This window comes from Arachis hypogaea, chromosome 16 (assembly GCF_003086295.3).
Source record: "Arachis hypogaea cultivar Tifrunner chromosome 16, arahy.Tifrunner.gnm2.J5K5, whole genome shotgun sequence".
Taxonomy (NCBI): Eukaryota; Viridiplantae; Streptophyta; class Magnoliopsida; order Fabales; family Fabaceae; genus Arachis; species Arachis hypogaea.
Window position 1 is genome coordinate 15,442,934 of NC_092051.1, and position 144,179 is coordinate 15,587,112.

General features: G+C 34.3%; 7 protein-coding genes, 1 non-coding gene and 1 pseudogene across 17 annotated transcripts; 6 read left to right on the forward strand and 3 right to left on the reverse strand.

The window, feature by feature from the left end:
- Nucleotides 1-6,035: 6,035 nt before the first annotated feature.
- Nucleotides 6,036-11,570, forward strand: LOC112758007 (shaggy-related protein kinase alpha). 5 transcript variants are annotated; one of them, XM_025806565.3, is made up of 13 exons: nucleotides 6,036-6,307; nucleotides 6,824-6,992; nucleotides 7,101-7,193; nucleotides 8,192-8,251; nucleotides 8,375-8,647; nucleotides 9,326-9,400; nucleotides 9,542-9,598; nucleotides 9,706-9,846; nucleotides 9,925-9,975; nucleotides 10,192-10,287; nucleotides 10,404-10,487; nucleotides 10,681-10,783; nucleotides 10,882-11,570. In XM_025806565.3, the coding sequence occupies exons 2-13, from the start codon at nucleotides 6,888-6,890 to the stop codon at nucleotides 10,962-10,964; spliced, it is 1,221 nt and encodes a 406-aa protein (XP_025662350.1). In that variant the 5' UTR covers nucleotides 6,036-6,307; nucleotides 6,824-6,887; the 3' UTR covers nucleotides 10,965-11,570. The 5 variants fall into 5 exon arrangements, 4 of the variants coding, with proteins under 4 accessions (XP_025662350.1, XP_025662351.1, XP_025662352.1 ...); XM_025806566.3 differs by having other exon boundaries at nucleotides 6,049-6,307; nucleotides 6,827-6,992; XM_025806567.3 differs by having other exon boundaries at nucleotides 6,134-6,725; nucleotides 6,827-6,992.
- A 633-nt stretch (nucleotides 11,571-12,203) lies between these two features.
- LOC112758006 (polygalacturonase At1g48100-like) lies at nucleotides 12,204-14,471 on the forward strand. The gene is made up of 6 exons (XM_025806564.3): nucleotides 12,204-12,671; nucleotides 12,777-12,944; nucleotides 13,023-13,067; nucleotides 13,174-13,381; nucleotides 13,465-13,546; nucleotides 13,848-14,471. Exons 1-6 carry the CDS (start codon nucleotides 12,330-12,332, stop codon nucleotides 14,353-14,355), a joined length of 1,353 nt encoding a protein of 450 aa, XP_025662349.1. The 5' UTR covers nucleotides 12,204-12,329; the 3' UTR covers nucleotides 14,356-14,471.
- Nucleotides 14,472-42,444: 27,973 nt separating this feature from the next.
- Nucleotides 42,445-43,980, reverse strand: LOC112756741 (cyclin-dependent kinase F-4-like; annotated as a pseudogene).
- An 8,018-nt stretch (nucleotides 43,981-51,998) lies between these two features.
- LOC112761509 (small nucleolar RNA R71) lies at nucleotides 51,999-52,105 on the forward strand. Its single transcript, XR_003181902.1, has one exon. It is a non-coding gene; the product is annotated as a small nucleolar RNA R71 (small nucleolar RNA).
- Nucleotides 52,106-63,890: 11,785 nt separating this feature from the next.
- LOC112758345 (uncharacterized) lies at nucleotides 63,891-67,608 on the reverse strand. Of its 5 annotated transcripts, none has more exons than XM_025806992.3 (5): nucleotides 67,339-67,608; nucleotides 66,352-66,694; nucleotides 65,281-65,385; nucleotides 65,149-65,196; nucleotides 63,891-64,411 (listed from the first exon to the last, which is right to left on the reverse strand). In XM_025806992.3, the coding sequence occupies exons 2-5, from the start codon at nucleotides 66,634-66,636 to the stop codon at nucleotides 64,172-64,174; spliced, it is 678 nt and encodes a 225-aa protein (XP_025662777.1). In that variant the 5' UTR covers nucleotides 66,637-66,694; nucleotides 67,339-67,608; the 3' UTR covers nucleotides 63,891-64,171. The 5 variants fall into 5 exon arrangements, with proteins under 5 accessions (XP_025662777.1, XP_025662779.1, XP_025662780.1 ...); XM_025806994.3 differs by having other exon boundaries at nucleotides 65,149-65,210; nucleotides 67,339-67,602; XM_025806995.3 differs by having other exon boundaries at nucleotides 66,352-66,584; nucleotides 67,339-67,520.
- A 23,945-nt stretch (nucleotides 67,609-91,553) lies between these two features.
- Nucleotides 91,554-95,791, forward strand: LOC112758014 (inactive glucose-6-phosphate 1-dehydrogenase 4, chloroplastic). Of its 2 annotated transcripts, none has more exons than XR_011873944.1 (12): nucleotides 91,554-92,337; nucleotides 92,426-92,675; nucleotides 92,746-92,885; nucleotides 93,009-93,103; nucleotides 93,474-93,588; nucleotides 93,722-93,927; nucleotides 94,020-94,128; nucleotides 94,234-94,271; nucleotides 94,410-94,530; nucleotides 94,595-94,797; nucleotides 95,018-95,232; nucleotides 95,317-95,791. XR_011873944.1 is itself a non-coding variant. In XM_025806575.3 (12 exons), exons 1-12 carry the CDS (start codon nucleotides 92,251-92,253, stop codon nucleotides 95,552-95,554), a joined length of 1,803 nt encoding a protein of 600 aa, XP_025662360.1. In that variant the 5' UTR covers nucleotides 91,554-92,250; the 3' UTR covers nucleotides 95,555-95,791. The 2 variants fall into 2 exon arrangements, 1 of the variants encoding a protein (XP_025662360.1); XM_025806575.3 differs by having other exon boundaries at nucleotides 95,032-95,232.
- Nucleotides 95,792-96,471: 680 nt separating this feature from the next.
- LOC112758768 (uncharacterized) lies at nucleotides 96,472-97,929 on the forward strand. The gene has a single exon (XM_072219895.1). It carries the CDS (start codon nucleotides 97,202-97,204, stop codon nucleotides 97,700-97,702), a length of 501 nt encoding a protein of 166 aa, XP_072075996.1. The 5' UTR covers nucleotides 96,472-97,201; the 3' UTR covers nucleotides 97,703-97,929.
- A 14,536-nt stretch (nucleotides 97,930-112,465) lies between these two features.
- LOC112758018 (GDSL esterase/lipase At1g09390) lies at nucleotides 112,466-116,306 on the reverse strand. The gene is made up of 5 exons (XM_025806577.3): nucleotides 115,865-116,306; nucleotides 114,220-114,408; nucleotides 113,766-113,926; nucleotides 113,317-113,581; nucleotides 112,466-113,057 (listed from the first exon to the last, which is right to left on the reverse strand). The coding sequence occupies exons 1-5, from the start codon at nucleotides 116,133-116,135 to the stop codon at nucleotides 112,825-112,827; spliced, it is 1,119 nt and encodes a 372-aa protein (XP_025662362.1). The 5' UTR covers nucleotides 116,136-116,306; the 3' UTR covers nucleotides 112,466-112,824.
- Nucleotides 116,307-121,741: 5,435 nt separating this feature from the next.
- LOC112758414 (WAT1-related protein At1g09380) lies at nucleotides 121,742-125,680 on the forward strand. Its single transcript, XM_025807086.2, has 6 exons — nucleotides 121,742-122,036; nucleotides 123,804-123,866; nucleotides 124,012-124,128; nucleotides 124,234-124,645; nucleotides 124,945-125,096; nucleotides 125,195-125,680. Exons 1-6 carry the CDS (start codon nucleotides 121,861-121,863, stop codon nucleotides 125,388-125,390), a joined length of 1,116 nt encoding a protein of 371 aa, XP_025662871.1. The 5' UTR covers nucleotides 121,742-121,860; the 3' UTR covers nucleotides 125,391-125,680.
- The last annotated feature ends 18,499 nt before the right edge of the window (nucleotides 125,681-144,179 follow it).

The following is a 144,179-nucleotide window of genomic DNA, read 5'->3' on the forward strand; positions in this document are numbered from 1 at the left end:
TGTGGAATACTGGCAATTTTGCTGCACCATGATAATGAGCTGAGGATTTAGCTCAAAGCTGCTTGCTTTGATGGGAGGTATACAAATGCTACTCCCATATGCAGTTGTAATGGGGTTAGCATATGACCCCAGAGTCCTTCTGGACTGTTCATTTCGACTTATGTCCATGATGGAGAAAAGGGAATTGATATGAATTGCAAATAAATTATATTTTTATTTTTATTTATTTAATTAAAAGTGACCGAAATTAAAATAGAATAAAATAAAATAAATAGAAAATAAAATAAAATATCGAAAAAAGAAAATAAAATAAAATAAAAGCAAATTGAAAACTAAATTAATTAATTTAATTAAAAAGACTTTGGAATTAGCAATTAAGAAGATATGATTGAAAATTTATTTTGAAGAAGATATGATTGAGAAGATATGATTGCAATTAAAAGAAAGATATGATTGAAAAGATATGATCGAAGAAATTAAAAATATTTGATTTTTGAAAAAGATTTGAAAAGATCAATTTTTGAAATTAGAATTTTGACTTGACTAAAAAAAATATAATTTTGAAAATCTTTGACTAAATTAATGCAAAATTTCGAAAATTATGAGTAAAATAAGGAAAAGATATTTTTTTTATTTTTGAATTTTAATGAGGAAAGAGAAAAACAACAAAATGACACTAAACTTAGAAATTTTAGATCAAAACAAAGAGAACAAACAAGAAAACTTTGAATGTCAAGATGAACACCAAGAACACTTTGAAGATCAAGATGAACACCAAGAACAAATTTTTGAAAAATTTTTAAGTAATTAAAAGCACAAAAACACCAAACTTAAAATTTTTAGAAAATCAAACACAAATTTTCGAAAATTTAAAGGAAAACACAAAGAAGACACCAAACTTAGAATTTTTAAAAATCAAGGAAAAACTAAGAACATGCAAATTCGAAAAATTGAAAGAAAATAAAAGCATGCAATTGACATCAAACTTAAAATATAAAACTAAACTCAAATAAAAGACTCTAAACCAACAAAAATAAATTATTCCTAATCTAAGCAACAAGATAAACCGTCAGTTGTCCAAACTCAAACAATCCCCGGCAACGGCGCCAAAAACTTTGTGCATAAAATTACAATCACACTTTTGCAACTCCGCACAACTAACCAGCAAGTGCACTGGGTCGTCCAAGTAATACCTTACGTGAGTAAGGGTCGATCCCACGGAGATTGTCGGCTTGAAGCAAGCTATGGTTATCTTGTAACTCTTAGTCAGGATATCAATAATTCTCAAATTTAATTGTAAAAAGTCAAAGAACATGAAATAAATAATTGTTATGCAGTAGTGAAGAACAGGTTGAGGCTTTGGAGATGCTTTGTCTTCTGAATCTCTGCTTTCCTACTATCTTCTTCTTCATGCACGCAAAGCTCCTTCCATGGAAAGCTTTAAGTTGGGCATCACCGTTGTCAATGGCTACTTCCCGTCCTCTCAGTGAAAATGTTCCAAATGCGCTGTCACCGCACGACTAATCATCTGTCGGTTCTCGATCATGTCGGAATAGGATCCATTGATCCTTTTGCGTCTGTCACTACGCCCAACACTCGCGAGTTTGAAACTCGTCACAGTCATCCCTTCCCAGATCCTACTCAGAATACCACAGACAAGGTTTAGACGTTCCGGATCTCAGGAATGGCCTCCAATAATTCTAGCTTATACCACGAAGGTTCCAATCTTAGATTAGAAACTCAAGAGATACACATTCAAGCTTGATTGCATGTAGAACGGAGGTGGTTGTCAGGCACGCGTTCATAGGTGAGAATGATGACGATTGTCACGGATCATCACATTCATCAGGTTGAAGTGCGAATGAATATCTTAGAATAAAAGCAAGCGTGATAGAATGGAAAATAGTAGTAATTGCATTAATTCATGAAGAACAGCATAGCTCCTCACCCCCAACAATGGGGTTTAGAGACTCATGTCGTAGAAGATACAATATGATACGTGTAGAATGTCATGAGGTACAAGATGAATCACTAAAAATAGTTTTTATAGTAAACTAGTGACCTAGGGTTACAAAAAATTAGTAAGCTAGGGTGTTTAGTGTAAAAATCCACTTCCGGAGCCCACTTGGTGTGTGCTTGGGCTGAGCATTGAAACTTTCATGTGTAGAGACCTTTCTTGGAGTTAAACGCCAGCTTTTGTGCCAGTTTGGGCGTTTAACTCCAGCTTTTGTGCCAGTTCCGGCGTTAAACGCCAGAATTCTTGAGCTGACTTGGAACGCCTGTTTGGGCCAGCAAATCTCGGGCAAAGTATGGACTATTATATATTTCTGGAAAGCCCAGGATGTCTACTTTCCAACACAATTGAGAGCGCACCAATTGGACTTCTGTAGCTCCAGAAAATCCACTTCGAGTGCAGGGAGGTCAGAATCCAAAAGCATCTACAGTCCTTTTTCAGCCTCTGAATCAGATTTTTGCTCAAGTCCCTCAATTTCAGCCAGAAAATACCTGATATCACAGAAAAATACACAAACTCATAGTAAAGTCCAGAAAAGTGAATTTTAAATAAAAACTAATAAAAATATAATAAAAACTAACTAAAATATACTAAAAACATACTAAAAACAATGCCAAAAAGCGTATAAATTATCCGCTCATCAGGAGCCAAGTCAGCATTTCCGTGGAGTCCAACAGAGTCACTTCAACGAGGGGTAAATTTGTCCGCGTTTTGGAAGAATTAGGAACATGAATGTATTTTCTAATCTTTGGGGACGAAAATGTCCGCAAAAAAAAAGGTAAGGCACCTATTTGTCTTTTACTTAAAGATTTTTTTTTATTTTTCAACTAGGTTCCTCTGTGTCTTCATCAGCAAAAATTGGTTAATGGATGAGTAATGATGACATTGCCTATAATAACAATTGTACTGAGTCTTAAGCTTCTAGGGTTTAGCTTATTGGCTCCCGCATGAAAATAAAGCTGCTTCCTTTCTTTTTATTTTTTATCACTATGATCATTATATGATGCTAAACACACAAGAATATATTTATTCATTTATGATTTTATATCTTCCTAAACCATCAATCGAAACAAGGAATTATTTATGGTGGGTAAAGTTATATTTAATTTTTTAGAGTTCAAGTGCTAATATTCTAAATGTGTAACTATTTTTAATGTTGTACTGATGGTTATGCTTGTATGATGTTTGGTCTTAAAATTTTGATAATATTAAATCGGATTTGGTTTATTAACTAAAGGAACCATAATTTTTTTAACGCTAGAAGAAATCATGATTTATTGCAATTAAATGTACTCTTTGATTTAGTAGGAGAAATAATTAAAACAATAAGATTTATGTTCGACTTAATATTAATAATAATAATAATAGCTATAGAAGATTTTATAAGGTTAATAATAATAATAGGTACAGAAGATTTTAAGGGGTGTTCGTTTGAGAACAATTATTCTAATTTTGAAAAGTCTAAAAGTTTAAAATTTTAAAATAATTACTGTATTTATTTATTGAAATAAAAAATTTAAATAAAAAATAATTTGTGAAAAAAAATATCGACGTGAATGATATTGTAATGAAAATATTATTTTAAAGGAATAAAAAGTTTGAGGTGAAACAATATTTTTTCTGCTTTAAATTTGTTTTTTTAAAAAATAATTATCATGACTTGTTAACTTAATTAGATTCAATCACTATAAAGTAAAAGATAAAAGAGAAAATTTCTACGTATAAGTGTTTTGCGATTATAAGCTTTATAAGTTTGAAGAGAACGAAATCTACTAAACGCGCTGCTTATATTACGTGCCTCTTTAACAGACTTTTAAATCAATTCAAATCAATTAACGCGCAAATATATAACTTCTATTTTTCAAAAGATTTCGTTTCTTTTTTCGAGTTTTTTGCCAAATTTGTTGGATCTCCTTCGTACATTTTCTCTTTGCCTTTTCATTCGTTGTTTTACCTGCGTTTATCACTGGTTTTTTCTTCGTCATTTACGTGCATTTTCTCTCTCTATATTCTTGCTTCGTTTTTTTTCGATTTTCATGATTTCTGAAATCAAACTTTGAAACCGTTTTGAAGATAATGAAACTTCAGAAATACACCCAAACGATTACAGAAATATACCCAAATGGTTACGGAAAGGATTACAGAAATATCGGTTACAGAAATACACCCAAAGGATTTAAGAAATACACCCAAAACATGGGGGAGACAGTATATTTCTTTTTGAAATCTTTTAATGTTTTGCTGGTTAAGGACAAAGCACATGGCAGAGACAATCTAGAAAAAAAATATAGAAGAGCAGTAAAACAGTACCTTGAATAATGTTTCTTTGTTTTTTCTGGTGATTTTTTATGGAAATTTGTATCTTTTCTTCTTGATTTCTTCTGCTCTTCGCGAGGAGTTGAAACGTTTCTGCAGAATCGTAGTTTGTTTCAAATGTCGCTTGAATATTGACGGTTTGCGTTTTGACTGAGGAAGAAATAGAAGAGTGAACGTGTTGTGGAAGGGTGATTAAGACGCGTGCGTTTAAAAGAGTGGTGCGCATGTTTTTTTCTTAAACTTGGACCAACTTGTATAACTTGTAAGCCAAAAAAGCTTGTATGTGTAGCCGGTCTGAAAGTAAAAATACGCATATACCTCTTTTAAATCCATCGTTGATGTTGTTTATAGGGAAAAAACGGACTTCAACATCTACATAAAATCTCAGCGGAATTTGCCGAGGAAAGTTGGAATTTGGCCGAGATCCTGCCACAATACCAGTTGGGATGGCTGGGATGAAAAAACCGATATCTCATCTGATCTCGTCTCAGATGCGTGCTGGGATGGGGTGGGTTGCCTCAATCCCATTAGGGTCCTATGGGATTGACTGCTATGATAGGTAACTCTGCAAATAACATAGGTCTACAACAATCAAAATTTTCATTTCAAATTATTATTCAGAGTTGTGTTAGATCACATAATATCACATGCTTTTTCTTTGTTTAACGATCTAGAGAAGAGTAAAAACCCGGATAGATTTAGTTGTTTGTTTGGTTCCATCTTAAGCTTTTAGTTAAAGTCAAACAGTTTAATCCCAAAAAGAAAGAACAGTTGGCCTAAACTGCCAGAAACAATTAATATCCGGGTTAACCGGGGATAGGATAAACCAAAAAAATTAAATGATCAGTTTGAACAGTCAAAGAGAGTTGCCATGCTTGTCGCAGATATTTTTTACTTTTGTAATTAATAATTTTTCCATCCGTAAATGGCAATGCATGATTACATATATCCAAGAAAAGAAAAATAATAATTAATAAGCATACATAGCGAACTGGATTTCTGTTTATATTTTTAAGGATAATTCAATTTCTTACAAAATTAATCTCTAATCATTCACAAAGAGTAAAACTATTTAATCCATAAAAAGATGGTTTTACATGAATGTCTCAAAAAATAAATAATAAATAATAATTTTATTTTTATCTGTTTATTAAAAATCACATAGTCCTTTAAAAGAATAATTATTTATATAAAAATATTTTTGTGTAAAAATAATAACTAAAAATATAATTATTTATAGAAAATTATTTTTATGTAAAAAATAATAATTAAATTTTTTAAATAATTTAATATATTTAATTAAATTATTTAATATACATAATACAAATTTATGTCTTAATTATTGTCAGATGTCTGAATAGTAAACACTAAAGATTAGTATTTATTCCATAATAAAAAAATTATTAATATATGTTCTAAAGATATATTTTACTAAAATTATTAAAAATATAATATTTTTATATTTTAAATATATTAGCTAAAATTTAATTTTAATATACTATTTGTATTAAATAACATTACATATATATTCAATTATATAATATTATATCAATAAAAATAATTATTTAAAAAAATAAATATTATTAAAAAATTATAGAAAATATTTTATAGTATTAATATATTAAAATTAAATTTATATTAAATATATGAAATTAAGAAGCAAAATAACTAAATAAAAAAAGAAGGTAGAATTTGTGGTTTGACTGAGGAATGGATGTATTGGTCTTAGATGTATAGTAGTTAGTAGACCACACAGTAAAGCAGAAACACTATTTGTCTTTCTTGCAAAATGCAGAGTCTCTCACACACAAATTTCATAAACATAAAACTAAAGAGAACCAACCAACGAACCTGTCTGTCACCTTCTTCGATCTAACCCACCTCACAACCAAACCTCCTTCGCTTTTCATCTTCATTTTCATTTTCATTTTCATTACATAACATAATATGCTTATGCTTATGCTTATGCTTCCCAAGGTATATTTTATATTCTATTATATATTTATATTTCCTTCCTCTTTCTTATTACTTGTTTCATTTTTTGCTTTTATGCCATTTACTTTCCTCAATTCTACTTTCGATCCTCTAACCGATATAACTTCTATCTTTTGCTTTTTCCCTGAGCTGAAGTCGCAATACTTCTCTTAATTAAATTTTCTGCACTCGGATCGGGTTTTCCACCTCCGTTCTGCTATTAGGATCTCTTTTTCATTTTTGGGGAATTTTTTTTTTAAATTTTGTAATTTTTTTGGCGGGTGTTGGGACGAGGTGTTTTTCGTTGGATTTGTGATTCCTACGGATGGATCTTTGAAGTTCACTCAATGGGAAAATGAAGGAAAAAATTGCATTTATTGTTTTCATGTATTTTTGGACTTAGGTTTTCTGTGCATAGAAGGTGGTACTTTACTGTTTTTGCTTCAGTTTCATGGTCATTTATTTAGTTTTGCTTTGATTAAAAATTAAAAAATATAATTTTGTTGCTGTTGATTCTAGAAGGCAGATGAGTGAGTTTTGAGCTGTTGAAGAAGTTGCAAGGAAGTGAGGGAAGAACCTGAATATGGCGTCTGTTGGTATGGCACCAACATCAGGCGTGAGAGAATCAGGTGGCGGCGTTGATAGATTGCCGGAAGAGATGAACGATATGAAAATTAGGGATGATAAGGTATGCCACTACACTCTGTTAATTTCTTGGCACAATATCCCTTTTCTTTTTGTGTTTTGTGTTTTTAAGTTTCAGAGTTTAGTTCTTTATGGTTGGTTCATCTTGCAGGAAATGGAAGCTACAGTTGTTGATGGCAATGGAACGGAGACCGGCCATATCATTGTAACTACTATTGGTGGTAGAAATGGTCAACCAAAGCAGGTACATTTTCTCCTTCTATCTTTTTCCCCTGATATATCTGTGGAATGCTTTAAATAATCTAGCTGATAACTAGTTTATTGTCTCACTTGCTGTGTTGACATGGTGCTTGGATGATGTAGGCTAGTATATAAACAATTTAATTCATTTGTGGACCTAATTTTTTTTGAATATGTTATTTTCCCCTGTCTTGTCTTTTATAGATGTTGTGACGAGGAGTGTGGGGATTTGCATGAGATTTAATTTAATTTATTCTGTTTATTCTTAAAATCAAAAGTGTGTTATCCTCAAGATTTGGTTATTATGCCAGCTGTACTGCATGCTGACTTGAATTTTTATACAGTGAATAGCACAACTGTGTGCTGTCTTCAACATGTTTGTGTTGTGCTTTGTCATTGGTAAATATCCTCTCCCATATGTTAGGATATAGATATAGTTAATATATCATATATTAGGGTTTTATTTTCATCTTCATCTTTTATTTTGAAAATGCTAAGGAGACAATAACCCAAACTTATCTTATTTAACTAACATCCATAATTTCATATATATATATAACATCTATAATTACACCCTTGTTACATCTGAAATTACTCAATTATTCTAGCAGTAATTAAAGAATACAAAATAAGGTAAGCGGTGATTAAGAAATGCAAAATAAGGTAATATTGTCTCTCAAAACATTTTCTCGGCAATACTAGTGAGACAATAATCTAAAGTTATCTCATTTAATCTAACATTCATAATTTCATGCATGTAACATCTATTATTACACACTTATTTCATCTAATATTACCTATTACAACGGTAATTAATGAATCATGAATGCAAAATAAGGTAACTTTGGGCTGATTTATACTGATTTTTATTGTCTCCCAAACATTTTTATTTTGTTTTGTTTTATTTAAGTGTATTTGTAAATTATTATTCCATTTTTAACATAAATGCTCATTTATTGCGGTAGATTAATTGAACACCTTTCTTAATTCTTAATGTTTCAGACTATAAGTTACATGGCAGAGCGGGTTGTTGGGCATGGATCATTTGGGGTTGTCTTCCAGGTGCTGATTCCTATACTGTGTACTGGATGATGTATCGTTTGGCCTTTCAAATGCAATGTCAATGTGCCTCTGATGCTGATTTTACTTATTTATTTATTTATTTTGGCCTTTGTAATTGTGTAGGCTAAATGCTTGGAGACTGGTGAAACTGTAGCTATCAAAAAGGTTCTTCAAGATAAGAGGTATAAGAATCGGGAGCTTCAGACAATGCGTCTGCTTGACCACCCAAATGTTGTCTCTTTGAAGCATTGTTTCTTTTCAACCACTGAAAAGGATGAACTATACCTTAATTTGGTACTAGAGTATGTTCCTGAAACAGTTAGCCGTGTGATCAAACATTACAACAAGTTGAGCCAAAGGATGCCACTAATATATGTGAAACTCTATACGTACCAGGTATGCTTAATTGTGATCCCTTTATCAGTTGTATACTGAGGAATATCTGTCTTAAACTGTTAATGTTATAGATTACTTTCTAGAGTTCTATACCTTGATTTTACTCAAATTTTGGAGCATGCATTGAACATTAATGATGAATCTTAAAAGCATGCTACCCCGGTTCTTATTTTTTGTTCTTTTTAATAAATCATAATCTCATCTTGATGAACAAGTTGCAACTAGTTAAATGAAATGTATTTAGTATTTAAATATTATTATGAACATAAAAAGGAATTTAGAAGCCTGATCTTTGCAATACTTTCCTTTCAAATCCATTCCATTTGAGTTGGCATTTTCTTCAGCATAATTATGGTCATATATATTGTGAAAATGTTTATTATGCCTTACTTAAAAGAAAAGTGGATGACACCTAAAATCAAACAATTTTTTTAATAAGGTCAGTTGACACAAAAGGTGTTAATTCTCAATCTTCACTTTGCTGAAAGTTGCTGCTTCCTACAATTGATTGACTCATGGATACCAGTTGACAAAGTTGAATTACTTGTTAAAAATAGCAGCATTTCATTGCGTTTAGTTTGGGCAAGGGTTTTTTATTTTCTATTTCGAGATCATGTGTTCTCCTTCCTGTAGTAAGCTCTGTTCTGAAGTGTTATTGGTTTTCTTATTATACTGCAGATCTTTAGGGCACTATCTTATATACATCGCTGCATTGGAGTCTGCCATCGGGATATCAAGCCTCAAAATCTATTAGTATGAGTGTTATTTACCATATCTTCTCATTGATTATATTTTTCTCACTTGTGTTTCAGTTCTCACAGTGTTTGGTGTAGCAAAAATGGGTTATTTCCATCTCAAACTCTATTATTGCTGACTGAAAGCTTTTCTGTCCAGGTCAATCCACATACCCACCAGGTTAAATTATGTGACTTTGGGAGTGCAAAAGTCTTGGTACGTTTTTTATGTGTTTTTTCTCCTTCAACATTCACCTTAGAGCTTCATCAGCTGTCCTATTTACAACAGTTTACATTTACTTTGTTGGTCTGATCTTTTGACAGGTAAAAGGTGAACCAAATATATCATACATATGTTCTAGATACTATAGAGCACCTGAGCTTATATTTGGAGCCACTGAATATACCACAGCTATTGATGTTTGGTCTGTTGGTTGCGTATTGGCTGAGCTTCTGCTTGGACAGGTTAGTATCAATTGATTGGAGTTCTTTTTATTTTTCATTTGGCATCTATAATAACGAAATTTATTTTTCCTTTTCCAGCCTTTGTTCCCTGGTGAGAGTGGAGTTGATCAACTTGTTGAGATCATCAAAGTAATCTTTCTAATTTTTTTGGTTGTTTGTTAATGCTGCTATTTTTTCCTAATTTGCATTGAATCCTTTGAAATTGGTAGACTTGGATGGGTTATGTTAACTAAAGCTGTAACTTGTAACATCATATCATGCAATTGATAAAGAACTGTCACTGTTGAGTAGCCTTGCTGATTTGCCATGACATGTAAATAAATGTTCCATTTGTTGTTTCAATAGGTTCTGGGCACTCCAACAAGGGAAGAGATTAAGTGCATGAACCCTAACTATACAGAATTTAAATTCCCACAGATTAAAGCACATCCATGGCACAAGGTAGATTCAATAGCTTCTGTTTTATAATATAATGTTGCTAACCGCACCAAAATATCTGTTAACTACTCTTGTTTAGCACACATCGTAACATAAATTTATTGATTTGCTACTACCAGATATTCCATAAGCGCATGCCTCCAGAAGCTGTTGATTTGGTCTCAAGACTACTACAATACTCACCTAATCTGCGTTGCTCAGCTGTGAGTATATGATTTCTTAGCAGGCCTAATAGTTCTGGAATTGTATCCTAATCTGGAACTAGTACTCTCCATTATTATGTAATGGTCCATAAACTGTGTGGCAGTTCTATAGTTTCTAATCTAATTAGTCATGGTTGTCTCCCGTCCTCTTAAGTTTTATAGTGGGTTCTTATTTTGTCTATAACTGGTGCAGTTAGATGCCTTGACCCATCCTTTCTTTGATGAACTACGTGATCCAAATGCTCGCTTACCAAATGGTCGTTTCCTTCCACCATTATTCAATTTCAAAGCTCATGGTATGATAATAATTCAAATTATGTCATTGTTTTTGTGACTTTATTGCCATCAATAGTTCTGGCTGATTGTTTGGGTTTATTTTCTGCTTGTGCACCAGAACTGAAGGGGGTTCCAGCCGAGGTATTGGTGAAATTGATTCCAGAGTATGCGAGGAAGCAATGCCCGTTTCTCGGCTTGTGATAAAAATATCATAAAATGGAACAAAATTGCATCTGCGGTCTACATATGAATGCTACTCCGTGTTTCCTCTATTTATGTTCTATGAAATTTGTTCCATTTGCCTGTCTTTGTTGTATTTTCGGTGTCTTTGTAAAAACAGATTGAGATATATATCGGTACTCAAATATTTTACCCAATGCTTGATGGGTATTCAGAGGAACACCGACCGTGTTTTCATGTACAACAGCAGATTGTAACATCGAATAGAAGACCAAAATGTCATGTGTTATATATTTGTGGATACAATGATATGGGGTGGCAGACTTAGTTATGCTCTCCATGTTAGTTAGTTCTGATTACAATTCTGTTGTCTCGATTATCTTGGGACAAAAGCAAGTGGTTTGAATATCAGTTTCAAGAAGAGACAAGTAGTGTCTTGTTCGTGAAGACATTCAAATGTTCAACTGTGAAGAGTTTCAAGTCCCTTCTATCTAGTATCTACTATCATGGGGATCTTAATGTGATGTGTTGTTGATTAAAATATTCTATTCATAGTTTATAATTACTAATCATAGTGCAACAAACTAGACTACATTTTTCACTTATAAACAGATTTGATTTGCCCAACATGCATTGCAAATTCAAGTAACGTGTTTTCTCTTCGTCATATCCTAGTCAAACAATGTAGAAGTCACTAGAATAGCTTAGTAGTTTCAATGGTGTCAATGTACAATAATAACAACGTTGATCTTAAACAAGAGAGTTGTCGTAGTCTACACAAATGTTTCCATTGAGAATAACGAAATGTGTATTATTAGCTAAAAACATGAGAGAATGTCCATACAACCAGATCTTATAAACTAACCCGAGACTATCAATAACAATGAAAGGTTGGCAAATCCTCACTTGTGGAGTCAACTTGCTGAATCAGAGTGCGATTCTACTCCCCAAACGGAGTGGTCAGTTTTGTGTGATGATTACAATGTAAGACTCAACCATCCACAAGAAAAGCAGCTTCCACTAAGCTCAAAGATGGTGCTAAGATAGTTTAGAAGTGTCTTCATTCCAAACCATTCTAGCAAATCACTAATCACTATAGTGATCACTCATTTTACTGCATAAGCTTGACCCTGCTTCCTCGTTTCTTTGATCATAAATCATAATGCCCCACTAACTGTGTCTATGTGTAGCCAATGATAGTGACATTGCTTGTTTCAAAATCCCAGTGGTTCCATCAATGTTCAAACACAGTATTAACTCAATTTTTATGGCTAGCAATGAGATAGTATATATAGTGGCCAAATATGTTGCACTCTAAATAGCCAAGTGAACTAATACTATGTTTGATCGTTCAAACTTAGCTACTTAGAAGCTTAACCTATAAACATGATATTCTTTCTGTTCAGAACTCAAGTTTTCTTAATATTAGTAATATGTTTGTTATTTCTCCCAATTTATGGCAGGCTTTCAATGTCCCTCATCTCATTCTCTCCTTCTCCATCACCTGAGGGAACTGGTGAAATTGTCGAAAGATCTCTTGTTTTCGATGTAAGATCTTTTGGTGCAGTTGGGGATGGTGTCTCTGATGATACACAAGCATTTCAGTTGGCTTGGGACACAGCATGTCGAGCCGAAGAATCGCGAAGTCTCCTTGTTCCCAAGGGTAATGTCTTCATGATACAATCTACTATATTCACAGGGCCTTGTCTATCTGGCCTTACTTTTAAGGTAATGTCCTTATGTCATATTAATATTTTCTGCAAAATATTGTTACTATTAGTACATGGCTAAATATATGACGTGTGCTTTAATATTTTTACCATTAATATAAAGGTTGAAGGTACTATTATGCCACCCGATGGACCTGATTCATGGCCGAAGAATAAAAGCAAGAAACAATGGCTGGTTTTCTATAGAATCAATGGATTGACAATGAAGGGAGGTGGTCTTATTGATGGTAGGGGAGAGAAATGGTGGAACCTCCCTTGCAAGCCTCACAAAGTAAATAGTTTACCATTTTTCTTTCTCTCTTTACCTTTTGAGGTTTAATATTTCTGTGCTTACATTTCCATTGAACAGGGTATTAATGGAACAACACTACCAGGTCCATGTGATAGTCCTGTGGTAAGTCACATATTAATAACTGAATCTTGTTGATTTTTTTTTTTTTTTTTTGAGTGGCACATAATTTGAGGAGCTTATGAATGAAATTTGAATCCTTGTTATGCAGGCCATCAGGTTCTTTATGAGTTCTAATTTGAGAATAGAAGGACTAAAAATTAAGAACAGTCCAAAATTCCATTTCAGATTTGAAGATTGCCAAAATGTACATATTGAAAAGCTTATCATAAGATCACCTGCTCTGAGCCCCAACACTGATGGGATTCACATTGAGAACACAAACAATGTTAGGATTTACAATTCACTCATTTCCAATGGTAATTCAAAAAACTATCAAAATTTAAAACTTGTCAATCCCTATATTGCCCTTGTTTGTCTTCATTCCTATCACTGTATACAGGTGATGACTGTGTGTCCATTGGAGCCGGTTGTTACAATGTGGACATCAAGAATATCAAGTGTGGTCCAAGTCATGGAATTAGGTACACTTCACTAGTAGCTAGTTACCATAAGGGTCACAAGCATGGACTACTCAGCTTAAATTCTTTCAAAAAATGCTAAGAACAATAAATAATCTTGTAACGTTGACTCTAATGTGTACTATGATTACTCGTAGTTACATGAACTTACTAATTATGTGACGTAACGTTAAAGAAAGTCATGAGTATATTTTTCACGTAAAATATTTTACATGTAAGTATGTGATATATTATATTTTATTTCTATACCAAAACGTATTGTGTTCCATGTAATTATGGATTAATAAGTGGTATTCGATTGCAGCATTGGGAGCCTAGGGAACTACAACTCGCGAGCTTGTGTGTGGAACATCACAGTGAGTGAGTCAGTTATTAAGAACTCTGATAATGGTGTTCGGATCAAAACATGGCAAGGTGGAAGAGGTTCAGTGTCAATGGTAACCTTCGAGAGCATTCACATGGACAATGTCCGCAACCCAATCATCATAGACCAATACTATTGCCCCTTAAAGAACTGCATCAACCAAACTTCTGCGGTTTCAGTGTCCAATGTGTCATACTCAAACATAAGAGGCACTTACGATTTCAGAAGCTTCCCTATGCGCTTTGCATGCAGTGATTCTGTTCCATGCACAGATATTATGCTTTCTCAAGTGGAATTGTTTCCTTCACAAGAAGGCCATATTTTGACCAACCCCTTTTGCTGGAATGTTTATGGCACTGTGAGCACACTGACAACACCACCACTTTTATGCCTTCAAGAGGGACCTCCATTAATGCTGCCTCAACATGATGTTGTGCCGTGTTATTAGACTTATACTTTAATTAATCTTGAGACCAAAAAGTTGAATACTTGAATGTTCCAATTACCCACTTTCATTCCAGGATGTAAAGGATTCCCTTATCCAAAACGTTTTGAACTATTAAATGATCTCCATAACAAACATATTTTTTAAAGTTTTTTTTAATAATTATCTAATAGTCTTTATTTAATTTTAATTATAAATTAATTTTTTAATTCCGCCTATGTTATATTTGCGATACATAACCAGTCCCAAGTTCAGATAAAGGAAGAAAGTTGTGTTAGGTCTTCGACAGCCAATATAACAACTTAGTCGAATCTTCATGACATAGATCAAAGACGTTATTGCGCAAAGCTAGGTCGTTGCCCAGAAGTAACGCGTTGTATGGCTCGCGCACATTGTCAAATAAGTAAGAGTCGTTGCATCGGTGCCAGGTGTAGTGTTAAATGAGTAAGGGTTTCCGCGTTTTCGTGAACGGACGAAGGTAAATAAGCTAGTTTACAAAGAAAAAGGTAAAGGTCGGGGTGACAGAAAGTTGAGATTTGGGACATGGAACATAGGCACTCTAACAGAAAAATCCATGGAGGTGATGAATACCATGACAAGGAGGAAGATTAACATCATGTGCCTACAAAAAACAAAATGGGTTAGTGCGAAGACTAGAGAGTTGGATACTTCCGGGTTTAAACTTTGGTATACGGAAAATGTGAAGAATAGGAATGGGGTAGGTATTATCGTGGATAAGAAGTGGAAAAAGGATGTAGTAGATGTCAAAAGGGTGGGAGATCGGATCATCTCTATCAAACTTGTGGTGGAAGGAGGTACTTTTCATGTGATTAGCGCCTATGCACCGCAAGTGGGTTCGGAAGAGCAACACAAGATAAGGTTTTGGGAGGATCTCGAGAGTTTGGTCTAAGACATACTTTCGAGAGAAAAAAATTTCTTAGGAGGAAATTTAAATGACCATGTTGGAAGAGAAGTGACTGGATATAAAAATATTCATGGAGGCCATGGTTTTGGGATGGTCAATACCGAGGGTAAAACTATTTTGGACTTTTCTTCAATCTTTGATCTTCACATCATAAATGCATGTTTTAAAAAGAGAGACGAACATCTTATAACCTATAAGAGTGGCATGACAAGCTCTCACATTGACTTCTTCTTGTTAAGGAGAGTCGACTGGAAATTTGCATTAATTGTAAAATTATTCCGGGAGAGAGTTTAACAACACACCATAGGATGCTTGTCATGGATTTTCGTGTTGAGAAAAAATAGAAGAAAAGATATCATACGAAGAATCCAAGGACGAGGTGGTGGCGGATGAAAGGTGAGGAACAAAGAAGTTTTCTAAGATGGGTAGAAGAAGAGGCAAAGTGGGATGGGAACGGAAGCGCGGAGAGATGTGGAGAAAGATGGCAGAAGTTATTAGAAGAATAGTAAAAGAAATTTTTGGTGAATCTAGAGGGATAGGACCAAGAGGCAAGGAGTCTTGGTGGTGGGATGCGAGTGTATAAGAAAAGATAAAGGCAAAAAGGGTGTGCTTTAAAGAGTGATTTTTGTGCCGCAATGCAGATAATTGGGAAAAATATAAGGCGGCTAAAAAAGAAACAAAAGTGGCTGTAAGCGAAGCAAGAACAAGAGCATATGAGTCTCTACCAGTTCTTAGGCATGAAAGAAGGAGAAAAAATATATATATAGAATCGCAAAGAGCTGTGAAAGAAGAACGAGGGACTTTATCAGGTTAAGTGCATAAAGGATAAAGATGGGGAGGTGTTGGCTCAAGAGGAGAAGATCAATGAAAGGTGGAAGAGCTACTTCTACGAGTTATTTAACGAAGGACAGAAGACTCTTTCGAGCCTTGGTCGGTTATGCATGAAGGAAGGTGATCAAAACTTCGACTACTATCGAAGGATTTGAGACTTCGAAGTAAAAGAGGCTCTAAAGCAGATAAAAAATGGCAGGATAGTAGGACTCGATAATATTCCGATTGAAGTTTGGAAGGGCCTTGGAGAGAAAGACATCAGTTGGTTAACCAAGATTTTTAATGAGATTTTAAGGTCTAAGAAGATGCTAGATAAGTGGAGAAAGAGCACCTTGGTACCTATCTACAAGAATAAAGGGGATATACAAAGTTGCAAAAACTATAGAGGAATCAAGCTCATGAGCCATACCATGAAGTTATGGGAAAGGGTGATAGAACGGAGGCTGAGACAAGAGACACAAGTAACAGAGAACCAATTTGGTTTTATGCCAGGTAGCTCCACCACTGAAGCGATAGACCTGTTAAGAAGGATGATGGAGAGGTATCGTAGTAATAAAAAGGATCTACATATGGTGTTTATTGATTTGGAAAAAGCGTACAATAGGATGTCAAGGGAGGTCTTATGGAAGGTTTTAAAAAAAAAGAGAGTAAGGATCGCATATATTCATGTAATTAAAGACATGTATGATGGGGTCTACAACTAGTGTGAAGACTCAATGTGGTGTGACAGAAGAATTTTCTATTGGTATAGGATTACACCAGGGATCATCCTTAAGTCTATACCTTTTTACATTAGTCTTGGAAGTAATAGAGCATATCCAAGAGCCTGTACCATGGTACATAATTTTTGCCGATGATATCGTCCTTATGGGAGAGTCAAGGGAAGACTTAAATAAGAAGTTGAAGTTATGGAGAGAAACTCTAGAAGTGTATGGTCTGCGCATAAACCGTAGTAAGACGAAATATATGGAATGTAAGTTCGGCTTGCGAAGAAAAAACTCTAATATAGAGGTGAAGATTGGAGATAACATCCTACGAAAAGTTAAGAGTTTTAAGTATCTTGGATGCATCATACAGGATAATGGAGAGATTGAACAGGATGTAAATCATAGGATCCAAGCAGGTTGGTCTAAATGGTGGAGTGCGTCTGGTTTTCTATGTGACAAAAAGGTACCTTTAAAACTTAAAGATAAATTATATCACACTGCTATCAGACCGACTATGATTTATGGTACAGAGTGTTGGGCGGCTAAAGGGGAGCACGAACATAAGCTAAGTGTGGCAGAGATGGAGATGTTGAGATGGATGAATGATCATACGCGATTGGATATAATCAGGAATGAAGATATAAGAGGGAGAGAGAGAGTTGGAATAGCATCTATTGTGGAAAAAATGGTAGAATTGCGTCTTAGGTGGTTCGGACATATGAGAAGAAGAATGACAGAATACCAAGTCAGGAGAGTGGATGAGATGGAAGATGGACAAGGGGTGAAAGACAGAGGAAGAGCTAAGAAGACCATCGATGAGCTATTAGTACGATCATGAGGTGCTAAAAGTTAGGGTGGTACAAAGATTTTGAAAAAAAAGAGAATAAGGATTGCATATATTCGTGCAATTAAAGACACGTATGATGGGACTACAACTAGTGTAAAGACTCAAGGTGGTGTGACAGAGGAATTTTCTATTGGTATAGGATTATAGCACGGATCATCCTTAAGTCCATACCTTTTCATATTGGTCTTGAAAGTACTCACAGAGCATATCCAAGAACCTGTGCCATGGTGCATGCTTTTTGCCGATGATATCGTCCTTATGGGAGAGTCAAGAGAAGACCTAAATAAAAAGTTAGATTTATGGAGAGAAGCTCTAGAAGTGTATAATATGCACATAAACCATAGCAAGACAGAATATATGGAATGTAAGTTCGGCCGCCAAAGGAAAAACCCTATTACAGATGTGAAGATTGGAGAAAACATCCTACAAAAAAGTTAGAAGTTTTAAGTATCTTGTGTGCATCATACAGGATAATGGAGAGATTGAACATGATGTAACTCATAGGATCCAAGTGGGTTAGTCAAAATGGCGGAATGCATCTAGTTTTATATGTGACAAAAAAGTGCCTTTAAAACTTAAAGGTAAATTCTATCGCACTGCTATCATACTGGCTATGTTTTATAGCAAAGAGTGTTGGGTGGCTAAAGGGGAGCACGAACATAAGTTAAGTGTGGCAAAGATGAAGATGTTAAGATGGATGAGTAGTCATATGCGATTGGATAGAATAAGAAACGAAGATATAAGAGAGAAAGAGTTGGAGTAGCACCTATTGTGGAAAAGATAGTAGAATCACGACTCAAGTGGTTTGGATATGTGAGAAGAAGACCGACAAAGCACACAGTCAAGAGGGTAGATTAGATGAAAGATGGACAAGGGATGAAAGACAGAGGGAGACCTAAGAAGATCATCCATGATGGTCAAACAAGATCTACATGTAAACGGTCTATCTATAGACATGATATATGATAAAACTCAATAGCATCGTTTGATTCATGTAGCCGATCCCACCTAACGAAAAAAGACTTTATTATTGTTGTATTTAATTTTTTTTATACGTTATAAATTGATAGATGAATAGATTTTTATAAAATAAAATTTATTCTCTAAATAGGTTATAGAATATTAAAATTTAGACTATTGATATGAATTAATATTTTGATACTATAACTTTTTTGTAGAATTAAATAATTAATATATAAAATTATGAGATTAATATTAGATTAATTATACAAATATTATTTTTTATAATATTAATAAAGTTTTAAAATATTTATTTTATATTATTATAATAGATGACATAATAATTTTATATAAAATTTAAAAGTTTATGTACGATTCATTCACTACAATATTACTTTAGCTTCTCTTTTAATATATTAGTTTCTTATCATCCTCCTTAAGTGTGTGTGGTACACACTTATGTGCTCACTAAGATTTTTCATTCAGTGCGTCAACGATATCAAAACCATTAAGAACAGGTAATTAAACCACACCCACTAAATTGGAATATGAAAGAGAAAGCTCCTTTTACTTCTAGTTTTTTCTAATATGATAGTACTCTTTCTACAACCTGTGTGATGTATAAGTTTAATTATTTTAAAGTGGTTCCAAACTTCCAATGGCATTGAAGGTTCACAATGCCATGATAATTACATTTCAACCCAAGCAATGAAGAATTGGTAAACTAGTATATATTGGAGAACCAAAGATGTGAAAATTTAACCGACTATAATTTATGATGTATAAATTGAATATTTTGTGTCTGTGATTAGTAGCTATAATTCTATCAAGTGCTCGGTTTAGATGTCAAGTATATATTTGTCAAGAAAAGTGAATTTTAGCCAGGACTCTCAAATCTCAATCACTAAAATACAGAGAAAATGAAACAAATATTTATTTAAATATGATAGTTAAAATGTGATGTAAAAAAATAATATTTAAAATATAATATTTTTAGATAATAATTATATCTCTAATATATTTTATATATAATAATAATTATTCTGAAAGTTACTTGGAATTGGTTACTTTTGGACTTTGAATGTGAAGTCCACACGTCCTAGGGTGGTCTGTCCGATGTCTTCTCCAACGAGGATGAATCCGTCCGAGTTGTTTGTGAAGAGATAGGGAATTGTACCTGCAAGAAATTCCGATATTTAAGTTAGTAAGGGTTTTAGGCAGATTTTTTGTGAATTGGGTTCTGAATATATCTGAGGGTGTCAGTGTATTTATAGTAGAATAGATAACCACCTTTTAGAGAAGTTTCTCTTTTATTGGTGGATAACTGTTCCCTTTTCCTAGGAAAGTCGTTGAGATCTCCATTCTAGATACATGGAAGATATCTTAGGAGTTGGTTACTTATTTGGATAAATAGGGCCAGACTCTTGTCACTGTGTCCAACCTCTATAAGGTCAGGTAGATATTGACAGGTTTAGTTCCTTTAATTGGGCCTTATTCTTTTTGGGCCTGGCTGTATTTTTCAGCTAGGGTATGAACAGTTCCCCTACTTGAGTCTGACATTCGTGAGGTCGAACTCAAGCATTTATAGGTCGGATTGGTCACTTGTGGTATTAGAGCATCACATCGGATACACCGCCTTTCTAGAGAATAGGTTGGATACTCAACGTGTTTTCATGAACTTGAAGCGTCGCGTCTAATCATTTGCACATTTCTCTATGATTACTTTTGGTAATCGTGCATGTCATAAATGAGGGAGGGTGAACTTATCCTTTTGCCTCTTGGGTCTTATAAATATTCAAACCATTTTCTCCTTCTCCTTTTTCGTTGCTTCTTATGAATCATTTCATTTTCATTTTCTCTTAAAGTTCTTCATAATCCCATTTACATTTCAAGATTTTTCTATCTTGAATTTCTGCTAGAAATTTTTGTTCGTGTGTTGAAGGTTTTTGGATCGTATGTGCTTTGCTGTTTGCATATATATCGTTGCTCGCTCCTCCTCCTCAAGGTTGGTCTTTTTATTTTTTTGCAACCTTATTTCATCGAGAATGAGACGCTTCTAATATTGTCTTTTTGTTGCTTGTGAAAAATGGTTTCTTATGAATGTTCCTCCATAGTTACTTGGAGATTCTGCATTCCTTTTTCTTGGATTTTTGTTGTTGTAATTTTGTGTGTTTGAATGTGAGGAATCGCTCTGTGTTGCCCCCAAATGGTGTTGTTTCATTCTTATGAAAACAACGCCATTTTCATGTTTATCTGCTTAGTTCGCAATGAGAGGTTAAGAACCATGGAACTCTTCTACTTTGTTGGGGGTGGTCCGACCTCTTGTGGTCTTGTTTGAACGTTTGTGTTGTTGTACTCATATTTTCGACTTGTTATGATGATTTTCTTTTTATTGTATTTGTAGGTATAGCTTTATGTCTCATTCAATAATACTCAATATATTATTTAAAGTTCCATCTAATCTAGATTGGGTAGATATTACCGTGCTTTTTGTTGTCCCTGTAATTCATAATGAATATGCCGAGGCCTTCCATAGACAGCATAGGTTGTGTAGAGATCGAAAGAATGAGAGTAAATATGAGATTATAGTTGCCGATCCCAAGGAGAGAGTTTGCTTCCCCCGACTTGACAAGTCAGAATGTCATTTCATATATGTGTATGAATGTTTTTTTTTACAAAGTTAGGGGTTAGCCTTCCTTTTTCTGATTTTGAGTCTGAGATTCTTGGTCTTTGCAAAGTTGCCCTTTCTCAACTCCATCCCAATTCTTGGGACTTTCTGAAAATTTACCAGCTGCTTTATCGTGAACTCGACCTTCCTCTTTCTTCGAAAGTTTTCTTTTATCTTTTCCAGCTTACCTAACCATTTAGTTCTAAGAAACAGGGCTGGATTTTCTTCCGAGCTGTTCAGGGGAGGAAGGTCTTTGCCATTTTTTAGGATTCTTTCTATGACTTCAAAAACTATTTCTTCAAAATCCAATCTGTTGAGGGTGTTTGACCTTTCTTTCTGAATGAGAGGGACGAATCCCTTTTTAGTTTGTACTGGGAGGAGTCCCCTACAGTTATTAAGTATAACCTTGATGACTTGGATGAGGTAGAAGAATGTGTAGTTGCCTTGTTCTAGGAATGTTGGGGCCGAGTTCCCCATTTTCACACTAAGAAATTTTTACTAGGAAAGTCAAGCCATGTCCATTCCGAGCTAGGTAGTATTTTTTTAGATTTTGTATATATATTTTTTGTTGATAATTTGTAAGCTTATGCAATCTGACATTTTGGTTTTGCAGAAAAGATGACTAGTGGGTCGGGCGGCCTGAAAACTCTCCGTACCGCTAAGAAGAATGTTGTCGCCCGAGTCATTCAGTTGAAGGAGGTTGGTAAATCGGGTGAACTTCTCTCTCCCTCCAAGTTGGACTCAGGTGCTTCTACATTGGCTAAGGTTATTTCTGATCCAACTCCTCCTCTTACTCCTCCTACTGACTCTGGTATTCAAACAATTCTCCTTGCGCCTCCTTTTTCCGAACCAAAATCTAAAAAACATAAAACTTCCAAATCAGGAAGTGTGTACGAGCAATGCTTTGATGCTGTGGCATTTTGTGAGAAACACATCCTTTTCCATAGCTTTATAAGTATGGATGATGTTTTTGTAAAAAACCACCTTTATGTCTTAGCTCGGGGTGGAATAAGGATGGCTGGGGTGTGCTCAGCTTTACTGAGGCAGCTTAAGGAGACTCCCCTTGGTGCCACTCAGCGAACTTTGTCCAATCTAAAAGCTGAGGTAGCATCCTTGCGGGAGACTAAGATGGAGTTGGAAAAGGAGAAGGAGGTTCTTGTGTCTGATCTTTCTAAAGCTCGGGAGAAGGTGAAGCAATTTGAAGCTGCTTGTGCTATGGTAGAGGGTTTAAAAAAGAAAGCTAAGTAGAGTTATACCTGAGTTTTTAGGGAGAAGCTGGACTTGGTAGATGAAGTCGCCAAGTCAAAGGAAAGGTATGTAGTTATGGAGGAGACTATCTCCCAGGGGATGGATGAATTGGTTGAAACTTGAAGGCCCAGTTCTGAGTTATAGCTCCTAAGGTGGACCTCTCCCTCATTAATCTCGACATGGTCGTGATTGATGGAAAGATTGTTCCTCCTCCTGAAGACAAGGAAGATATCCCCATGGAAGATCTGAAGACCTTGGACGCTCGGCTAGAGGGAGCTTCTCAGAGCTTTTCAACTTGGTTGGATGACAAGCACCTTTCTTCTTTGACCCAACCCGACGAAACTCTCCTGACCTCCTCGACTCAACCTGATGAGACCTCCAACATGACTTCTAGTGAACAAACTTCTCCTCCTTAATTTTGCTTTGTAATGCTTGATGGCCCGACTTACGGGTCTTGAAACAATTTATGTTTTGTAATAGCTTTGTTTAGAATACTCTTTTAAACACTTCTTCTGATGGATTCTGCCCCCCCCCTTTTGAGGGCTTTTTTGAAATAGTAGCTTATGATGCACCTATTATTCCTTTATAGGTGTTTTTAGGGTTCAGACTTGTGCATGGAGAATGAAGCATCATTTTTGTGAATGTTTTCTAAGTTTCTAACCTTTTCTTTAATTCATGTGAACTTTATAAGGTAAAAAAACTTTATAAGTTTCTCCTCTAGTAATTCTTTTTCCATTCTAAATACTCACTACCGACCTATGGAGGTCGGTCATTTGTTAAGTTATTTCTGCAATTCATTTTGGGGCCACCTCTTTTACCAACTTTTGATGAGTGGTTTTCCGAGTTGCAGCCACGATCTACGTATATAACTTCTTTACACTAACTTGGACCTCGTCACTTTATCTTGCCGACCATCTAGGTCGGACAATAATTTTTGCGCTTTTTTGAGCTTAAGTTAGCGTGTGTCGTAGAATAGATAATGAAATAAGAAACTAATTATCATTAAATGAGAGTGAAATAATTTACAAGTGCTTTGGTTACTAAGAGTTTTGGACATCGAGCTCTTAGCCCTTGCTATGGTGCCTCGTTAAAACCCCTTTCAGGAAAATCCTTCTCAGGAAAAAACCATAAAGTCAGGAAAAAGAGTATACCAGGGAGTAACGTACATTTTTTAGCTGTAGTATTTCTTCAGGTTACATGCGTGCCACGACCTTGGGAGTTCATTTCCTTGCAAGTCAGACACTTTGAAGTAATCCTTTCCTAAGACTTCAATGATCTTGTAAGGCCCTTTCCAATTCGCAACCAGCTTTCCTTCACCCGACCTTTGAGTTCCGATGTTATTTCGGATTAGGATGAGGTCGTTTATGGTGAATATTTTTCTGATGACTTTCTTGTTGTACCTCATGGACACTCTTTGCTTCAGCGCTTCCTCCATTATTCGAGCTTGTTCTTGAACTTCTAGAAGAAGGTATAATTCTTCCCTTTGAGCTCAAACGTTTCCTACGTCGTCGTAGAATCTAACCCTTGGAGACTCTTTATTAACCTCTATGGGAATCATGCCTTCTACGCCATAAGCAAGTCGAAAGGTGTAACGATCCAATTTTCAATATGTCTAGATCATACCGAAAACTAAGCACTACTAACTTGTCTTTCTAATTATTATCTATTATTTACTATATGAGCTTGATTCGTTGTTAAAAGCTTAGTTATTTTGTGAGGTACTTTTTTTGAAAATGTTTAGATTAATAAACAGAATCATTCATAATCATTTCACGAATAATAACAGATACAACAGTTATAAACAACCACACTTATATACATCTCAAATAGTTAACAACATTCAGTTATCCAGCCTTTATTAGAGTATAAATCTTAGTTAGAACACCCGTAGAAGTAGCTATATAATAACTATGTACATATAAATAGATACAACATCCCAAGCCCCGACCTGTTCAAAAAGTCCCTAAGCTGTCGCAAAGGCTAGCATAGACTCTATACTCACCTAATCCCTCTAAACTACGAAAGCAAGAAAAAGTACGTTATAGGTCTTCAAAATTCAGGTCAGGTTGAACATCATCAAAGGCTGAATATCTCCTACAACTTTCCTGCACGATCATTCTTCGTCCTGGGACAACTCACTGGCACTCCATCAAGAAGCTACATATCAAGAACCTCGTATGGAGAATCTGAGTTAAAGTTTGTAGATATTCGGGGTGTAGACGTTGGCTGGTCTTACAGTATTTACATATAAACAAAGAACAGAGTTTACCCTAGACTCAGAAGACTACCTAGAGTGGAATCTTCTTTGCGGAACAATCACTCACAGGTCACGGAAGAATACTCCTGCTTCCATCTGAAAGGGGAGAGAAGGGATAAGAACTAGAAAGTTCTTAGTAGAGTCAGACTAATTAGTCATGTTAATCGCTTCTGTCATGCTTATGAGTCAGTATATAATATATATATATATTGCAGTAAACACAGAAGAAAACAAGGAAAATATATAGACAGAAAAAATAGAGAAATACAAAAAATACGAGAAATACTAGAAAATAGAGAAACACAAGAAGCATAATACAATCATAGAAAATGCGTAACAGAGAATGATGTATACACGAGAATGATGCATGTCTAGTCCTACGCAGGTCATGAGCTCACGTGTCAGTTGGCTACCCACAACCCGACCACATCTCCAAAATAGGCGCTACGCATCGCCGTCCCTATGTTTAGAGATCATTCCCTCAACGAGCGTTCAGTATTCGTCATCCTTAAGGAAAACCAAATCTTTCCCTCCATGAGTGTGTCATATCCGCCGTCCTCATGGGGAAACACACTTCTGGTCTCAAGTAAGCGCTACGTTTTGCCGTCCTCATGAGATTATATTCACAATCATTTTATGAGTGGAACAAGGCCATCATTGTTGTCTTTTTTCGAGACGGAATCTACGAACCCTTTATAATAATATGATACTGAGCTAGCAGGACAAACCTCTCATCCTTGCTAGGCAAATATTTAATCTTTTAGTTCTTTTTCCTCTTTCCATATCTTTATCATTACCTCTAACTTCTTTACTTCTTTATTCTTTTTTTTTTATCTCTTTAACTTTTACTTTATAGATTATTTCAGTTTCGGTATGAATAACTAACCTATTCCAAGCATAGGTTCATTAAGTCTATGCTGAACTAGTTTGACTTTTCATATAATACCTAACCCTAAACACAAATCAAATACTAACTATATTGCTCCTAGATCGCTTTTCTAATCAACATTTATCTTTGCCGTTAAAGCTTTATTGACTGTTTTTTCGGTTTTTATCTTTTCTTCAACATTTTATCTTTCTTTTATCTTCTCCTCACTAACATGTTCTTACCACTTCCTAAGTGTTTTATGAAAGTAATTATGAGATTCTGAACTTAAAGTTGTCTTCCAAAGACTTTTAGAAAAAATTATCTTTTCACTATTATTTTATTATTTTTAATAAAATAATATTATTAATAAAATAATAATATTTAATATTTTATTATTAAATAAATTTTAATAATATTTTATTATAAATTTTCGAAAATTATATTTTTAACCAAAAATTTTATAAAATTATATGTTGACACCCTTAACTTTTGATATTTATACTTGAGTAAAGTATCGTTTTTGTTCCCAACGTTTGGGGTAAGTCTCAAAGTTGTCCCTAACGTTTGAATCGTCCTATTTAAGTCCCTAACGTTTCAAAATTGACTCAATGTTGTCCTGCTGTTAGAAATCTGTTAACGGAATTGACGGCGGGACAAAATTGAGACGATTTTGAAACGTTAGGGACTTAAATAGGACGAAAACGTTGGGGACAAAAATGATACATAGAAATAAATTTTAATTTTATCCTTCACCAATATCAATCTTTTACGGTACATATTTATTCAATTACTTTTTAATCATATTTAAGTAAATTACACTTAATCACATTACTTTGATTCTAAATAAATTTATCTTTTTTATAATTTTACTCTTAAATATTTTTACTCATCATGAAATATTTTTAAAAAGACTAAAATCACATTACTTTATTGTATATGTATAATTTTTTTCCACAAATTTATGTACTAGTCATTCTACAAACATTTTATGATGAGTAAATATTTCTAAGAATAAAATTATAAAAAATAAATTTCTCTCGAATAAAATTAATGTGATTAAGTGTAATTTAGTTAGATGTGATTAAAAAATAATTGAATAACTATGTACCGTAAAAAATTGATATTATTGAAGGATAAAATTAAAATTTATTTCTATATCATTTTTGTCCCCAACGTGTTCGTCCTATTTAAGTCCCTAACGTTTCAAAATCGTCTCAATTTTGTTCCGCCGTCAATTTCGTTAACAGATTCCTAACGGCAGGATAACAGTGAGTCAATTTTGAAATGTTAGGGACTTAAATAGGACAATTCAAACGTTAGGGATAACTTTGAGACTTACCCCAAACGTTGGGGACAAAAACGATACTTTACTCTTTATACTTTAACCCCTTAAACTTTTAGTATTTATACTTTCTTTCCCCAAAATATAAAAATATTTGCACTTTGACCCCTAACAAGATCAAGGAGCTGTTCTTGAGTGTTCTTGATCATATTCAAAGTGTTTTTCGTATTCTTCATAAATTTTTCAAATTCTTTCTTCGATTCTTTCTTGTTTTTCAATCTTTTCGATAACTGATTTTTTCTAAAATTCAAATTAAAATGACAGCCACCAAAACCCCATGATTTTCACTTGGTTTCAACACTAATTCATCATTAATTTGAGGCCTAGGATTTCGGTTTCCAGCTGCACTAAGAACATAAATTCATAACTTGATTATCATCAAATTTCATCAAAATTTCACCAAGAACCACTCATATAAACAATTAATTTCAAGTATGACCAAACCATACAACAATCACATAACTCAAACACAATTAATCAAGATTAATTTCACCAAATCCTACCTTGATTTGCCATCCCAAATTCGGTTGCTCCTTGAAGTGTTCGTAGATAATTTTTTCCTCCTAAATCCAATCAAGAACAATTTTAAATCTCATGAAGCATGCTTAACCGAAATTTCAGCAGCCATATAAGAAGGTTATCCTCACCCTAATATTGCTGAAAAATAAAATTTCTTGGCCCACAAGTCAAGTTAAGCAAGAGATCTATGGAAGAACATCAAGAAAACACAAGTTTAACAAAGTTTCCTTGAAACCGAATTGAAGAAGGAGGGAGAGCAGCCATATCACCTAATTTTGATCCAAGAAAAGTAACATGATTTTTAAAGGAAAGAAGAGAGGACCACTTTAATCGGTTTGGAGTTTTGATTTGAGTTTTGGTTTGGAAGAAATCAAGATTTGATGTTCTATGTGTTTAAAGTTTTCTCTCTTTTTTTTTTCTCTTTTATTTTCGGCCATTCAAGGTAGAAATGAGCATCTTGGAGTGTCTTGGGGGTGGGAAAAAAACATACTTGATGATGATTGGCTAGCTAGGGAGGTGGTTGAAAAATATCTCAGGTGTATAATTACTAAAACTAGATGTATTAGAATACACACTTAACAACACATCTAGAGATTAATATCTGAGCTACTAGTATAGATGACATTAGTAACATGATTAACATGAGAATAAAAGGTATATGATGAGGTATTAGCATTGCTAAAGTGATTAGAGAGTGCTGGTGTTAACCTGCACCAGTAGACTGTGAGTCTTGTTAAACTTATCTCCTGTTTTTAACTAAAACAAATTAAATAATATTATAATATTCCTCAAGCAGCTCTAATATTAATATAATAATATTATTATATTATTATTTTTCTTCTCTCACGAATCGAGTCCAGCTCGTCAAACTGAGACTAACCACAGAAATCAAAATCTAAATCTCCTAACCGATGCTACTAAAAAACTAGGTTCTTTTTGCGACTATATCGTCAAGCTTAACTCAGTAGAGGTGCTGGCTTGTTGATGACATAATGATGATGTAGATTGGGATGCTTGATGATGCAGTAGAGGTGCTTGGAGGTGCTTCCTTTACTAAACTTCCGAAAAGTTATGTTTCGCCAAAAACTAGGTCGTTACAGAAGGAAGATTCTCCAGTTGTTGAGTAAGAGGTTGTCCGATATACCCACAAGACGTGAGGGAACTCCTCGGCCGATGCACCCTTCGCGTGTTGTAGTCGGTGCTTAAGTCCAACCAATATGACTTTATTTGCAGCTTCTGCTTGTCCATTGGCTTGGGGGTGCTCTACTGACGTGAACTGGTGCTTAATTTTGAGGCTCGCTACCAAACTTATGAATGGTGAATGCTGATTCAATAAATTGAGTTTCATTGTCTGTGGTGATAGAGTATGGAACTCTAAACCGAGTTACAATGTTCTTATAAACAAAAAATTTTGACTTCTTTGGTCCGTAATAGTAGCTAGGGGTTATGCCTCGATCCATTTAATAAAATAATCAATCTCAAATATTAAGTACATTACTTGTAAGGGCACTAGAGGGAATGGACCGAGGAGGTCTAAGCCCCATTTCACAAATGGCCAAGGTGAGGTGATGCTAATGAGCTCTTCTGGATATGTCACATGGAAGTTAGCATGCTTTTGGCAAGGCGGACATTTTTTGACGAAGTCGTCTGCCTTCTTTTGTAAGGTCGTCCAAAAAAAAACCAACTTGAATCACTTTCTTAGCTAGTTACCGTGCTCCCAAGTAATTTCTACATATGCCGTTGTGGGCTTCCTTTAAGACCTCATTAGCCTTGGAGGTCGGAACGCACTTTAGTGATGGTGTAGATACTCCTCTTTTATAGAGAATATCGTAAACCAAGGTGTAGTTATGTTCTTCCCTTTTGAGCCTCCTTGCCTTCCTTTCTTCTTTAGAGACAATATCGATTTTGAGATATTCGATAATACGAGTCATCCAACCTCAGTTTATATTAGAGACAGTCAATGTGTCTGACAAGTCGACTTCCTTGGCCACCGATGGTGAGTGGAGAGTTTCCTGAATCAGAATTCTATTATTGCCCCCTGGCTTGGTACTGGCCGATTTGGATAGGGCGTCAACTCGGGTATTGGACTCCCGAGTTATATGTTGGACCTCTGCTTCCTGGAATTGAACTAATTGTTCTGATGTTTCTTCCAAGTACTTCTTCATGTTGGGATCTTTAACTTGGTAATTCCCATTCAATTGAGAAGTTATTACTTGAGAGTCACTAAAAACTATTAACTTTGTTGCCCCGACTTGGTTGGCTAGCTTCAAACAGCAAGCATGACCTCGTATTCTACTTGATTGTTGGAGGCTGAAAACTCGAATTTCAATGAAAGCTCTATTCGAGTTCCTTCTTCATTTTCCAGGATTATTCCTACTCCACTTCTAGCTTTGTTAGATGATCCATTTACATATAAGTTTCAGGCCGTAGGATTCCCTTAGGCTTCCGTGTATTTTGCTAAGAAGTCGGCCAGGTATTGGGATTTGATTGTCGTTCGAGTTTCATACTTTAAGTCGAACTCAAATAGCTCTATAGCCCATTGTAGCATTTGTCCTGAAATATCCATCTTTTGAAGGATGTGCTTCATAGGTTGGTCAGTTCGGACCTTTATGGTATGGGCATGGAAACAAGGTTGGAGCCTTTTGGAGGTGAATACAAAGGCATATGTGAACTTCTCTATCTTTTGATAGCTTAGTTCTGTCCCCTGTAGTTTCTTGCTAACAAAGTAAACTGGTTGCTATGCATTCTTCTCTTCTCGTACAAGAGCAGAAGCTATGGTCTTACTTGCAAATGCTAGGTATATGATGAGCGGATAATTTATACGCTTTTTGGCATTGTTTTTAGTATGTTTTTAGTAGAATCTAGTTACTTTTAGGGATGTTTTCATTAGTTTTTATGTTAAATTCACATTTCTGGACTTTACTATGAGTTTGTGTGTTTTTCTGTGATTTCAGGTATTTTCTGGCTGAAATTGAGGGACTTGAGCAAAAATCAGATTCAGAGGTTGAAGAAGGACTGCTGATGCTGTTGGATTCTGACCTCCCTACACTCAAAATGAATTTTCTGGAGCTATTGAACTCAAAATGGCGCGCTTCCAATTGCGTTGGAAAGTAGACATCCAGGGCTTTCCAGAAATATATAATAGTCCATACTTTGCCCAAGTTTAGATGATGCAAACTGGCGTTCAACGCCAGCTCTTTGCCCAATTCTGGCGTCCAGCGCCAGAAACAAGTTGCAAAGTGGAGTTCAACGCCCAAACTGGCACAAAAGCTGGCGTTTAACTCCAAGAATGACCTCTCCACGTGTAGACTTCAAGCTCAGCCCAAGCACACACCAAGTGGGCCCCGAAAGTAGATTTATGCATCAATTACTTACTTCTGTAAACCCTAGTGACTAGTTTATTATAAATAGAACTTTTTATCATTGTATTAGCAGTCTTGGTTACTCCGGTTCCCCTCTGGGGCCGAGACCAATGAACTCCATTGTCACTTATGTATTTTCAACGGTAGAGTTTCTACACTCCATAGATTAAGGTGTGGAGCTCTGCTGTTCCTCAAAGATTAATGCAAAGTACTACTATTTCCTATTCAATTCATCTTATTTCACTTCTAAGATATTCATTCGCACTTCAACCTGAATGTGATGAACGTGACAATCATCATCATTCCCTATGAACGCGTGCCTGACAACCACTTCCGTTCTACATTAGATTGAATGAGTATCTCTTAGATCTCTTAATCAGAATCTTCGTGGTGTAAGCTAGAATGATGGCGGCATTCAAGAGAATCCGGAAAGTCTAAACCTTGTCTGTGGTATTCCGAGTAGGATTCAATGATTGAATGACTGTGACGAGCTTCAAACTCGCGAGTGCTGGGCGTTAGTGATAGATGCAAAAGGATAGTAAATCCTATTCCAGCATGATCGAGAACCGACAGATGAATAGCCGTGCCGTGACAGGGTGCGTTGACCATTTTTACTGAGAGGATATGATGTAACCATTGACAAAGGTGATGCCTCCAGACGATTAGCCGTGCCGTGACAGGGCATTTGGATCATTTTCCCGAGAGAAGACCGAAAGTAGCCATTGACAATGGTGATGCATTACATAAAGCCAGCCATGGAAAGGAGTAAGACTGATTGGATGAAGACAGCAGGAAAGCAGATGTTCAGAGGAACGAAAGCATCTCTATGCGCTTATCTGAAATTCTCACCAATGATTTACATAAGTATTTCTATCCCTCTTTTATTATTTAATTTTGAAAACCCCATTACCATTTGATATCCGCCTGACTGAGATTTACAAGGTGACCATAGCTTGCTTCATACCAACAATCTCCGTGGGATTCGACCCTTACTCACGTAAGGTATTACTTGGACGACCCAGTGCACTTGCTGGTTAGTTGTGCGAAGTTGTGAACCATGGTATTGGCATCATGTTTTTGGCGCCATCACCAGGGAAAGAAAGAGCAATAAATTTTACATAATCAAAGTGTAATCACAATTTCTGCGCACCAAGTTTTTGGCGCCGTTGCCGGGGATTGTTTGAGTTTGGACAACTGACGGTTCATCTCGTTGCTCAGATTAGGTAATTTTCTTTTTGTTTTATTTTTCAAAAATTTCTCAAAAATCTTTCAAAAAATTTTCTCCTTTGTTTTCGAAAAAAAAAATTTTTTAAAAAATAAAAATGTTTTCAAAAAAAAAAATATTTTCTTTCAGAATTTTTAAGAATGAATTCTAGTGTTTCATGAAGCATGCTAAAGCCTGGCTGGCTGTAAAGTCATGTTTAAATTCATTTGGACTGAGGCTTCCAAATTGTTATCAAGAGCAAGCTAGTTGGTGCTAATCCACCTACTACTGTTCATGATCTACCTGTTACATGCTAAAGCTTGGCTGGCTATTAAGCCATGCCTGACCCTTTGATTGGAGCTTTAGACTAAAGAGCATAAGATTTCTGGAATTCATATTAAAAATTTTGGAATCCTTATTTTTGTTTTTCAAATAATTTTCGAAAAAAGATACAAAAAACAAAAAAATTAGAAAATCATAAAAATCAAAAATATTTTTTGTGTTTCTTGTTTGAGTCTTGAGTCATGTTATAAGTTTGGTGTCAATTGCATGTGCATCTTGCATTTTTCGAAAAAATTCATGCATTCATAGTGTTCTTCATGATCTTCAAGTTGTTCTTGGTAAGTCTTCTTGTTTGATCTTTGCATTTGCATGTTTTGTGTTTTTTCTTGTTTTTCATATGCATTCTTGAATTCTTAGTGTCTAAGCATTGAAGAATTCTAAGTTTGGTGTCTTGCATGTTTTCTTTGCATTAAAAATTTTTCAAAAATGTGTTCTTGATGTTCATCATGATCTTCATAGTGTTCTTGGTGTTCATCTTGACATTCATAGCATTCTTGCATGCATTCATTGTTTTGATCCATAACTTTTATGCGTTGCATCATTTTTCTTGTTTTTCTCTCTCATCATAAAAATTCAAAAATAAAAAAAAAATATCTTTCCCTTTTTCTCTCTCATAAATTCGAAAATTAGATTTGACTTTTTCAAAAATCTAGTTGTTTTTATGAGTCAAATCAAATTTTCAATTTGAAAATCTTATCTTTTTCAAAATCTTTTTCAAAAATCAAATCTTTTTCAAACTTCTTAGTTATTTTCGAAAATTCTAAAAATATTTTTCAAAAATCTTTTTCTTATTTTTATATCAAATTTTCGAAAATAACAATAACAATTAATGTTTTGATTCAAAAATTTCAAGTTTGTTACTTACTTATTAAGAAAGATTCAAACTTTAAGTTCTAGAATCATATCTTGTGATTTCTTGTGAATCAAGTCATTAATTGAGATTTTAAAACTCAAATCTTTTTCAAAAACTAATTTCAATCATATCTTTTCAAAAATATCTTCTTATCTTACCTTTTTCAAAATTTGATTTCAAAATATCTTTTCTAACTTCCTAACTTCTTATCTTTTCAAAATTTGTTTCAACTAACTAACTAACTTTTTGTTGGTTTCTTATCTTTTTCAAAACCACCTAACTAACTCTCTCTCTCTAATTTTCGAAAATATCTTCCCTCTTTTTCAAAATTTCTTCTTAATTAACTAATTATTTCAATTTTTAAAATCCTAATTTTCGAAAATTACTAACATTTTTCAAAAACTATTTTCGAAAATTACTAACTCTTTTTCAAAAATAATTTTCGAAAATTCCCTCTCTCTCTTCTCCTTCTATTTATTTATTCATCTACTAACATCTCCTCATCTCACATCTCTGCTCTCCTCACCCTTGTGTTTCTTTCCTTACATTACATTCTTTGTCTCCTTCCTTTCTTCCACTCACACAGGGACCTCTATACTGTGGTATAAAGGATCCCTATTATTATTATTTTTTTTGTGCACTCTTCTTTGTCATATGAGCAGGAGCAAGGACAAGAATATTCTTGTTGAAGCAGATCCAGAACCTGAAAGGACTCTGAAGAGGAAACTAAGAGAAGCTAAATTACAACAATCCAGAGATAACCTTTTAGAAATTTTCGAACAGGAAGAGGAGATGGCAGCCAAAAATAATAATAATGCAAGGAGAATGCTTGGTGACTTTACTGCACCTAATTCCAATTTACATGGAAGAAGCATCTTCATTCCTGCTATTGGAGCAAACAACTTTGAGTTGAAACCTCAATTAGTTTCTCTGATGCAGCAGAACTGCAAGTTTCATGGACTTCCATCTGAAGATCCTTTTCAGTTCTTAACTGAATTCTTGCAGATATGTGATACTGTTAAGACTAATGGAGTAAATCCTGAAATCTACAGGCTCATGCTTTTCCCTTTTGCTGTAAGAGACAGAGCTAGAGTGTGGTTGGACTCTCAACCCAAAGATAGCCTGAACTCTTGGGATATGCTGGTCACGGCTTTCTTAGCCAAGTTCTTTCCTCCTCAAAAGCTGAGCAAGCTTAGAGTGGATGTTCAGACCTTCAGACAGAAAGAAGGTGAATCCCTCTATGAAGCTTGGGAAAGATACAAACAGCTGAACAAAAAGTGTCCTTCTGACATGTTTTCAGAATGGACCATCCTGGATATATTCTATGATGGTTTATCTGAGCTATCAAAGATGTCATTGGATACTTCTGCAGGTGGATCCATTCACCTAAAGAAAACACCTGCAGAAGCTCAAGAACTCATTGACATGGTTGCTAATAACCAGTTCATGTACACTTCTGAAAGGAATCCTGTGAGTAATGGGACGCCTATGAAGAAGGGAGTTCTTGAAATTGATACTCTGAATGCCATATTGGCTCAGAACAAAATATTGACTCAGCAAGTCAATATGATTTCTCAGAGTCTGAATGGAATGCAAGCTGCATCCAACAGTACTCAAGAGGTATCTTCTGAAGAAGAAGCTTATAATCCTGAGAACCCTGCAATAGCAGAGGTGAATTACTTAGGTGAACCTTATGAAAAAACCTATAACTCATCATGGAGAAATCATCCAAATTTCTCATGGAAGGATCAAAAGCCTCAACAAGGCTTTAATAATGGTGGAAGAAACAGGTTTAGCCATAGCAAGCCTTTTCCATCATCCACTCAGCAACAGACAGAGAATTTTGAGCAGAACCCATCTAGCTTAGCAAACTTAGTCTCTGATCTATCTAAGGCCACTGTGAGTTTCATGAATGAAACAAGGTCTTCCATTAGAAATTTGGAAGCACAAGTGGGCCAGCTGAGTAAAAGGATCACTGAAATCCCTCCTAGTACTCTCCCAAGCAATACAGAAGAAAATCCAAAAGGAGAGTGCAAGGCCATTGCCATAACCAAAATGGCCGAACCCAATGAGGGAGAAGAGGATGTGAATCCCAAGGGAGAAGACCTCCTGGGACATCCAGTGATCAATAAGGAGTTTCCCTCTGAGGAACCAAAGGAATCTGAGACTCATCTAGAGACCATAGAGATTCCATTGAACCTCCTTATGCCATTCATGAGCTCTGATGAGTATTCCTCTTCTGAAGAGAATGAGGATGTTACTGAAGAGCAAACTGCCAAGTTTCTTGGCGCAATCATGAAGCTGAATGCCAAATTATTTGGTATTGAAACTTGGGAAGATGAACCTCCCTTGTTCACCAATGAACTAAGTGATCTGGATCAACTGACATTGCCTCAGAAGAGACAGGATCCTGGAAAGTTCATAATACCTTGTACTATAGGCACCATGATCTTTAAGGCTCTGTGTGACCTTGGTTTAGGAATAAACCTCATGCCCCTCTCTGTAATAGAGAAACTGGGAATCTATGGGGTGCAAGCTGCTAAAATCTCATTAGAGATGGCAGACAATTCAAGAAAACAGGCTTATGGACAAGTAGAGGACGTGTTAGTAAACGTTGAAGGCCTTTATATCCCTGCTGATTTCATAGTCCTGGATACTGGAAAGGAAGAGGATGAATCCATCATCCTAGGAAGACCTTTCCTAGCCACAGCAAGAGCTGTGATTGATGTGGACAGAGGAGAATTGATCCTTCAATTAAATAAGGACAACCTTGTGTTTACAACTCAAGGATCTCTCTCTGCATCCATGGAGAGGAAGCAGAAAAAGCTTCTCTCAAAGCAGAGTCAACCAAAGCCCCCACAGTCAAACTCTAAGTTTGGTGTTGGGAGGCCACAACCAAACTCTAAGTTTGGTGTTGAACTCCCATATCCAAACTCTAAGTTTGGTGTTGGGGAGTCTCAACAATGCTCTGAACATCTGTGAGGCTCCATGAGAGCCCACTGTCAAGCTACTGACATTAAAGAAGCACTTGTTGGGAGGCAATCCGATTTTTATTTATCTAACTATATTTTTCTTAGTTATATGTCTTTATAGGTTCATGATCATGTGGAGTCACAAAATAAATATAAAAATTGAAAACGGAATCAAAAACAGCAAAAGAAAAATCACACCCTGGAGGAAGCACCTGCCTGGCGTTCAACGCCAGAACAGAGCATGGTTCTGGCGCTGAACGCCCAAAATGGGCAGTATCTGGGCGCTGAACGCCCAAAATGGGCATCATCTGGGTGCTGAACGCCAGAATTGCACCCTGGAGAGGAGCTGGCGCTGAACGCCCAGAACAAGCATGGTTCTGGCGTTCAACGCCAGAAATGGGCAACAAATGGGCGTTGAACGCCCAAAATGGGCACCAACCTGGCGCTGAACGCCCAGAGTTGTGTGCAAGGGCATTTTACATGCCTAATTTGGTGCAAGGTTGTAAATCCTTGAACACCTCAGGATCTGTGGATCCCACAGGATCACCTCAGGATCTGTGGACCCCACAGGATCCCCACCTACCTCCACTCACTTCTTCTCACCCCTCTTTCACAAAATCCCATAAACACTCTTCCCCAAAACCCTTCACCAATCACCTCAATCTCTCTTCCCCATCACCTCTTCACCACTCACATCCATCAACTCTTTCCCATAAACCTACCTCATAAACTCCACCTACCTTCAAAATTCAAAATCAATTTCCCACCCAAACCCACCCTAAATGGCCGAAACCTTACCCCCCTCCCATCCCTATATATAGCCCTCCATTCCTCCTCATTTTCACACAACACAACCCTCTCTTCTCTTCTTGGCCGAAACACAACCCCTTCTCCCTCTCCTCCATTTCTTCTTCTTCTTCATCTATTCTTTCTTCTCTTGCTCGAGGGCGAGCAAAATTCTAAGTTTGGTGTGGTAAAAGCATAAGCTTTTTGTTTTTCCATTACCATTGATGGCACCTAAGACCGGAGAATCCTCTAGAAAAGGAAAAGGGAAGACAAAAGCTTCCACCTCCGAGTCATGGGAGATTGAAAGGTTCATCTCCAAAGCCCATCAAGACCACTTCTATGATGTGGTGGCCAAGAAAAAGGTGATCCCTGAGGTCCCTTTCAAACTCCTAAGAAATGAGTATCTGGAGATCCGACATGAAATTCAAAGAAGAGGTTGGGAAGTTCTAACAAATCCCATCCAACAAGTCGGCATCCTAATGGTTCAAGAGTTCTATGCCAATGCATGGATCACCAAGAACCATGATCAAAGTAAGAACCCAGATCCAAAGAACTATGTTACAATGGTTCGGGAGAAATACTTGGATTTTAGTCCGGAAAATGTGAGGTTGGCGTTTAACTTGCCTATGATGCAAGGAGATGAACGCCCCTACACTAGAAGGGTCAACTTTAATCAAAGGTTGGACCAAGTCCTTATGGACATATGTGTGGAAGGAGCTCAATGGAAGATTGACTCCAAAGGCAAGCCGGTTCAACTAAGAAGATTGGACCTCAAGCCTGTGGCTAGAGGATGGTTGGAATTCATCCAATGCTCCATCATCCCCACTAGCAACCGATCTGAAGTTACTGTGGATCGGGCCATCATGATTCATAGCATCATGATTGGAGAGAAAATAGAAGTTCATGAAGTCATCTCTAATGAACTCTACAAAATAGCCGAAAAGTCATCCCCCATGGCAAGGCTAGCTTTTCCTCATCTTATTTGCCATCTATGTTACTCAGCTGGAGCTTTCATAGAAGGAGACATTCCCATTAAGGAAGAGAAGCCCATCACTAAGAAAAAGATGGAGCAAGCAAGAGAGCCCATTCATGGAGCTCAAGAGGCGTCTGAAGCTCATCACCATGAGATCCCGGAGATGCCTCAAATGCATTTTCCTCCACAAAACTATTGGGAGCAAATCAACACCTCCCTAGGAGAATTGAGTTCCAACATGGAACAACTAAGGGTGGAACATCAAGAGCACTCCATCATCCTTCATGAAATAAGAGAAGATCAAAAACCAATGAGGGAGGAGCAACAAAGACAAGGAAGAGACATAGAAGAGCTCAAGGACATTATTGGTTCCTCAAGAAGGAAACGCCACCATCACTAAGGTGGATTCATTCCTTGTTCTTATTTCTTCTGTTTTTCGTTTTCTATGTTATGTGCTTATCTATGTTTGTGTCTTCATTACATGATCATTAGTAGTTAGTAACTTTGTCTTAAAGTTATGAATGTCCTATGAATCCATCACCTCTCTTAAATGAAAAATGTTTTAATTCAAAAGAACAAGAAGTACATGAGTTTTGAATTTATCCTTGAACTTAGCTTAATTATATTGATGTGGTGACAATGCTTCTTGTTTTCTGAATGAATGCTTGAACAGTGCATATGTCTTTTGAAGTTGTTGTTTAAGAATGTTAAATATGTTGGCTCTTGAAAGAATGATGACAAGGAGACATGTTATTTGATAATCTAAAAAATCATAAAAATGATTCTTGAAGCAAGAAAAAGCAGCAAAGAACAAAGCTTGCAGAAAAAAAAATAGGCGAAAAAAAATAGAAAAAGAAAAAGCAAGCAGAAAAAGCCAAAAGCTCTTAAAACCAAGAGGCAAGAGCAAAAAGCCAATAACCCTTAAAACCAAAAGGCAAGGGAAATAAAAAGGATCCCAAGGCTTTGAGCATCAGTGGATAGGAGGGCCTAAAGGAATAAAATCCTGGTTTAAGCGGCTAAACCAAGCTGTCCCTAACCATGTGCTTGTGGCGTGTAGGTGTCAAGTGAAAACTTGAGACTGAGCGGTTAAAGTCAAGGTCCAAAGCAAAAGAAGAGTGTGCTTAAGAATCCTGGACACCTCTAATTGGGGACTTTAGCAAAGCTGAGTCACAATCTGAAAAGGTTCACCCAATTATGTGTCTGTGGCATTTATGTATCCGGTGGTAATACTGGAAAACAAAGTGCTTAGGGCCACGGCCAAGACTCATAAAATAGCTGTGTTCAAGAATCATCATACTGAACTAGGAGAATCAATAACACTATCTGAACTCTGAGTTCCTATAGATGCCAATCATTCTGAACCTCAATGGATAAAGTGAGATGCCAGAACTATTCAAGAGGCAAAAAGCTATAAGTCCCGCTCATTTGATTGGAGCTATGTTTCATTGATAGTTTGGAATTTATAGTATATTCTCTTCTTTTTATCCTATTTGATTTTTAGTTGCTTAGGGACAAGCAACAATTTAAGTTTGGTGTTGTGATGAGCGGATAATTTATACGCTTTATGGCATTGTTTTTAGTATGTTTTTAGTAGAATCTAGTTACTTTTAGGGATGTTTTCATTAGTTTTTATGTTAAATTCACATTTCTGGACTTTACTATGAGTTTGTATGTTTTTCTATGATTTCAGGTATTTTCTGGTTGAAATTGAGGGACTTGAGCAAAACTCAGATTCAGAGGTTGAAGAAGGACTGCTGATGCTGTTGGATTCTGACCTCCCTGCACTCAAAATGGATTTTCTGGAGCTACAGAACTCAAAATGGCGCGCTTCCAATTGATTTGGAAATTAGACATCCAGGGATTTCCAGAAATATATAATAGTCCATACTTTGCCCAAGTTTAGATGATGCAAACTGGCGTTCAACGCCAGCTCTCTGCCCAATTCTGGCGTCCAGCGCCAGAAACAAGTTGCAAAGTGGAGTTCAACGCCCAAACTAGCACAAAAGCTGGCGTTCAACTCCAAGAATGACCTCTCCACGTGTAGACTTCAAGCTCAGCCCAAGCACACACCAAGTGGGCCCCAGAAGTGGATTTATGCATCAATTACTTACTTCTGTAAACCCTAGTGACTAGTTTATTATAAATAGAACTTTTTATCATTGTATTAGTAGCCTTGGTTACTCCGGTTCCCCTCAGGGGCCGAGACCAATGAACTCCATTGTCACTTATGTATTTTCAACGGTAGAGTTTCTACACTCCATAGATTAAGGTGTGGAGCTCTGCTGTTCCTCAAAGATTAATGCAAAGTACTACTGTTTCCTATTCAATTCATCTTATTTCACTTCTAAGATATTCATTCACACTTCAACCTGAATGTGATGAACGTGACAATCATCATCATTCTCTATGAATGCGTGCCTGACAACCACTTCCGTTCTACATTAGATTGAATGAGTATCTCTTAGATCTCTTAATCAGAATCTTCGTGGTGTAAGCTAGAATGATGGCGGCATTCAAGAGAATCCGGAAAGTCTAAACCTTGTCTGTGGTATTCCGAGTAGGATTCAATGATTGAATGACTGTGACGAGCTTCAAACTCGTGAGTGCTGGGCGTTAGTGACAGACGCAAAAGGATAGTAAATCCTATTCCAGCATGATCGAGAACCGACAGATGAATAGCCGTGCCGTGACAGGGTGCGTTGACCATTTTCGCTGAGAGGATAGGATGTAACCATTGACAAAGGTGATGCCTCCAGACGATTAGTCGTGCCGTGACAGAGCATTTGGATCATTTTCCCGAGAGAAGACCGAAAGTAGCCATTGACAATGGTGATGCATTACATAAAGCCAGCCATGGAAAGGAGTAAGACTGATTGGATGAAGACAGCAGGAAAGTAGAGGTTCAGAGGAACGAAAGCATCTCTATGCGCTTATCTGAAATTCTCACCAATGATTTACATAAGTATTTCTATCCCTCTTTTATTATTTAATTTCGAAAACCCCATTACCATTTGATATCCGCCTGACTGAGATTTACAAGGTGACCATAGCTTGCTTCATACCAACAATCTCCGTGGGATTCGACCCTTACTCACGTAAGGTATTACTTGGACGACCCAGTGCACTTGCTGGTTAGTTGTGCGAAGTTGTGAACCATGGTATTGGCATCATGTTTTTGGCGCCATCACCAGGGAAAGAAAAAGCAATAAATTTTACATAATCAAAGTGTAATCACAATTTCTGCGCACCGGTATAGTATGAGCTTTTCCCCTTAAACAGGTCGGGTGACGATCGGTGGCTGACTTAGGAAGTTTTTGAAGTCTTGAAAAGCTTGCTCACATTTCTGAGTCCATTCAAATTGGCATCCTTTCTTGAGTAATGAAAACAGGGGTAGAGACTTCAGAGCTGACCCTCACTACAAGAAAAACACCCATTCAGGTACACTTGAAAAGTGTAGCCAAAAATGAAAAAAAAATGATGCCTTAGGCTACGGCTACGCTTTTTGGACTACGGTTATGCTTTTTGGGGTGATTCCTATTCGGCCGTTGCCTATTATCAAAGGCTACGCTTTTCTGCACCAAGGGCTATGCTTTTGGCGTTTGAGAATAGGCTACGCTTTTCAAGTGATGCTGTCCAGGACCAAAGGCTACGCTTTTCAGCTTTCATTCTTTCAGAATAGGCTACGCTTTTCAACGCTACTGCATCACTTATAAAGCGTAGCCACATTGTATACCATAGCTACTTTTTATAAGCGTAGCCTTAGGTCCCTCTTTTTTTTTGTATACTATGGCTACTGTATATAAGTGTAGCCTTAGGTCCCTCATTGTTTTTTTTCTATATATATATATATATTCTAATAATTTTTTTTCTAAAACCTAATATTTAGTAATATGATTATATATATAATCCTATTTTTTTAATTAAATTAGTCAAAAATTATAAAATAAAAATAAATACATAATAATACCATACAATATTCTTTAAATAATAAAAATTATCCTTTAACAAAATATATTTATAATGAACTAAAAATATTGGGATGACCATAAATAAGTATTCATACATCTCACACTAAATTAAACATACCCATATCAAAATATACATTAGACCACTTAGAATTTACTACTAATAAACTATAAAAAACCAAAATATTGTATTCTACATAAGTATCTTCTAATAAAAGTTATTAATCTTCTGATAGAAGAGAAAAAAACAAATTGATGTCAAATAGAGCACCTAACATCTGCGACTGAATTGAACATATATTGAAGAATTGAAGCAAATTCTTGGCTTCTCCCATTGAGCGCAACTGATTCCGGCGTCCTCTATTCATAAAGGCCCGCTCTCGTTTTTTTGCCTCGGAAAGCTGAGAAGTCATTGCCATACAATATTGTTCTTGTCATACAATATTGTTCACGAAATAGTCTGATTCCAACAGCCAAAACACAAACATTTGTGGATTATAGATTCTTACTAATTAAAGTAATTTACCCATCAATATATAAGATTAAATTACAATGTGTCAAACTTTCAAAGTTGACTCTTTGTGCTACTAAAGTACTTGTTTTCTATTTTCTTTCTTTTTCTTTTGAATTCAGGCATTATCATATTGAAATTGGTACAGTAGGTCAGTAGCACATGTTTGAAAGTGCCATTTGAAACTTGAAGTAGATTCACAAAAACCAGGACTGAGAATTATTAGATAAACATTACCAATCAAGAACACATAACACAACATAAGGAACCAAAAAAAGATAAACATTACCAGACACTTAACATCGATAACACGACATAAGATCTTCGACGGAAGATCGTATTTGGGAGAGAGAGAGAGAGAGAGAGAGAGAGAGAGAGACAGACAGACAGACAGACTACCTGGCACCAGGGAAAAGAGGACGAAGAGAGAACAGTTTAGCCATTATAGCACCCATTGCCCACATGTCTAAATGAGTGACAGAAAATTCAGTAAATAAAATGGTACTTATCATCACTCCAAACAGTATTAATTTGATCATTATCGCTGTTTAAAGCATATACTTACCAACTTTGGAGCTATACAGATAAGATTGAAGTAGCACTTCAGGAGCACGATACCTAACAGAAGCCAGCGTACAACTTATATACTGCACAACACACAACTGAACAATTTACATACAAAAGTTGAAAGCACTTACCACCGTGTGGAGACATACTCAGTGTAGGGTGGTTGTGAACTGATCTCATGTGCTAGGCCAAAATCAGCAATTTTTATGATATCCTTGGTAACCAGCAAGTTCTCTGCAAAAAAATGAGTATACATTGTGTCAAAACAAAACTTGCAATGAAGTGATAAAATTAATCAGAATAGACCATAGTATAAATCTCCATTTGCTGCACAATAACAACTTCATTAAAATGTCAACCTAAATGATTCATAATTGATAGAAAAAGCTAGGTAATTCTTGAGAAGTTTGAAAAAAAAAGCTAACATACTCAAAAAGCATGTTCTCTATTTTATCATATAGCACATTTAACAAAGGATTCGGATGCAATGATAAACGTACCAGGCTTCAGATCACGGTGGAAGTATCCCCGCTGGTGCATATAAGCAAGACCTTGGAAAACTTAAAAACACCAATTCCTAACTTCACCCTCAAAAAACATCTTCTCCTGTCTTTCATAAGTTGGTACAGGTTGCATTCCTAAATCACCCAAAAAATTGAAACATCAATTACTGAACTTTGCACAAGATGATGCAGACCATATCTAATGAAGAACTGGCCACCCACCATGTACTCAAAAACAAAGTACAGAATGTCACTTTCTCGAATAACTTCCTTTAGCTTCACAATATTTGGGTGGTTCATTTTTCTTAGTGACTGTAAACCAAGAGAAATTGAAGTAAGTTATAAACAGAAAATAAAAAGCCATATGGCAAATAAGGTTTCAGAAGGATCGGCAAACTGAGACACCTTGACTTCTCTCAGGTTTGTTTAAAGATACCCAATATACCCAGAAATATATAGATAATAATAAGAGACAATCAAGAAGACACGAAAGGAGAGAATGAAGGGCACAGACCTCATTTTGGATCCTGTTGCATAAAGATTCAACCAATTGATTTCTGTCAAATCCCATATTAACCACTTCCTGAAGAAGCTCTTCGTCAATCTGCAAAACCATGATATTGGTGGATTTTGTATATATGAACTGATTATAATATATCCAGAAATTCAAATGAAACTGCAACAACAAAAGCCAAAGTTTAGGTTCAAAATCAGCAACAATATCAACTCAGCCAGAGCATTCCAAATTTCAAATATTCACAAACAAACCAACAAATCATCAAACAGAAACTATAGATATTCAATTGGAGCACCTAAATCTGGAGGAAACAATCCTCAGCAATTTGATCAAGACACATAGACACATAGTCTAATCACAATTAAGACACAAAAGCACATAGTCTAATCCAAATAGAAACCGGAACCTGAAGAAGAGATCTGGGGAGATTGCAGCAGAACTTTTCAAAGGAGAGAATTGCATCCGCACCCTTGGCACCCTTGACTCTTTCCCTAAATTTTTATAATTGGCATCGAGTTAATTGGCTTCTTATAGTCATCATATCATATTTTAATGTAATTACTGCACACAACAGTATATAAAATACAGTATGATGCATCTGAGAACAAATAAACAACTTACCTAGCCTTTGCCATATCTTCCTCAAGGCATCTCACACACTCTGCAGCTTTTTCCAAGGACTTCTTAGCCACTTCCTTTGATAATGAAAATAATATATATTACAAACCTTCAATACAGAAAACTCAGGAATAAAAACTTAAACTTAATTAAGTTTTAGTCGTTGAGATGATAAAAAAAATCATATAAAGTGGGACATTGATTTATATACTGTATACAAGGATAACTAGAGAAGCAGAAGGCTAAACTCTCCTTGCAGAACTAACAAAAGCTAATATCGTGAACTGTAAATAATTAAATGGGCTTGTTCACATTTCAACTTTCAAGCTCAAAGGGTTTATGCATGAGAGGACATCATATATGTTCTTAATGAACATTTGAGAGAGTGGGTTCAAAACAGAAATATGGAATTGAAACATTGTTTCCGAGAGTTAAAACATCTACTTTACCTGTGAACTATCAATTAAAGCAGCAAGGTCATTTCTACCAACATATTTGACAACTGAAAGATATGCAAAGAGCATTCAATTAACAATACTTATAGTAGTTGCGTCTAAAAAGTAATGTAAAATGCTTATAGTTTTCTTTGGATCTCTACACCATTCTCTCTCAATCCAAATGCTTATTCAGATCTTCCCCTTTAGATCCAATTCAGGATCCTCTCTTCTCTTACCCTTCCTCCTATGGAGAGCACAAGTATGCTGTCTCAACCACACGTTCTACATGCACTTCTCCTATTTTCTTTTCAGGTGCTCTGCCTCGATTCCTCTGTTCTGTGTAATTCTCTCCCAATATAGAAAATGCTAAATTTGTGTTGTTGTGATAAAGCTGAAGAATTTCCACTAATGGATTGTGGTTATCGGATTCAGATTACTTGGATGTTGTGAAGGAGATCAAGAATTTGATCAAGGACTCTTCATCAGTTGAGGAGTCGAGTGCTCTACGCTACATGCTTCTCGGCTACCAGGAAGCTAAAACCATTCATGCAGTAAAACCCCCAATTCCTATCAGTGTCATATCCAGAAGCTACAACCCCTAATTAAAAATCCTAAAATTGGAACCCAAAACCTCCCAAATTTCACAGAACAAACTGAAAATCGATACATACCTTCTCAGGTGAGCGGCGATGACGATGCTGAGCGACGACGATGATGCTGAGCAGCGACAGTGAGCACATGCGACGATGATGCTGAGCGGCGACGATGAGTGCACAAGATGGCGATGCGAGGCGACGGTCAGCGCACGCAACGACGATGGTCTGCGCGGCAGAGCCCTAGCCGGCGTCGTCCTCTCCTTCATTCCCCTCTCCTCTCTTCTTCTCTTCTTCTTCCTGTTCTCCCCTTTTCTGATTTGTCCCTCTTTTGTGTGTGTGTGAGTGAGGATGAGAGTGTGAGCTTGTGAGCGGTGAGCTGGTGACTGGTGAGTGGCGCAGCCATGTGGTGAGTGGTGACTGGGTGGCGACGGTCAACAGCGACGGTGAGAAGGCGAAGGTGATGAGTGTCGTAGGTGATGAGTGTCTTAGGTGAGAATGGCGAAGGTGAGGATTGTGTGCCAAAGGATTGGCGAAGGTGAGGGTTCCTCCAATTGAAGGTGCTGTGTGCGTGTGTGCTTTTGGAGAGAATTGAAAGAAGAATAAAAATTTCACTAAGTGTTAGGATTTGGTCTCATACATTAGGCATCACTTTTAAAACGCACCCAAAACTTAATGAATAGGCTACTCTCTAAAAGCGTCCCCTTTGATACAAAAAGTGAACCTATAGATATTAACCTATGGCTACGCTTTATAAGTGATTTCTAAAACACCTAAGGCTACACTTTTTAAATGATACCACAATTGTGTATCCTTTTCTCATATAAAAAGGCAACACGGAGAAAAGCGTAGCCTATTCTTTCAAATGTAGCTTAAAAAAAGTGTGGCTGAATGGATATTTTTCTTGTAGTGCCTGCTAAGAATTTGGATAAGACTGCTAACCTTCCATTTAATTGTTGGATTTCTATGAGGTAGGTCGGGCTCTTCATCTCAAGTATTACTTTGCATTTATCCAGGTTGGCTCCAATACCCCTTTGAGTGAGCATGAAACCTAAGAACTTCCCAGCTTCTACTGCGAAAGTGCACTTTGAGGGATATAGTCTCATCACGTGCTTTCTGATTGTGTTGAAGACCTCAACTAAGTCGGACAAGAGATTGGTGTCTTCTTTTGTTTTGACGATCATGTCATCGACGTATACTTTCATCAACTTTTCGAGGTGGAATTAGAACACTGTGTTCATTAGTCGATGATATGTGGCTCCAGCATTTTTTGATCCAAAGGACATCACCACATAACGATAATTTGCTTTCGGGGTGATGAAGGAAGTTTTCTCTTGGTCCAGCTGGTACATCAGAATTTGATTGTATCCGAATATGCATCCATAAAAGACAAATATCTATAGCCCGAAGCTAAATCACTAAGGCATCAATGCTAGGAAGTGGGTATGGGTCTTTAGGACAAGCTTGATTGAGATTTGTGTAATTAACACACATTCTTCATTTTTCGTTCTCTTTCTTCACAAGTACCATATTAGCTAGCTACAAAGGGTATTTTACTTCCCTTATGAACCCAACTTCTAACAAAGCTTGGATCTGATCTTCAATGACTTGTGTTCTCTTAGGGGCGAGCTTTCGCCGTTTTTGTTGGACAAGTCGTAAGCCTGGGTAGACAGCGAGCTTGTGACTCATGAGGTCAGGATGTGTCCCGGGTATATCGGAGGCTTTTCAAGCAAAGAAATCAAATTTTTTTTGTAAGAGCATAACGAAATTTGCTTTCAATTCTTTGTCCAAGTTGGCTCCTACGCTTGTCATTTTTTCGGCCTGATCTCTGATTTAAACCTCTTTAGTTCTTCCACCAGGTTGTGGCCTTAGTTCTTCTTGTACTCGAACACCACTGAGCTCAACAGTGTTGACTTCTTTTCCCTTAATGCCTCTACGTAGGTTCAGGTTTTCATTATAACATTTTCGTGCCAACCTCTAATCTCCTCTTATGGTATCAATTTCCTTTGAAGTCAAAATTTTCATGCAGATATGAAGAGTGGAAACGACCACATCGAGTCGGTTTAAGGTTATTCGACCTATCTATGCATTGTAGGCTGATTCTACGTCAACCAAAATGTAGTCTATACTTAAAGTTCTGGACTTTATACCTTTCCCAAAAGTGGTATGTAACAAGATGAAACTGAGAGGTTGGATGAGTGTGTCTTCTAACCCGAGAAGGGTATCAGGGTATGCTCTCAGATGCTTTTCTTCCAACTCGAGCTTGTCGAAGGCAGGCATGAACAATATGTCGGCCGAGCTTCCTTGGTCTACCAAAGTTCTATGGAGGTTTACATTGGCAAGTATCATTGGGATCATGACGGGATTATCATGGCCACATCCCTTGAACATATTCTTTTGTGAATGAGATTGAAGTAGGGTTTACAACTGCAATCCTGAATAGGTTTGGCATCTCACTATCCTTTGAATTAGAAGAATGTTACTGTCATATGGAATTAGAATCCGGATAATCTAGTCTTTTAGACTTTAGTTTAATCCTTGAACACAACAACTTTCCTTTGATTCTCTTTTCTTTGGTGCTTTGCACCTTGAGCCTAGCCGTGACTTTAAATGTTTTGTCTCAAGCTTCACTTGATACAAAAACACCACAAGAACTTAACTGGGGAACTCTCTTGAAGTTCTGATTTTTCTTTCAGCTACTCCCAGACAGTGGTGCTCAAAGCCTTTGGCATACTCTGCTAAATGCACTTGGTCTCGACTCTAATTGTTTTGTCTCAAGGATTACTTGACACAAAAACACCACAAGTATATGACTAGGGAAACAACTCTTTGAGCTTTTAATCATGTCTGACCTCTCTAGTCATTGATGCTCAGAGCCTTGGACCTTGCTTTTATATCCTCTTTTTTTTTGCTGTTTCTTTTGCTTCAGGGATTAAACTTTCACTTATTGCAAAGAATTCATAATAGTTCTCTAAATTCCTGTTCCTTGTACATCAACATTCTTTGATTCAAATTTAAATATGCACTGTTCATGTCATGCATTCAGGATCACAGAGAACACCACCACATTTGATTAAATGAACTACTCTAAAAAAATAAACTCAATTTCTCATGTATTACATCCCCTTTTTCTTCTTTCTTTTTGATTTCAAGCTCAGTGGACAATACATGAGACACCTTTTAGAATTAAAGAAATTAACAGAAAATTTCAAAATAACAGAACTAAACTAGAACCTAAGAATCTAACTAATAAAGGATCATGCAATAAACAAAGCAAAATAGCAGAAAATCGGAACATAACATAGTAAGAGCGGGAAGGAATATAGAATGAAAGAAATTCAACCACCTCCGTTATCCTAGTGGCCGTTTTATTCTTCAGGCTGTGCTCCTTCGTGAAGATGATTCGCCTCCCTTTGGTACCATAAAATTAAACAAAAAAACCATTAGTGAAGCGACAACACCAAACTTAAAGGTTTGCTTGTCCTCAAGCAAAGAAGAACTGAAAACAAAAACAAATAGTATGATGAAAGAAGAATAAAAGGATAAAAGAACAAGAGAGAATTAGGATTGAGGGGTGGATGATTTGAAATCAGGCGCTGAGGTGGTGTAATTGGGCGTCGCATGCGACGCGTACGCGTGGACGGCCAGGATGGGAAAACGACGCGCACGCGTCAGGGACGCGTACGCGTGGTGGGGCTTGTGCGCCCAAGACAGTTTCAGCCCCACACCATCATAACTCTCTGGCCATACACCCATTTACGTCGATTTTCAGGGTCACACGTACGCGTCAGGGACACGCACGCGTGGGTGGCTAAGAGCGCAAACGACGCGCACGCGTGGGTACGCATACGCGTGGGTTTGTTTGTGCGCAAAACATAGTTCCAGCGCCACTCCTGCTCAACTCTCTGTTCACTTTTTATTTTTCACGCACACACGTATGACGCGTACGCGTCAGCGACGCTTGCGCGTCGTGTGCTCGTTTTTTTTTTTTTTTGAAATATTCGGTTCCTGTTCTAAAATAGCTACATGATCAGAACACACTTAAAACGAAAGAAAAACAGTAAAAACTCAATAAAAATCAAATAAATAAGAAAATCACTACTACGAAAAATAACTAAGGATACGAAATTATCGGGTTGCCTCCCGACAAGCGCTTCTTTACCGTCACTAGCTTGACGGTTAGCTCCTCTAAGGAGGAGGATCATAGGGGCTCAGCTCTTCACCCCTTACTTTGAACTTCTTTCCTGTGTCTCCATAAATTAGCTCAATATGCTCCAGAGAGAGGATTCTGTTTATTGTATAAGTCCATACTGGATTCATAGTCAACACCACCTTCATTTCTGGGGAGAAACCTTCAGTGGGGATCTTTTTGTTTCTCCATCTCCTGAGTACTTTCTTCTTTTTGGGGACCTCCTCCTTGGTGGATGATGCATTCCCGACACCAAACTTAGGTTTGATGTCAGGAGGAATTTCATTGGTTGTCACTAAAGGAGGTTTAAGCTGTAATTTCTGCTGTGCATCATCAGGGGGTTCTTGAAGGTTTGGATCAATAATCTCAGTCTGCATGCACCTCTCTTCTTTACCTGCTGAATGTATATCTTTGAAGAAATGAAAGACCATTTGCTCATTATGCACTCTGAGCACCAATTCACCCACTTCTACATCAATTAGAGCTCTCCCAGTGGCTAGGAATGGTCTTCCTAGAATTATAGAGGCATTCTCATCCTCTCCTGTGTCAAGAATCACAAAATCTGCTGGGAGGAAGAACTTACCCACTTTGACCAAGATATTCTCCACTAATCCGTATGCAGGCTTCATAGATTTGTCTGCCATCTGTAATACTATGCTTGTGGGTTGTGCCTCTTGAATTTGCAACTTCTTCATCACAGACAAAAGCATTAAATTGATGCTTGCTCCCAGATCACATAATGCTTTCTCAAAGGTTGTGCTCCCAATGGTGCATGGAATTTGGAAGCTCCCTGAATCTGGCATCTTCCTTGGCAAGTTATTCTGAATGACGACACTGCATTCTTTAGTCAGGACCACTGTCTCATCTCCCTTTAAAGGCTTCTTCTTTGACAACAAATCCTTCATGAACTTGACATAGATAGGCATTTGCTCCAAAACCTCAGCAAAAGGAATATTGATTTGCAACTTTCTGAAGACTTCCAAGAACTTTGAAAACTGCTTGTCCTTGGTCTCCTTTTGAAGTCTCTGAGGATATGACATTTTAGGCTTGTACTCAGGAGCCTTTGGCAATGTAGGATAAGTGTCAAGAGAGTCTGGGAATGGGTTGTCCGCACGCTTTGGAGGGACGTGCTCTACTTTTTCCTTCTTCTCCTCTGTAGCTTCTTTTTCAACTGGCTCCTTATTAACTTGTGCTTCCATACTTGCCACTTGTCCACTTATCAAGGTAATAGCCTTATATTCCTCTCTTGGATTTGAAATTGTGTTACCAGGAAGGCTATTAATGGTCCTCTTATCAATTTCATTAACTTTTGTGGCTAATTGACCCATCTGAATCTCCAAGTTTTGAATTGTACTTTCAGACCTCTCAGGTATTTGCTTGCTCAGTTGGCCCATTTGCACCTCCAAGTTTCTAATGGAGGCTCTGGTTTCCTGCATAAAACTCCTCATCATCTCCCAATTAGAATCTTTTTGGGATTGAGAGTTTATCTGCTGAGGTGGTTGTTGTTGATGAGACTGAAATTGGCGGTTATTATGATTGTTCTATTGGAAACCGCCCTGAGAATTATTGTTGAAATTCTGAGATCTCTGAGGTTGGTCCATCCACCCAAGATTGTATATCTTAGAGTATGGATCATTATTGGGGTTTCTAGGACCACTCCCCATGTAATTTACCTATTCAGAAAAAGATTGAGCATAATCATAATTCCTATTTTGTACAAAATTACCTGTCATGTCATAAGAGACCTTTTGAGGTGGATTTTGGGTGTTGATAGCTGAGACTTGCATGCCACCCATCTGCTGAGTAAGTAAATTTATTTGCTGAGACATAAGCTTGTTTTGAGCAAGAATAGCATCAACAGCTTCCATTTCCAATACACCTCTCTTATGAGGAGCCTCAAAATTCATAGGATTCCTGTTAGATGAGTATAAATATTGGTTGCTAGCAACCAATTCAATAAGCTCAATAGTCTCCTCCGGTGTCTTCTTCTTGTGCAATGAACCACCTGTAGAATTATCTAAGCACATCTTAGACATTTCACCCAAGCCTTCATAAAAGATATCTAGTTGGGTCCATTTGGAGAATATGTCCGGAGGGCATTGCCTAGTCAGTAGCTTGTATCTCTCCCAAGCTTCATAAAGAGTTTCACCATCCTTCTGTCTGAAGGTCTGAACCTCCACCCTAAGCTTAGTCAGCTTCTTTGGTGGGAAAAATTTAGTAAGAAACTCAATAACAACCTTGTCCCAAGTATCCAAACTCTCCTTGGGTTGGGAATCTAGCCATAGCTTTGCTCCATCCCTCAGAGAAAACGGAAAGAGCATGAGTTTGTACACCTCTGGGTTTACTCCATTTGTCTTCACAGTATCACAAATCTGCAGAAAATTAGAAATAAATTGATTTGGGTCTTCGTGAGAAAGACCATGATACTGGCAGTTTTGTTGCACCAGGATAACTAATTGTGGCTTCAACTCAAAGTTGTTCGCAGCTATAGGAGGCACCACAATACTTTTTCCATAAAGATCTGCAGTAGGAGCAGAGTAAGAGCCAAGCACTCTCTTTTGTTGTTCATTCCTATTCTAATTTGCCACATTGGCATTAACAGCATTATTAGGATCCAAAGTGGATTCAGCAGCCTTGTAAAGTCTTGCTTGTTGGAAACGCCGCCTGAAAGTTCTTTCAGGTTCAGGATCAAAGTTTAAGAGATGTTCCTTGTCTCTGTTCCTGCGCATAAACAGACAGAAAACAAGAAAAGATGGGATTCTCTACGTCAGAGTGTAGAGAACTCCCAGTGAGGTAACCTGTGTAAAATAATAAAATAGAAATACTAAATAAATAAAACAAAAAAATTCGAAAATGATAACTGAAATTAGACAAAAAATTTCAAAAATTAACAGGGAAAATAAACAAGAAAATTAAAATGAAATTAATTAGGTGACACCAAACTTAATTTCAGAAATTAAGGAAAATTATTAGTGCTATTTATTTATTTAAATATTTTTTTGAAAATAACAACGCTTAAAATTTAAATGAGACTAATGAAATAAGAAAAATAAAAATATTAAAAGAAAATAAAGAAGACAAAATAAAAATGAACTAAAATAAAGAAAAGAAAAACGAAGGAAGGTAGAAACAATCACAACTGAAGTTAACGAAATAAAAAAAATAAAACGAAACAGGGCTTGATGAACGAATAGGAAGAAAAATAAAGGAAAAAATGAAAAACAAAATTAATAATACTAAAATAAAACCAATTAAACGAAAAATTATCTAATCTAAGGAATTAAACAACGAGTAGTTGTTAATCATAGTCAATCTCCGACAACGGCGCCAAAAACTTGGTGCAAAAATTCTAACCACAAACTAACCGGCAAGTGCACCGGGTCGTACCAAGTAATACCTCAGGTGAGTGAGGGTCGATCCCACGAGGATTGTTGGACTAAGCAACAATGGTTGATTAATTTACTTAGTTAGACAAGCAGAAAATTGTGTTTGAAGGTTCAAAAGCATTAACAGTAAATTCAGAATATTAATAAAGCAAGCAGTAAATTGAGGTGAATAATATATGGAGAAAACAGTTAAGGCTTCAAAGATATCTATTTTTCTGATTGACTTTTCTTATTAACTCTTTTAATCATGCAAGATTTAATTCATAGCAAACTATATGTGACTAAACCCTAATTTCTTAGACCTTTTTAGTCTCCTCTAAAATTCATCAACTGCCAATTCCTTGGTCACTTAATTCCAATTAGAGGGTGAAGCTTAATTCTAGTTTATATACCACAAAAATCCTAATTACCCAAATATAAGAGGATTATATGTCACGTATCCCGTTAAGTCCATATAATTAGAAATTTAGGAGAATATGTTTTCAAGCTATTGTTCAATTAAAGAGCTTTTCCAAGTTATACAAGAACTCAATTAGAAAAAGGGTCATACTTCCGTTCCACCCAAATTCATAAGATAAAGAACGAAAATAATTCTTGAATTATAAATCAGTACATGAATTAAAATAGAAAATAATAGTATCAATCCATACAATAGACAGAGCTCCTAACCTTAACAGTGGAGGTTTAGTTGCTCGTGGTTCAGAGAGAAAACTAGGATTCAGGTAAAAACTGTAAAGTGCAGAATGAGGTGGAATAATCCCAGAAGAGAAGTTTCTTCTTTTTATATATAATCCTAATTAATTTAAAATCTATTTTCTAAAATTAAAATAATATCTTTTCCTATTTTAAAATAAAATTTAAATTTAAATCAAAATTAATTAAATAATTCGCGCCTTGTAACGTGGGGACCACTTGGCTTCACTGGATCCATGCCTAACTTAGCTAAGAGCTGCGCCCAACTTCATGCTGTTCACCACACGAAGGCGCTTTACTTGGACTGAAGAGGAGGCAATGCACCATACTTGGAGGAGAGCAAATGTTGCGTGTTGTTGTTGTTTCTTGCGCCTAACTTGAGAAATCTCAAGTTAGGCGCAGCCTTAGCAGAGTTGATGAAAAAGAAGTATGGACTATTATATATAGTTGGAAAGCTCTGGAAGTTATCTTTCCAACGCCACTGGAATAACGCCCATTGGATCTCTGTAGCTCGAGTTATTCAGGTTTGAGTGCAGAGAGTTCAAGGTTGACAGCATCATTTGCCTTCTTCTCTTTTTCTGCGGAAACTCCATCAAATCCAGCCAAATGCTACCTAAAATAAATAGAATTGCACAAGACTCAAAGTAGCATCCATAGTGGCTAAAAGATAATTAATTCTTGATTAAACTCAATAATTTAAATACAAATTCACTAGGAAAAGATAAGAAAGATACTCACGCATCATCGGCAAGTCGGGAACTTTGGATTCTTCTCCGACTTGATAGATTTCTTTCAAATGTCTTTTATGAGAAGACTTAGTTACTCTACCTCCTGCAAATCCTCCAGCTATCATATGGATGTGCCTATTAGGGGTTCGTGGTGGCCAATCTCGTCGACTCTTGTCTTCCTTATCTCTCTTCCTTTTCCCTAGATCATCCAATCTTTCTGCAAGGTATCTTTTTTACCAACCTTCTCTGGCCAGTTTTTCTATCACATTTTTCAAATTGTGGCAAGTATTGGTAGAATGTCTATATAGCTTGTGATACTCACTGTATTCTGTCCGAATTCCACCTTTCTTATTCTTGATAGGACAAGGAGGTGGAAGTTTTTCGATATGGCAGATCTCTCTATAGATGTCAACAAGAGAAACTCGTAGAGGGTGTAGTTGTGGTACCTTTGAGGCTTGTCCGAGCTGTACTCATCTTTTTTCTTTGCTCTTTTTTTCTCTTTCCCGAGTCTGATAAGAAGGGTTTTGTCTGGGAGCTGGTTCTCTTAATCTGGAATTCTCTTCCATGTTGATATACTTTTCTGCTCACTCTTGTACTTTGTACATGGAGGTTGGATGTCACTTTGATATGGATTGATAAAATGACCCTTCTTTGAGGCCATTAACTAGCTCCATTATTACTGCTTCTGTAGGAAGATTTTGAATCTCCAAGCAAGCGTTGTTAAATCTTTCCATATAAGCTCGGAGAGTTTTCCCAACCTCCTGTTTGACTCCTAAAAGACTTGGAGCGCGCTTGACTTTGTTCTTCTGGATTGAGAATTAAGTGAGAAATTTTCTTGCAAGATCATCAAAGCAAGTCAGCGACCTAGGTGGTAAACTATCAAACCACTTCATTGCCACTTTGGTCAATGTTGTCGAAAAGATTTTGCAACGAGTCGCATCAAACGCATCGACCAAGTACGTTCGACTTTTGAAATTACTTAGGTTGTGTTTTAGGTCGGTTGTTCCATTATAAATGTCCATGTCGGGGCTTATAAAGTTTTTGAGAACCCTAACTTGCATGATCTCTTCTATGAATGGATCTTCTCCTCCAAAGGGGCTTTCCTCCCAATCTACATGGTTGCTCCGATTTCGAAGGTCGGATGCTAATTTCAGAAGCTTTTCTTCTAGTTCTCTTCGTCGTCACATTTCCTTTCGCAAGTCTCTTTGTCGCTCTATCTCCTGCTCGAGTTGCTCTAATTGGCCATGATGCCCGTGTACGTGTCCCATGATTTCTGTTGGATGCAGGAGTTCTTTATTCTCTGGTGGATGTATTTCTGAATTAATTCTCTTGGGTTGAGGGTTTCCTAGCGTTCCCTCCCCATTAGGGCCACCTGTTCTATCTTGTCATGGAGGTATCATGAGTGCTCGGTTGTCATTATGGTATTCCGGTTCAGACTTGGATGCTGTATGTCTATCTTTGGGATGATTGTTCACCATGATTGGGGCAAACTTCCAGGTCCTTGACAACGGCGCCAATGTTTTGAGGGTTACCTGAAACTGATTGCTTTGTGCTTGAACGTAAAGTCCACATATCGTAGAGTGGTCTGTCCAGTTACTTATTTGGATAAGTAGGGTCAGACGCTTGTCATTGTGTCTGACCTATAAGATCGGGTAGGTATTGACTGGATTAGTGTTTTTCGGGCCCACGATATAAAGAATATTTAAAACGTAAGAGTATGTTTAATTTATATCTATTTTATATTTATAAAAAAAGGACAAAGATAAAAATAAAAAATAAGATTTAAAATTTAAAATTTATAGCGACAAATGGCAGCTTGATGACGGCTAGCTAATGGTATATAATGGTGGGTGAATCAAATCGTGGAATTTGAAAAAAAGAAGATAATTTTATATTTTTTATTTTTTTCAATCTAATTATTATCGAATAAAAATATTAGCCTTGTTGATTTCTAATATTAAAATAAAAAACAACCGTGAATTCCATTTAAGGTTAAATAATGTATAAGTGTTAGACAAAATATAAATTTTATAAGAAAATTATAAAAAGAAATAATTAGTTATTTGGTAATGTTCTTATATATAATATTTATATCTATTTTAAATTAAGTTAGATCATGTGATAGTTGGTTATTTATTTAAATTTTGAAATTAACAGCAAGTAAGAAGTGCGAGAACAGTTACAAGAAATTCAAATTTTCTGCAAGTGGTGTACCAAGAGTAACTGCCCATTGAGATTAGGCTAGTCTATAAATAGAGCTTTAGGAACACGTTGTAATCAGTTCAGTTCTTCTTGGAAAACACTTAGAAACCCAAAAAATGCTCTCAGCCCTCGGCATCACAGAGTAAAATTGGGAATCTTAAGTAATTCCTCTGAACTCAAACACTTGTACTTTACTTTTTTTCCAGTTTTTATTAATAAAATTCCTCTACTTTTACGTCTTTTTCTCTTTTACGTTCATGTTTCTTCCTTCATCTTCCTTTTAATTTCATGTTTGCTTTAATTTCTGCATTTTACTTTGCCTCCGGCACCTTGCATGTTTTCTTTTCATCTTTAATTTTACTTTCGAAACTACAATTGAGATCTCGAGACACACAAAAGGAGTCGTTTCCGCTCCTTAAATTAAGATTGTGAAATAAAACTCGAAAATTGTTGATTTATTTGTTGTTAACAATGGAACAAAATTTGAGTAAAACAAATTGGCACGCCCGGTGGGACATTGTCAATAGATTGTAGTTTGTCAAAAGAAAAATCAAGAGTTTTGAATTTGCATGTGGTTGCGCAGTGGTAAGTTCGTGCGTCCAGAGCCAAGGAAATCAGCGTCAGTTGACACGTCGAATACTTTTGCATCATCTTCTTCTACTTCTAGTGATGAGATTAGAGGAAATGAATCCGAAAATTCTCCTGTGGTTTCAAACGCATAGCCTACCTTGATGTCAGTGAGGCATGATGGCGTTGGCCATGCCCATACAGGGTTAAATGCAACTCACATAAATACCGTGGGGTGGCCGCCATATGGCTTGCCACCGGGGTATGTCCCCTCCATGGTGACACAAGGATTGCCTGTGCCTCTCTACTCAACTTTTCAAAATCCTATTTATCAAAATCCATATGGCATGTCAAATGTACCTGTTTCTGGGGCGTCAGGTTCACACGTATCACAACAAAATTTTTCACATTCTATTAATACAGGAAATAACAGTGCATCTAATTCTACTACATCCACTGTCACTAGGGTAAAAAATTCTAGACCTGTATTTTCTGACATGTCAAGAGCAATGCCTTTTAATCAACCTAGTCAAACTGTGAGATCTTTAGCAAATATTAGGCAACAAATGGATGAAAGTCACCATGATCTAGTAAACATGTTAACTCATCAAATGGTGACAGTTTTAAATCCTCTTTTAGAAAACACAAACACTAGAATTGAACAATTAAATAGGCAAGTTAATAGGATTGCTACTGTGGTAAATTTAGAAGAAAATGACAACCAAGGTTTAAGATTTGATAATGTCAATCAGAACGGTGGAGCAATTCCTAATTATGATGTTCATATGCCTAGACATGGTCAAAATGCTGACGATATGTTAGAAAGACTTAGGCAAAATAACTTAGGGGGCATTATAATTTAGCAAGAAATGTCGAACAAGTTTTAAACCGTTTGGGATTTAATGTGGGTTGTTTAAATAGACCATATTTTTTGTCTGCTTTTCCTGAATGTGTCCAACAAGCAGAGCTTCCAAGAGGTTAGAAAATTCCAAAATCTCTTACAAAATTTTCTGGAGAAGAAAATGAGTCTACAGTAGAGCATATTGCTTGATATACTGTTGAAATTGGGGAAGCAGCTTCTAATGAATATCTCAAGATGAGATATTTTCCTTCTTCTTTAACAAAAAATGCATTTACATGGTTCTCCAACTTGAGACCAAATTCTATTCATTCTTGGGCACAGCTAGAAAGAAATTTTTATGATCAATTTTTTCGAGGTGAATTAAAAGTTAGTCTTACATATTTATTCTCTGTCAAACGTGCAGAGGGAGAATCCATTGACACCTATTTGGCACGGTTTAGAAACATGAGGAATAAATGTTTTACTCCGATTCCAGAAGCTGAAGTTGTCAAAATGGCTACTAATGGGTTAGAATTTGGAGTTAGGAAGAAACTTGTCAATCAACATACTTTAGATCTTTTCCAGTTAGTTGAAAGAGTAAGACAGATAGAACAAATTAAGAAAGAAAAAGAAAATTTTAAAAAGGGTTCAAAAAAGGTTGCATATGTTGATTGTTTTTCTGATAGTAGTGATTCAGATGAGAAAGAGATTTATATTGCCGAATTACGTGGGGGTCCTCCTTATGTATGCAAATCTTTGAAGCCTGTTAAAGGAAAAGAAAAAGTTTCTTCTTATTCTAAAGTTGAAAATAAGACTTATTCTTTTGATATTTTTAAGGCAGATCAAATATTTGAGGTTTTATTAAAAGATAAGCAGCTTATTTTACCTGAAGAAAAAAAGATGCCTACAGCTGATGAAATAAAGAATAAGAAATTTTGTAAGTTTCATCAGGTATTTTCACATACCACTAATAATTGCGTCCGTTTCAGGGACTTGATACAAAAAGCAATTGAGGAGGGAAGATTGAAGTTTGAGGATAAAACTACTATGAAGGTGAACACTGAACTATTTGCTGCTGACTCAAATTATGTTGAACCATTCAACTTGTCAGTCAACATGGTAGAAGTTGATGCCACAATGGTTAGTGCTAAAGATGAAAATAAATACCTGAGGATCTTTGAGCAAGACAAGAAGCTAATTTATCCTCGTCCTGGTGAGGATCTGTTAGATTTTTTGTTGAGAATTAAAGAATCTGACAGCACCATCGCCATGTGCCCAAGGTGCAACGCTATTTTTGACAAGGAAGCTGCAAAAGAGTTTGAAAAGTACAAAGTTGAAGAGAAAGAAAAGGCTGAGTTGAGAAAGAAGATTGCTGAAAAAGAAAATGAAACTAACGAGCTAAAGCGGAAGATAGCCGAGGGAAAACAAAAGTTGGGCGGTCAAACTCCTTTGAACAAGTGCGTCAACAACACTGGAGTACAACCCGTCAACCAGAAGATGAAGACTGTGGTCATGATTGATGGAAGACCTGATGGATTTTCTCAAAAGACAAGAGTTCCTCCCACCAAAATTTCAAACAATAAATGGGTCCAGAATGTGAAAAATGTGCAGAATCAACCTACTGCTTTTGCAAGAGGAAAAAAACAAATGGGTGAAGCCTAGACCTTTTAAGCCCAGGTACTATGAGTCTCAGTTATGGAACATGAATCATGCACAAGACGGAGGTAGTATATATATTCCCAAAAATGTGCCTGTTCCCTCAAAGCCAATTTATTCTTGTTATAATCCTAACATGCAGCAGGTTCCTAATTATTCTCCTTGGTCAAACTGTCAAAATATTCCAAAATATTCTCCTTTTACAACTTTTGAGCAGAAAGAGAATATACCTGAGTATGTTCCTTTGGATCCATACAAGGGATACGGAGTAGATTTTCCTCCTTTGCCAACCATGGCCAAGTCTGTAGAAACAGGCAATTCTTCTAATCACCCTAAGTGCAATAAAATGTCAAGAACAATCTTGCTGGGAAGAGGGTAATGGTTGAAAACAAGGGAGAAAAGGATGAAGATTTAATTACTGATAATTTTGACATTGGTTTTGATGATAGCTTAGAAGCAATATTTGGTGTTAAGCAACCTATAGCTGTGGTGTCAATACTGCCTGAGGAGTATAGTCAAGTCCAGGAAGTAGAGTCATTAGAAGATGATTGTTATGATGTCTTCCCTGGAAGCAAGTGCTTATTGCTAGATGACAATATGTGTGGTGGAGGATTATTTGAGAGGCCTACTGAAAATGATAAGGAACACTTGCGTTCACTGCATATCAAGGCTCGTGTTGATGGAAGGATAGTCAATAAGATTTTGCTTGACGGGGGAGCTGCTGTTAATCTCATGCCTGAAAGAATGATGGGAAGGCTTGGAAAGACTGAAAAAGATCTGATTAAAAGTAGCATTGGGGTAACAGATTTTAATGGAAGGACTTTTTCTGTTAGAGGTGTGGTTCTGCTGTCAATTAAGGTTGGTTCTGTCAATAGGCCAACTCTATTTGTTGTGGTTCCTTCAAAGGCTGGTTTTAACTTGCTTTTGGGACGTGATTGGATTCATGGAATGGGTGCTATTACATCCACTCTACATCAAAAGTTGATTTTCTGGAACGAAGATGGAGGAGTGGAAGAAGTTCCTGCTAATAATAGTACATGTTACTATGATGAGATGCATGTGGAGTTCAAGATGTATAATCTTGGAGTCAAGCCACTGACAGTTGACACCAAGGCATTTAATCCTGAAAGTATTGAGATGTGTAAAATAGATATGAATGATTTTATTTAAAAAAAATGCATCAAGTTTAAGATCTTAGACAAAAATAATTTCTCATTGACATTTGGGTATGTACTTCATAAATACAAAAATCTAATTGACTTAGAAATTATGTTGAGTCTCTTAGCGCTTGGAGTCAAAACTATTAGAATATTAGTGTGGAAATTTTATAGGATTAGAAATTTTATCAAATTTAATTGACACCTGGAGTTTAACATATGAAAGAAACGATTTCACGAAGTTAAGATTTCGTTACTTCTGAAGTTAGGAAAATTGTGTCAATTAAAACAATGAAAGTGTGTGTCAGAAAAAACTCTTAATTGAAATATTAAAGGTCAAAACAAAGGTCAATTGATACACATTTAATGTGCCGAAATTAGAACAGATATCATTTGACACACTTAAAAATTTCATACAAAAAAATAGACCCCATTGACAGTTCAACTATTAATGTAAAAAATTTTATAGACTTAGAAATTCTGTTAAGTCTATTACTAGTAGGCATTTAATCTGTCAAGCGAATGTGTCTAAAATGTCAATTGACTCTCAATATCAAAAATAAAAAAAATGTCAATAAACAACTAAGTTTTCTCACTTTCAATCATTGCATATCTTCAAATGAGAAATCTTGGGGCATCTTGTTAGACAAAATATAAATTTTATAAGAAAATAATAAAAAGAAAGAATTAGTTATTTGGTAATGTTTCTATATATATAATATTTATATCTATTTTAAATTAAGTCAGATCATGTGATAGTTGGTTATTTATTTAAATTTTGAAATTAACAGCAAGTAAGAAGTGCGGGAACAGCTACAAGAAATTCAAATTTCCTGCAAGTGGTGTACAAAGAGTAACTGCCCATTGAGATTAGGCTAGTCTATAAATAGAGTTTTAGGAACACATTGTAATCAATTCAGTTCTTCTTGGAAAACACTTAGAAACCCAAAAAACGCTCTCAGCCCCTTGGCATCACAGAGTAAAATTGGGAATCTTAAGTAATTCCTCTGAACTCAAACACTTGTACTTCACTTTTTTCCAGTTTTTATTAATAAAATTCCTCTACTTTTATGTCTTTTTCTCTTTTACATTCATGTTTCTTCCTTCATCTTCCTTTTAATTTCCTGTTTGCTTTAATTTCTGCATTTTACTTTGCCTCCGGCACCTTGCATGTTTTCTTTTCATCTTTAATTTTACTTTTGAAACTACAATTGAGACTTTGAGACATCCACAAAAGGAGTCGTTTCCGCTCTTTAAATTAAGATTGTGAAACAAAACTCGAAAATTGTTGATTTATTTGTTGTTAACAATGGAACAAAAATTTGAGTAAAACACTTAGAAACCCAAAAAACGCTCTCAGCCCCTTGGCATCACAGAGTAAGATTGGGAATCTTAAGTAATTCCTCTGAACTCAAACACTTGTACTTTACTTTTTTCCAGTTTTTATTAATAAAATTCCTCTACTTTTACGTCTTTTTCTCTTTTACGTTCATGTTTCTTCCTTCATCTTCCTTTTAATTTTCTATTTGCTTTAATTTCTGCATTTTACTTTGCCTCCGGCACCTTGCATGTTTTCTTTTCATCTTTAATTTTACTTTCGAAACTACAATTGAGACTTTGAGACATCCACAAAAGAAGTCGTTTCCGCTCCTTAAATTAAGATTGTGAAACAAAACTCGAAAATTGTTGATTTATTTGTTGTTAACAATGGAACAAAAATTTGAGTAAAACACTTAGAAACCCAAAAAAAGCTCTCTGCCCCTTGGCATCACAGAGTAAAATTGGGAATCTTAAGTAATTCTTCTGAACTCAAACACTTGTACTTTACTTTTTTCCAGTTTTTATTAATAAAATTCCTCTACTTTTACGTCTTTTTCTTTTTTACGTTCATGTTTCTTTCTTCATCTTCCTTTAAATTTCCTATTTGCTTTAATTTCTGCATTTTACTTTGTCTCCGGCACCTTGCATGTTTTCTTTTCATCTTTTAATTTTACTTTCGAAACTACAATTGAGACCTTGAGACACCCACAAAAGGAGTCGTTTTCGCTCCTTAAATTAAGATTGTGAAACAAAACTCGAAAATTGTTGATTTATTTGTTGTTAACAATGGAACAAAAATTTGAGTAAAACAATAAGATTAGGTGCATGCGAAATTATCTATAGATGTTTTCAAAGCTAAGACGACTCGCAGAGTAAAAATAAGATAGAGTGCTTGTAAAGTAGGTTTGAATAAGCTATGAGCAAGTGTTTTAGCATTTATATTGTTTTATTTCGAGAAACAAATTTTAATTTATTATGGCTCTTGCTTGTCACTATGAAACCTAAATCTCGGTGTGTCTGCTGATTCTAAAATAGTAAATAGTAAATTTGGTTTATCACCATTAAAGCTTTTTGTTTAGACAAAGGTTATGTACTTTTTACTTTTTATTACCAAATGACCAACTTTAAAGTTGGATAGGATGCTCTTATTAGAATTTTGTTTAAGCCTGCAGAATGCTTGATGTAGTAGCTGATTTTTAAACATGTGATCTATTTATCAGCAAATCTCTCAGATAAAATCACCCGTAATCTTTTGATAGCTATTACTAAAGAGTATTAACACCCTTATATGAAACTTCTTATAAGTGTGAGAACTCTATGTAACAGATGATTATATAAAGGATAAATATCCAAATATAAATTGATTTATCAAGTCAAATAATAATGATATGAGTAACATATTGAGTACCATCCAACTAAACTACTTGTTGAGTATGAAAAGAAAATGAATTTTATTCACTTGAAGATGTCAAAGTCAAACTGTCATTCCCGTAATAAATCATCAATCACAAACATTTACAGGTGAAAAGCAAATGCCTCTACTAACACATGCCATTTTTCAATCTAACACATTTCCATTTAAATATATTTCCTGTCATCAGAGATTATTCGTTTTTAAGATTACATTCATTCATTTTCACAAGCATTCCAACACCACAACAATTTTATATCAAGCTCCCAAATATGAGGGTCTATGTTGGTGATATTAACATATAGAAGCAAGTACCTCTAACAAGGAAGAAGCAAATTGCATTTGAATTTCTTCATTTATTGTTGAGAAGAGTGGCACATGAACAAAAAGAGATTTAATCCCCTTCTGCTCTGCAAAACGAAGGGAATGGTAGTAAACGTAATTGCATACAAACCTGCCTGCATCATCCGATACCATAACATCATATTCCTTCTGTGCCAATGCCTCGGTGATCTCCACAACAGGAAGCGAAGTCTGTACAGAGTTAGGACCACAATCAATGAAGTTATTTGATAACTTTGGGATTAAGGCCCAGTTTGGGTAACCAACTTAATTAAACTCCTTTTATAAAATAACTTAAACAATAAATGATTTTGTTAAAAGTAACTTATAAATAAGTTATTTTGTGTTTGGATTTTTAACTCTAAAAGTGCTTATTTTATAGAAATGTAATGAAAAGTAGAAGTATTATGAGAGAAGTCATTTTTTTTAACTTCTCTATAAGCTCCTAAATAACTTCTTTCGAAAGTTACAATTTGGTTTTGAAAATTGCACCAGACATTAATACTACCACTTTTCATAAGTCAAAAGTTAAAAAAAGTTACTTCTAAAGTTTTCAAACTGGCCCTAATTCAAATTGCTTATGCAATAGAAAATAATGTTTTTTGCTTGTGCAGACTTCCATAAAAAAAAGTTGGTAGAAATCTAATATTTTATGTTTAGACACATTTGTAATAAAATTAATTACACATAAAAACAAGTGTAATTTTCATAAAGTTGACGGGATTTAAGTTTATCTTGAAAAGAAATAAATGAAAATTCTTCTATACATTCTTAATTTTAACGTTCATCAATAAACTGACCACTAAGTGTTCTACATGATGAAAACAGTCAATAATATTCAACATCAGGCTAAATGTTAACACATTAATTATTTTAAGAAAGAATTATGAGTGTAAATGTGTACGTAAAACTTCAATGGTCTGTTTTACCTGACGGGTTTGTGAAATTTCACCATCTGAAGGAACAATTGGGACTCTCTGCAGCATATAAACTATATAAAGATCAATCATTAAGTTGGTTGATAAAAAAAGATTCAAATGAATCTACTTATCCAATCTGACCTGGGGCTTCCATCCCATTTCATCAGGGCAACGGAAATTAGCTTCATTGAAAGCTTGCTTCTCTATAGCAAACCTTGTTGCACCACTATTAACCCCAAAATGAAGCTGAATAAACATATATCAGAACCAGCCAAAATGTAAATGCACAACAAGCGAAATGCAAATATAATGAAATAACTAATATTTGAGATAGCTTAGTAAAACCAATTGGGTAGTCGTTATCCATTTTTTAGTTGACTTTTTCAGTTCATCTTTTGAACTAAGTTGTAGTAGTATTAGAAAGAAAGTACAATATAACTTATATAAGCTAGATTCTATCTTTGAAAATTTTTTTAGAGTAACTTAGAGTTAATTTCTTTTGGTCTTCATATTAAATGAAGAGATTATGAAATATTTAGTTCGGCAGTATGAAACATAGAGGAAGTAAAAAAAAACATAGCAAACAGAGAAGGAAAATAGAACTATGGAAGGTTTATTAGCAACAAAATGAATACAAATCTACTTTTTCCAGTAATCATTTCTAGTACTCTTTATATATTACTACTCTAATTAATTATTTCTAGAACTAAAAACTCAACAAGCAATTATGCAGGAAAAAACAAACTTAGCTATTTCTCTTATCTCTACAATAAATATGTATAAATCAATTATTAAAGCATCACATTCTAAAAATAATTATAATTATTTGAGATAGTTGGAAGAAGAATAGATTCCTATACAACAACAACAAAATTTAAATCTTTAATTAACACATACAAAAATAAACCATGATACAATTTTGTATTGCTCAGTGTATCATAGATTATTTTGTGCTTTTCTTCTTTGATCATATTTATTTTCTTTATACAATAATATTTATGTCTCTTATTTATTCAGAGGACAATTAAGCAATAACAATATAATTATGCATACAAATCCATATAATATTAGTATAATAGAGTATGTGGTACAAGAGTATGAGGTACAGGTGGGGTACATTGTTAAGTATTCTAGTGCTCTTTGTTTTCTTTGTTTTATTTTTTATCTTATTTTAGTTTATTTTAGCTCTTCTTATATAAGATTGTAACTCACCCAAATAATTCGGTTGGAATTTGAAGATTCAGATTGAGAGTCTTGTGGAACAATAAGGGCAGATTGTAAAGTCTGGTAGAGTGGAACAAGTGCTCCTTCACCTGCGGTCTCAAGAATGGTGCAGCTCCCAATAGTTAAACATTTTGGCAAAGTCTTCTTGTTCATATATTCTGTCAAATTATTGACAATTGTTTCTGTTGGATTATCTGAAACTCCATGGAACTTTTTAAATCCTGTCACATGAATTGTTGTTATCTTTGCTGATGGAGGACCTTCGGACCCCATTTACCAATAAGTAAGTAAAGCTAAGTTTGTAATATTTAAATCCTTATCTTACAAATACCTGCATTAGATGATGACAAATTTTGAGTGAAGGGAGTAACAAAAGTAAAATAACTAGTATTTCTTACCTAGTGAAACTAATCTTATTTAAAGAAACACATAGTATCACACCACATTCTTCAATGAATATCCCCTTTGCTAGAATGATAAGAATTGAAAGAAAAAAGCTATCCAACTTTGGTTCAAGGTATAATTCAGGCATTTCAATTGTTTGTTTTTCTTTGAATTCCATAGAATACTAGAAGTTAAGCCTAGTTTGGGGGAAGTTCAGTTCTTTACATGAAGATTGGGGCATGGAAGTGGGACAGTTCAATCATCTAATAAAAGAACTGAAACAAAATTGGCATAAGAAGAAACAAAACAATTCGGTGTTGTCATAATCTCACAAATCTAAGATTCCAAAGCAGTTTCAAGCGGGGACACAGCACACCGAGTAGATTATAGCTCAATTATGGCAATATCTAACCCCCAAACCACCTAACCTTAAACCCAGGAAGATTAAAATTATCAGAGACCCAGAAAACAATTAAACAAACGATTCAAATTAAGCATGTGATCTCACAATTGGAGAAAAAAAGAATTAGCATATGATCGAGAGAGAGACAGACGGAGAGAGCGAGTATTCCATTCCAATTTCTCACTCACCGTGAATTAGAATAATCTTGAATAGGGAGGGTCTCACCGACCAGTCTTATGGTTATGCTTATCTCTACTCAAAGTTGAAGATTCCGATTAGATTTACAAGAAAAATATAAAGAACAAGAAATACTGACTGTATGAGCTACATTATAGACAATGTAATAATAATGTAAATAAATTAAATACCAATATTTACTATTTAATATTATTTTGTCAGATGAGGTTGCATATCATAATCATATTATCATGAATCGTTCTCAAATGTTGTTCGTTTTCTTTAAAATAATTGAAATTATCGCATTTTTAAAGGCGAGCATGTTGGCGTGGGTGACCTTATTATAATAAGAGGAGTGTTAGGGGCAATCACTTTTATGTTTTGTAACTATCAATTGGCTATCAATAGTATTTTTAATGGTGGAAGATTACATTCAATGGTGAGAGATCACTCATTTTTTTTTATGATTAAGTGTTGGCCACTAGGGGTGTGCATAGGTCGGGTGAAATCGGGTTTGACGTGACCCAGACCCAACCCGAAATATATACCGGGTCTATTTATTAGACCCGAACCCGGCCTTAAACCCGATGAAACCTATACATTTTCGGGCCACGATTATACCGAGTAAAAACCGGGCCGTTAACATTACATTACCTTTATACTTTCTTATAAGTTAGTATGTGAAAATATCCAAATTTCTAAGGCTCTAACTATTATTTGACATGGTAAAATTCACTTAGAAAAATATAACAAGAACCAACTCTTTTCTAAAATTAAAGCATAACCATAATTAATACTAATATTATATAATAACTCCAAATATTTAAATCAATACAAATAACACAATATTATGCATTAGTCTAAAATCTTATACATTTTAAACAGAAAACATTAACTTATAGTCTTATGATAACTAATAACACAAAATATTAAGATTTACAATACTTAAATTCCACATAAGAATAGCCATTATCCATCACTAATAACACAAAATATTAATTGTGTATGATGACCGGGCCACCGGGGCGACTTCGGGTGACCCGAGCCATGTCCCGGACCCGACCCGAAATAATGACCGGGTCCATTTTTGAGACCCATACCCGACCCTAGACCCGATGAAATCACACCAAATTAGCCCCTAAAGTGCTCGGGACCGGGCCGGGTTTTCGGGCCGGGCCGGGCCATGCACACCCCTATTGGCCACAAAACACAAAAGTTACTGGCCCCTAGACTTTTCCTTATAATAATTCATTAATCCTTTCTTCACCGCTCTCTCTTTTCCACGTTTTATATGTAATCATTTTAATTTGTGGTTTGAAGAAGTATAGGGAGCTAATGGAGTATCTATACAATATGTACAATGGAATTTAGAAATGTTCGATTTAGTAGGATAGCAGATGTTTATTATCCCTGGTATCCGAATGGTTATTTTGAATAGTATGGGTGTATTGTGTTTTTTTTTTTTTTTTGTGACTAAATAAAAAAGAAAGAAAAAAAAAGAGAAAAACCAAATTAATTGGTTAGGGTCATATCTAAATCTATTAGATGTTGAAGCTCATTCCATGGTTGGCTCCAATTCGAGTGAATGTACGTGACAGAAGCAACTGCTTTAGCCATACAATCTGCAACACTATTTGCAGTCCTCTGAATTAAAAGAATAGAGACTCTCCAATTCCAATTCATAACCTCCTATATATGCTTTGCCAAATCCCATTCCGGAATATCCTTACCAAGCATTCTTTAGTTTACCAAGAAAAGAGCTTCTAAACAGTCTATTTCACAAATAACCTCACGAAATCTACTCTTCCAAGCAAGAAGTAAACCTCTCCAAATTGCATACAATTCAGCAAAAAGAACACTTCACACTTCGACTTTTCCAGTGCAACCTTTCAACCAACATCCATCAGGATTGCGAATAATACAACCAAAACCAGCATAGATAGAAGGAGCAAACCAACTAGCATCACAATTCACTTTAACAGAATGAACTGGAGGTGGAACCCAATGCAAACAAAGTGAAGGAGGAGACAGAGATTGATGCATAGCAAAAATAGTGTGAAACTCTCTTACTGAACTACGAATCAAACTCACCACTTTACTAGCACTCCATGAATCATCTATATTAAATAAGTCATGATTCCTACTTCTCCAAATCCACCAGATGGTCGAAAAAAAAAGAAAAACATGTCCACTCCTTGCACCTCTGTAGAGCCAATCATGTAAATTCGAGTTATCTGAATACAGGCCTAAAAGGTTCCAGACCTCCTTGGCACTAGGGCACTCCCAAAGACAATGAAAAATGGATTCAGAACCATTCTGACACCGATGACAGGTGCTAGATAAAGCTAAATCACGACCCAAACGAAACTCTGCCGTAGGAATAGCATTATGAAGACTGAGCCAAATCAAGAACTTGTACTTCTCAGGAATATGTAGTCGCCATACCCACAACCAATTATCATGCTCATTCCAATCAAACTTTCTTTTTGCTAGCCAACTATACCCACTCCTAGCTAAGTAGAGTCTAGAAGATGTCACACCCCACGACCAATCCGAACTCTCTCCAGCATTCAAATCCGGATTATAAGCATTCAAACGATGTTTGACATCTTCTGGAATGATAGAGAAAATATCATAGAGATTCCATTGACCATCTTTTCAAACGTCTCTAATAGTTAAATCAAAGTCAGATATATGTACAAAAGGGACATCTTGAGCAATTGGGCCCTCAATACTCTAATTGTCAAACCAAAAAGATTGATCAAGTGACCCAACGCACCAAGAGAATGCATCCTTAAGAGCACCAAAAGCCTTTGAGATACTCTTCCAAATATGAGAAGCTTTGCAAGGGACAGGGCCATCTAAAACTCCCTCATTCCTCAGATACTTCGCCCTCAATAGAGCAACCCAAGGCTTGTCTTGACAATGAAAAAGTTGCCACACCAATTTACCAAGTAAAGATATATTAACACACGCATGATCTCTAACACCCAGGCCACCAAATTTTTTTGGAGTGATCACGGTCCTCTAATTAACAAGATAAAGACCTCTACCATCAACTTGACCCTTCCAAAGGAATTGTCTCATCATAGAAGATAATTTATCACAAACCCAATTTGGAAAAAAAGATACCTGCATATGATAGACAGGAATGGATGCTGCAACTAGGGATGGCAAAACTCCCCGAGACGCGGGAATCCCTGCGGAGACTGCCCCAAATGGGGATCCGATTGTGGGGAATTTTCCCCGCGGGGATGGGGATGGGGGACGAAATTCCCCCGAAGCAGACGCGGGGATCCCCACCCCGTCCCCGCTATTCCCCGAAATTTATGAATTTCCTGAATTATTCTTAATAGTTTATTTCTCATATATGTTTTTTAGTCATTTTTCACACACACACACACACACACACACACACACAATATAAATCCAAAACTCCTAATCTTTATTTGCATAACCCTTCTTCAATTCAAAGATCCCTAATGCTGTCCACACTCCATCCAACCTCTCTGCAGCTACCCCCTCACCACCCTTCTCACCGCATCGTATTTCTATTTGCGGCGTTCCTTTTCATAACTCTGCCGTCGTGTCCATTTTCCTCTTTGTTGCTGCATCTCCCACCTCGTCCACTGCTTTGTTCTTTGGCTCATCGTTGCGTCCCCCATTGCGTCATTTCGAAAGAAGTCACCATCGTGTCATTTAGACTTTTGTATAAGATAGATACTTGCAGCTCTATTCATATGGAAATTAATAATTAGTTAGAACTATTATGTAGATGGGGAATGGGGTCCCCGTGGGAATGGGACCCTGTGGGGAATGGAGATGGGGAGCAATATTCCACCACGGCGGGAAATGGGGACGGGGATGGGGAGTAAATCTAAGGGCGGGGATGGGAGCAGGGAGGCATCCCCTGCCCCCACCCTGCCCCGTTGACATCCCTAGCTGCAACAGAATTGATCAGGCAAAGTCTCCCTGCTTTATTTAGAAGCCTTCCTTTCCAATTAGCTAATCTTCCCCTCACCTTTTCAATCACCGAATGAAAAGAAGCCTACTAGTACGGAAATGATTAAGGTTAACTCCAAGATATCTTCCTAACTTCAAAGCAAAACATATTGAAGAAACACTAGTAAAAATATCTCTTCTACGAGCAGTCACATTTTTAGAACAAAAAGCTTTAGACTTTTTAAGATTCACTTTCATGCCAGATGCCTTGCAAAAAATGTTAAGAGAATGCATGACCAGTTGGACCTGACTCTTTGTAGCCTGACAGAAGAGTAAGAGATCATCTGCAAACATCAAATGAAAAAATTTTGGGCCACCCCTAGTGACAGAAACTGATTTCCACACACCCTCGACCACCTTATGAGATATATAGCAAGCAAGTCTTTCTATACAAAGCACAAATAAGTAAGGAGACATTGGATCGCCCTGTCTAAGCCCCCTTCTAGGAGCAAAACTATCCAATCTATTCCCATTCCACATAATAGAAAGAGATGATGCACGGACACAAATCATAATCAAATTAACAGTGATGATAGGAAAACCAAAAGCAATGAGAGTACTCTCCAAAAACCTCCAATCCACCCTATCATAAGCTTTTTCAAGATCAATTTTAAAAGCAAGAGTACCTTTCTTGGATTTTGTGTGCTTCATGAAATTCAGAATTTCTTGGGCCACAATAATATTATCAGGAGCACCACGACCCGGAATAAAACCTCCTTGTAAAGGACTAACAATATCTGGAAGAAAAGGCTGAAGTCGGTTAGTCAATACTTTGGTGATAATTTTATAAACAACATTACACAAGCTAATAGGCCTGAAATCCTTCATAAAGGTAGGGTTATCAATTTTAGGAATAAGCACAATCAGAGTTTTCATGATGCTAGGATTTAAGAACTCTCCCAAAAAAGCACTCCGAACAATATTCCAAATCTCAGTGCCCACTATCTCCCAATATTCTTTAAAAAAATAAGCTTGAAAGCCATTTGGACCAGGAGCTTTAAAAGGGCTCATACTGAATACTGCTGACTTGACTTCTGCAAAAGAGACAGGGTCAATTAACCTAGCACAAGCCTCAGTGCTTAGAGTGGGCATCGGAACATCCCCTAAACAATCAACCTCAACCTCTTCCGTTGTACTAAAGAGATTCTTGTAAAAAAAGAGGGCTTCTTCCTGGAGAATATCTGGATCAGTAGACCAAGACCCATCTCTAACATATAATCCATGTACTCTATTATGGTTTCTACGCACCAAAGTCTGAAGATAAAAGAATTTAGTATTTCTATCCCCATACTTGAGCCACTGCTCTCTAGATTTCTGGTACCAAAAAAGTTCCTCTTGCAATAAAAGTCTATTGTAATCTTCCCTCAATTCAGCTTCTTTAATTCTCAGAGATAACACATCGGTAACCTCCAAACGCCGTTGAATCTGATCAATCTGATATTCCAGCTTATTTTTTCGCACAAAAATATTTCCAAAAATCTTTGAGTTGAAGTCCAAAGAAGCCTGTTGAACCATCTTAAGCCTTTCAGTAACGCCTCCAAACTCTTGATTCCAAGCCTTACTAATAACATGTTTATAAGAAGGATGTGTTGTCCATGCAGCTTGGAACCTAAAAGGACGAGAACCTTTCACTTTGGGGCTACCATGACAACGAACTAAAATAGGACAATGATCAGAATGAAGCCTGCTAAGAATTTCAGAATAACCCTCAGTATGGGTGGAAAAAGGCCAGGCGGCCTGCCAGGGGCCTGCAGCCTGGCCTGGCCTGTTATAAAATAGGCACAGGCACAGGCTGTTATAAAAGCCTTATTATGTTAATAGGCCAAGCCCAGGCTCACTAATTAGCCTAGCCTGGCCTGTCAGGCCTGTCTGAGCCTTTTAATATATAATTATATATATATAAATAATTTTTTTATTATTAACAAAATAATGAGATATTTTAAATTTATTATATTTAATTATAAATAATTTTGTATATTTTAAATACTTAAAAGTTTATAATTTTTTATAAATATTAAATATGACATTTTATATATAAATATGTTTATTAAAAAAATATTTTTTAAATAATATTTTTATTTTTGTAAAAAAAAATTAGCAGGCCTTTTAACAAGCTTCAGGCCAGGCCAGGCCAGGCTGAAGAACAGGCCAAACTTAGTACTTTGAAAAAAGCCTATAGCATGTTGCAGGCCAGATTCAGGCCAATCAACTACATGACAGGCCAGGCCTGTTAAGAGCAAAGCCTGGCCTGGCCTGGCCTGTTTCCACCCCTAACCCTCAGGAAACATTGTCATCCACGCCTCATTAAATAGAGCTCTATCCAACTTTTTAGCCAAGTCCCTGCCAGCCTGAACTGCTCTATACCAAGTATATCTCCTACCAGTCACTTTAAGATCAAAGAGCTCACAGTCATCTAGAGTAGTAGCTAATAGACTAGCTCTGTGAGAAGAAAAATAAGCACCTGTACTCTTATCTGGTGTCACAATCTCATTAAAATCACCAACGGCCATCCATGGTCTATTATGGCCTGAATTAATAGAACGCAAATGATCCCAAAGCATACATCTTTTTTCGAATTGAGGACTCCCATATACTGCACTACAAAACCAAACTAAGTTACTCACACTCACTTTCACTGTGATACATTGGTCAATTTGATCAATAACCACACAAGAAGCATTAGCAATAGAAGATAGAAACCAAATGCCACCCCTGTGTCCTACTGCTTCCTCAATACCAACACAATAAAAATTCAACTTATCCCAAAAATTCTTCAAATTATTAAACATGGTATGAGTCTCAAAGAGAAAGAAGAAAGATGATTTATATATTCTCACCAAATTTTTGCAATGCACACGGGCTATTTTGTTAGACGCACCCCTCACATTCCAGGCTATGATATTGAAACTATCCATAAAAACAGCAAAAAGGGAGCTCCAATAACAAACCCGAGACTCAACATGATGTCCCTGTCTTCGACGATCCTGCCTTTAATGGACTCTCAAGTTGCAGCCCAATTTTCTCCGTCGAAACTTGCACCATACCCGCCGTCGATGCCCCATCCTTATCTACTGGTGAATTCTGCAAAGAGTTTGGGCGAGGACGCTTTCGCACAGTGCCATTTATTGTCTCACCTTGCTGCTGATGATGAACATTGTGCCGGGTCCCCAAAGAAGCCACACTAACCAGTTTTCCAATATTGATGCCCCTGCTTAATTTTACTTTAGATCCAGTAGCATGTGTTGTACGTTGGTGATTATGCCTTGTCCAAGTATTGGTAGCCTTGTTAGGAGTCTTCTTTGCTTTTGGTTGGACCTGATGGGTGCTAGGAGAAGGCTTTTGACCCATTTTATACTTTCCTTTCCTAATCACTTGAGTCTAACCTTCCAAATCCTCATGTTGTGCATGGTCTACATGAACAGCATGCAAATCACCCTCTACCAAATTCGGGACAGTAACATTTACAGTCTCATCTCCAACATTCTTGCCAAAAGGAAAACTTGTCTTTTTCCCATGTACTGGATTTTTTGAATTTGAGCTTTTTGGCTGCTTTGCTACATCGTTGATCACCTTGGCATTAGTTCCTCCTCCTGCATTGCTGTCAGTCTTGCGCACTTTCATATCATGACCAAACTTGAGACATGAGCCACAAATAAGGTGAAGACTTTCATATTCAACCTCATATTCAACATCTTCAACAAGAATCTTCTTAGTCACTGGCAATCCTAAATCTATCTGAACACAGGCTCGAGCATATCGTCCTCTTTCATCTAATTTTGTTGCCAAATCAACCTTAACGGGAATGCCAACTGCAGTCGCAACACGGAGTATTGCATCTTCTTGGTAGCTCCAAATTGGTAATCCGAAAATTCTAATCCACACTAAAACAGTTTTCACTTGATCTAAACTCTTGATCCCAAGGCTTTACAGCTACATAATTTCCCTCGATCATCCATGGACCTCCTAAGATAACCTTTTCTCGCTCTTCAGCTACATCAAACTTCACAAGAAAGTAGTCAAATTCCACGTCCAATGAATCAAAACCTCCCTTAATCCTTCATACCGTTCGGAGTTTATGAGACAATGCAGTGTAGCTATAATGTTTACCTAGCACCTTAATCACTATAGCATCCTTATAAGGTTCTGCCAAGCAATTCTTAGCTTCTTGGATAAACGTGACACTCGGTGGTAAGAGATGTCCTTGCTTCCCAAAAACTACCGCAATGTTATCTTCGGATAAAGTTTCAACAAGTGAAAAAGCTTTAGCAATCTTGGAACCCACAACTTTGTCCCTGAAAGAAACCTTCAAAGGCTTAGAAACCCCTCCCGAAATATAATCCTCATTTTCACCCTCAAAGTCTCTTCCCCGTTCACTCCACCGCTCATCTTCAATTTTCAAAATTGTACAGAATACGGAGTACGTACTCCCACTATAGGTGTATTGTGTTTGAGAAATTAATAATATTTTATTGTGAATGTTTATTTTTTAACTCATATTGAATCAAATAAATAATTCATTGTAATACTTCATTAATTCCTAACGCAATTCTTGTGATTTTCTTGATTTCATTTCAATCAAATCCGCTTAAGACAAAATGCTTAAACTTAAAAACAGTTCACACTTTGAGAGTTAGGTACCAAAAATATAGCTTTAAATTAATCTCTACCATTTAAAAATGTGGAATTTATTTTCTTAAAAGTAATAAGTACCTCTACAATTCGACAATTTGTTATTCAAGTTTGAATTGTTCTTGCTCCAAATAAAAAAAAATTATTAAAAGAGTAATATAAGAGAATCAATTTTTTTAGCTAATATCAACTAATATTTTTAAAATTTAAAATTTTTATTTTTAATGTTTAAATTATAATTCTAAACTTTAAAGTTAGGTAATGTTAGTTAATTAAAAATTAATTTTTAATATTTTTTCATTCGTAAATTACCAAGCTCCTACAATCTATTCCAGCACTAACACAGCTGGTTGGGGCCGGGGAAAATGAGGAAAGAAAAGCAATGAAGGAATTAAAAAAAATTGAAAAAAGTTCCAGCATCACAAAATTAACAATTAATATATAAAGAAAATATTTACTATAAAATATTCTTTGAATTGGAAACCAGATCATCTTTTCCTTTTTTTTATCAGGTTAACCACCAAAAACGTTCAAACGCTGACAGAAATACACCCGAATTTTACTATCGACAAAAATACATTTAAATAATTTAAAAACATAACAATAATACCCAACAGTAAATATATATTTTCAAAAAATGTCTTAGAGATTGAATTTTGATATGATTTTTTACAAGAATAATTAAAAAAATGAGATATTATTATTCTTAAAATTTGATAATTTTTTTCTAAGTATATATTTTTTTTTGTGATTTTTTAAAAGTATTATTAGTTGTTAACAAAAAAATTACAAAAAAATATATACATAACAAAAAATCACCAAATTTTAAGGATACTAATATCTCATTTTCTTAATCATGCTTGCAAAAAATTGTATCAATAGTTTTTACAAAGACATGAGTTTAAACTTATTTTCTGAGAGGATAAAATAGAATAAAAACGGAAAGATGCATTAAGTGCTTGATTTCATACTCTATATATATATATATATATATATATACGGTAATGTTAGGTAGACAAAAAAAAATAGCCAGCCTTATTTAGCATTTATTAATTATCACAACAATTAATGAATGCTAAATAAGGCAAGTTATGGCTGTTTTTGGTTGATTTTCTTTGGTTACCAAACATTTCTGTATATATATATATATATATATATATATATATATATATATATATATATATATATATATATATATATATATATATATATATATATATTTTAAATAATAACTAGTATATGTTCCCGTACACTGTACGGGATAACTAATAAAAATATATAAATTTTTTTATTAAAAAAATTAAACAAAAATATATATAATAATTATTTTTAATGTTAAAAATATTAAAAATAAGTATTTGTTTTAACTAATTTAGATTGGTTGAGTAGTCATTTCACTCGTCTAAAGTATTAGAGTTTCGAATTCCATCTTGTGTACGTAACAACTCATTGGTTAGCGTTAATAAATGGATCTTCAATCCGTGAAAGATTAGTTCTCGACTTGCCGAGTTGGAAAATACAGTAAAAGAAAATAATATTTGTCTTGAAAGTAGAACAATTCTCATTCATGATATAGCATACTTATGGAGATTTGTCTTTGTTGAAATTTAACTGTGACAGTTTTATTTATGAATATCATATTCATTCAAATGATGTCAAATAATATGATCAACGTTGTTATCGGTTAAAATTTTATATTTTATGACATGACTTTCAAGCTTCTAAACTTATAAACTTATGTCATTGGAAAAGCTATTAGATTTATTAATATTTCTTAATAATATTACCAAAATACCACCGTTGAGTATTAGTTTATATGTAAAAAGAAACTATAATAACTTTTGTTATTCAATATATAATTTATTCTATTGAAAAATAAATTATTATTCCTAGATTGGTAAATATATTTTTCTCTATTTTTATATCATTTTTTTGGCAATAATTGCCATAAAAAATGAATGATTACAATATCTTATAAGATGATGTACAAAATAATTTTTTATTTTAAAATGAATTTTTCATATATATAATAATGGCTAATATCACATATTATAACTTGTGAAATTATATTATAAAATATTAATAAGTTTGAACAACTTTAAAAAAATAAAAAATATAAAAAAATTACTGTTTGATTCATAAGATTTTGTTTTTAGAAATTTGTGTATAGTCTATGATTAATAATGAAATTGCATATATGCTATTTATCTTATATCTATTTTATTTTACTTGATAGAAACTTATACTTTTTTTTGTATCGACAATGTTAGTGACTATAGAGAGATTTTTAGCATTAAATAAAACTATAGAGAAATTAAAAACAAAATTTGTTGATATTTTTTTGATAATTCATTTAATTTTTAATTAAAATTAAAATTAAATTATATATTTAATTTATATTTGTTTATTCGTAATAGATAACATATTTAAGTATTTTTGAAAGAAACAATTTAATTTTACACAATTAAAAGATAACTATGAAATTGAATTTAAGACAAAGTGAAATATAATAAACACATTGGCAGTAAAAATTAAATAAATAATTAAAAATAAGATAAAAAAAGCAACTAAAAGAAGTAGAAATGGGCAGCAAAGACTATACATGTAGTCGATAAAAACTACACTGCAAGAAAAATTTAGTATAAATTAATGAATATAAAATATGAAAGACAAAAATCAAGATATGTTCCTATTAAAAAATTTCAAAAAAAATATAATGAAAAAGAACTTATTAATAAAGTTAAAAGAAAAAGAAAGTATAAAGTATATTTTAATTATATATATATATATATATATATATATATATGTATGTATATTTTGTGTGTGTGTGTGAAAGTTTTAAATTAAATTCATTTATTTTATTTTTTATTCATTATTTATTAAATAATTTAATATTTATTTTGATCAAATCAAATAATTAGTATAATTAATTATTTATACTTAATGTTATTTATCTAGTAGTATAACTGAAACATATTAAAATATCAAGAATAAAACTAAAACTAAATATTAAGGAAAAAATTAAAAATTTTATATTTACTATCTTATAATTTTTTTAGATAAAAATAAGAAATAATATATTTATAAATAAATAAAAATTATTATTAAAAATTGAATATTCAAATAAAATAAAAATAAACTATAACTTGTAAAAGCAATTTATAAGATTTGTTACACAAATATTAAAATGTATGAACCGTGATATCCCTAAGGTAACATTTGGAAGAGATACAGAGACTAAAAGACTGAGATTGAGAGACTGAGACTAAGACCAAAATAAGTTTTAGTATTGTGTTTAGTGTAAAGTGAGAGACAGAGACTGAAATAAGAATGAACTCTAATTTAATTTGTATAAAGAGTAAAGTTGGAATTAATTAATTGAAATAAAGATATTTTAGATATAAAATGTTATTAAAGTTCAATTTTCATTCTAAAAAATTTCAATCCTCTGTCCCCACTTTTTGAAAGTACTGAAATATTGAAATTTTGGGAACATAGACTGAAATTTTAATACCAGTCTTTGAACCAACAAACATGATATTGAGTTTCAGTCTTTTAATCTCTGTTCTAGTACAACACAAATACAAATCATACAATATAAACAAATGTATAAAAGTAGAAATAAAATCTTCAAACTCAATTAATATAACAATAAATACAAATTTTGTTATTTATCTACTAAACGCAGTAGTAAATATTGGACAAAATGGAATCATATTTTTATAAATATATTTATAGATAACTAAAAAATTAAAAACAAACACATTAAATAACATATGGCATCAATGGTAAAATATAACCTAAAAAAATCACTTAAATTCAAAAAGAACGTGCATGTGATGAATTATAATAAATTTATATATGAGGAGTAAAAATAAAATAAAAAATAAAATAAAGAGAACAATTAAAAGAAGTAAAAAAAGGTAAAACAAATAATGTGTGGAATAAATAAAAAATGTATTATAATGGAAGATTAATTTAATCAATGAATATAAAAGATAAAAGACAAAAATTAAAATACGATCTCATTAATTAAACAAATGTTAAGAAAAATTTTGAAAAAGAATGTATTAATCAACTTTTATAAAAATATTATAAAAAATTTAAAATGTCTTTAAATAAAATAATTCTATTAATCAAAATACATAAAAAAATAATTGATATAAAACAAAATTATAAAAAAATTTAGTAAAATTAAGATAGAAAAAACAAAAATAAAGAAATTACAAACACTACACCCGAAGCACAAAATAGAGAGGAAAAATGGATAGAAAGTACATTTTAATTATATATAATTAAAATATGTTGAGTTATTAAATTTAAGAAATTGAATTGATGACTAAAGATAATGATTAAATACAATAAATTCTGATGACTAAAATAATAAATTAAACTAAAAAAATTTGAAAATATTATCTGAGAATATAGGAATCATAGAATATATAATATAAAAGTATATATACATTAATAACAAAATAAAATCGTAGCATATAGAATTGGAATCCTTCAATATTTTTAAATGAATTAAATGAATTTATTTAAAAATAATAAATATTCATTTACTACAATGATTAATACCCGTTTATTTATTAGACCGTACTAATAAGAGAACAATTGAAAAATATATGTGACCAGTTTAAATAATTTATTTAAGTATCAATTAATTAATACTCATTTTATTATATATATAAAATAATAAAATAATAAATTAAATTAAATAAATTCATTTATTTCATTGCCTTATATATTATTTATTAAATCATTTAATATTTATGTGGTTTAATGAATCAAACAAAATTTAAATAATTTGTTATCTATTCTAATTAAATTAAATATTAGATTAGTTATAATTGATGTAATTTAATGAATTAAATAAAATATTAAATGATGGAATATTATTTATTCTAATAAAATCAAATCAAATATAATTATTTAGTTATAATTCATATTTATTTTATAAGGACACATTTTAAAAATATTTATTTTAAATAATTTTTATAAAATATTTTTTTATAATATTTCTAGTCTATGTTTTAAAGGCACAATTAGCAGAATTCATTAAAAAAATACTTAATTAGTAATACAAATAATTAGTATACTTGATTTGGTTCAATAAATTAAAAGAAACAAATGTAAAAAGAAGAGATAAAAAAAGTGAACGAATAAAAATGTGTAGCTATCAAAAGATAATAAAAAAAGTCTTTTTTAATTATTTATTTATTAATTATTAATTATTATAATTAATTTTACACCATTTATTATGTGTCATTCATCTTACAAATTAACACAATCAATTAATTTAATTATAGATAATTAATTATAATTGATATAATTCATTTCACTATACTTTCTAAAAAAATAATTAAAAAGACACATTTTAATTTTTTGTTAAAATAAAATAAAATAACATACATAAATTGAATAGATATAAATCTGAAAATTATAAAATTTTATTAACAATTCAAATAAATTAGTACCATAAAACTAAATTCAATGTCTATTTAAAATAATTACCGACCTTCTATTCTTCTAATTATTAAAAATTTAAATAAAATAATACCCTATAACTTATTTTTTATTTATTTTAAGTAATTACTAATATTTTATTTTTCTAATTATTTTCTTATCTTATTTATCATTCATGCTTTCGATCAAATATATTAATAAACAAATAAACTAAATTAACTACCTCAATTACTTGGACTATTCAACAATTATTCAACATAATCTTTTCAATTTGGGATTAACTACTAACCATAGAAAATAGAAAATTTAGAGTAATTTAGTATTATGAACATTAATTATGTGTTATGAAATAACCTAAAATCATAATGTAATTTATTTTTAAAGAAATAATCAAGCATTATTGTTAATTATGAAATAACCTAAAATTATAATGCATTTTATTTTAAAGAAACAATCAATCATTAACATTAATAAATAGAAACTATCATCAAAATGCTTTGATTAAAAATATGAGGAATTAATTACTATTTATTATTAATAATATATCGATTATATCAAAAAATAAAAATATAATTATCCACATTTACATTATTAAAAAAATTAGCATCACAAGTAGAATTTTATAAAAAAAAAGTAAAATTGCATATATATATATATATATAGTGAATTTAAAAAATAAAGATTGTTAAGTAATTAAGATTTTTTCTTAAATAAATAGTAAAAAAAATAAATGTTATAAACTATATTCTTTTAAAAAGTAATTCTTATAGAAATAAATGTTAAATAAGACAAATTTTAAAAAATATATTAAATTATAACTGAATTTTGTATATTTTATTTTAAACATAATACAAAAATTTAATTTAAATTTATTTCTTTTAAATTTTAGCCCTCTCTCCTAAATATAACCTTTCAGATGTTATATATAGTATAGTAACGTAAGTCAAGTATAGAAGCATGGTATATTCTCACCTACAAATTCAAAGGAGATTCTCGCTAGATCTATGGATGATTTACACATTATGCAGGGAAAGAAATCAAAGGATAACATCTATATCATCGTATACATACGGCGGATGAAATTAATTAATATTATTGCAATTTTCATAGTAGAAACTTTAATTAATTAGGAGCTTCCAATAGATGATGAAAAGGAATATTTTTTTCTCCGTAATTAACATGCATGTATATGTAGCTAATTCTTAGAAAAAGAGATAAATATATAATAATTTATGTATATATTCTCTGTTAATAATTTATGTAAATTGTGTGTAATATGAGTGTAATAAATTATATTAGATTCATGTATATGTACGTTTGAATAAAAACTGATAAAATATAAAAAAAATTAATGTATTAGTAAATTATTTAGCATTCATTAATTGTTAATATTATTTATCTATCTATATATTAAATTAATTCCTGACTTTGTATCAAGTAACTCATTTTAGTCTTTAAAATTAAATATCGTTCACTAAATTAGTCCTAATATTTCATATTAACAATTTAATGGACAAATCCAAAAATATCTATACGATAATGCCCTAATATTTTAGCATTCTGTAAATTATACTATAATTTTATATATCATATTATAACTTTAAGTCAACTCTTTAAACACATAAAGTACACATAACAAAAGAGAATATTACAAATAAAATTATAATAAAATTATTTAAAAACACCGTAAAAAAGACACTTTTGTTAATCAAAAGTTAGAAGGAAAAAAATATACACCTAATAATGAGCAACTAAAATAGACAAAATTTTTTAAAAAATATAAAAAAATGAAACGTATAAGTAGAGATAAAAAAATTTAAATAAATTACAAAAATTGTACCCTAGACACAAGAGAAGAGAGAGGAAGAGAGAAAGAGAGAAAAAGAGAGAAGAGAGAACAAATGAATAAAAAACACATTATGATCTCGTATAAATAGATGACATTAAAAAAAATAAACTAATTAAATTAATTCATGTATTTCGTTATCATATTTATTATTTACTAAAATAATTTAATATTTATTCCAATCAAATCAAATCAAATAATTAATATAATTAACTAAATTATAATAAATTGTGAGATTTGAATGTCTAATCAAATTAATTAATTGACATTATTCATTAGTTATAATTGATTTGCTTTACAGAATTAAAAAAAATAAATCGAGAAACACTCTTAGAAGCATGCTACGTCAGTTCCATCATTAAATATAGACATCCGATTTTTATATAATAATAATAATAATAATAATAATAATAATAATAATAATAATAATAATAATAATAATAATAATAATAATAATAACTACTCACACACATACAAACACACACTATATAATAGTTATATTATAATTAAAAGCTGCAACGAGAGGAATTTGAAATTTTTACCATTAAAAACTTTTACAATAATAAAATACGATACAATAGAAACACATTTTTTCAACCATTTAATTCATTTATCATAGAAGCTAATCTGCTTCATAATTTTTCACAAAAAATTTCACTCGATTCTACCATATGTCTTATTTATATCTACTTTTAGAATCAATTCAGAGCCATCGTACTTCTTATTCTTCAAAAAATGTATAAACTCGTGAGTAATTAAAATATTATCACTAATCAATCTACCTCTAATAAAAACACTCTGATTATCACTAATAATAGAATCCATAATAAATTACATTTAATGTTTAAGAGTTTTTGAAATAATTTTATAAAAGACTGAATTCAGGCTAATAGGTCTGACCTGTAACATACTTTTTCGTAACATAATAGAAGCACCTTTCACTTGTGGAATTAAGCAAATATGGGGGTGGTTGAAAGACTTTAAAATCATTCCTCCAGTAAATACACTAGTGACAGTTTTTATATCATCGTCTTTAACCACATGCTAAAAAAGCTGATAAAATTTAGGATTGAACCCATCATTCCCTAGAGACCAGAGCTGAAAATGGATTAATGAAAAAAAACTACTTTTTTTTATCTCTTTGTCTTCCATTGGTCTTGTCAAAATTCTGTTTATGCTCTAAAAAATCTTGAGTAATTGAGTCAATTTCAGTATTAGGATCTTTCGGATTTAAAGAGGTAAAAAGGCCTTGAAAAAATTATTGAGCAATATCTCCAATTCCTTGTGCATCCGATCTGAACCCTCCATTTCCATCCTCCAGCTTCTGCAACTTGTTATTTCTATTACGGATTTGAGTTTTGGTGTGAAAAAATTTAGTGTTTTTATCACCCTATTTCAACCATTATACTCTAGAATTTTCCTTCCAATACCTCTCTTCCTCCACAATTGCCTCCATTTCCTCCTGTATTGACCGAATGGTAACACCATTGGTCTAGTCAGTCTTATTTTTTTCTTGTTCTATCTTTACTTGCAGTTCTCGAATACGTTTTTATGAGCTGCTAGTGTCTTATTTCATCCATTCTACTATCCGGTGTCTACACCTCTTCAATTTAGTATGCAATACAAACATAGGAGAACTTACCACTATTTCTTTCCAAATTTCCGTAACAACACTTGTAATATTTTCATTTTGAAACCATCTTTTTTAAAATTGAAACCTCCTCTTCTTCCTCTTTTGCTCTAAATCTGAGGTAAGAAATAAAGGGCAGTGGTCTAAACCGTGATCCTCCAAATATATGACAGCAGCATTTGGATATTCCAAATGTCAATAATGGATGGCAAACATCCTGTCTAATCTCTTCTTTATTAATGTGTCATCATAGTGTCTGTTCAACTAAGTAAACTTGCTTCCTTTGTACCCTAAATCCACTAAACCTCCCGCATTAATAAAAATATTGAACCCATCAATTGAGGATGTTGCTTTCATTCTTCCCTCCTCCTTTTTATGGTATGCGATAATTGCATTGAAATCCTCCATTATCATGTAAAGTGGACCAGTCAATTCAATGATATTTAGAATAGCAGAATATTGACTGCCTCTAATTCTTTTATCACTGTGGAGATGAACTGCAATAACACACCATTGCTTCATCTGAATTCTGTCTTCCTATCCGAATTGAATGTAAAAGTCCTCTATTTTTAGGACTGTAAAGTTAAACCTTTCGCTAAACTTTGAAGCTCTACACAATATACCTTTTCGAAACCCACATTTCTACATGTGAGGGAGAGAGAAAGAAAAGGAAGGTTAAGAGTTATTATAGGAAAGTTTTATTTCTATCCGTTGAAATTATAGCATATAACCACTATATAAACGTTTGTAGAATTTTAATTCAATCATCATCAACAATAACAACTACATTCACATCTTCTTTTCATATTATTATTATTATTTTATTTTATTTCCTTTTCTCTTTAGTAATTATATAGCGAGTGCATTATTGTGAGTAGTGTTCAATTTCATATTACTTTGTAGCTATTAGAAGTCAAAATTCTGCTGCAGACTCAACAATTGGTATCAAGAGCCAACGTTATATTATTCATTATTTGAGTGGTAAAATTTAATTTTGAATATAATGGCTTCTACTAGTAGTAATGTCAAAGTAGGCAAATATGAAATCGAGAAGTTCAATGGGAAAAATGATTTTTCCTATTGGAGGATGCAGATGAAAAATCTGCTTATATCACAAAAATTACACAAGGCACTGGCAGGAAAAGAGAAAAAGCCGGAGGAAATGAAAGATGAGGATTGGGAAGAATTAGATCTTGAGGCGCGGGCTGCAATAATCTTATGCCTTGAGAGGGATGTTGCTTTTTTGGTAAATGAAGAAGTAACTGCAGCAGGCGTTTGGTTAAAGTTAGAGAGTAACTTCATGACGAAGACTCTAACTAATATGATCTACTTAAAATCCAAATTGTATACATACAAGATGGAGAAAGGCACCTCAATCCGAGAATATATCAATAAGTTTGACAGGATCATATCAAACTTAAAGGATATAGATGTGAAGGTTGATGATGAAGACCAAGCACTCATATTGTTACTTTCATTATCGAAGTCCTATGAAAATCTGGTGCAGACATTGATGCTGGTGGGTGACACTCTGACCATGGATGAGACGAGGGCATCACTTTTAGCGGATGATCTACGTAAGGTTGCTACAAGTGTAATGTCATCTTCAAATGGAAGAGAGTATAATGATCAAGCACAAGGATTGTTCGCGGCTAGAGGAAGAACTAATGAAAGAGGAAAAAGGTAATAAGTGTGGAAAGTCTAGGCCAAAATCTAGACCTCACGCGGAGAGAACATGCTTTAAATGTAGTGAGGCTGGACATTTCAAAGCAAATTGTCCAAATAAGAAGAAAACTTTCAAGAAACAGAACAACGACAACCCAAAAGAAAAGCAAGAAGCAAGCTACGTCTCAAATGATGAGGAAGATTGTTACTCTGTGACAGAACAATCTTATGAAATCTTCAATAAGTGGATTCTTGATTCAGGAGCCTCTCACCATATGTGTCCAAATAGGAAGTGGTTTACTACCTATGAAAGCATAAATGGTGGCACAGTTTTAATGGGCAATGATCATGCTTGTAAAACTGTGGGGTTGTGTACTGTAAGAATCAAGATGCATGATGGTGTCGTAAGAACCTTAAAGGATGTGAGATATATTCCAGACTTGCGAAAAAATCTGATCTCCATAGGTTTGTTGGAGAAAAATGGTTGCAAAATAGTTGCGGAAAATAGGGTACTGAAAGTTGTTCATGGTTCTTTGGTAGTGATGAAAGGAGTTCATCACAGTAATCTTTATTCTCTTTTGGAGACAACGGTTATAGGTGAGTTAGCAGTTGGAATCGGTGGAAGTAGAGATCAAACAGATTGCACGAGAATATGACACATGCAGCTTGGACATATGTCAGAGAAAGGTCTATCATTGCTTTGTGGACAAGGTTTGCTGAAGAATATGAAGAAACCACAAATGAAATTTTGTGAGCATTGTGTGTATGGAAAGGCACATAGGGTGAAGTTTTCTACAAGCAAGCATAAAAGAAGAGGGTTGTTAGACTACGTGCATACTGATATTTGGGGCCCGGCTAAAGTTACTTCCAAGGGTGGTTCCAGGTATTTTGTTACTTTTGTTGATGATTATTCCAGGTATGTTTGGATTTACTTCCTCAAACATAAGAATGAGGTATTCGATACTTTTAAGCGATGGAGAGCAATGGTTGAAAACCGAACAGGTAGGAAGCTGAAAACTTTACGATCTGATAATGGCACAGAGTATACGAATGGGGCTTTCAAGGAGTTCTGTGACCGAGAAGGCATTACAAGACACTAGACAGTTAGAGAAACACCACAACAGAATGGAGTCGCCGAACGACTGAATCGTACGCTACTTGAGAAGGCAAGGTGTATACGCTCTAATTCCGGGTTAGGCAGAGAATGGTGGACAGAATCGGTTGCTATAGCTTGCTACATAGTGAATCGATCCCCACATTCTTCTCTAGATGGAGACACACCTTATAAGGTATGGTCAGAGGAACATGCAGATTATGAAAAACTCAGAGTCTTTGGATGCACAGCCTATTATCATGTCAAAGATAATAAGCTTGATGATAGAGCTAAGAAGGCAATCTTTTTGGGGTATCCAATAGGGGTTCAAGGCTATCACCTTTGGAGTGTAAATGATTCTAAGTTTGTAATTAGCAGGGATGTTACCTTTGATGAACGATCTATGGTAGCTTTGTCTAAAGATGTGGTGCCATATGATGGTGATGTTGGAAAAACTTCAAATACTCAAGTGGTGGAGATAGAGTCTAAATACCAACAAATAGACTCTAATAATGTTCAAGTGGAGCATCCTAATGCTACTCGAGATGATGCAGAGGATGAACTTGATCATGAGAAAATTCAGCGAGAAAATGCACATGCATTACAACAGCAGCAGCAGGATTCTTTGGCATCTACTAGGCCAAAGAGGAATTATAAATTTGTTCAGAAGTTCGGGTCAGACAAGCCTTTGAGACATTATAGACAGCTAAACTTGGTAGATTATGCACTCTCAGTGGAGGATGATTAGCCGGTCACCTTCAAACATGCTATCAAAGATAGAGAGAGAGTTGGTTGGTCGCTATGGAGGAAGAGATGCAATCTCTTCATAAGAACAAGACATGGGATGTGGTCCCATTGCCCGTGGGAAAGACTACAATTGGTTGTAAGTGGGTGTATAAAAGAAAAGAAGATCCTACTAAGTCAGATGGTACAAGATTCAAAGATAGGTTAGTAGCAAAGGGATTTGCACAGAAAGAAGGTGTTGATTACAATGAGATATTTTCTCTAGTGGTGAAACACACTTCCATACGGGTGCTTTTAAGTCTTGTCGCTCATGGTGATCTTGAGTTGGAACAACTAGACGTGAAGACTGCATTCTTGTACGGTGACTTAGAGGAAGAAATCTACATGTATCAACCTGAGAGTTTCAAGGTTGAGGGTAAAGAAAGTCAGGTATGTCGCTTGAGGAAATCGCTATATGGATTGAAACAATCTCCTCGGCAATGGTATAAGCGATTTGACTCCTTTATGTTAAAACAAGATTTTTTCAGAAGTAATTATGATTGTTGTGTATACATTCGTAAGCTTCCTGGAGGTGATTATATCTATCTTCTATTGTATGTGGATGACATGCTTATTGCCTCTAAGAGCAAGGTAGAGATAGATATGTTAAAGGTTCAACTTGGTAAAGAATTTGAAACAAAAGACTTGGGTGCTGCACGAAAAATATTAGGCATGGAAATTAAAAGGGAGAGATCAAGCCAAAAATTGTTCTTGAGCCAAAGAGGATACATTGAGCGCGTCATTGAAAGATTTGAAATGAAAAATGCTAAATCGGTGGTAACGCCGTTGGCTCCACATTTTAGGCTCTCTGGTAAACAATCTCCCACAACAGCAGAGGATAAGGCTTACATGGAAAATGTACCTTATACTAGTGCAGTCGGTAGCCTAATGTATGCTATGGTATGTACATGCCCAGATATTTCACAGGCAGTAAGTGTTGTTAGCAGGTTCATGGCAAACCCGGATAAGGCACACTGGGAAGCAGTCAAGTGGATATTAAGATACTTGAAGGGCACCTTGACACAGGTTTATGCTTTAGTGGAAAATCATGTCAAATCAGCGGCTTTGTTGATTCTGATTATGCTGGTGATCTAGATAGAAGACGTTCTACGACTGGTTATGTATATAAAATACAAGGTGCTCCAGTTAGTTGGTGATCGATGTTACAAGCTACAGTGGCACTATCTACTACAGAAGCTGAGTACATGGCAGTAGCAGAAGGGGTGAAAGAAGCATTGTGGCTAAGAGGTCTTCTAGATGATTTAGGGTTGAAGCAAGATTGCGTGGATCTGAATTGTGATAGTCAAAGTGCAATTCATTTGGCTAAAAATCAGGTTCATCATGCTCGTACTAAGCATATTGATATTAGATATCACTTCGTGCGTGATGTTATGGAGAAAGATGACATTTCTCTTGTAAAAGTACACACGGATGAAAATTCTGCTGACATGTTGACTAAAGTGGTGTCAGGAAACAAGTTCCAACACTATTTAAAATTGCTCAATATTGTTCCATGTTAGACAGTCATTGTCAAATGATACAACCGAATACGAATACCATTCTTTGATCGTCCAAAATTTGCGTAGATTTCAAATTGTAAACGAGGTGGAGAATTGTGAGGAAGAGAGAAAGAAAAGGAATGCTAAGAAAAGGAAGGCTAAGAGTTATTATAGAAAAGTTTTATTTCTATCCGTTGAAATTATAGCATATAACCACTATATAAACGTTTGTAGAATTTCAATTCAATCATCATCAACAATAACAACTACATTCACATCTTCTTTTCATATTATTATTATTATTATTATTATTATTATTATTATTATTATTATTTTACTTTATTTCCTTTTCTCTTTAGTAATTATATAGCGAGTGCATTATTGTGAGTAGTGTTCAATTTCATATTACTTTGTAGCTATTAGAAGTCAAAATTCCGCTGCAGACTCAACACTACACCAATCTATCACTTGCGAAGCATTATTTTTGGTTTCACAAAAGAATAATACTTCGGGGAATGAAAATTTTTAATCTCTTATATGTTGTAAATTGTCAGGAGTTTCTCCAAACTCCAATAGTTTCACACGGCCATCTTCATATTCTTTGGGGTGCCAAATTTAGGTTGGCACCCTCTCCCATCAGCCTTTTATACTCCTTAGCCCTATATTGTTTCTTTGCACTACTATCCTTCTCAACTCCCAATAGTCCTCTCTTTTCTCCCTATTTACCCCCCCGAAGATCCTCCTTTTCTCCTAGCTAACTTTTTCAACGAAGTCTTTTTCTTTTCGCAGAATAGAATAATAATGTTCTGTCCAAAACACAAAATGTTCTTCCCTCCTTCTATCATATCCCCCACCCGTCCCTCCATACTTCTACCATTATAGGTAATAGTTAGAATTTCATTATCATTCAATTCTTGTAATGAACTTTCACCTATTGTCTTCCGTTCCGTACCTCCTATCTCCAGATTATTATGATTTTCATTTGCAATTCTAAATGATTCTCCAGTGGAGCCAGCTCCTAATTGCTCTGCATTCATCGATAATTTAGAAAATCCTCCCAACAAACTAACCTGAGTAGGTCGCTGCATTTTGACATTTAACAGCGAATTAGCTTTTGGACAGTTTGGATTCAGGTTCTGTTTCTCTCCTGCTATTCTTCTCCCACCTTGCTCTACTTCAGTCATACACCCCACCTTTCTTCCTTTAAATCACCATTGGCTGAATCTTGTAACATCTTTTTGCACGTCCCTTGTTTATGGCCGAGGTGTCCACAATAATTGCAAAAACAGTCGATCCTCTCATATTTCACTGCTAATTCAAGAACTTTCCTATTTGGCCCAGTTATCTTTAGTTCTCTTTTGATTGGTTTAATAGCGTCTAAAGTCACCTGAGTTTTTAGGATTCTTGCTTCTCTGCCCCTCGTTACGAAGAAGTCCACTTCTATCACCTCTCCAAAAAATTTTGCTATCGTGCAACTTAGTTCCTCGATTTTATAGTATTTTGGGATATCCAAAACTGCAACCAGATTAGAACTCAAGTCAAATCATCCTAATTTCCTTCGTCCTCCTTCTTCCATCTCTTCATATTGATAATGTAATTTTTAAAGAGCCATGGGATTCCTCCTTCAATCTTTATCATGTCTACTTCATGAATAAAGAAAAATTGAAAGACATTGTTATCTAGGTCCATGACTTTGAAGCCCTCTAGGTGAGATCAAATTGATCCTAATGCTGCTTTAAGTGTCCCAACACTAAACTTTTGATCTGTCAGAATTCAACCTATAAGACTGTTGAAGCATGATTGAAGACTTTCCGCAACAATCTTCTCTCCAAAATAAATGGCATCTTCATCATCTCCTACTTTCCTACGTCCTGTTGTACTCTTCCTATCATTAGTAGCTGCCATGACCTCTAAAAGAAACACTCTTAAATTTTGAATTGAGAATGCACCTTAGGACTCTCAAAAAATCCTAGCAGAACCGCTGTAAACCTAAGCGTTCATATACTGCTTGTAAGATGGTCATTCAATTGCCGTGTATATAAAACAAATTTTAAATTTTTAAGATTTTTTTGTGTCAAAATTTTTAATATTTATATAAATAGACGAATAAGTTGAATATCACTGTTCTAAAATAATATTCAAAATTTGGGCCAATAGTTGGCATATTGATTGGGCTGGCCCAATAAGCCCAATTTTTCTTGGCGCTCCGATTGCAAACGTTCTCTGTCAACACCTACTCCACCACCGATCGCAACATGTCCGAAAACACACACTAGTTTAGTCAAAGCAGATATCAAAGAAGTCGCAGGAATGTCACTGTCTTTTTCTTCAGCCTCCGTAGCCTTATCTGAATGCTCAATCCCAATCCACCGTTGCTGCCATGCTCACCGAATCACTGTGAGTTTAGAATATTTCTAATTAATTGTTCGTGTGGAAACTGAAAAATGGCATGAATGTTGTAGTTGTAACTGTGCATGTGCTGCAGGGCGGATCAAGCAGCTTCGGTTCAGTTACAGGAAGTGATCGCCTCGTACTGAATGTCAGAAATGGTAATTTGTGTCGGAAGTTTCGTGGTTTGAAACTATGGATACTGGAGAGGCTCAATTTTCAAATTCAACCAGCTAAGCTGCATAAGAGGTCAACGAATGGTAGTCAAGATAGAATTCATCACTTCAAGAACAATTTGGAAACAGGATCTTCACCCTCAATTACTCACACTCATGTTATTCCTCATGGTTAGTTTGCTTATATGCTTAGGGTTCTATGCAATTTTTCAGTGTTTCACACATGCTGAGTTTGTGACAGATAAGGTCAGTTCCATTTCCATGGATGTTAGTGGAGGACCCTCCCTTTGCATCGCCGTCATAGGAGCCACTGGTGAGCTCGCAAGGGGGAAGATTTTTCCGGCTTTATTCGCTCTCTATTATAGTGGCTTCCTTCCTCAGGTACACCTTTTTCTTTCATCCCTTGCAACTTATGACAAGTCATGCCACTTCTTTCGGGATCTTTAGCTTTGTTCTTAAAATTTTAACATATTAAATTTTTAAATTTCCATTGCTTTATCGCAGAATGTAGGAATTTTTGGGTATTCAAGGAAGGATATGACTGATGAGGACCTGCGATTCTGTATAGCCTCCACATTAACATGCCGAGTTGATCATCAGTATGATTTAGTTCTCACAGTTCTCACTTCCCTAATTATTACTACATAATACGTCCTGGTTCACTTTCATTTTATAAAATATTTATCACTGTATCTTACATATGGCATCTCGGGAAATTTCATGCTTAGTCATGGTCTGTGAAATATTCACTAACCTATAGTAAACAAATTCTCCTTGAATTTGAGTTTTACATGTAAACGTTTAGTTGCTAAAAGAGCTAACCAACTCCAAAGTTGCAATTAAGTTGGTCCATTTAATTTCTCAGAGAATTTTGTTATTCATCTTGTCCTATGCTTGCTGCTTAGTCATTAGTCAATAAGTACAAGATATTCAAGCTTTTCCATTAATGTGAAATACAAAAACTTTCAGAGAGAATTGTGGGGACAAGATGGATGCTTTCCTTAACCGAACTTATTATATTAATGGAGGGTATGACAACAAACACGGGATGTCCATGCTGAATGCCCGAATGGAGCAGATCGAGGTAACTCTGAATGAATGTCTTCAGCATATTTGAAAGTTCTTCAGCTCTTCTCAAATAGGTCCCAACGATCTTTGTTTTGTAAGTTGTATGCCCTTTGATATTTTATTATATTACAGCTTATTATCTACCTCAGGGAGGATCCAAAGCCAACAGGATATTCTACCTTTCCGTGCCACAAGAAGCACTTTTGGATGTTGCATCATGTCTTGCTAGCAGTGCTCAGACCCAAAGTGGATGGAATCGCATTATAATTGAGAAGCCATTTGGCTTCGATGTACTTTCTTCCTATAGGTTGACACAATCTCTCCTTTCAAAGTATGAGGAAAAGCAAATATACAGGTGTATATATTCTCCCTCTCCCTGCTTGACCATTAGATCATGCGCACAGAAATATTGCTGCATAAATTGATTGTTTCATGTCTTCTTTTCAGGATTGATCATCTTCTGGGAAGGAATCTCATAGAAAATCTCACAGTTTTAAGGTTTGCAAATCTAGTCTTTGAGCCACTCTGGAGCCGTACTTACATACACAATATACAGGTCAGCCCCCCTTCTTTAGTCTGAATACTAACATGCTTTAATTTCTTGATTTCTCTCTTGTGCAGTTTGATGTTTGTAATCAAATTATCTAATTAATATATGCAGATCATTTTATCAGAGGAGTTGGGTGTGCAGCCTGGAAGGTGATCATAGTTGTTGTCTTGCCATTTAAGTAAATATGATCAATATGTCATGATTTTCTAAATATTGCAACAGAAATTCTTCCTCCACAAGTAGTTTTTTATGACATGGCATCAGCATAGTCCTTATTGCCCATGCAGGTATTTTAGTGGCTATGGGATTATCCGTGATATTGTTCACAGTCATGTACTTCAAACAATTGCGTTGCTTGCCATGGAACCACCAATAAGCCTCGATGGCGAAGATATTCGAAATGAAAAGGTACAATTATAGTTTATAAACTTCATAACATAGCTTGCTGCGATAGTGACTGGTTTCTTCTCAGGTCAAGGTACTCAGGTCAATTCGCAAATTGGAGCCTAGAGATGTGATTCTTGGCCAGTATAAAGCAAGTAGCAAAGACAAAGTTGATGTATGCGTAAATGGTCTGACACCCACTTATTTTGCTGCTGCAATGTACATTGATAATGCACGATGGGATGGCGTGCCATTTTTGGTTAAAACAGGCTTTGGACTCATCAAACACCAGTAAAAATCTGTATCTTTTTTGTGACTTTTGTTCAGATATATATTCTATGATTGATTTTTTAAATTCAATGGCAAGACTATGTCTGTCCCTACTTTCTTATGTTTGCATGCATGAATTCCATTACAACTACTATAATAATAATAGTATAATTAATGTGCTTATGTAACACAGGTCTGAAAAATTAGTGGTTCGAATAAGTTATATGCTGATCCAGATCAGATATTGTTATGCAGAATGGAGATACGGATTCAATTTCGTCATGTGCCAGGAAATGTTTATGACGAATCCATCGGGCATAATATCGACCGCGCCGCGAATGAGCTCATTCTTCGTGATGTTCCCGATGAAGCTATCCTGGTGAAAGTTAACAACAAGATTCCAGGACTGGGGTTACAATTGGACTCTTCAGAGTTGAATCTGCTCTACAAGGACAAGTAAGCAGTTGATATTAGATTATAATGCAAGAACTGTTGAGTCTCTAGAGTCTGACGAAATTGACATGCATTGATGTTAAAAAGGTATAACATGGAGGTGCCGGATTCATATGAGCATCTTCTGCTTGATGTCATTGATGGCGATAACCATCTCTTTATGAGAAGTGATGAACTGGCAGCTGCGTGGAACATTATAAGTCCAATTCTGAATGAGATGGACAAGGACAACATGTCACTGGAGCTTTATGAATTGGGGGGTCGTGGTCCTGTTGGAGCATACTACCTCTGGGCTAAGCATGGTGTTCGTTGGGTGGAGGACTAAAACTTACTCGTGTTTTCTGTTATTTTATTTTCATGTTTATGGGACCACAGGCACAGCAATCAAGAATCCAAGAATGATGATGAGGTCGCTTTGCTTGGACAAATTATGGACGCGTGCAAATCATATTCCATTCCTCAATTCTCGTATATTATTATGATTTGGTTTGATTTGTGGATAAAGCTTATGTAAGTCTTGAAAGATATGTTAATTTAAAATTTGGAACATCCATTAAAGTAAGGTTATAGTGCTCTCCAGTACTCAGCTTATACCACCACAGATATTGCAATTTTCAACAAGTGTTTCTAGATCGGGATTTCTTTTAATCCAATTTAATGTGACCAAAAGAAAGTTCCCATCTAGAACCTGATACTCTCTAATTCGAATATTGAAGGTGGTGATTGTTAAGGTGGTTATATATAGTTGTCTAATTTACTAAAAATAGTTAAAAATTAATATTTATTTTAAAAGACAAGTTCAGTGAATTTGACACCAAATTTAAAGAATATGTGATCGAGTCAAGTCAACTCGAATCAAGTATGTGATTGGGGGGTTTTAATTTAATCTAAGAAATTGTGGAGATTGGCTTGCTTTACTCGCACTTAAACTCGAGTTGGTCCACTAAAACAGTTGGTAGACAAAAAATTGTTTGCTTTTCACTAAAATCCAAGTTGCCTCATCTAATCTCTATTCAGGCAATTAAAGTCCAAGTTGCGAATATATTTTATTGAATAAAATTATAATTTTTGACGTACACATGTACGTTAATAATTACATGAACTATTTTCATAAGCCTGATGATGATGTTGTATTATTCGGACATGAGTTAGGACACACCCAAATCCCAATTGACGGTGGCTTATTATTTCCCCCCGATATTTGTTTAATTATGGGGTCCATGGTCCATATAGTCATATACCCATCCCCATACATGGTTAGCGATAATTCTTCCTCCCCTTCCATAGATCCATCATCCACCTTCCCCACAAGATGCCCCATCATTTGTCATAAAGCAGCCATATGACACAATATTGGTTGAATTATTACGTTATGGGATGACGCAAGCGGCATATATAAATATAGTACACTATATGCTCAATGTTTGTATTTTACTATTTTTCGCTCCAATTTACCATCGTACCCTTACTGTTTTCACGGCCACATGGGCCTTATTGTCAAATCATTAATGGTGCTTGGAACCATAATGAACGCGGTCTTGACCTCGTTTGCTGGTCAACTAACACGCTTTAAATTCAGTCTCTTTGAACTTAGAAGGCAATAATAATTTCCCACATCCCGTAGTAGTTGTTGACTGTGTAGCAAGGTTTTAATTTGCATTAGTCGGTTTCGAAATTTAAGAATATACCTTATTGTTTGTTGAAGCCAAAATTTTAATTTCAGTCTACTTTATCTGGTAATTTCCTTTCACTTTCACTCTTGTCTATTGCCACACTGCCGATAATGATGTAGGGTTAGAGAAAATAATGGAGGCAAACAAGTTATTAATTAATTTCATATTCTTCTTTTTTTCTAGTCACTACTTTTCTGTGAGCATCTTTTCTTGTCCCAATAATATAGAGTAAGGTTCGTACTCCCTTAGTCTTCTCCATATAAGGAAATTAAATAGAGAGAGACTAAATTGTAGTGTTGATGAGGATGGAAGGAGAAAGAAGGAAGCGGAAATTGGAGAGTAGTGAAGAAGAAGAAAAAGAAGAAAATGAGGAGCAGAAGATGGAGACGTTCTTCGCCTTGGTGAAAAGCACGAAGGAGGCGCGTGATCTCCTCTTCAATAAGGACAAAACGGATAACAAGGTTGATGAGGATGAAGAAGCACTCAAGAAGGGAAAAGCTACTTGGATTCCAATGTTTCAGCCAGAAGATTTCATTGATTATGGAGAATTGGGAAGAAGAAGTAATAATAATAATAATAATAATAATAATAATAATAATAATAATAATAATAATGTTCCAACAACAAATCCGCATGCATCAGGTGCAGGTCCTTCGGAGAAAGAGAAGGAGGAGGTGGTGGTGATGGAGAAACAACATTTGCAAGAAGCGGCGGCGGCGACGCTGGAGGCACCTATTCCAGAAATAAATGAACAGAAGGAAAAAACAAGTGATCTTCTAGACTTAAATCTTTCTTTGTGATAAATGCCATATATGTATGTGAATGTATGTATGTGATTTGCTGACCTAATTGTATCTTTATTGTGTTATTAATTATATTATTGATCAATTAGTGTTCATTGTTACTTCATGATTAACCATGGAATTGTTTATACAACGGAAGAGAGTCATCATGTTTAGACAGTTTAGTATACTGTGGTGATTTTTCGTGCTCAATTCTTAATAATAATCTGCCTTCTGGCTTTGTATGTGTTTTGTCGATTTTTAGCAAATCGATGGTGGTTCGATATCTAGTGGTCTGGGAGTGAAACCTACTCCTCTGTGCGAGTACTAGTTTTCTAAAAGTGCATCAAAGCGTCTTCGATTAGACAAGTTTTGACAATAAAAATAAAATAAATTTGTAAAATGTTAAATGAAATTTAGAAATCAAAGTTTTCAATAAGTAAATGCATGGTAAATGAAAAGACTTGAACCAAAATCAAAAGGAAACAGTAAAAGCGCCTTCAATTAAATCAAAGAACTTTAAAGTAAGTCATAAAATGCTGAAAGATAAATTAAACAGCGAAAATAAGGAACGTAAATAACACTTAGTGAATATGATTAAATGAAATATGAAGTTTACAAGCAGAATCAAAATTAAAAGAAAGAGGAAGGTGGAAGGAACCTTACAGAAAAAGGAAACTCGATCGCAAACTCAGGGATTAACTGGGATGTGAGAGTGCAATAGTGTTTTTTTTAGTAAAAGTTTCAACCCCTCTTCACTAAGAACTCCTAGTATTTATAGGCTAATCTTACATAACTATCCATTAATTTATAATTTAATTATAATTAAATATGGCATTTCAAATTCTGAAGCGAAGTCTCTCTTAGTAACCGTTTCCACCGCATGATTATAGCTATTCTTCATGAACTCCTCGTGCAATTAAAGTCATTAACTTCCCACTTTTACTATTGATTGATCAGTTCTTTCGAAGGCCTTATTCATCCCTTCGAATCAAATCTTCTCTTCGATTTAGCTTATTCGATTGACAACACAATCGAAATCCACACCAACACCGATTACCTCCAACTTCAAGCTCGCGCGCACGCGTCTTCCTGAAACACCATACTTAGCTTACCTCGATTTGACCTACTCTTATCGAAAATACTTTTTCGATCAACAAATTGCCCCCTTGGATTAATGTGGTTGGCTTCGATACTATTATCGAATCAATAAAACACTTAATCCAAAAGACGTCAGTTTTCAAACCAATAATAATTATCATTTAAACTTTCCATTATTATTGATCCACTCGACACGTCTTCCAAGACTGACGCTTTCTCTTTCTACCACTTCACCTTCTACACGAAGTTACCTCTATCTGTGTCTCTTCCACAGTAACGGCTACAGTGATACTTTTAAATTTCATTCTTCTTTCTTTATTTGAATCTCTTGAATTCATTATTCTCTGAACTTTCTTCGCATCCAAACTTTCTCATAAAATCTCCAACCTTCAATTCTCTTTAACAATGGCTGGTTCTTCCTCACGTGTTGCCACTCAAGATAAAGGCAAAGGCCATGCAACAGCACCGCCATCTCCGCCAGCCCTTCGCATCCTTAATCAAATCAATGATGAAATCATTGATGACCTCCATTTGCAAGTCAATGATACCAGAATTCTAATTCCTTTCACAATCGGTTCAGATACATACTGCTTCCTTGGACCGATTGAAACTCTTGAAAGGGCAAAGAAAAAGCTTTCGTTTTTCTCTAATGTTGAAGGAGAAGATTTACTGATAAACCAGGCTTTTAACATTTCTCACTTCATCAACCAGAAACCTTTTCGAAACAACCTGAAAATTAAACCTCGAGGGTCTGATTTTACCACTTGGTATCAACGCCTCGAACCCACAAAGGGTGCTACCTGGGGAGCCCTAGGAATACAAGAACTATTAAGACTCTCTCACTTTTCACTCACTACAATCTTCGGATGATTGGAGCAGTGACCTGTTTCTGGAACAGAACTACCAATAATTTTCGCCTTCCTTGTGGAATGATCGAAATGTCTCTCCTTGATGTAGCCGCTATTACAGGACTCCCGATAAATTCTCCAGACTGCACTTCTGACATGCAACCTCAGCATCAATACAACATCACCTTCAATACCCCTATAGTGACTTCATTGCTCATAATATGGGTAAGGATGGTACAGAAATCACTAATGATGAACATGTAGCCTTTTTATTCTACTGGCTAAATGCAATTTTGTTCTGCTCTCGAAGTGTTCAAATGTCAAAACTTTTCCTTCCTCTAGCGGCTCTCTTGCATGAAGGAAAAGCTCTCAATCTAGCCAAGCTTCTTCTCGGACACATCTGTGAAGAACTTAGCCTACTTGTCTGTGACCTCCGAGACAACAAAATAATCAACACAGGAGGTCCACTTTGGCTTCTTCAATTATGGCTAAATGCCATTTTTGAAAACTACATGATAAAACCTATAGGAGGCAACACCAACAAACAACACATCGAGGGTTTTCGTTTGTTTGATTACAAACCCAATTTCCCAAATACCCAATCAGATGAAGATAAATTTTGGGCTGTTTTCTCTCTTTTCCATTCTTGCAGAAATTTTGATAATGATCAACTCAATTTTACCCCCTTTTTGCGTCGCAACTGCGGCCTTGCCTGGCTCGATCGTTTTCTCTTTCCAAACACTAATGAGGAAAGCAAACTTGCAAATCGAACCTAGGCACACCTACTGGCTGTTCAAGTGATACCAATAGGATTGCCACAATATAAGAAGGAAAGGTTTAAAATAACCTTGTACGCTCCTCATTTAATTGCAAGACAATTGGAATTCTCTCAGGCTATCCCAACTCCTCAACCTCGACACAGTGAACCATTATGTCAAATCACTCTGACCTCACAGGAAGATTTCAATACTTGTCTCTCGAAAAATCAGAAACAAAGAGACCACTTCAACTTCTTGATTTATGAACGCAGTTCATTTATCACCAAGTCCTGTCTCGAATGGTGGACTGCTTATTATTCAAGGTACACCCGTACCTTAGAAGATATTCAGCAGACTGCTATTCGAGTAGCTGTTACTGAAAATTCTCCAAAAAGATCACACAAAAGGAAAGTTGAAGCTGCTCGGCCACCACCGCATAAGATCAAAAGAACTCCTACTAGGACTTCTCACAGAGTAATCCTTCTATTCATGACTTTACTTTCAAATTCGAAAACATCCTTCGAATATTACTCTTATGTATATTTTAATACATAATTGATCTTGGACTTTTAACAGCTAATTTTGCAATCATCAAGCGAAAGCGCGGATGAGAGTGAACCAACCAACAAAGATTCTCTTGCTGCTTCCTCTCAATCGGAAGATGCAGCCGATTCTGATCCTGGCACTCAGCTAATTCTAAGATCCAGAATTCCTCAGGTAACACATCCATCACTATACACTTCTTAGTTTAAAATAAATCTTAAACTCATAATTGTGTACTTTTTATATTAGCCCATTAATGTTGCTCAGGCTGCTTCTTTCACCGGAGCCCTCGATCAACTAATACCTCAACAACAAAATGACCCAGAGCACTCCATATCACATGATTCCATTCAATTCACAGGATCCCTGCAATCAATTCCTGCTACTCGTCCACCTCTTCTTTACACAACACATGTGATCGATCTGACAGAAAATCCTCTGCATCATTCTCCAGAAGAGACACATAGACTTGAATCAACTTCACCAAACAATCAAGCTGCACTAATTGAAGAGAACCAAACGGTTCCAAACTCCGATTCTACTTCTAAAGCTGCTGACACCACCAATTCAGATTCCTCTCGATCCAAGATTTTTGAGACCCCTCCAGAGTTACAACCTAATCCTTCACTCCAAACCCCTCCAGGACCAAGACCAGGGTCATCGAATATTCCTACCACTCCATGTAGTGCTACCTTGGATGATCTGATTTCTGTTTTGAATAAAATTATCCAAGAAAAGAAAGTACCAGTCCTTATTCCAGAAATCTCAAGGTCAGCCACACCAAGACCTCCAATCGAATTAGAGCCTGACACTCGGGAACAACTTCGATTACTCATCAAACTTTTGGATCATCCACCTACTTCATGGGTCAATGATCCAATCCTGAATAAACTCCTGGAGGACTGTTTGAATTCTTCTTTTGAATTTCCAAACAACACACCATATTTTGCTTCAATCCAAGAATTCAAACAACTTCTTAACGATAGTGTTGCATCTCAGTTTCAACTTCAGAAAACTGAAAATGAAGAAGCTACAACCAAATCTAAAATAGAAAAGTGTCTTACAACTGCTCAACCAATCCAATCTTCTCGTGAGGAATTTGATAGGAGAATTTCTCATGCTATTTCCGTCCAGGTGTTTCATGATCAAGAAGAAGAAGCAAGAATCGAAGCAGAATTGGCTCAACTTCAAAAACAGCTTGCCACTATACGCCAAGACAGAGCCACCTTAGCTAAACCTCTGGTTGCAGCCCAACAAGAGCAACACCTCCTTATCCAGAAACTTGTCTCAATCGACACCGAGTGGGGAGAGTATGAAAAACAACTCGAGAAGATCCAAACTGGCAAGTTCAAGCAAATTGAAATGCTTATGATTCTGGAAAACAAAAGGACAAAACTGCGCTCTGATTTGGCGAAGCTATTGGCATCTTGAACTTTTTTTTTTACTTTTGTAATGATTATTTTCCTTTCCGAACTTATGCTTGTTGAATTTCTATATTTGCCAGCAATAGAAATATTTCAGATATTTTCCATTAATTGAATTAACCACTTTCCCTGACTCAATGTCTTTAATCTGATAGGCGTTTTCTGAAAATACCCCTATCACTTGAAAGGGACCTTCCCAGTTATGGGACCATTTACCAAGAAATTTTAATTTCTTTTTCATTGGTAAAATAACTTTCAAAACTAACTCACCTATTTTGAAAGATTTCTCCTTAATTCGGTGATTATAACTTTGAGCAATACTTTCTTTTTGTCAAATTACATTATCAAGTGCTAGAAATCGCTCTGAATCTAACTCATTTAACTCATCAAACATGGCATTCCAATAGTCATCGACTGGCAACTCACTCTGTTTCGATACTCTTAGAGTATTCAAATTAATTTCCAATGGCAATACTGCATCATGGCCATATACTAATTTATAAGGAGAAGTTCCTGTCGAACTTCTTGGTGAGTTTCGATAATTCTATAACACTTGACTTAAAGTCTCATGCCATGTTTGAGGCTTATTCCTGATATGCTTTTTAATCAAACCAATTAATATCTTATTTGCTGCCTCCACTTGTCCATTAGCTTGTGCATAATAAGGAGTTGAAGTAACCATACTAATGTTTCTCGAAGCCGCAAAATTTTTAATTCGCTGGCCAGTGAAAATAGTTCCTTGGTCAGTACTTAACGTCTGAGGAATTCCAAATCGATGAATAATATTTTCCTCGACAAAATCCATTATCTCTGTCTGACCAACCTCTACCAAAGGGACGGCTTCCACCCGTTTCGTGAAATAATCAATAGCCACTAAAATAAATTTGTGCTGCTTCGATGAAGGGGGATGAATTAAACCAATTAAATCTAAATCCCAACCTCTAAATGGCCATGGCTTTATTATCGAATGCAGTTCAGCCGCATGAATCTGTTGTATCGAACCATGTTTCTGACATTCTCGACATGCCTTTGCATAATCAATACAATCTTTTATCATAGATGGCCAAAATACATGATTGCGATATAACACCCATCTCATTTTATTTCCTGCCTGATGAGCACCACATATTCCATTATGAACTTCACCCAAAGCAATGTTTTGATCTTCTCGACTTAAACATCTCAACAAACTTCCATCGATTCCTTTTTTATATAACTCATTAACCAATAAAACAAAGTTCATTGCTTGCAGCTTTAGTTTTCTATCAAGTGCAATATTGGGATCTTTCAAATACCGAGCAATAGGTTTTCTCTAATCAGAATCCTCCCATTCATCCATGCATAACACCTCTCTCTCATTTGCTGGTATTAAAATTTGATAGATACTAGATAATTTCTTAATAGTTTTCGGACCAATCCGATATTTCGAAGCAATTTGGGCTAACTCATTAGCAATCTCATTATGAATTTGAGGGATATGAACCAAAGAAACTTTTCAAAAAGACGTCAATAACTCCCAAGCAGTTGCTAAATATTTTTGTAACGTCTTATTATTACACTTAAACTCATTCGACAACTGCTTTAAAACTAACTGTGAATCTCCTAGAATTTAAACTTCTAAAGCTCCTTTGTCGATTAAAATCTCTAGACCCAAAATCAAAGCCCCATATTCGGCTACATTATTGGAACAAGGATACTTTAATTCAAACAAGAATTCTGATGGAATACCTTCTGGTGAGATAATGAGGATTCCAACCCCTGCACCATCTTTGTGCTTAGATCCATCGAAATACAATTTTCAATAGTTGACTTCTACATCGACTATATTTGCCCCCTGGTCATTCAGATCTTTCAAATTGTCTACAAGAAAATCTGCAATGACCTGTCCTTTAACAGCCTTTGCTGGGACATACTGTAAATTGAATTTCGTTAATGCTAACATCCATTTCCCCAAACGTCCCCTTAACATAGGGAAACTTAGCATGTACTTAACAAGATCGGTCTGTGCTATAAATTTCACTGATTAAGCCACCATATAACACTTTAACTTCATACAAGCATGATATAATGACAAACATAATTTTTCAATCGGGGAATACCTTGTCTCGATATCAGTAAGAACTCGACTAAGGTAATAAACCACCCGTTCATTCCCTTTTTCATCATCTTGGCCTAACATACACCCTATAGTGTTTTCAGATGCTGCAATATATAATTTTAAAGGTTCAGATAGACACACATTCGCCATAATTGGAGCTTTTGATAAATATGACTTAATCGAGTCAAACGCCAATTGATGTTCTGTGGTCCATTCGAATTTCAAAGCATTCTTTAATTTCACTAAAGGTGCAAACACGCTAGTTTGATCTGACAGATTCGAAATGAATCTTCGAAGATAATTTATTTTTCCCAAAAATGATTGCACTTCTTTCTTCGATTTGGGAGCAGACAAAGCTAATATTGCATTTGCTTTATTTTTATCAATGGCTATCCCCTTTTTATGAACAACAAAGCCTAAGAAGTTTCCAGCCGATACTCCAAAAGCGCATTTCAAAGGATTCATTTTTAATCCTTTCTTTCTCATAGTCAGAAATGCCTTTCTTAAATGGTCTATATGTTGTTCTACATAAATCGATTTTACCATTACATCATCAATATATACCTCCATAAATTTTCCAATAAACTCATGAAAAATAGCATTCATTGCTCGTTGATACATTGCTCCAGCATTCTTCAAACCAAAAGGCATAACCACCCACTCATACGTACCTAACGCTCCAGGACAACGAAAGGCAGTTTTAGCCACATCATCTTCTGCAATAAAGATTTGGTTATATCCAGAATAATCGTCCATGAAACTAAGAACTTCATTTCCCATCGCAGAATCGATTAACATGTCTGCAATCGGCATAAAGTATTCATCATTTGGAGTGGCATTATTTAGATCTCGAAAATCGATACATACCCTCAATTTTTCATTTTTCTTCATGACTGGAACAATATTCGACACCCACTCCACATAACGAGCAGTTCGAATAAATTTTGCTTTGATCAAGCGTTCTATTTCTTCTTTAATCTTCACATTGATTTCAGGAGCAAAACGTCTTAGGGTTTGTTTCACAGGTCGAGCATTGGGTTTCAATGCTAATTGATGTTCTACTAATTAACGATCGAGACCAGAAATTTCATGATAGTCCCATGCGAAACAATCCTTAAACTCATGTAACAAATCGAAAAGCTTAGTTCGAAAAGGATCAACAAGATCTTTATAAATATATGTAATTCGAACATCATCATGAGTCCCCAAATTAATTTCTTCTAAAGGATCCTGAGATTCGAACCCCTTATAATGATCATCTTCGATTGAATATTTTTCAAACCCCAAAGGCTCTAGATCATAAATACAGTCGAAAGTAAAATCAATGGATTTATTAGGGATTGAAAAAACTTGATCTTTGATTAATTCATCACTACATTTATTTTTCACACAATGAGCCTCTGCTATTAAATTGGCAGTCCGACTCACATTATTAATTTCATTACAAGTAATAGAAAAACCATAACTACATTCGACTGGAGATGTCGAATCAAACATACTATAACTAGTAGACTTACTAATCCTATCTGATTTAACTTTATCAGAAGAATCATCTTTATTTTCTAAAACTTGTAAATTATTTAAATAATTATGCAAAGTTACCAGGTAGTTGGAAACTTCCTCAACCTGGTCCATAGTTCAGCCTTTGAGATCGTTAAGAAAGACAATCCCAACCCGTTGGCTCGAAGCCCAGATCTGGACAGCACAACTTCACCGAAAGTCCTTCCGAAGTCAAATAACACCCTTCACAATTGTAAGGATTCAGAGATCGATCAACATTAAAAGGCTTCAATTTACGATTATATATCCTAAAATCAACGTGCATTTGTTCGACGTATAGACTCGAATCTGCTTTGAAAATTTCAGGTTTGCCTTCTTTAGTCCACAGAAGCACGCTCTGATGCACTGTAGATGGTACAACACCTACTCCATGAATCCAATCTCTCCTAAGTAAGGCGTTATAACTAGCCTTCGATGGCACTACCACAAATACAGAGTGTCTCTCCGAAGATCCCACCTTTACAGTCAAGGTAACCAGCCCTTTCGCTGGCATAGAATTCCCACTAAAATCAGTCACAGCAATGTTTGTAGGGACCAACTCGTCAACATGTTTCTCTACTTTTCCCAACATCCTTTCAGGTAGGAGGCTAATCGCTGCCCCACCATCAATCAACACCTTGTTTATTTTGAACCCGTTCACAACAGCAACAATATGAAGAGGACGCAGATGAGACATTTATCTTTCAGTAGGTCAAAGAAAGAAACCCGGCTCATCTTCTATGCGAATGAAAGAGAAAGCCTCTTCATCTTCTTGATCATAATCCTCATCCGGATTACTTTCGCATTCTCCAAGGTACTCAGTAGGAATTATCAAAGTCGTCCCTACCATGTCATCATCTCCTTCATCAAAGTATTCCTCATTGACATCGACATCTTTATGTTTATCAATCCCAGAGGACTGAGCAACTGCCTTCCCTTTTTTCATCTTTGCTGGTGATGGAATTTCCTTGGGATAAGTTTCTCCATCAGAAGGAAAGACAATTCGAGAATGTACAGAGGGAGTTGCCCCCTTGCTTGCTTCCTTACTTGTCTCGATTTGAAGTTTCTTACCTTGATTGAAACTCCTTCTTCCTCCTCTTCCTCTTGGGTATCCCCTGGCTCACCCTCGATAGGAAGCATATTGATTTCGAGATGGTGCTCGATGCCCCTATTGAGGATTGCATCGATACAGGTGATCACGCCTTTGGAATTCTTGACAGTTTCGAACCCACTGAACACTTATAGCCTGAGATTGACTTAAAGGTGCAGTCACATCATGTTGAGGAATTTTTGAACCAGAACCCTCCATACATCGAATTGGTTGTCTCTGACGTGCTTACTCTTCTCTATGAGCCAATTCTTTCTTCATCCTCTCCTTTTCGAAGATTGCTGCTGCCTCAGCATCGAAGACAGCATTGCACTGTGGACATAGAGATACGTCCCGGTCTTTAATCTTTTGCTGAACCAAGAAATCCATCAAGCCATCCCCTGTTCTGGGGTATACAGACCTTAGCTGTGACTCAAAATCATCAAGAGCCACATAGAAATCATAAGCCATGCCAACCATATTCACCCCCAAGTAGGGCTCGACACAACTGGCGTCAACCTTGAAGGGATCTACATCAACCTTCATCTCCTTCTTGCCATCGTCAAATTTCAATCGCCCCTCCATTATCGCCTCTTGAATCAAGTCCCTGAAACGGACACAACTATTAGTCGAATGACTTGTTGCTTGATGAAATTTACAGTAAGGCTTTCCTTTCAAATCTTTTATGGAAAGTAAAGTTCTACACTCAGGCAAAACTAATTGTTTATCTTTAAGCAACACATCAAAAATCTGATCAGATTTCGAGATATCAAAACTATACTTCTTTCCACTTTTAAGTTTTGAATCATTCGACTTTTCATTACTAGGGAGTTTTTTCAGTAAAGAGCAAACATATGGAGGACCTTTTTTAAGTTCAGCCAAATCGACTTCTGTCTCGAAATCGAATTCCTCTTCTGAGGATTCCATATTCACATAAGCAACCTTTTCTTTTCGAGTAAAAGGTTTACTCTTCGATCTCTGGTCACTCCTGTATTTCTCTTTTTCTCTTTTCATAAGTTCGGTCTGTCGAACCTTTTCAGCCAGATGGGCCAAATCGGGAATATGCACGTTAAGCAATTTTCTACGCATATAAAATCCCAAGCCCATAATTGCTATTTTCACTATCTCATTCTCAGGTAATGACACATAACATCTACTTCTAGCATTTTTGAAACGTATTAAATAATCATCAATGGTCTCACCATCTTCACGTTTCAAAGCCACTAAATTAGTAACTGCTACATTCATCTCACCTCGATAGAACTGAGCGTGAAAGGCAGTTTCTAACTGATTCCATGTTGTAATCGAATTTGGTCTAAGATTCGAAAACCAAGTAAATGCATTCTTTGTCAATGATGAAGGAAAAAATTTCATTTTTAAATTTTCATCATTAGCGAGATTCCCGATTTCGACCAAATATCGAGCAACATGTTCAGTAGTTGATTCTCTAACTTCACCAGCAAATTTTGTGGTTATTTTTGGGATTTTCACCCCTCTTGTCACTTCAGCCATTTGAACCACTTGGAAAAAATGGATACAAAATGTGGTTGATTCATAAAACCAACATTTAGACCAACCCGATTTAACACTTCTTCAATAATTCTAGTGACTTGATAGCGATTACCACACAATCCGGCTAAATAATCATCAGCATTTTGACCTCGAAGAACCACGTGAGGATTTTCTCGATTCGGAATCTGGTTTTCATTTTGAAAAATATTTTCCATTCCTTCATTATTTCCCCTGAAATTATGCCTCTCACCTTCAACATAATCAACGATTCGAGCAATTCTCTTGACTTGTCTAGCAAGACGGTCGAATCTTGATTCATGATCAGCCATCATGGGATTCAGAATTGTAGTCATTTGCTGAGAATAAATTGACCAAGTCATGATGAGTCTCCTCTACTTGTTGCCAATATACTGCCATCAAATTCGCATCATTCAAAGTAAAGCCCACATGATAATCACGAGAATACTCGGAATGTTGTGGGTTTTGAACATTGTTTGCTCCATTTACATTTCCAAAACGGACAGGCGGCATAAAACCACCCACTGGTGGGGTATAACCAGGAGGAAGACCATAAAGAGGCCAACCAGTGGTTAATGGAGGTTGATATAGTGGTATAGGACCACGTGGACGAGTATTACATCCAACAACTCCAGTTGGGATAGTCATAACGACTATGCTTTCAGTCCCAATTGCACCCTCCGAACGTGAAGACACGTCGGCTTGTTGCATGGAAATCGGTATGCTATCATTGGTGGATGAACCACCATTCACATTTGATAACTCATCAGCCATGTGAATGATCTTCCCACTTCGTAATCGCATACACTAACAATTACTGGAAAAGGACTTATTTGACACACTTTGATTTAAAACTGTCCCACCGGGTGTGCCAATTTGTTTTGTCGATTTTTAGCAAATCGATGGTGGTTCGATATCTAGTGGTCTGGGAGTGAAACCTACTCCTCTGTGCAAGTACCAGTTTTTTAAAAGTGCATCAAAGCGTCTTTGATTAGACAAGTTTTGACAATAAAAATAAAATAAATTTGTAAAATGTTAAATGAAATTTAGAAATCAAAGTTTTCAATAAGTATATGCATGGTAAATGAAAAGACTTGAACCAAAATCAAAAGGAAACAATAAAAGCGCCTTCAATTAAATCAAAGAACTTTAAAATAAGTCATAAAATGCTGAAAGATAAATTAAACAGCGAAAATAAGGAACATAAATAACACTTAGTGAATATGATTAAGTGAAATATGAAGTTTACAAGCAGAGTCAAAATTAAAAGAAAGAGGAAGGTGGAAGGAACCCTACAGAAAAAGAAAACTCGATCGCAAACTCAGGGATTCGCTGGGATGTGAGAGTGTTAGAGTGTTTTTCTAAGTAAAAGTTCCAACCCCTCTTCACTAAGAACTCCTAGTATTTATAGGCTAATCTTACATAACTGTCCATTAATTTATAATTTAATTATAATTAAATATGGCATTTCAAATTCTGAAACGCAGTCTCTCTTGGTAACCGTTCTCGTCGCATGATTAACTTCCCACTTTCACTAACGATCGATCAGTTCTTTCGAAGGCCTTATTCATCCCTTCAAATTAAATCTTCTCTTCGATTTAGCTTATTCGATTGACAACACAATCAAAATCCACACCAGCACCGATTACCTCCAACTTCAAATTCGTGCGCACGCGTCTTCCTGAAACACCATACTTAGCTTACCTCGATTTGACCCACTCTTATTGAAAATACTTTTTCGATCAATAGTATGTTAAAGTTTTACAAGCAGCATGTTGGCAATTGAGGAGATTTCTATACTTTTACTCTCTTAGTTGATTAATAACAGTTTAATTGTTCAATTTATATAGAACATTTTTTTTTCTTTTGTTTAAATAGTTTATTAGGTTATGGCTGTTTTGGAAAGTTTCTATAAAAATATTTTTTAAAACTAACATATATGTAATAAAAAATAAGAATAAATATAGATATTTATATATAAAATTCAATTCAAAAATATTATGTACAAAAAATTAATTATCATGTAATTATATATAAATATATATGTTCTTTTACTTATTTTTAATATATATTTTATTTTTTAACGTATATGTTATACGAATGATTAATTGTTTGACTAAATATTAAATGTAATATGATTGTATAGTTATATTAAATTTTTTAACTTTGTGAAGTATATGTTAGTCAAAAAATTAATCATTCTATAACATTGAAAAATAAAATATGTATTGAAAATGAATAAAATAACATATATATTTATATATAGTTACATGATAATTAATTTTTTGTTTGTACATAATATTTTTAAACTTTATATATAAATATCTATATTTATTCTAATTTTTTATTACATATGTTTATTAAAGGCATTTTAAATTTTAAAAACTAATATTAATTAATATATAAAATTATATTAGATATTTTAATTTTGATAAGTATAAATTAATTTTAAAAAAAAATTAGGTGCTTCAAAAGTATCCTATTTTTTAAAAATTGTCAGTATAAATATATAAACTTTTTAATTTATTAAACACAAAATGAGATATTTATGTTTTTAAAAAATACAAAATACTTTTTTTTTTAAATTTTACCAAATCAAACCGAAGTCTTGCAAAATGCAAATATTCTTAGAAACAAAGCATTTTGCCAAACAAACTAAATTTTTGAAATATCAAGATGTCATTTGTTTCTTTAAGAATATCATTTGATCAAAATCTGAATATTATGGACCGACACAATACTATAATAGTCTACGTTTTGTCATACGCAACCATACACTTTCTTTTTCTTTTTCAAAAAATAAAAGGTAAGACAATAATGAGAGACCATGGAGTCCTGTAATTATTTCTCCAGGTTTTGAGTCCATACGTACATATGCTACGGACATGAACATGGGCCTAAATTGTACAACTTAGGGGTGAACACGAGTCGGTTTGGTTCGAATTTATGTAAAATTAGAACCGAACCAATCAAAATATAATTGGTTCGATTTGATTCGGATTTATATTTTTTTATACATGTATCCGAATCAAACCAAACCGATTAAGAATGGATTGGTTCGATTCGGATAATTGGGTACCCGATGATTTTAAAATTCATAAAAAAAAAACAAATTTTTATTTTAAAAATTCAATAAGTACAATAAATATGTAACATCAATAGAAATAATCCAAACATGTTAAACACCAAATACATTAAAAACTAAACTCATTAAAATCCAAACATATTAATAATGAATAATAATTGTCTAATAGAAAAGCCATATATATTTTTTATTTTTTTATTTAATTAATATATGATCGGATTCGCGGGTTGGTTTGGGTTCCGCACCCCCAAAACCGATACCCGAACCAATTACTAACAAAAGTCATTGGTTTGGTCCAGGTTAGACCCGATTACCCATTGATTTCAGAACAAATTTAATTGATTCGGTTCGAATTCGAACGGATAATCGGGTACCCGCTACCCGTGCTCACCCCTAGTACAACTGCATATGAGACCAAACAAACAACAACAACAAAGGGCCCCTATTGAAGGAAAGCTTCTCCTATCAAGAAAATAACAAAAAAAATGACAAAAAAATTTAAAAATTAAAAAAACAGCAAAGCTTCCATGTAGATTAATTATAAGCCCAACCATCTTGTATTGGTGTAATAGTTACTTCCCTAATTCATTTAAACAAATGTCCAAGAATTCCGCATTATCTATACAGCAACCCAATGCCAACAGCAAACCTTAAATAAAGCTCCAATTCACAACAGATTAATTCTTGATATATTGAGTTGGTGCATACCAAGGGGGCAAAAAAATTATAAAAAGCCCTAAAAATACTTAAAGAAATCTCAACACCATCTTTAAATAAACTTCTATGGAACAATCCTCTTATTTTTATTGCACTACATGTCAATACGCTTGATCAACGAATTATTATTTTTCATGTATCATTGATCAATGCTCATACATCACAAACATAATTTGCATACTACAAAAACAATGCCTGGCAACAAAGACCAATTATACAACCCAAGATGGCCCCTAACTTTAGAACTTGCATCTTGGGCAAGAGAGCGAGACTACATAACAAACTGTGTTTTTTGAGAACAACTACAAAGAAAATAAATAGAAGTATAAGGACCAAAAAAGAACCACAAAGATGCAAAGACAGCACTTAATGGAGTAAGTGTTTGATTCATTGCTTTGCACACTGGTTAGTCAGTGATTGCAGAAGAAATCAAAAGCTGTAGGTGGTGTGGAATAGGCCTTGGAAAGAATCTTTGAAGCTATGAATGTATTTGCAGCCTCAGTAAGATGGATTCCATCCCAGCTAACATATTTTGATCCTTCACTACAAACCTGATACCCTGGTTGCCCACATGTCACCCTTGGGTCAAAATTGTAAGGAGGCCCTCCAGACCCGCAGCACACCATCAGCGAATTCGAGAAACCTAATCATCAATGAATCTCAAGAATTCATCAAAAGTTCCAGCCATCATAATTCAATCATGCATGTTATCAGAGGCAACTGCAAATAACTTGGACTATTTGCCACTTAAACCCAAAGCAGTTAAATACTGTGCTTGTTATTAATAATGTCATCATAAGTTAGGGAGTGAGAGACATCAATGATCACAATTAAATTATTATGACACAAATACCAACTGAATAAGTACTTGAACAAGAAGAAGGTGCTTTTGTTTGGCTTACCATATTTGGCGGCATTTGTGATAAGATCATACTTAATGGCATAAATATCGACATAGACTATGGTAGCATCCTTCAATTGAGTTCTTAGCTTAAGTGACAACCGATTCAGTGCATCATTAAATAATCTTGCAGCAGAGTTATAGCTAGATAGACATCCAGATGAATCCAGATCCTTCTTTTGAGCCAGTGCAATCAATTTGGGAAGACATCCTAAGGGTCCAGTGTTGTGAAGCCAAAACTTCCTGGCACCTTCATTATACAAACTCTGCATATCAAGAAATGAACATTACAAACAAAATTCTTATCTATCTCACTTATAATTATAGAAGTTTGACCGAAATTTCAAATCATACAACCGTAAACAGAAAGAAAGATTGTGTGATGCAAATAATATGATCAATAGGAAAAAATGTTTCACTAATCACCAACACCAACCAAGTAGGACTCACCCTAACAGCCGTTTCAATCTCGGCAACAACTGTTGGGATCCTCTTGATCACTTGCGCATATGACAAATTTTTGGTAAATGAATCAGCAATGTCATTTTGCCCAATATCAATCAAGTAGAGTGCATCTCGGAACCCTCCATCATTTATCAAATTGGTTGCACCTGTAAGTTTATGAGGCAATTATTTAGTTCTACTTCATTCATAAATTCAAACTCCATATGAATATTTTACAAACATAACATTTACCCCGATCAGATAGCAATAATATGATACCTCAAGTTGAACTGAAAGCATAATCAGTATTAATTTTTTGGCCCAAAAATAAGTCATTTAAATACCTTAATTGGGATATGAACTCTATGAAGTATGAAACATTGATGAGAAAATAAAAACCCTCCAACAATGAACTGTTTCTTCCAAGCAATGAAATAATAACGAAAAAAGAAAAATCTACCTGCATTAACAAGTTCAAGTGCACGAGCTTTGAGACGCCTGAACTGCATGACTTGTATATTTAAAGAGAATGGAAGATACTTGGGGAGTGTAGAGGACCCTACAACTGCAAAGTTTGCTCCATTTGTGAACGTCGATCCAGACAACGGGTCCATATATGGGTTCAATAAACTCATGTTCATACTTTGGCCTGCAAATGTTAGAGGGAAATTGTTCAATAGACTTGCATCTTTTGCATCTACGCCTTTTAATGATATAGAAGTAAATTTTTTATATACTAACGATACATCAACAGTAAATTGTAAATTGTAAACAAAAACCAACCAACAAAACAATTTGCATATCTAACGATTGAAGAACTAATTTACTAACATCCAAAGTCTAGGTTGGTTAATTTTTATTGTTCGCATTTTTATCCTACTACATCGAATTCAAATTTAATGTATCACAAATTTTAAAGTGGATTTTTGTTATTTCCTCGCTAAAATAATATTTAGCGACAATTTACACGGCCATCTAATTAATTAAATTAATAAGTAGTATATTTGAAAATGTTATTTTTATTTAGGTTTAATTATCGTTCTTATAATTTTACCAAATTTATAATTAAGTTCTTATATATATATTTTTTCGGATTAGATCTCTATACTACTTTTAATTTTATAATTAGATTATTCTTTGTATAAAAAATATTAGAATTTATTGAATATTTTTTTGCAAATTAAAGAGATATAATTAGATCTTTAATTACATTTTTTCCAAAAGAAATTTTTTTGTTAATTTTAATGTTTTTGACATGAAAAGTACATAATTATAAAATTAAAAACATTGTATGAATTCAATTGAACAAAAAATAGAAACCAAATTATAAATTTGATAAAATTACAGAACCGATAAAAATAATTAAAATTTTTATTTATAATACTAAATGTTACACCGAAATCTAGAGGGGGCATACTTTAATAGGTAATGAAGTTTTTAATTAAGAAAGAGTAACCCAATTAGTTAAAAAATTTAATTTTGATTAGCTATGTAACAAGTTTTTTTATTAACTGCCTAAAATAAATAGTCATTTAAATGATCATATGTGAAATATAAAAAAAAAATAACATATGTGATCGAATGATCATAAAAAATATTTTATACTGTTCATTAAAATTAAACTCTTAATTAAACAGATATAAATATATTATTTTTATTACACATATATGCATTTTTTTTTTTTGGAATAGTGTTAGAAACCAACACATTTTATAATTTATAGTCGTTAATTAGTTATTATTAGTATTTTTAATAATAAAAAATTATATTTAATAATGTGAAATTAGATTTTTTTTATAATTAAATACTAACTAAACTAAATTTTAATAACAGTGTTGACCACTAAGATTTTCTCTTTTTGGGATTTTTTTTTTTTTTTTTTTTTACAAGTTGTGCGAGGTTTTTAACAGAGGCAAAGGTGATGGTGCCGGACAGACGTCAGCACTAAAGACTCAAAGTCAAAGATATGTGAGAAACATGGACCCCACACGAGATCACAAATAGTAATACGAAATAAAAGAATAAGTGACCGACAGATCCCGTAAGAATGAAGATAGATCCATTTCCAGAAAACAGAGAAGAGAAGCAATTAAGTTATGTCTTACAGAGCAAATCGATTATGAGGCGTCCATCGCACAAGCGACCGGTGGATCTATGGAAGAAGCTGCGTCCATTGGGGAGGTTGATAGGGTAACCGAGTCCAGAGGCGAGTCCACCCGTGTCCGAGTTGGAATCGCCGAACACGAATATAGCTGGAGCTTTATCGCATCCATAAGCTGAAGAAATTGAATAGAACCACAGCACTAACAAGAACGATAATGGAAATGAGAATGAGAATGAGAATGGAAGGCAGTGACCGACGCAACCGGAACCCATTGTTATGTTATCTCTTGTCCGTTACACAGGACATGACTTAATTAGACTTGACAAAGACCCGTCTATATCTACTCCTCTCACTTCCCTTTTTTGACTCTCCTCCTCTCAAATAATATAATAACCCGGCTTGGCACTTTTTTAGGCCCAATCAAATGTTGGGCCTACAGGATCCGTTTCAAACATCCCAGCCCAACCCAATATATATGAGTTTTCACAACTTGGCAAAGGCAGAGGTGGTTGGTTGCATGACTGTGTTCTTGACTTCTTGCAGAAAGTAGAATCCTCTGCTTCGTTGAATATATAATTAATATGGTACTCCACTCATTGGCTATTGTATCCCTTGTTCTGTCGCCCTCGTTACTATTACTTCAAACAGCATTGTTTTATATTTTATTTTTTTTCAAATTAAAGAAACTGTAACTACTTTAGGAAATGATTTACAATATTAGAAAAGCTGTCATTATAAAATGAAAGAATACAGGTACAATATTCCTAGAAATATTCTCATTGCATACGTTATTATCATATACTCTAGCTAGTCTCTCTATATCTATCTATCTATCTATCTATCTATCTATCTAACACGTTTTATTAGTTTGGTTTTCCATTATGACTATGATTACTTGTTCCTGAAAATGAACCCCGACAATTTGTTTGGATCATAAGCGGAAATTAAAGATAGCGTTACGTGTAAATTAAGTCCCCCTATTGATGGCGCAATATGTGAATATACATGCCTAGATGCATATCTTATTAGCAGCCTTTAACTCTATTGACAAATTTGATGTCACGAAAAAACACCACCCATGATTCTTAGTCCTATACATAGATAAATCATGAGATTATAGACATGCTAGAAGCAATGTCTATATTCGTTATTGAGAAATCATTCTCTAAACGTATGTTCAGGATTAGAAACAAACCTCTCGTGAGGGAAATAAAGTGAAGCTACATGATTGAACAATCTTATATGTATATCTCTTATTTCTTTTCAAAAAAGAAGAAAACCTTATTTCTTTTTTAAATAATCTACGGTTAGTTTAGCTTCAAAGCCTAGTTTGATTCTATATGTGAATCAATACAAGAGACCTCTAGTCAGCATAGACTCTATCTTCATTCTTCGACCCTTTTCTTTTTCTACATAAAAGCTTTTTTAGCATGCAAATCCAAAATTAAAAGACTCTTGCGTTTAATTTGTCTTAAATTTACAATTAGTAACACAAATAGAACTTAGAATAATTATTGTACTTGCATTCATTTATTTCATACCAAATGTGTCGATAAAAAAATGTTAAAGAACTATTAAAATTTATATTTTTGGCTATTAATTAGTTATTAATATTTAAAAGTGATGTAGATAAAAGTACATTGTAAAAATATTAAATTAATTAATAATTAAAATAATAAATTTTGATTTTTTTTATATATTTTTAAGTGTTAATAATTTTGGATTGGCCGAGTAGTCAACTCACTCGTCTAGTTAAACAAATGTTGGGAGTTTGAATTTCGTCTTATGTATGTAGCAATCTATTAGTCAGCGGTAGACTCTTAAATAAAATTCAGATCTACAATAGATTAGTCTTTAACTTATCGAATTAAGAAATACTGTCGACAATAAAAAAAAAGTAACCTTGCATTATTAACTTCAACTAATTAAATATTAAGTGTGACTGGTAATAAAAAATTAGGGTAAAAAATACAAATAAATCAATGGAGGATAGTTATTATATGAATAAGCCAAATTGAAGATTGATTCACGAATGAGCCAAAGCATACTTATATGTAATTCGAACCTATTTGGTTCGAACTCCAATTGCATATAAATCGAACCTAATAGGTTCGAACTAGACACACATAATTCAAACCTAATTGGTTCGGATTACACACGAATTGGGCTATCACATAATTCGAACCTAATTGGTTCGAATTACTAAGGAATAAGTGTGAATATATTACGTGCATGGAATTGTAATTGAAATGAAACAAATTTAAAATGTTGTAACATATACAGAAAATTTATTTATTATATAAAATTTATAAAAAATATTTTTAAAATTAATTCTAAACTTTTTTAAATTATAATTAATGTACTCTTTTAATTTCTAAGATTAATTATATTTTACTTATTATTTATTATAAAAAAAATAAGTTTTTTTTAATATATTAGTATCTGCTTGGGTTTAATTGTATGCCTCGTTAAAAAATGCTTCTAAAATCAAATCTTTTTATTTTTTTTAATAATTTGATTACAAATTTTTTAAGAAAAAAATATATTTTATATCTTTAATTGTCTTAGTTTTTTAATCTTAAATTTCATTTCGTTTCAATTTACTTTTACATTTTATTTTGTGTTAATTTTATCCTTATTTCAATTTAATTAAAGAACATTAAATCCTAATAAAATAAAATTAAAATTAAATAGAGTTAAATAAAATAAAATTTAAGAATAAAATTAAAATAATCTTCAAATTGCATATATAAAGTGCCAATGAGTAATAGCTCAAATGGCATAGTCTCCCCATATTTAATTAAGAGGTTGCGGGATCGAGTCTCCTATCTTTGGTAAAAAAAATATATATATATATATATATATATATATATATATATATATATATATATATATATATATATATAAAGTGTATTTTTAATTTAATTCCAATATTTAACTATATAATCTCTAGAAACAGCGATGAGCTAAAGAAATATACACGTAAAACATAAAAATCAAATTTTTTATTGACATTAAAAAATGTTTGTAATAAATTATATATTCATTGAAATGGAACAAATTTAAAATGGTGTAATATATACGAAAAAATTATTTATTATATAAAGTTTATAAAAAATATCTTTAACACCAATTCTAAACTTCTCTAAATTATAGTTAGTGTACTCTTCTGATTTCTAATATAACTTGTACTTTACTTATCACTTATTGTAATAAAAAATTAGGCTTTTTTTTTTTAAATATATTAGTCTCTGTTTAGTTTTAATTTTCTGCGTTGTTAAAAAATGTTTCTAAAATCAAATCTTTTTTAACTTTTTTTTAATAATTGGTTTACAAGTTTTGTAAGAGAAAAATATACTTTATATCTTTAATTGTCTTAATTTTTTAATGTTAAATTTCATTTCGTTTAGATTTACTTTCAACATTTTATTTTGTGTTAATTTTATCCTTATTTCAATTTAATTAAAGAAAATTAAATCCTAATAAAATAAAATTAAAATTAAATAAAGTTAAATCAAATAAAATTTAAGAATAAAATTAAATAATCATCAAGTTGCATATATAAAGTGTATTTTTAATTTAATTCCAATTTTCAGTTATACAACATTTTAAATTACAACATTTTAAATTTGTTTCATTTCAATTACAATCTTATGCACGTAACATATTCACACTTATTCCTTAGTAATTCAAATTAATTAGGTTCGAATTATGTGATAGTTTTCAATTCGTGTGTAATTCGAACCAATTAGGTTCGAATTATATGTGTCTAGTTCGAACCTATTATGTTCGATATGCAATTGAAATTATGCTTTGGCTCATTCGTAAATCAATTTTCAATTTGGCTTATTCATATAATAACTATCCTCCATTGGTTTATTTGTGTTTTTTACCCAAAAATTTATTTACTACTGTCATTAGATTCTTTTCCCGAGATAAAAGTAAGTTGGGCTCGTAAATCCTTGCTTAGTTAATCAATGAGGCCTTGAAGGTCGAAGCAAAACATCTAACACTACAATCATTTTTTTTATGGATAAATTTTTAACGATAATAAGGTAATGATAATTGTATATTTTATTTAATTTATATAGTATATATTTATGGTTATTACTTCATGTTATAAGGATATTTTAATATGGAGGTTACTTCGATAAAGACATTAAAAATATTTTTTTTTAAATATTTACATATGTCATGATATTATTGGACATCTTTATTAAACCGGTTAATTTTTTGCATATGTCATGATATTATAACAACAATAATAAACTCAATTTTTTGCATTATAATTATTAGAGTCGATTTAATCCGATCAATTTACACAATTTAAACCGAATCATGTTTAAATCTTTTGATAAAAAGACAAATATATCCCTGATTTTGTTAAAAAAAAAAACAAAAAAAAATCATGATCCAGTGAATTATGTAAATTGGTCAGTTCGACCGGATCTGATAACAATTAAGTTTATTGTTATTATTATAAAAAAATTGATTTTATTATAATTTATTAAGAAATTCAAAAATAACCGATTCATTAATACGTCCAATAATAATACAACACATAAGTATTTTAACAAAAAGATATTTTATACGTTTTTATGGAACATCCTCCCTCCTTGGTATAATTATATTATGTGACTATGATGACTAATATTTTTAAAAATATTACTAAAATTAAAATAATACTTTTTAAGAAGTATTGTTTAAAAAAAATAATATCAAAATATAAAAAATATCATTTTAATTTAACAATATTTGTATAATAATTACCATAATTATCATAATATGATTATATTAAAATCTATTTATTATAATTGTAATTATATATTTTTTCAACTATTAAAAATGTTTTTATTGACAATCGTATAATTTTGACTACAATATTTTAGTAACAAATTATAAAGACGATTGATATTTAATTATCGATAACTATATTAACGATTATTTTTATGGTTCTGTTAGAAAAATCAACTAGAAGAATAGTTAACTAGAGCTAACTAATTAAAAAATAAGAAATCGGTTAACTTTTTACTATTTTAATTTTTCGAATTTTAAAATTAAAAATATAAAAAATTAATTTGAGTTAGTTTATATTGTAATTGGCTCTTTAGATTTTTTTTATTGTTATTAAAAATAAAATAAATAACGGTTAAAAGTAATTGTTTGAGTATTTAAGAGTGCTGATCAAACTCTCAGAGTAGTGAAACTTGCTTTTGCTTAATTTAAGGGAAAATCAGAAAAAGCTAAGCATTATTATTAAGGTGAAGTAGTGCATGCAAATGCATTAACGTAACGTGGAACAAGCCCAGGGTGGGTTGGGAAATGCAGCTAGCAAGGACCTAGAAGGAAAATTGTATGTGATGGGTCCCATTAGCTTTATAATTTATTAAAGAAGAGTGCTAGTGGAACAATAAAAATTTTGAACAACATGAACAACCACCAATCAAATGAAAATATATTACATCCTAATTTAATGCTACTAATTAAATTTACTCTTTTAACCATATTAATTCATATTATTTACACATTATTTAAAAATTTTATTGATTACCTATATTTTTTTTTATTAAATTAGTATCGTATAATAATGATGTATAGTATATGGTGACATGCGCATTATCATCAACAACAAACAAATTTAGTTGCTTCAAGACTCATTCTTATTAAACGCATTTAAACCTGCTAGGTACGCGCAAGCCCCCAAAGCTTCTCAAGAAATCGAATCCAACTCTTTCTTTTCTTAAAAAGATATAAAAGAAAAATGTTTAGAAAATATGGTTGCTACCGTTTCTTTTACTCATTTTTCACGCACGTTGTCATTCACCTTTTTTATGGTTGTGTTTATATATATATATACCCATCTTTCTCTACTTGCTTCTCCATCTCTTATTATTCTCATTCCCTCTCCCTCTCTATCTCTCTGCCTAGATACACTTCTTTTCTTTTGAACTTTCTCCCTTCATTGTTCAAAAGTTCAAAGGCAGAGAGAAGAGAATAATGGCGAGAGGTCTCATTCCAGTGTTATCAATGATTCTTGTTCAGTTGGCGTATGCAGGGATGAGTATTACCTCAAAGCTTGCCATAGAAGGTGGCATGAACCCTCTTATCCTTGTTGCTTATCGTCAAATCTTTGCCACTATTGCCATTGCTCCCTTCACTTATTGGCTCGAATGGTAATATATCAATTTGGATTCATTTACTGTAATAATCATATCCATCTACTTCTTTTTCCTACATTATTCTTATTATTATAGCCATATGCATGCATGAATGCTTAAATGTTAATATATATGTTTGTTCTTCTCTCTTATATTTGCATTAAGCATGCTTCATATTTTGAGCATTATATTATTATGAAGCAACAAGAAAAGCTAAACTGAAGGAAATAATGAAGTGAATGCTTTGTAATAAATAAAAAATATTAAGTGACTAACATTTTTTTTCTTGCATTTGTCAATATTAACTATTTTTTAGTTTTGAACTAGAAATACTGGTTTCTTAATATTTTTTTAATATAATAAGATGAGTGGGGCTTCTTGCTTAGCTTGATGCTAATTAATAAGTGAGAGTTTACGGAAAAAGATCTTAAAGAAAGAGAACATCACAAAATGGTAACTAACAGCCTTTTTTGCTTTAAGTAGAAACAATAAAGACCAATTTTTTCACTCTATTAGACTACATATAGTATAGTATAGACTACTCATTTTTTGGTGTATTTACATGTAACTCGTCAGTTTGTTACTATCAAGTAAAGTAAGTACACCAAAATGATGATAAGCCACACAAACATTTTCATGTAACCTATAAGAACACCACTAGTAGTGACATGCATGCTTGACACGTTACGAATGGTGTTACGTTCCACTAACTTTAATTTCTACTTTTTCAAATTAGGCATGGTATACAAGAGTTTCTAAATTCATATAGAGTCTCATACAAATTAAATGGGTTGTGTTATAGTAAGGCGTGATTTGGATCTAACACGTTTATTTTGGGTGAATACGATTTCACCTATTTGATTAAATAATCGTTTAACTATTTTTAACTATTCATATATACTTATTCCAAGGAAAAGTTTCCGTAATTGTCTTTCAGGTTCCTTCTTGATCAAATTAATTTTAAAAAATATTAAAAAATCAATAAAATTTATTATTTTTTATTCATAATTAATTAACTAACAATATTTAAAAGTATAAATTAAAAATATATTATTAAATTATTAAACTAAAGAATTAAATTAATGACTAAAATAATAAATTTTATGGAATTTTGATTTTTTTTCATAATTTCATTTAAAATTAATTCTAAAGTAAATTAAGTACCTTATTCGTGATACTTTTATAAAAATATTGATAAAATATTTTTAATAAAAATAAATATATTTAGAATCAAATTGTTTGAAAATAATAAACGAGAAACCAAACAATAATCTCAAAGGATAAAACAAACTTAATCTATCTTGCAAGTTACTCAAATACAGAACTAGGACTCCATTACGTATAGCTCTTGTTACATATGGATTCTCTGTAATTTTTGTCTTTATTTTCTTTTCTTTTCCTACGCTACAAAAATATACCGAGCCAACTCATTAAAAACAGTATGCAAATATTGAAATATATAATACATCTTTGAAGGGGAGGGGAAGAAAACACTGCCAAGATATGATATAAGTTTTTAATTTTGGCTTGTATTTGATTAATAATAAAAAGTTAACAAGTCGGATCATTATATATGCTCTGTTTTTGTGTACATCTGTTTTATATATTTTTATTTTTAATATTAAAATTGATCGATAAAAAATATGAAAAAATGTATTTTTATACCATAAAAATATATATAAAATAATTATATACAAAAAATAATATAAATATTTTATTTTATGTTTCTATTTGTTTTATTTTTTTGCATTGTGTGTAATTGTTGTTGGTTTGCGTCCGTAGGAAAACAGTTCCGAGGATGACAAGGCGCGTTATGCTCCAAATAGTACTTTCTTCCATAACAGGGTAAGCTTTTGTGCTTTTCTGTCCTTTCATAGTAGTCGCTAGCACTTAATGCCAAGAGTTTTTCAAATTCAGCCCATTTTGATTTATGATTCTTTTTTCCTTTTATCACTAAGCTCACACGCTTAATTTGAATTTTGAAATGCAGAATAACAGGAAACCAGGTTCTGTTCTTCGTGGGTCTAAAATATTCAACTGCCACAGTTGCGTGTGCACTCACCAATTTGCTCCCAGCTTTTACGTTTGTCCTGGCAGCCATCTTCAGGTAACACTCAGATGACGGTTATTAACTATTAACTTCACATGAAATATAATTATTAAAAAGAAATGGCAATGGCAATGAATTAATTATATTGAATAAATTGTGTAGACAAGAGAGTGTGGGAATGAAGAGCAAAGCAGGGGTAGGAAAGGTGTTAGGAACAGTATTGTGTGTAGGTGGAGCACTGCTTTTATCATTCTACCACGGCAAAACAATTGGTATAGCAGAATCAAGCATTCGTTGGAGCTTTGCGGAGAGAATGGAAGGAAGAAGCAGCTCCAACGGGAACGAAAGCGCGCTTCTGGGTCCTTTTCTTCTTGTGTTTAGTGCCCTTGTTTGGTCACTTTGGTTCATAATTCAAGCAGACATAAGCAAGAATTTCCCTGCTCCATATACGAGCACAAACTACATGTGTTTCTTGGCCAGCATCCAGTGTGTCCTTCTTGCCTTGTCTTTTGACCATACCCCCTCTTCTTGGTCCCTTCATGATCCTATCAGACTTGTCTCTTCTCTTTATGCGGTACTACTTCTAATTCTACTTCTTTCTTAGCTTTCTTTATTCATATTATTATAGTTAAACAAAAATAATCTATACTAAAATCAATCCATATATATTTATGAATATTAATTCATATATTTTCTTAATATAATTAATTATTATCAGAATAATCAAATTTGTTTACGGTGGTATAATAAAAAAGTTTTATAAAATATCAAATATTATGTATTTTTATGTAGGGTGACTGATTATTAGTCGTTGATTTTTTGTGTATAGATAGTATGATTGATAATTATATGATGGTAATTAATTAATTTCAGGGGGTAGTTTGCACTGGTCTAGCGTACTGTCTCATGTCATGGACCATTGAGAGGAAAGGTCCTTTGTACGTTTCAGTATTTAGTCCATTGCAACTTGTTCTCACTGCTGTTGCTAGCTGGGCATTGCTTCGGGAGAAACTATACATTGGAACGTATGTCTTTGTAATCATAAATTCAACTTCTGTGATCTTGTTTAATTAATTAATTAATAACATAACATGTCTGATTTTATTTTATTTTGTGGGTGTAGTGTGATAGGGTCTGTGCTGATAGTTGGAGGGCTATATTGTGTTCTATGGGGAAAGAACAAAGAGATGAACGAGATCATTGCTGAAAAAGAGACAATCAAGTACAACGAGAGTAATGCAAAGAATAGTGATTTGGAGTTACCATCTTACATACCATCCAACAATGGTAATCATCTTGTAATTGTGGATGTTGCTTAATATATATACACAGACACAACTACCCATTAAGGGGATTGAGGATTGGAGATCAAAGGACATAAACTAAGATGCAGCACATGATTCATTCATTGCAGGATATGCTACTACCAATTATTAGAGATAGGCTCACCATCTTTCTTTGTCTTTTTCTTCTCTTTTTTTCTCTGGTGAGATACGTCCGAAATATGATGGAATTCTCTCTAGTCTCTAGCTAGCTAGTGTTGTGTTTAGTATTGTATTAGTGATTTGAAATTGATTCACAACGGTGGTATCACTCTTTCTGTTGGAAATTCCTTGCAATTGCATCTTTGATTAAATTACATGTATCAATCTCAGTTATAGCGTACCTAGCTAGCACCTCTCTTGACTCTGCTTGCATATTTGATACACGTTTCTTCAGCTAGTACAGCATTATGGTGCTAAGCGCGCGTAAATTGAATAGGAAAACAATTAATCAATGAGAGAGTAATTAGGAAGAAGATGATTTTATTAATGAAAAATTTTAAAGAACAAAAAAATACAAATCACTAATTCAATGCTTTCAATTATTATCTTAATATTATATGTATTTATAGCAAATTAGTTAACTAATAAAATTATTCTAATTAGGTTTTAGACCTATTTTTACTTGTTACATTGTGAAAAAATATAAATCCTAATCCTAATTACAATTAAAAAATTATTAATCTAAAAATAATCTTTTATCTTATTTTTATTTTATTGTCTTAAATAAAAACTAGTGTATGTACCTTTACGATGCAAGAAAAATATTTAATATTTTATTTATATTTGAGGTATTTTTAATAAAAATATATTTGTTAACATATTTAATTTTAAATTAAGTCTAATTTATTTTTTTATTTATGTGAATACTAAATAATAGTACATAACAAAAAAATTTCACAAAATAATTAGATTATAATTAAAGAAAAAGGCGTAATATGCAATAAATTAATGTCTTAATTTTTATGAGAAAATATGGGTATATATTTTTTGTCACTAATATTAATTATTGCATATCTATATAGGTTGTATTTCTATTTCTGTATCAAATAAAATTTAAATATTATTTACATAAAAAATTCTATCCAACTACAAAAAAATAGGAAAAACACAATTAATAACAAAGAAATCAAATTGATTAAACAATACCTGATTATCTCACTTTATCAAAGACTTCTCTATACACAACATTAATGGTGCAATTCTCAAAAATTCTCTCATGATATAAAAATTTATAATCACATAATACATTAAAGGGATATATACATAATGTATGTAGAATTAATCTACTCTAAATTAGAAATAAAAATGTTCAATTAATTTGATTATCTATTTCAAAACAAATTATTATAATAATCATGTACATTTGATTTTTAAAATTAAAAATATATAATATTTTTAATTAATAATTATTTATTTATATATATATATATATATTAATTATCTAATTAATAGTTTCCTTGTTATGAGGATATATTTATTTTGTTTAAATAATTTTAAATATTTTTTTATTTATGTATATGTATAATATACGTAAATATATTTAAGTCATATAAATTAATTATTTTTTTATTATCGTTATTTTTTTTTGAACTCACAATTATTTGCAATTATTCAATGATTCTTTTGTTCTATCAATATCACGTATATATAATAATCTTCATAAATCATGATAATTTTTTTATTTATATATACATATATATTATTTATTTAATTAATAGTTTTTCTTATTCTTAAAACATATTTATTTTATTTAGATAATTCTAAATATTTTATTATTTACATATGCGTATCATATTAATTGTAGATAAATATATTTAAGTTATATATATATATTAATTATTTTTTTTATTATAATTATTTTTTATAATTAATAGGTTTTTTTATTTTCAGGATATATTTATGTTGAGTTAAGAAATTAACTAATTAATTAGTGATGACAAACATTATTTTTGGCAAAATAAATAATTAGATTTTGTTTAATTAATAAGTATATGTTGCTAATTATTTATTTTGTGTTGCAGGCCTAATTCAATTCAAGCAGCCCAAGTGGTATGAAAGTAATATAGCAAGGCTGATGGATAAAGAAGCAAGCACAGCCCAAAAGAAAGAAGCCTAAGGAATTGATGGGCCAATCGGGTTGCTTAATGGAAATTAAATCCAAACCCGTATCCATCCCACAAAACTTCTCTTGTAAGATTGAAGTCTTCCCTCTTTTGAAGTGCAACGTATCTCTCCTCTCTAATCAAGTCAAATCATGGCATCAGAAAAGTAAGAAAGAGAAAGAGAGAAAAAGGTTTCTCCATAAGCCAATAACCAAAGAAGCAAGAGAGAGAGAGTTGAAGCTTGAAGCACAGAAGCTAAAACAGAAATCCCAAGCTAAATCAAGCTTAAGAAAGGTAATCCATCTCATCTTGCATGCATCAAATCTTCATCCCTTCTTCCCAACTCTCTGCTATATCCGAAAATGGCATTCAAGGGAAAGTTGGTCTCTGCCCTATTCTGCTTCACATCTACGGTCACAAGTGATACTTGGGGAACAAGTAGTTTTTCAATGGCTAAGATCAAGTTGACCATAAGAAGATTTCTATTGTTACTGTTTTGTGGCTTTCGGTCAAGTTGGAGAAGTCAGAAGCAAAGGTTCTACTTTGATGCTTGAGAAGAAAAAGTGTGCTTGTGGGTTGGTGAAGCTCAAGGCTCAAGGTGTTGACCTTGGAAGAAGAACTCAGCCACATGCAAGGAGATAAAAGAAGCTTGCTGTTCATTCAGAAAGCAAGGAGAAAAAACCAGTGAGTAGAGGTTTTGTTCTGAGAGATAGCTCTTTGAAGAAGTTCATCTAACTGGACAGTGCTTCCTAATCAAAGGTGCATTCCGCCAGTATGAAGAACTAAATCAGAGGCTTGCTAATCTGGTTTTTCGCATAGCACAGAGGCTGTTGATGAAGTCAATCTCCTTCATGTTTTACTGATTGTAATGTTCTTTTCAATGTTTATCATTCTGTAATTTCTAGTGAGAAAAGGCATTGTGAGAAAACTCAAGTAAAAGCCATGAGTGAAAAAAGGCTGAGTGAAACACTTGAGAGAAAAGTCTAGAGTTATTTTCAGATTTCTTTAGGTGTGTTCATGTCTTGTATCTTGTACCTGTGAGGTATCCCTTTCTTAGTTGGGTTAGCACTAAGAGGTATAGTTAGGTATTAGCATAGCCAATGTCAAGTTAGGTTTGAACTTGAGTGTGAAAGGATTGGGTCAATCCTGTGTTATTGGTGTATGTAATACTGTTTACTATAGTGAAATTCTTCCATAGTTATGGAGGAGACTGGATGTAGGTTGCATAGCACAAGGCAACCGAACCAGGATACATGCTGGTGTTAGCTTTTCTCTTCTCTGCTGTGTTCTGTTTTCTGATATTCATGAGACAAAAATAAATTGTCTCATAAATTTCCGCTGCTAAGTTAAAACAGAATCAGAATTGCAAATCTGTTCTAAAAGGGTAACAACAGTAATTAAGAAAGGAAGGCATAGATTCAACCCCCCTTCTCTAAGCCTACCACAACCTTCAATTGGTATCAGGAGCTAAGGTCTCAAGAATCAAGCTTAACCGCTTGGAGCAAAGATCCAATGGCGAACAATCTGGGCACAACCACAATTGCCTACACCCTCACTGAAGGCCAGTCAAACAACCGGCCACCTTTCTTTAACGGAAAGAACTATTCCTACTGGAAAGAAAGGATAAGGATCTTCATCCAATCCATTGACTACAACTTATGGAAGATCATTGTGAGTGGTCCCAAGATCCCAACAAAAACAAGTGCTGATGGAGTGGTGACTCCGAAAGAAGAAGCTGAATGGAATGAAGATGATAAGAAGAAGATAGAGCTGAATGCTAAAGCAATCAACCTTCTTCACTGTGCTATCAGCTTTGAAGAGTACCGGAAGGTGTCTAGATGCAAGACAGCCAAAGAAATCTGGGAAAAACTCCAGGTTACACACGAAGGCACTAAACAAGTCAAAGAAATGAGGATTGATATGCTGCGAAAAGAGTATGAGATGTTTAGCATGAAGGATGGAGAAAGCATTGATGAAGCATTTGAGAGATTCTCAATCATAATCAACAACCTTGATGCTATGGGTACAAACTATGCAGAACAAACCTTGGTGAGAAAACTCCTTAGAAGCCTCACAAAAGAATGGGAAAACACTGCCACTGTCCTAACCGAGAGTAACAACATAAGTCCCATAACCTATGATGAGCTGAGAGGAAAACTCCTTGCCTATGAAGCCACACACACAAACACAGACTCAAAGAAAAAGGGAATAGCCCTCAAGTCACAAATAGAACCAAAAGAGAGTGAGTCCAGTGATGGTATTTCAGATGACGAACTTTTGTTTTTTGCTAGGAAATTTAGAAGGATGATGAAAAGCAAGGACAAATACAAGGGTTCAAGTTCAAAAGAGCAAAAGATGGACTTAAGTAAGGTGACATGCCATCATTGCAAGGAGGCTGGACACTTCAAGTCAAACTGTCCAAAGCTCAAAAAGGAAGACAAAGGCAAGAGGGAAAGGAAGAGAGTACTCATGGCAGCTTGAGAGGATCTTGAGAATGACTCAAATGAAGAAGAAGAATCTGAAGGAGATGACAAAGACTGCTTCATGGCTGGAAACAACAATCTTGATGAGGTAAACTATTATGATTTGACCATTGAGGATTTGCATGTTATTATTGATGATCTCACTTTAAACACATCAAAACTGCTTGATAAATACAATGAATGCAGATCTGAAAGAAATGTGTTAAGAGCTGAAAATGAATTTTTAAAAGAAAAAGTGAAGGAAACTGAATGTACTTTGGACATCATTGAAGAAAACAGATTTCTAAAATCTAAACTTGAAAAATTAAAAGGAAAGCACATTATGGATCCCTCACATGAGTTAATTGCTGAAAATAAAAGATTAAATGATATGGTTAAAAGGCTGAATGGTGACTTAGCAAAATTTGCTCAAGGTTCTAGTAACTTGGACAAATTACTTGCAAGTCAAAGACCATTGTTTGAAAAATCTGGTTTAGGCTACATAGCCAAGGAAGATGTTGTTTCTAACACATCCTCTATAAAATTTGTGGCTTCTTCATCAAATACCAAATCCATACCAAACAAATCAGGTATCGGATATGTTTCAAAATGTGAAGAAAAATCTGATGAAGAATACACAAATGTAGCTGAGCCTTCACCAAGAACTGGTCCAAGTTCAAACCGGCTAGGTTTGGGTTATATTTCGAAAAATGAGGCTGCTTTCAAGAAACCAACTTTTCACAACAAAACCTCATTCTCAAAAGGCAAAAATATTCAAAAAAATTATGGTGAAAATGCTTTTGCAAAGAGGAATAACTTTACTAAAAATCAGTTTGTCAAAAGAAATGCATCTCCTCCAAGAACCAGAAAATTTCAAAACTTTAATCATTTCAAGCAATATAACTCACATCAGTTTCAGCAACACACACCAGAAAATCATTGTGTTAATTGCAAGAAACTTGGTCACTCATATGCACAATGCTTCATTGAAAAGAGAGTTGTAGGAAACAAAGTCTACAATGTTATTTGTGATTTCAATGCACTTGGGCAACCAAGATGGATTAACTTCAAAGGATCCAAATTAATTTGGACACCTAAGGCTACTTGAAACTCATCATGCAGATTTGCCTAGCATCCAAGAACAAAAAGGACATGTGGTACATAGATAGTGGATGTTCAAGGCACATGACTGGAAGGTCAATATACTTCATCAAACTAAATAAGTATGATGGAGGTTTTGTGACCTTTGGAGATGATGGTAAAGGTAAAATCATTGCTATTGGAAAAGTAGGTAATGAGCAATCTACTTTCATTGATGATGTACTTTTGGTATGTGGTTTAAAGCACAATCTTTTAAGTATAAGTCAGCTGTGTGATTTGGGATATTTAGTTGTTTTCAAAAGGCTTGAATGCTGTGTTGTTAATGAAAAGACAAATGAAGTGATGTTTGTTGCCAAGCGTTTCAATAATATGTATGGACTTACTCTTGATGAACTAAAGAATCAAAATGTAGCTTGTCTTCACTCTAAAGAATCTGAAAAGTGGTTATGGCACAAGAGATTGGGCCATGCAAGTATGTTTCAAATAAACAAACTTGTAAAGAAAGAATTAGTAAGAGGTCTTCCTTTGATAAAGTTTGACAAAGACATCACTTGTGATGCTTGCCAAATGGGAAAACAAACAAAAAGTTCTTTTAAACCAAAGGAAGACATCTCTACTAAAAGATCACTTGAGTTGCTACACATTGATTTATTTGGTCCAACAAGAACTCAAAGCCTAGGTGGTAAACATTATGGTTTAGTAATTGTGGATGACTACACTAGGTTTGGTTGGGTTTTATTTCTTGCACACAAAAATGAAGCCTTTTCGGCCTTTGAACCTTTTTGCAAGAAAATTCAAAATGAAAAGGACTTGAAAATCTCATCTATAAGGAGTGATCATGGAACTGAATTTGAAAATAATTTGTTTGAATCCTTTTGTGAGGAATTTGGAATATCTCACAACTTCTCTTGTCCAAGAACACCACAACAAAATGGTGTTGTGGAAAGAAGAAATAGAAGCACACAAGAGATGACAAGAGCTATGCTTTGTGAGAGCAATGTTCCAAAATTCCTTTGGGCTGAAGCGGTTAACACAGCTTGCCACATTTTAAATAGAACAATCATAAGGAAATTTTTGAAGAAAACCCCTTATGAACTTTGGAAAGGCTACCCACCAAACTTAGATTACTTGCACATCTTTGGATGCAAATGTTTTGTTTTAAATAACAAAGAAAATTTGGGAAAATTTGATCCAAAGGCTTATGAGTGTTTGTTTGTAGGATATTCCACAACTAGTAAAGCATATAGGGTTTATCATCAAGATGCTAGAATTATAGAAGAGTCCATACATGTTACATTCTGTGATACTAACTTGGTGCAAAGCATTTTGGAAGATGTTGATGCAGGAAATCAAGCTCAAAAGGAGGATGAAACTACTCAGAATAATGGAAAAGAAAATTCTGGACAAGCTGAACCAGAAACAGCAAATGATGAAAATTCAAGAGACAATTCCATTTTGTCTCATGAATCTGAAGGAAATTCTGCAGACAGCAGCACACAGAATCCCTTGGTGACTGAATCTGCCTCCAAGTCTACCAGACCTCGTGAATGGAGATTCTTGAAGAATTATCCTGAGGAATTTGTCATTGGGGACGTCTCTCAAGGAGTGCAAACAAGGTCTTCCACTAGAAAGGCAAATGAAGATTCAAACATTGCCCTTCTTTCACAAATAGAGCCTCAAAACGTCAAGGAAGCACTTAGTGACCCCTCTTGGGTTAAAACTATGGAGGATGAGCTTCTTGAGTTTGAAAAGAACCAAGTATGGACTTTGGTTCCAAGGCCAAGTGGAAAGAAAGTGACCGGCACCAAGTGGATATTCCGGAACAAGTTAGGAGAAGATGGTAGCATTGCAAGGAACAAGGCAAGGCTGGTGGCACAAGGATATGACCAAGAAGAAGGAATCGACTTTGATGAATCCTTTGCCCCTGTTGCCCGAATGGAAGCCATAAGACTTCTCTTAGCTTATGCTGCATTTTGTGATTTTAAATTATACCAAATGGATGTGAAATGTGCATTTTTGAATGGAGTGATAGATAGAGAAGTGTATGTGGAGCAGCCTCCTGGTTTTGAAAATAAAGAGCATTTTAATCATGTTTTCAAACTATCTAAAGCTCTCTATGGTTTAAGATAAGCTCCTAGAGCTTGGTATGAGAGACTTAGCTCTTTTCTTTTGAAAAATGGTTTTCAAAGAGGCACCACTGACACAACTCTATTCATCAAGAACTCTAATGATTCTTTTATTCTAGTCCAAATATATGTTGATGACATTATTTTTGGATCAGCAAATGAATCCCTTTGTTCTGAATTTGGAAAACTCATGACAAGTGAATTTGACATGAGTATGATGGGTGAACTTAATTTCTTCCTTGGGCTGCAAATTAAACAAACTGAAAAAGGTATTTTCATTCATCAAGAGAAGTATGCCAAGGAATTAGTTAAGAAATTTGGTATGGAAAATGCCAAACCCATGGGAACTCCCATGCATCCTAATTCTAAATTAGATAAGGGAGAAACTGAGAAAGATGTTGATGAGACTAGGTATAGAGGAATGATTGGCTCTCTTATGTACTTAACTTCCTCTAGACCCGATATTGTGCAAAGCGTTGGATTGTGTTCTAGGTTCCAATCCAAACCAAAAGAGTCACATCTTTCTGCAGTTAAAAGGATCATTAGATATGTTCATGGCACATCCAATTTTGGTCTTTGGTATCCTAAGATTGATGATTTTTCTGCAGTTGGTTATTGTGATGCAGATTTTGCTGGTGATAGAGTTGATAGAAGGAGCACTTCTGGTTTATGTTGCTTCCTTGGGAAGTCCTTAAATGTATGGTCAAGTAAGAAGCAACCAACCGTGGCCCTTTCCATAGCAGAGGCTGAGTATATAGCTGCTTCTTCTTGTTGTTCTCAGCTTTTATGGTTAAAAACACAGCTTGCTGATTACAAATTAAAGGCTGAAAATATTCCCCTGCTGTGTGATAATATGAGTGCCATTAATATTTCTAAAAATCCAGTTTTGCACTCTAGGACTAAACATATTGAAGTGAAATTTCACTCAATAAGAGAACATGTCCAAAAAGGGGATATTAGCATTCAATTTGTTAAATCAGAGGAGCAATTGGCAGATATTTTTACAAAACCATTAGCTGAGGATAGATTCTGCATGCTTAGGACTTGTCTAGGAATTTTGAGTTATGATTCCTTGTTTGAAAAATACTGATGTATTTGCTGGAGCTTTTTGTCTCATAAACAGGTATGAGACAATTATGGGCAGGTGATGAACGTTTCCCTCAAGTCAACGTGTTCTGGGCTTGTTTCAAATAAATCTCAATTTGGGCCAACCTCAATATTCAGATCAAGAGTGGTCCAAATGTGTTTCATTAATTTCTTATCACCTCAAGGCCCAAATATGAATGTTACAATCTTGTGTGTTAGTTTTTTTTATGACTTATGTGTTTCATGAAAGATTTTCAATAAAGGTTTTGTGGCCCAAAAGATTTTCAAGAGGATTCAATTTTGGCCCAAAAAGGTGTTTCAGGTTAATATTGTTGTTTTTAAAAATTTTAAAATTAATTTTTAAAATCAAATAAAATCTTTCTTGAATGAGGTCATGTCTTTTCAAGTCTTTTCAAATGGTGATGCAGTTGCATGGTTTTGGAAACTTGCTTTTTGGGTACGGTTACCAACACTCCCTCTCTTCCCTCCATAACTCCTTCTCCATCACTTCGGCTTTCACCACTACCCTCACTACTCCTTCATCTTCTTAAATTGAAACTAACCAAATGAGGAAGAAAACCATTGCAAAAAGGGCTCCTCGTGAAAAAGTTTTCAAGCTACCCACAAAGCCATCCACTCGCTCTCAAGACCGCACCTTTATCCCTTCTCCTTCTCCTCCTACCTCTCCTCATCGCTGTGACCCCATGGCTCGGACCAAAAACACTCCAAGGTTTCCTGCCTCTGCCAAGCCGACGCCACCACCAAAGGCCACACCTTCCAAGCCTGGCTCCTCAAAACCAAGTTCAGCAAAGCCTGGCTCCTCCAAAGGCAAACGTCAGGCGACTGAGGAACCCATACCCGAACCATCTCATCCAAAATCCAGGTCGGTTCCAATGCGCTCTCAACGAGGTAACACTCGAGTCCCTCTCCAGAATGTTAAAGAACCAGACATTGGACCTTTTGATCACAAAGCTCACTTTTTGACTTCTCATTCGAACTATAACCCTTATAGATTCAAATCTGCCATGAACAATGATTTTTATGAGAAGGTTATCCAGTATCGTACCCTATGTCCCTCTTTTCTCGCTGATTTGCCATCTTTGAAAAGAAAAGGATTTCCTTTTGTTGATAACTTGATTTTTCTGGACTGGAATCACCTTTTTGATATCAAAAAACCTGTTTATCCCTTGTTGGTCAAAGAGTTTTATGCAAACATGACTTATCATGAGGGCACTGCTCATTCGTATGTCAAGGGCCGAGATATCGTTTTAAACAATGAGACCGTCAGTGATGCTTTGAAGTATACTGATGTTGGGCCCTGTGCCTACACGTCAGTTAAGTGGGATGAAGGAGTTCGTGTTTCTTACAATGATGCCCTGGCTAGTATTTGTGAACATATCTCTTTAATAGATGGCATTACACCCACTCACAAAGCCCTAGGATATGAGCGTGCTCAACTGCACCGAATAGTCAATCATATTATTCTGCCTCAAAGCGGCTCATATCAAAGGGTTTCCTACACTGATACTCTTGTTTTATATGCCCTTCTCACCAAAACTGAAATTTCATTTGCATATTTGATGGTTAGATACATGTTTGACTCTGTTAGAAGTGAAAAGGACAAAGCTCTTCCTTATGGCATGTTTCTAACTTGTATTTTTGAGTATTTTGGTGTTGACTTGACCAATGAGAAATATGAAAATAGACATTCATATCTAAAGGGAGGTGGTTCAGTGAAACAGCAAAAAGGACCAACTCGATCTGAGAGAGTGGTTCTAGATGATGATGATGAAGAGTTCATTCCAGATGATTCTACTGCTCCGTCCACTGAGGGTACTTCCATTTCTACTGGGAAGAAATCCACTCTGCTGAATGTGGTCAGGGATGTTGCTCAAGAGTTTGTCTCTCAATTGAACCACTTGATTGAATTGAGCAAAGAGAAAAGGAAGCTGGCTAGCAAGCATGAGAACTTCCTGAAGAAGTCAAGGGATAGGGTGGCTGTACTGATGACCTTCATTGATAACCTTCAAAATGATGAAGATGCTGCCACTGATGTTGAAGAGGAAGCTGCCTCGGAAGGAAATGGTTCTGATGCCTAGGATTTGTCTCATAAAATCTGCTGATGCTGCTCATCTTTTTGTCTCAAAAGCTCTGTTTTATTTTGCTACTTCTTGGTATACTTTTGTTGTCTTGGATAACTGTAATAACTTTGAACACTGATTCACTTTTAGTTATTTAGACAGTTATTTTGGCTGTACACTAACCTTTCTTGCAGGGTTTATAGTGCTGTTTTGTTGTTGATCTTGCATGTTATCCGCCCTTGATGACAAAAGGGGGAGTAATAGCTATTAAAGGTTGATTAGGTTGATTTTGATTCTGATTGAATGATGCTGCTGATTTTTCTGATTAGTTAGTTGATTGCTGCTGATAATTTATTGATGCTGCTAATTCTTTTCTGAACTTTGTTTCGGATTAGAACTGAACTTTGTTTTTGCAATTTTTTGTTTTACAATATGCTTTGGCTGTTGTAATGATAAGAAATACTGGGCTGAATATGTGTTGCTGTTTATATAAGAATCCCTTAGTCAAGTTACATCTTGAACAGCTCCTTTTAAGCTTAATGTAAACAGGAACAAAAAGAAAAGAGCTCAAATTCAGGGGGAGCTACTGTTGAAAAGGAAAGGGGGAGCAACATCATTCAAAGGGAGTCTCTAAAACCTTAACTCAAACTCATTTCCTTTTGAGTGTTGCTTAAAATCATGTTTGTCATCAAGGGGGAGATTGTTGAGTTAAGAAATTAACTAATTAATTAGTGATGACAAACATTATTTTTGGCAAAATAAATAATTAGATTTTGTTTAATTAATAAGTATATGTTGCTAATTATTTATTTTGTGTTGCAGGCCTAATTCAATTCAAGCAGCCCAAGTGGTATGAAAGTAATATAGCAAGGCTGATGGATAAAGAAGCAAGCACAGCCCAAAAGAAAGAAGCCTAAGGAACTGATGGGCCAATCGGGTTGCTTAATGGAAATTAAATCCAAACCCGTATCCATTCCACAAAGCTTCTCTTGTAAGATTGAAGTCTTCCCTCTTTTGAAGTGCAACGTATCTCTCCTCTCTAATCAAGTCAAATCATGGCATCAGAAAAGTAAGAAAGAGAAAGAGAGAAAAAGGTTTCTCCATAAGCCAATAACCAAAGAAGCAAGAGAGAGAGAGTTGAAGCTTGAAGCACAGAAGCTAAAACAGAAATCCCAAGCTAAATCAAGCTTAAGAAAGGTAATCCATCTCATCTTGCATGCATCAAATCTTCATCCCTTCTTCCCAACTCTCTGCTATATCCGAAAATGGCATTCAAGGGAAAGTTGGTCTCTGCCCTATTCTGCTTCACATCTACGGTCACAAGTGATACTTGGGGACCAAGTAATTTTTCAATGGCTAAGATCAAGTTGACCATAAGAAGATTTCTATTGTTACTGTTTTGTGGCTTTCGGTCAAGTTGGAGAAGTCAGAAGCAAAGGTTCTACTTTGATGCTTGAGAAGAAAAAGTGTGCTTGTGGGTTGGTGAAGCTCAAGGCTCAAGGTGTTGACCTTGGAAGAAGAACTCAGCCACATGCAAGGAGATAAAAGAAGCTTGCTGTTCATTCAGAAAGCAAGGAGAAAAAACCAGTGAGTAGAGGTTTTGTTCTGAGAGATAGCTCTTTGAAGAAGTTCATCTAACTGGACAGTGCTTCCTAATCAAAGGTGCATTCCGCCAGTATGAAGAACTAAATCAGAGGCTTGCTAATCTGGTTTTTTGCATAGCACAGAGGCTGTTGATGAAGTCAATCTCCTTCATGTTTTACTGATTGTAATGTTCTTTTCAATGTTTATCATTCTGTAATTTCTAGTGAGAAAAGGCATTGTGAGAAAACTCAAGTAAAAGCCATGAGTGAAAAAAGGCTGAGTGAAACACTTGAGAGAAAAGCCTAGAGTTATTTTCAGATTTCTTTAGGTGTGTTCATGTCTTGTATCTTGTACCTGTGAGGTATCCCTTTCTTAGTTGGGTTAGCACTAAGAGGTATAGTTAGGTATTAGCATAGCCAATGTCAAGTTAGGTTTGAACTTGAGTGTGAAAGGATTGGGTCAATCCTGTGTTATTGGTGTATGTAATACTGTTTACTATAGTGAAATTCTTCCATAGTTGTGGAGGAGACTGGATGTAGGTTGCATAGCACAAGGCAACCGAACCAGGATACATGCTGGTGTTAGCTTTTCTCTTCTCTGCTGTGTTCTGTTTTCTGATATTCATGAGACAAAAATAAATTGTCTCATAAATTTTCGCTGCTAAGTTAAAACAGAATCAGAATTGCAAATCTGTTCTAAAAGGGTAACAACAGTAATTAAGAAAGGAAGGCATAAATTCAACCCCCTTCTCTAAGCCTACCACAACCTTCAATTTATTTTTTAATTATGATTTTTTTTATATATAAAATTTTTTTTTAGCGGACAATCATTCAATGATTTTTTTATTTTTTATTATTAATATTAGTGTACGTGTAATATTCATAAATTATTACTAAACATAAATTTGTATAAAAATAGTGGTATAATAGAAATAATAAAATTAAGGATGGTGTTATAATTACGTAAAATAATGTTAATTATAATAGTGTATTTATTTAATAGTAATAATGATAGAATTGATTTTTTTAAGATAGAAAAATAAACTTTTAATTAATAATTTTGATATATATTAATTATAGTCATAAATTTTAGTTATTAACATATTTATACCAATGATTTTATATATATATATATATATAATATTTGGACAACTAAATTTTATCCTAATATACTATTTATTATAGATTATCATATGATTATACGTGTAATTAATTATACATTAATATATATTAATAAAATTTTAACCTAACCAAATATATTATTGGACATCTAAAATTTTCAATAAATACTACTGTTAATAAAATTTTAACCCAATTATTAATTTATTTTATTATTTATTTATAATAATTTTACATAATTGATAAAATAATTATCATCAAAGATATTATTCATTATTAGCAGAATTTTTAACTTAAATATTTTAATTTTTTCCTTAGTTATACTGAGAAAAAATAAGAATTAAAAATAAAATTAAAAAAGTTCATATAATAAAATTTATAACATATCCAAAAATAATAGTTGTAATATATAAATTGAGATAACAATTTAAATTTTTTAAAATTAATTTAATCAAATACTAATATTAGAATTAAATTATTTAAATAATATTTAAGTTATTCTTGTAAGAACCGAGACTGATTAAGCGTCTAATTAAATAATTAATATCACCCAAAATAGGATCCGAAAATTTAGAATGAGAATTGGAGGATTTAAATATGATTTTTAGACTCAGTAGATTTTTCTGAGTCAAAAAATGTATTTTCTGCAAAAAATCGTGAAAAACCGCGAACCGGCAACTAAACCGGTCGAACCGGTTTAAGTCTATCCGGTACTGCGCGAGAAAAATTTAAAACAGTAAAAAATCTTAGAAAATATTAGAAATGAAAAATCGGGCGTTAATTTTAAAGGTTTGGCCCAAAATTTGGCCAAATGAGCTAAAAATGCTAACGGGTTGGACCGGACCCAAGTTGGACCCAAGCCCAACATATATAAGTTGATTAAGTGAACCCAATTCAGCACACAACACTTACATGCTGAAAAGGGAAAGGAGAGAAACCCCATAAACACTATTCATCTTCTCAAGCTCATAACTTGAGCTATGGAGCTCCGATTGCCGCACCATTTGCGGCCACGCGATCCTTCCGAAGAGCTCTACAAAACCCAACCAAGAAACCGGTAAGAGAATCGCGAAATCCTTCTCAGTTTTTCCTTCTAAAATTTCAAATTTTTAGGATTTTGGATTAAGTGAAATTTTGTGATTTTGAGTGTTTAGGTACACTCTAGCTCTTGGTTGACATTAGTTTTGGCTTCCAAAACTGTTGAGTTAAGGTGAATTGTTCTTGAACTCTTGTGAATTGATTTATGGTGAGTATTAGGTTTTGATTTATGTGAAATATGTGATGTTAGCTTGAATGTTGGAGCTTGTTGGTGATTGTTGATGCTTGTTGGACTTGGTTGGTGACTTGGCTGTGATTGGAGGCTTAATTTAGCACTCAATTTGAGTTTTGGTACATATTGGGAATCAGTCAAGGTAAGGTTTCGGTTTTCTCTAAGTAATATATAATATTTTTGGGCACTTAGGCTAGTGACCCATAAGATAGGTTTGAATTGAAATGGATGTTGAATTGTTGAATGATGATTTATGATGTTGAGATTGACAAAGATGGTGTGAGAAATTTAGAATGATATGAAATGAGATTGATTTTGATGCTTGGTATTGATAGATTATGATTGATGAATGTGTTGGTGGAGGATTGATTATAGTGTTTTATATTTGATGTTTGATGGTTGAGAATAATGATATGTGAAGGAAAATTTGGTATGAATAGTGGAATGGGACATAAAGGGTGAGTTATGATGTAAATTGGAGTTTGGAATGATTTGATTTGGTTTTGGGTTATGTATTGCAAGGAATTGAGAAATTCGTGGATTTTGGTAAAAAACTGGTTTTTAGTAAATTTTGACGGGTCATAACTTTTGCCTCCATTTTCAAAATTTGTTGAAGTTTACTTAGAATTAAAGATCATTGAAAAATCTTTAAATTGATATAGAGTTTGTAAAATTCGGATTTTTGTAGATGAAGTTATGATCATTCAAAGTTTGGTGTCAAAATCTGAATTCTGCAGTGTTGCAGAATTTTGTGATTTCTGGTTTGTGTGCGCACGTACACCCATGAATTTCTAAACCTGTGTGCACGCACAGCCTTGTGCGTACGCACCCACAGGGATGTGGGTACTGGTGACAGCGCTAGCACGCTCTGTGCGCACACATAACCAACAAAGTTCTGCAAGCTGCGCACACACACACACACGTTGGAAGGTGCATTCTGTTGAGGGCGCTAGCACGCCTTGTGCGAGCGAACAGAATTATAAAATTTTGCACTTGTGCATACACACACCTCTATGTGTACCCACACGTTTTAAAAATTTCCTTGGGCGTGCGCACGCACACCCCTGTGCGTACACACATGCCCTGTTTTTCAAACTAAATTCTCGTTTTAAACTCCTTCACCTTCCCAACAAGCGTGTACACTTCTGTGACACCATTTTAAAACTCTTGGGCCTATTATCGGGCATTAAAACATGAGAAAGGTCCTAAGATATTTACTTGGTATTATCTTGAAAAGAGAGCGGAAGCTTAGGTTTCTGGTGTACTGAGGATGGGTCTGGTGGAAGTAGAAAGGAGAAAGATATATGAATTGAGAAATTGCTGAAATAATGAGTTCGGAATGGAAATGTTGAATTGTCAGTGGTTGAGATGAGTCGAGGACTCGGAATGAAATGATGGATCCATGATATACTGAAAAATATTTTCTGAAAACCACTGAACTAATGTTTTATACTGAGATTGTTGAGATGCTATGCGCCCGGCAGGGACGGCGATTGGATCCCGCCTGTCGAGGTAGCGGCGGCAGCATAAGGGCGATGGTTCGTCCCGCTTGTGTTGAGATGTAAGGTCCGTGGCAAGAGTATCCCACTCGCATTCCTTCGGATCACTAGAGTGTGCAGGCACAAAATCCTGGACGGTGTTCCGAGCACCATATCTCGGGGGTTCCCAATGATGATTCCGAAGGGCGACATCTCCATGGAGATGTGTCGGGTTGGCAGTTGAACCGACAATGTGTTATCACAGCCAGTAGGACAGGCATTCATCATGTGCATCTTCTATCTGTTTGTATGCTTTGCTGACTTGAAATTGCTTGCCTATTTGTATAACATGCCTAATTGCCTATTTGAATTACTTGGTATATATGCCTATACTTGTGTTTTACTTGCATTGCAATTAATTTTGTTTTCTACTGAGATTGAGGAAGTTCAGAAGACGGTGGCGATGGGATCGTATGGAGGATAGGTTGGTGAAGGCTGTGGGACAGCGGAGAACTGTTAGATTAGAAAACTCCTTAAGTTAGATTACCCCTTATATTATGCTATGGTTTAAGTTATGCTTTACTGTTTTAGTTATGCTTTAAGATGAATCTTGCGATGGATATGAAGTTCTAGGATTGTCTCTGGCGTCCCGGAGTCTCATATCTTACATCACTGGGCACTGTTACCATATTGAGAACCTTCAGTTCTCATACCATATTCTGTTGTTGTTTTTCATATGCAGGTCGCAACCCACCTCGGTGAGTTGTTCTGATGGTGACAGAGCGGAGGATCCTAGATGTATATTTTGGAGTCTTTTTGTTTATTTTGTTTATATCTCTCATCTTTTGTATTTACTTTTGCCTAGAGGCTTATTTTGAGAGAAAAACTTGTATAAGCTGTTTTAACTTCCAAACTTCTGTATGGTCTGTATATAACTAGTCGGCTTAAACTCCACGAGCCGTGGCTAGATTCTTATACTATTATACTCTTGTATTTTGTTATATATATATATATATATATATATATATATATATCTTGTGCGTTAAGTTTGTAGCTTCGTGTGCACGTTTTGCGATTTTCAAATCCTATTTTGAGCTGTATCCTTCATCGGGCTTCTAGAATATATTATTTCTTCTATATATTATAAGTATGAGCTTAGAACTGTCGCAACCTTTGATTAACCTTTGCTTTACGACGCGAGGTAAGGCTTAGGGTAATTAGGGTGTTACAATTCTAGTCTTTAGACACATATATATTAGAGTCATTCTATTAACGACATCCAACTAAAATAATGTCATCAAATTGAGCATTTAGAATCTGTACAAATGCAGACCATTCTCTTGTTAAATAAGCTTCATTATCTGCCATCCATATAATATAGCAAGGTATAAAATAGACACATCGAAAAACTAAATTGACATTTATTCCCATCAATGGTATTGCATTAATGCAGTAGAAAGCCAGTAGTTTTTGAAAAAAAATATAATATTTTATAAAATTATTTTTATTACGAAAAATTTAAAAGAAAAAATTTAAATACATAACTAATATTTGAAATTCCATCTCCAAAATTGACATAATTCTAACAAAATTGAACCTAAATTGAGAAAATTAAATCTCATTATATGCTCAACTTCAAAGATTTTCGGATAGACATAGAAAGTATGGATGGGATGGAATTTGAACTTGACCTATAAAGCTCCTTAGAAGCAATTGTTCGATAGACGAAAAGAATAAGTTTGAGTAAGAATAATTATCAGATTATCAAAAGAATAATAATAGATTGGCTACATAAAAAAATATCATAAGAAAAATTATAATGTGTAGTTTAAAAGAATCAACTTCGATGAAAAACGAAGAATACATTCTTATTCTATGATGTAGTAAAAAAAAATATTCCAGTCTCCACTCTCACTCTACGTTGAGCCACCGCCACTTCCGTCCAGCCAACGTTAGCCAGCTATGTTCTAAACCTTACTTTTGATTGCTTGAAGCATGATTAATTGTTGTAAAACTGTTTGCTTCAAGGCTGAAGCATGATTAATTGTTAAAAAACTGTTTGCTTGAAGCATGATTAAATGATTAATTGTTGAAGCTGATTAATTGTTGAAGCATGATTATTGATTAATTATTGAAGCTGATTGCTTGAAGCATGATTAATAATTTAATAATTGAATAATTGAATAATTGTTGAATAATTTTGGATAATTTTAGATGTTATTTGTTGAGATCATTAGGTAGTAGATTGCTGTAATATTGTAATTGGATTATATTGTTATTGCTCAGTTGAGTTTGTTATGAATCTGATTAGTGATTTTCTGAATGTGAAATCAATCAAAGAAATTGATTTTGTGCTGTTGTCAAAATTATTGCCA

Coding starts and splice junctions, on each gene's coding strand:
- LOC112758345 (XM_025806992.3), bottom strand. CDS start 66,636: ATGGGGTCCGAAGGTCCTCCATCAGCAAAGATAACAACAATTCATGTG. Junction 65,197..65,280: donor AAATGGGATGGAAGCCCCAG/GTCAGATTGGAT, acceptor TATATGCTGCAG/AGAGTCCCAATTGTTCCTTC. Junction 64,412..65,148: donor AAATTTCACAAACCCGTCAG/GTAAAACAGACC, acceptor AACTCTGTACAG/ACTTCGCTTCCTGTTGTGGA.
- LOC112758014 (XM_025806575.3), top strand. CDS start 92,251: ATGTCACTGTCTTTTTCTTCAGCCTCCGTAGCCTTATCTGAATGCTCA. Junction 93,104..93,473: donor ACATGCCGAGTTGATCATCA/GTATGATTTAGT, acceptor AAAAACTTTCAG/AGAGAATTGTGGGGACAAGA. Junction 93,589..93,721: donor CCCGAATGGAGCAGATCGAG/GTAACTCTGAAT, acceptor TATCTACCTCAG/GGAGGATCCAAAGCCAACAG.
- LOC112758768 (XM_072219895.1), top strand. CDS start 97,202: ATGAGGATGGAAGGAGAAAGAAGGAAGCGGAAATTGGAGAGTAGTGAA.
- LOC112758414 (XM_025807086.2), top strand. CDS start 121,861: ATGGCGAGAGGTCTCATTCCAGTGTTATCAATGATTCTTGTTCAGTTG. Junction 122,037..123,803: donor TTCACTTATTGGCTCGAATG/GTAATATATCAA, acceptor TTGCGTCCGTAG/GAAAACAGTTCCGAGGATGA. Junction 123,867..124,011: donor GTACTTTCTTCCATAACAGG/GTAAGCTTTTGT, acceptor TTTGAAATGCAG/AATAACAGGAAACCAGGTTC.
- LOC112758006 (XM_025806564.3), top strand. CDS start 12,330: ATGATATTCTTTCTGTTCAGAACTCAAGTTTTCTTAATATTAGTAATA. Junction 13,068..13,173: donor GTCCATGTGATAGTCCTGTG/GTAAGTCACATA, acceptor CTTGTTATGCAG/GCCATCAGGTTCTTTATGAG. Junction 13,382..13,464: donor CAATTCACTCATTTCCAATG/GTAATTCAAAAA, acceptor CACTGTATACAG/GTGATGACTGTGTGTCCATT.
- LOC112758018 (XM_025806577.3), bottom strand. CDS start 116,135: ATGGGTTCCGGTTGCGTCGGTCACTGCCTTCCATTCTCATTCTCATTC. Junction 113,927..114,219: donor ACTTGAACTTGTTAATGCAG/GTAGATTTTTCT, acceptor ATAAACTTACAG/GTGCAACCAATTTGATAAAT. Junction 113,058..113,316: donor CACAAATGCCGCCAAATATG/GTAAGCCAAACA, acceptor ATTGATGATTAG/GTTTCTCGAATTCGCTGATG.
- LOC112758007 (XM_025806565.3), top strand. CDS start 6,888: ATGGCGTCTGTTGGTATGGCACCAACATCAGGCGTGAGAGAATCAGGT. Junction 8,252..8,374: donor CATTTGGGGTTGTCTTCCAG/GTGCTGATTCCT, acceptor GTAATTGTGTAG/GCTAAATGCTTGGAGACTGG. Junction 8,648..9,325: donor TGAAACTCTATACGTACCAG/GTATGCTTAATT, acceptor ATTATACTGCAG/ATCTTTAGGGCACTATCTTA.